Source organism: Salvelinus namaycush, chromosome 37 (genome assembly GCF_016432855.1).
Source record: "Salvelinus namaycush isolate Seneca chromosome 37, SaNama_1.0, whole genome shotgun sequence".
Lineage (NCBI taxonomy): Eukaryota > Metazoa > Chordata > Actinopteri > Salmoniformes > Salmonidae > Salvelinus > Salvelinus namaycush.
Window position 1 is genome coordinate 16429305 of NC_052343.1, and position 121896 is coordinate 16551200.

The 121896-nt window shown below is 47.6% G+C and overlaps 6 protein-coding genes across 8 annotated transcripts; 4 read left to right on the top strand and 2 right to left on the bottom strand.

Annotated features, from left to right (window-relative positions):
- The first annotated feature begins 30109 nt into the window (after positions 1 to 30109).
- Positions 30110 to 71631, top strand: LOC120030852 (zinc fingers and homeoboxes protein 2-like). Its single transcript, XM_038976335.1, has 3 exons — positions 30110 to 30452; positions 67607 to 70242; positions 70699 to 71631. Exon 2 carries the CDS (start codon positions 67758 to 67760, stop codon positions 70230 to 70232), a length of 2475 nt encoding a protein of 824 aa, XP_038832263.1. The 5' UTR covers positions 30110 to 30452; positions 67607 to 67757; the 3' UTR covers positions 70233 to 70242; positions 70699 to 71631.
- Positions 71632 to 74109: 2478 nt separating this feature from the next.
- Positions 74110 to 88014, bottom strand: LOC120030881 (derlin-1-like). The gene is made up of 7 exons (XM_038976382.1): positions 87633 to 88014; positions 83521 to 83632; positions 80283 to 80347; positions 78687 to 78713; positions 75665 to 75813; positions 75448 to 75558; positions 74110 to 75322 (listed from the first exon to the last, which is right to left on the bottom strand). Exons 1-7 carry the CDS (start codon positions 87783 to 87785, stop codon positions 75166 to 75168), a joined length of 774 nt encoding a protein of 257 aa, XP_038832310.1. The 5' UTR covers positions 87786 to 88014; the 3' UTR covers positions 74110 to 75165.
- LOC120030880 (uncharacterized protein DKFZp434B061-like) lies at positions 83938 to 86876 on the top strand. Of its 3 annotated transcripts, none has more exons than XM_038976380.1 (3): positions 83938 to 85270; positions 85370 to 85963; positions 86063 to 86876. In XM_038976380.1, exons 1-3 carry the CDS (start codon positions 84388 to 84390, stop codon positions 86728 to 86730), a joined length of 2145 nt encoding a protein of 714 aa, XP_038832308.1. In that variant the 5' UTR covers positions 83938 to 84387; the 3' UTR covers positions 86731 to 86876. The 3 variants fall into 3 exon arrangements, with proteins under 3 accessions (XP_038832308.1, XP_038832307.1, XP_038832306.1); XM_038976379.1 differs by having other exon boundaries at positions 83938 to 84526; positions 84572 to 85963; XM_038976378.1 differs by having other exon boundaries at positions 83938 to 85963.
- Positions 88015 to 90488: 2474 nt separating the features above from the next.
- Positions 90489 to 112926, top strand: LOC120031533 (TBC1 domain family member 31-like). Its single transcript, XM_038977324.1, has 22 exons — positions 90489 to 90860; positions 91085 to 91231; positions 91324 to 91439; positions 91657 to 91835; positions 92014 to 92165; positions 92324 to 92483; positions 92683 to 92883; positions 93045 to 93206; positions 93654 to 93733; positions 94755 to 94901; positions 95372 to 95505; positions 95699 to 95832; positions 98606 to 98785; positions 102473 to 102705; positions 102931 to 103083; positions 104547 to 104682; positions 106563 to 106655; positions 106853 to 106993; positions 107939 to 108133; positions 111478 to 111631; positions 111844 to 111999; positions 112354 to 112926. The coding sequence occupies exons 1-22, from the start codon at positions 90787 to 90789 to the stop codon at positions 112476 to 112478; spliced, it is 3252 nt and encodes a 1083-aa protein (XP_038833252.1). The 5' UTR covers positions 90489 to 90786; the 3' UTR covers positions 112479 to 112926.
- Positions 112927 to 113908: 982 nt separating this feature from the next.
- On the top strand, positions 113909 to 118874 carry LOC120031657 (protein FAM83A). Its single transcript, XM_038977453.1, has 6 exons — positions 113909 to 114155; positions 114749 to 115023; positions 115538 to 115705; positions 117704 to 117828; positions 118034 to 118257; positions 118600 to 118874. Exons 1-6 carry the CDS (start codon positions 113909 to 113911, stop codon positions 118872 to 118874), a joined length of 1314 nt encoding a protein of 437 aa, XP_038833381.1.
- On the bottom strand, positions 117610 to 121669 carry LOC120031548 (uncharacterized protein C8orf76-like). Its single transcript, XM_038977352.1, has 6 exons — positions 121482 to 121669; positions 121286 to 121381; positions 121038 to 121181; positions 120528 to 120850; positions 120108 to 120240; positions 117610 to 119861 (listed from the first exon to the last, which is right to left on the bottom strand). Exons 1-6 carry the CDS (start codon positions 121587 to 121589, stop codon positions 119694 to 119696), a joined length of 972 nt encoding a protein of 323 aa, XP_038833280.1. The 5' UTR covers positions 121590 to 121669; the 3' UTR covers positions 117610 to 119693.
- Positions 121670 to 121896: the final 227 nt, after the last annotated feature.

Below are 121896 nucleotides of genomic sequence, written 5' to 3' on the forward strand. Positions count from 1 at the left end.
CCCCAGTAGACCCCTACACTACAGATGGCTGGTTTTACTAAAGGAGTAGTCAGTTTACCCCAGTACACCCCTACACTACAGATGGCTGGTTTTACTAAAGGAGTAGTCAGTTTACCCCAGTAGACCCCTACACTACAGATGGCTGGTTTTACTAAAGGAGTAGTCAGTTTACCCCAGTAGACCCCTACACTACAGATGGCTGGTTTTACTAAAGGAGTAGTCAGTTTACCCCAGTACACCCCTATACTACAGATGGCTGGTTTTATTAAAGTAGAAGTCAGTTTACCCCAGTACACCCCTATACTACAGATGGCTGGTTTTACTAAAGGAGTAGTCAGTTTACCCCAGTAGACTGCTACACTACAGATGGCTGGTTTTACTAAAGGAGTAGTCAGTTTACCCCAGTACACCCCTACACTACAGATGGCTGGTTTTACTAAAGTAGAAGTCAGTTTACCCCAGTACACCCTACACTACAGATGGCTGGTTTTACTAAAGGTTCTAACAAGGCTAGTTAGCAAATGGTCCCTTGGATTTACAGTGCCGTGAAAAAGTATTTGCCCCATTTCTGACTTTCTGTATTTTTTTCAACCAAAACCTAATATTATATAAAGGGGTCCTGAGTTTACAAATAACAAGACAAATTGATACAACATGGGTCCCATTATGCCTGGCGAAAACCACTGCATTCTACAGTAGGAACGGTCAAGCATGGTGGTGGTAGTGTGATGCTTTGGCGATGCTTTGCTTCCTCAGGACCTGGATGACTTGCCTTAATAGAAGGGACCATGAATTCTGCTCTGTATCAGAGAATTCTACAGGAGAATGACAAGCCAATCGTCTGTGAGCTGAAGCAAGACAATGATCCAAAACACACAATCAAGTCTACATGAAAATAACTAAAAAGCAACAAATTTGCTGTTTTGGAAGTTCAGACCTAATCCCAATTGAGAGGTTGTGACAGGACTTGAAACAAGCAGTTCATGCTTGAAAACCCACAAATGTGTCTGAGTTACAGCAGTTCTGCGTGGAAGAGTGGGCTGAAATTCCCCCACAGCGACGTGAGAGACTGATCAACTACTACAGGAAGTGTTTGGTTGGAGTCATTGCAGCTAAACGTGGCACAACCAGTTATTGAGTGTAAAAGGGGGCAATTACTTTGTTTCTGAAATAAATATGTAATTGGTCTGTTATTTGTTCACTCAGATTCACTTTATCTAAGATGAGGTTTTGGTTGAAGATCTGATAACATTCAGGATAAAGAAATATGCAAAAGTAGAGAAATGCGAAAAGAGGCAAATACTTTTTCACGGCACTGTATACAGTACCAGTCAAAAGTTTGGACAGCCCTACTCATTCAAGGGATTTTCTTTATTTTTTAACTGTTCTTAATATAATATGGACTTGGTCTTTTACCAAATAGGGCTCAAATCTTCTCAATAGCACCCCTACCTTGTCACAACACAAATGATTGGCTCAAACGCATTAAGAAGGAAAGATATTCCACAAATGTACTTTTAACAAGGCACACCTGTTAATTTAAATGCATTCCAGGTGACTACCTCATGAAGCTGGTTGAGATAATGCCAAGAGTGTCCAAAGCTGTCATCAAGGCAAAGGGTGGCTACTTTGAAGAATCTCAAATCTAAAATATGTTTTTGGTTACTACATGATTCCACAATGTGTTTTTTCATAGTTTTGATGTCTTCACTATTATTCTACAATGTAGAAAATAGTAAAAATAAAGAAAAACCCTTGAATGAGTAGGTGTGTCCAAGACGAAACCAAAATGCTTAATGCGCCAGCAGTTTCTGGTGGTTGGAGAATCTAAAGACCACTAAAAAGAACTCTGCAGAGCAGACTGTGGCGACACACACTAAAGGAAAGTCCCCTGCCCAAGTCCTCTTCCTCCTCTCACTGCTAACCCGCTAAAGTACTGTTTGAGGTTTGGCTTGGAGGCCTAACTACTTCCTCTCAGTGACTTATTCTATGGTGCCATAAAACATGACCTGTTCTGAACCACACAGACACAGTCCTGGTGGGTAGAGAGACCACTAAAAGGAATGTTCTGAACCACAGACACAGTCCTGGTGGGTAGAGAGACCACTAAAAGGAGTGTTCTGAACCACACAGACACAGTCCTGGTGGGTAGAGAGACCACTAAAAGGAGTGTTCTGAACCACACAGACACAGTCCTGGTGGGTAGAGAGACCACTAAAAGGAATGTTCTGAACCACAGACACAGTCCTGGTGGGTAGAGAGACCACTAAAAGGAATGTTCTGAACCACAGACACAGTCCTGGTGGGTAGAGAGACCACTAAAAGGAATGTTCTGAACCACAGACACAGTCCTGGTGGGTAGAGAGACCACTAAAAGGAGTGTTCTGAACCACACAGACACGGTCCTGGTGGGTAGAGAGACCACTAAAAGGAATATTCTGAACCACAGACACGGTCCTGGTGGGTAGAGAGACCACTAAAAGGAATGTTCTGAACCACAGACACGGTCCTGGTGGATAGAGAGACCACTAAAAGGAATATTCTGAACCACAGACACAGTCCTGTTGGGTAGAGAGACCACTAAAAGGAATGTTCTGAACCACACAGACACAGTCCTGGTGGGTAGAGAGACCACTAAAAGGAATGTTCTGAACCACAGACACAGTCCTGGTGGGTAGAGAGACCACTAAAAGGAATGTTCTGAACCACAAACACAGTCCTGGTGGGTAGAGAGACCACTAAAAGGAATGTTCTGAACCACAGACACAGTCCTGGTGGGTAGAGAGACCACTAAAAGTAATGTTCTGAACCACAGACACAGTCCTGGTGGGTAGAGAGAACACTAAAAGGAATGTTCTGAACCACAGACACAGTCCTGGTGGGTAGAGAGACCACTAAAAGGAGTGTTCTGAACCACAGACACAGTCCTGATGGGTAGAGAGACCACTAAAAGGAGTGTTCTGAACCACACAGACACAGTCCTGGTGGGTAGAGAGACCACTAAAAGGAATGTTCTGAACCACAGACACGGTCCTGGTGGATAGAGAGACCACTAAAAGGAATATTCTGAACCACAGACACAGTCCTGGTGGGTAGAGAGACCACTAAAAGGAATATTCTGAACCACAGACACAGTCCTGGTGGGTAGAGAGACCACTAAAAGGAATGTTCTGAACCACACAGACACAGTCCTGGTGGGTAGAGAGACCACTAAAAGGAATGTTCTGAACCACAGACACAGTCCTGGTGGGTAGAGAGACCACTAAAAGGAATGTTCTGAACCACAGACACAGTCCTGGTGGGTAGAGAGACCACTAAAAGGAATGTTCTGAACCACAGACACAGTCCTGGTGGGTAGAGAGACCACTAAAAGTAATGTTCTGAACCACAGACACAGTCCTGGTGGGTAGAGAGAACACTAAAAGGAATGTTCTGAACCACAGACACAGTCCTGGTGGGTAGAGAGACCACTAAAAGGAGTGTTCTGAACCACAGACACAGTCCTGATGGGTAGAGAGACCACTAAAAGGAGTGTTCTGAACCACACAGACACAGTCCTGGTGGGTAGAGAGACCACTAAAAGGAATGTTCTGAACCACAGACACAGTCCTGGTGGGTAGAGAGACCACTAAAAGGAATGTTCTGAACCACAGACACAGTCCTGGTGGGTAGAGAGACTACTAAAAGGAATGTTCTGAACCACAGACACAGTCCTGGTGGGTAGAGAGACCACTAAAAGGAATGTTCTGAACCACAGACACAGTCCTGGTGGGTAGAGAGACCACTAAAAGGAATGTTCTGAACCACAGACACGGTCCTGGTGGGTAGAGAGACCACTAAAAGGAATGTTCTGAACCACACAGACACAGTCCTGGTGGGTAGAGAGACCACTAAAAGGAGTGTTCTGAACCACAGACACAGTCCTGGTGGGTAGAGAGACCACTAAAAGGAGTGTTCTGAACCACACAGACACAGTCCTGGTGGGTAGAGAGACCACTAAAAGGAATGTTCTGAACCACAGACACAGTCCTGGTGGGTAGAGAGACCACTAAAAGGAATGTTCTGAACCACAGACACAGTCCTGGTGGGTAGAGAGACCACTAAAAGGAATGTTCTGAACCACAGACACAGTCCTGGTGGGTAGAGAGACCACTAAAAGGAGTGTTCTGAACCACAGACACAGTCCTGATGGGTAGAGAGACCACTAAAAGGAGTGTTCTGAACCACACAGACACAGTCCTGGTGGGTAGAGAGACCACTAAAAGGAATGTTCTGAACCACAGACACAGTCCTGGTGGGTAGAGAGACCACTAAAAGGAATGTTCTGAACCACACAGACACAGTCCTGGTGGGTAGAGAGACCACTAAAAGGAATGTTCTGAACCACAGACACAGTCCTGGTGGGTAGAGAGACCACTAAAAGGAATGTTCTGAACCACACAGACACAGTCCTGGTGGGTAGAGAGACCACTAAAAGGAATGTTCTGAACCACACAGACACAGTCCTGATGGGTAGAGAGACCACTAAAAGGAATGTTCTGAACCACACAGACACAGTCCTGATGGGTAGAGAGACCACTAAAAGGAGTGTTCTGAACCACAGACACAGTCCTGGTGGGTAGAGAGACCACTAAAAGGAATGTTCTGAACCACAGACACAGTCCTGGTGGGTAGAGAGACCACTAAAAGGAATGTTCTGAACCACAGACACAGTCCTGGTGGGTAGAGAGACCACTAAAAGGAATGTTCTGAACCACAGACACAGTCCTGGTGGGTAGAGAGAACAGAGAGACCACTAGAGGAAACGTCAAAGTTCACTCACTCCTCTTAGCTTGTTAAAGATTGTTTGAGGTCTGGCACAGAGCTTGAGGCCAAACTATCTCTTCTCAGTGACTTACTGTATTTAATGGTGCCCTAAACTAAAGCTATATCCTCTCAGTGACTTACTGTATTTAATGGTGCCCTAAACTAAAACTATATCCTCTCAGTGACTTACTGTATTTAATGGTGCCCTAAACTAAAACGATATCCTCTCAGTGACTTACTGTATTTAATGGTGCCCTAAACTAAATCTATATCCTCTCAGTGACTTACTGTATTTAATGGTGCCCTAAACTAAATCTATATCCTCTCAGTGACTTACTGTATTTAATGGTGCCCTAAACTAAATCTATATCCTCTCAGTGACTTACTGTATTTAATGGTGCCCTAAACTAAAACGATATCCTCTCAGTGACTTACTGTATTTAATGGTGCCCTAAACTAAAACTATATCCTCTCAGTGACTTACTGTATTTAATGGTGCCCTAAACTAAAACGATATCCTCTCAGTGACTTACTGTATTTAATGGTGCCCTAAACTAAAACTATATCCTCTCAGTGACTTACTGTATTTAATGGTGCCCTAAACTAAAACTATATCCTCTCAGTGACTTACTGTATTTAATGGTGCCCTAATCTAAAATGTGTGTTGTTTGAGACAGATTTGCAAAGTCTTCTCACTCCTAGCCTTCTAAACCCCCAGCCTCCTAAACCCTTAGCATCCTAGCCTCCTAAACTCCTAAACTCCTAGCCTCATAGCCTCCTAAACTCCTAGCCTCTCAAACTCCTAGCCTCTTAAACCCCTAGCCTCCTAAACTCCTAGCCTCCTAAACTCCTAGCCTCCTAAACTCCTAGCCTCCTAAACCCCTAGCCTCCTAAACCCTTAGCATCCCAGACTCCTGAACTCCTAGCCTCATAGCCTCCTAAACCCCTAGCCTCCTAAACTCATAGCCTCTCAAACTCCTAGCCTCTTAAACCCCTAGCCTCCTAAACTCCTAGCCTCCTAAACTCTTAGCCTCCTAAACCCCTAGCCTCCTAAACTCCTAGCCTCCTAAACTCCTAGCCTCCTAAACCCTTAGCATCCTAGACTCCTGAACTCCTAGCCTCCTAAACCCCTAGCCTCCTAAACCCTTCGCATCCTAGACTCCTGAACTCCTAGCCTCATAGCCTCCTAAACCCCTAGCCTCCTAAACTCATAGCCTCCTAGCCTCCTAAACCCCTAGCCTCCTAAACTCCTAGCCTCCTAGCCTCCTGCTAATAATGTTTGAGGTTTGGCAGAGAGGCCTAACTTTTTCCATTTCAGTGACTGATGACTTATTCCTTATTCAATGGTGTCCTGAAACATGTCCAGTTTGAGATCTGTCCCAGCAGTGTCCCAGCAGTGTCCCAGCAGTGTGCCAGCAGTGTCCCAGCAGTGTCCCAGCAGTGTCCCAGCAGTGTGCCAGCAGTGTCCCAGCAGTGTGCCAGCAGTGTCCCAGCAGTGTGCCAGCAGTGTCCCAGCAGTGTCCCAGCAGTGTGCCAGCAGTGTCCCAGCAGTGTCCCAGCAGTGTCCCAGCAGTGTGCCAGCAGTGTCCCAGCAGTGTCCTCTCACTCCCTCTCAGACTGCAGACAGTAAACGGACACCATTAGCTCAGAAACTCGTTAAAGCGTGTAGCCCAGTTAACATGCTTTACTTTACACGAACGCACCGACTCAACTCAGTCAGTGGTTCCGGATTGGAGAGGGCAGACCAACAGACAGACAGAGAGAGAGAGAAAGAGAGAGAGAGAGATCAAGAGAGAGAGAAAGACACACACAGAGAGAGAGAGAGAGAGAGAGAGAGAGAGAGAGAGAGAGAGAGAAAGAAAGAAAGAAAGAAAGAAAGAAAGAAAGAAAGAAAGAAAGAAAGAAAGAAAGAAAGAAAGAAAGAAAGAAAGAAAGAAAGAAAGAAAGAAAGAAAGACACGGAGAGAGAGAGAGAGAGAGAGAGAGAGAGAGAGAGAGAGAGAGAGAGAGAGAGAGAGAGAAAGACACGGAGCGAGAGAGAGAGAGAAAGAGAGAGAGAGAGAGTCATCAAGCTCTGCTGCCTCTCGTATCACTATGCCTGATTAGATACTCAGATGGAAGCTAAACGGTGAAGAATGTTAAACTAAGGAGAGGCCAAAGAGGAGGCCAAGAGAGGTGAAATGTTGCATTGTTTTGCCTTTTGGCCGGTTCATTATTGCAAATGAGAATTGGTTCTATTCCACCTGGTTCCCTGACTGAAGACTTCCTATCTCAAATCAAATCAAATTTTATTGGTCACATACACCTGGTTAGCAGATATTAATGCGAGTGTAGCGAAATGCATGTGCTTCTAGTTCTGACAGTGCAGTAATATCTAACAAGTCATCTAACAATTCCCCAACAACTACCTAATACACACAAATCTAAAGGGATGGAATAATAATATGTACATATAAATATATGGATGAGCGAAGGCCGAGCGGCATAGGCAAGATGCAATAGATGGTATAAAATACAGTATAGACATATTAGATGAGTAATGTAAGATATGTAAACACTATTAAAGTGGCATTATTTAAAGTGACGTGTGATCCATTTATTAAAGTGGCTTTGATGCACCTGTACTGACCTCGCCTTCTGGATGGTAACGGGGTGAACAGGCAGTGGCTCGGGTGGTTGTTGTCCTTGAGGATCTTTTTGGCCTTCCTATGACATCGGGTGGTGTAGGTGTCCTGGAGGGCAGGTAGTTTGCCCCCGGTGATGCATTGTGCAGACCTCACCACCCTCTGGAGAGCTTTGCGGTTGAAGGCGGCGCAGTTGCCATACAGCCCAACAGGATGCTCTCAATTGTGCATCTGTAAAAGTTTGTGAGGGTTTTAGGTGATAAGCCAAATTTCTTCATCCTCCTGAGTTTGACGAGGCGTTGTTGTGCCTTTTTCACCACTCTGTCTTCGAGAACACTCCAAGGAACTGAGGCCTCCTGTCTGTCAGAGGCCTGTTGTCTTAGAGAACACTCCTAGGAACTGAGGCCTTGTGTCTATCAGAGGCATGTTGTCTTAGAGAACACTCCTAGGAGCTGAGGCCTTGTGTCTGTCAGAGGCCTGTCTCTTGACCCTACACTGTCTGGCTTGAAGTGACAATGTCCAGTCTATATCACGGGCCTTGCAGCTGTCTGTCAGTAACTCCTAGTACATCAGAACTAGATCACGGGGCCTTGCAGCTGTCTGTCAGTAACTCCTAGTACATCAGAACTAGATCACGGGCCTTGCAGCTGTCTGTCTGTAACTCCTAGTACATCAGAACTAGATCACGGGGCCTTGCAGCTGTCTGTCTGTAACTCCTAGTACATCAGAACTAGATCACGGGGCCTTGCAGCTGTCTGTCTGTAACTCCTAGTACATCAGAACTAGATCACGGGGCCTTGCAGCTGTCTGTCTGTAACTCCTAGTACATCAGAATTATATCACGGGGCCTTGCAGCTGTCTGTCAGTAACTCCTAGTACATCAGAATTATATCACGGGGCCTTGCAGCTGTCTGTCTGTAACTCCTAGTACATCAGAACTAGATCACGGGGCCTTAATTAATTTACACAGGTATGGCACTGTGAAGGCGTGACAGTAGGAGAGAGACTGTGAGTAGAGATCTTATATCCTTAACTGTGTGTCTGTCAGAGGCCTATCTCAGGGTGGGATAACACTCAGAGGCTGAGGGCCTCATCTCCGATGGAAGCTTGAATAAAAGTCTGACTTTACGTGACAATGCACAGAGCATCATCAGCCCATGCAGCTGTTTGTCAGTAGCTTTTAGTAGCAAAAAAAAACCCAACTGATTCTTGATTTGATTTTGTGGCCACTGTGCTCAATTAATGTACCCAGGCTTTTAATATGTCAGCTTATCTGTGATCCACAGTTCCTCATTTAACCACATGGAAACCAACCCCATGAAATATCTGATGCAATTTTGAGTAAATGTAGATGGGAGAAATGCTTCTATTTCCTTCGTTATTCAAACAGAGGGTCTTTTTTCTATCTATTGATCTTGGACGGCACAAGTATTCCCAGCTTTCACCACTCTGTCCAGGCTGAACACCACAAACAAGTAGTCATTAACTCAGAGTCATTAACTAGCATTTGAAATAACACTACAGGGTATGAAATGTTTACATACAAACTGCTGAATCTTATTGGGGTTCCACTGAACCCTGAGAGAGCAGGAACAGCAGGGCGTCTGGTTAAGGAATGGAGTTGTGACACACACATGTCTTTCAACAGTATCTAATATAGTTCAGTATAAACCCTATATTATTATTAACTCCACATGCCCAACCCAGAATCCTTTACTTCTTGAGGCTGACATCATAATAACAGGACAAAGCTGTATAGGCTAGGGCTGACATCATAAAATCAGGACAAAGCTGTATAGGCTAGGGCTGACATCATAAAATTAGAACAAAGCTGTATAGGCTAGGGCTGACATCATAAAATCAGGACAAAGCTGTATAGGCTAGGGCTGACATCATAAAATCAGGACAAAGCTGTATAGGCTAGGGCTGACATTATAAAATCAGAACAAAGCTGTATAGGCTAGGGCTGACATCATAAAATCAGGACAAAGCTGTATAGGCTAGGGCTGACATTATAAAATCAGAACAAAGCTGTATAGGCTAGGGCTGACATCATAAAATCAGGACAAAGCTGTATAGGCTAGGGCTGACATCATAAAATCAGGACAAAGCTGTATAGGCTAGGGCTGACATCATAAAATCAGGACAAAGCTGTATAGGCTAGGGCTGACATCATAAAAGCAGGACAAAGCTGTACAGGCTAGGGCTGACATCATAAAATCAGGACAAAGCTGTATAGGCTAGGGCTGACATCATAAAATCAGGACAAAGCTGTATAGGCTAGGGCTAACATCATAACATCAGGACAAAGCTGTATAGGCTAGGGCTGACATCATAAAATCAGGACAAAGCTGTATAGGCTAGGGCTGACATCATAAAAGCAGGACAAAGCTGTACAGGCTAGGGCTGAAATCATAAAATCAGGACAAAGCTGTATAGGCTAGGGCTGACATCATAAAATCAGGACAAAGCTGTATAGGCTAGGGCTGATATCATACAATCAGAACAAAGCTGTATAGGCTAGGGCTGACATCATAAAATCAGGACAAAGCTGTATAGGCTAGGGCTGACATCATAAAATCAGGACAAAGCTGTATAGGCTAGGGCTGACATCATAAAATCAGGACAAAGCTGTATAGGCTAGGGCTGACATCATAAAATCAGGACAAAGCTGTATAGGCTAGGGCTGACATCATAAAATCAGGACAAAGCTGTATAGGCTAGGGCTGACATCATAAAATCAGGACAAAGCTGTATAGGCTAGGGCTGACATCATAAAATCAGGACAAAGCTGTATAGGCTAGGGCTGACATCATAAAATCAGGACAAAGCTGTATAGGCTAGCGGTGTGAAGAGCTAGTTGTATTCCTGCATTCTCTCCTAATCACACAGTGGGTGTAACCCACTCTCTAGCAGCAACTATAAAAAATAAATGAAAATCAGAAACTGAAAGTCGAGTTTAGTTTCAGGTAGCATTATGGCTTGGATGGCCTTAACCACCGACCACTTTCTACAGCCCACGAGATAAAAGACTGAGTGAAACCTGAAACAGCGTATTGTCAGACAGCACATCAATCTCAGGGGGAACACACTTCCTTAGCGCTCTGCAATAAAACCACATGGTAATGAGTAGCAATGGGAGCCTTTATATACAAACTGTGTGCCCTAGCTGTTTGAAGTTGTGCCCTTGTATCCACGGTAAGCATCTAGACAAGAAGAGAAAGACGTTTCTGAAAGTCTACCTATACTTAATGAAAGGGAGAAGGTAGCCAACACGTTGCAGAAGATTATGTATAACTCTGGCAAAGGTTTGATTATAGACCAGAATGGCAGAATGTAGGGCACTCATATGTCAACTATGGTGTGCACCTGGACCCACACAAAGGTCTGACACTCTATTCCCTATGTAGTGCACTACTTTTAACCAGGGCCCATAGCACTCTGGTCAAAAGTAGTGCACTATATAGGGAATGGGATGCCATTTGGGACGTAGCCTATGTCCCCCCACAGAGTCAAGACTGAATATTGGACATAAGGCTTCTGTTCCGATTTGGCTGGGTTCTATCTGCTGTGGTACTTGATGACGCAGATACTGTACTGTACGGTCAATCACAATCAATGCATCAGCACAGTCAACACACACACACACACACACACACACACACACACACACACACACACACACACACACACACACACACACACACACACACACACACACACACATAATGAATGCACAAACATTGGAAATGCTTTATCCTGAACGACAATCTCACAAAAAAAAGTGCAATTTCCGCAGAGTAATTCATTCATTGATTCTCAGGTTTCTGTGAAACACTTCACTTTTTCTTTCAACTCCATGACAACCCATAAATATCACAATGATCAAAATATCAAATGAAATTCATATTTCCCATTGTTTGTTTGTTTGGTTCCCTAGTTTGAGAGTAATGACAGAACGGGTTTCTGGGGTTTGCCTGTAACAGTTCTCCTCTGTACGCACTAACTGCTGTGGGCAACGTTTTGGAAACGTCCCAAATGGCACCCTATTCCCTACATAGTGCACTACTTTTAGCCAGAGCCCTGTGGGTCCTAGGAAATAGGGTTCCATTTGGGAGGCGGCCTTTGTTGAGCTGCCACTAAGCTTTTATCAAAGCCACATGTGGTTACAATTAGTCCATATGGTCGGAGTTAGAGAGCAGAGTCGGTCTAGAAAGATTCTCAGGTAATTCATTCTCAACACTCAGAGACTTTCATCCTCCATAGTTACCCACCGTTAAGCACATTCAGGAGTCAAAGGGAAATGTCTGTGTGAATCATGTATGGGCCTACAGCTTATCTTTGGTCTTTCTTTTGTCTTTCATAAAGAAAATATCACATTAGCAATCGGGGTGGGGGGCTAGGATTTCTGTTTCTCAATGTGTGGGACAGAGGAAAGGCTAGGATCTCTGTTTCTCAGTGTGTGGGACAGAGGAAAGGCTAGTATCTCTGTTTCTCAGTGTGTGGGACAGAGGAAAGGCTAGTATCTCTGTTTCTCAGTGTGTGGGACAGAGGAAAGGCTAGTATCTCTGTTTCTCAGTGTGTGGGACAAAGGAAAGGCTAGTATCTCTGTTTCTCCGTGTGTGGGGCAGAGGAAGGGCTAGTATCTCTGTTTCTCAGTGTGTGGGACAGAAGGGAGACTATTATCTTTGTTTCTCAGTGTGTGGGACAGAGGAAAGGCTAGTATCTCTGTTTCTCAGTGTGTGGGACAGAGGAAAGGCTAGGATCTCTGTTTCTCAGTGTGTGGGACAGAGGAAAGGCTAGTATCTCTGTTTCTCAGTGTGTGGGACAGAAGGGAGGTTATTATCTCTGTTTCTCAGTGTGTGGGACAGAAGGGAGGTTATTATCTCTGTTTCTCAGTATGTGGGACAGAGGAAAGGCTAGTATCTCTGTTTCTCAGTGTGTGGGACAGAGGAAGGACTAGTATCTCTGTTTCTCAGTGTGTGGGACACAGGAATGGCTAGTATCTCTGTTTCTCAGTGCGTGGGACAGAGAAAGGCTAGTATCTCTGTTTCTCAGTGTGTGGGACAGAAGGGAGACTATTATCTCTGTTTCTCAGTGTGTGGGACAGAGGAAAGGCTAGTATCTCTGTTTCTCAGTGTGTGGGACAGAAGGGAGACTATTATCTCTGTTTCTCAGTGTGTGGGACAGAGGAAAGGCTAGTATCTCTGTTTCTCAGTGTGAGGGACAGAGGAAAGGCTAGTATCTCTGTTTCTCAGTGTGTGGGACAGAGGAAAGACTAGTATCTCTGTTTCTCAGTGTGTGGGACAGAAGGGAGGTTATTATCTCTGTTTCTCAGTGTGTGGGACAGAAGGGAGGTTATTATCTCTGTTTCTCAGTGTGTGGGACAGAGGAAAGGCTAGTATCTCTGTTTCTCAGTGTGTGGGACAGAGGAAGGACTAGTATCTCTGTTTCTCAGTGTGTGGGACACAGGAATGGTTAGTATCTCTGTTTCTCAGTGCGTGGGACAGAGAAAGGCTAGTATCTCTGTTTCTCAGTGTGTGGGACAGAAGGGAGACTATTATCTCTGTTTCTCAGTGTGTGGGACACCGAGTTGGCACTGAGTTGGGTTGGTTGGCTATCTGCAGAGAATGTTCTGTTCTGATGCTCTGTCCCATCACAGTTACTGGAGCTGGAGTAAGACTGGCCATCTGGAAGGAAACATCTATACAATCACAGTCCCAGTCCACGATGGCATTTCTAAGAAATGACTAAAACATGGTTCAAAGAATGTGTTAGGATGGTGATTGTTTCTGACAGAAGGATGGTACGCTATTCCGTTAGGATCCCCATTAGCCGACGCCATAACATCAGCTAACCTTCCTGGGGCCCAACACAGAACTAAAAAGACATTAAACAATCACAAAGTAATAGCACTGAGGACAGAGTTCTCTCCACTACAGGGACCTCATAAAGAAACAGATTGTGGATGCTTTTTGTAAAATGTTTTACAGTCAATAGACTACATTCATCCTTTTTGGATTATATCCATTTGGTCAAAATACCTTACTGGAAAATTATACACAATCATACATTTCCTTCCAAATATTTCTTTACATATATATTTTGTTAAAGTGAGGGAGAGTCAGTCCGACATGTTGAACTTGTGAACTGGAGACTTCTGAACTTAAAACCCATAAAACACAGTTAACCTCTGACTTGCCTAGTTAAACAAAGGTTAAAAAGAATATATATATATGACCTCTCTCCAGTGATTATTGGAGTGTACGGTTTCTATGCAGGAGGCCAATCCATTGACCTCTCTCCAGTGATTATTGGAGTGTATGGTTTCTATGCAGGAGGCCAATCCGTTGACCTCTCTCCAGTGATTATTGGAATGTACGGTTTCTATGCAGGAGGCCAATCCGTTGACCTCTCTCCAGTGATTATTGGAATGTACGGTTTCTATGCAGGAGGCCAATCCTTTGACCTCTCTCCAGTGATTATTGGAATGTACGGTTTCTATGCAGGAGGCCAATCCATTGACCTCTCTCCAGTGATTATTGGAGTGTATGGTTTCTATGCAGGAGGCCAATCCTTTGACCTCTCTCCAGTGATTATTGGAATGTACGGTTTCTATGCAGGAGGCCAATCCATTGACCTCTCTCCAGTGATTATTGGAATGTACGGTTTCTATGCAGGAGGCCAATCCTTTGACCTCTCTCCAGTGATTATTGGAATGTACGGTTTCTATGCAGGAGGCCAATCCATTGACCTCTCTCCAGTGATTATTGGAGTGTACGGTTTCTATGCAGGAGGCCAATCCGTTGACCTCTCTCCAGTGATTATTGGAGTGTATGGTTTCTATGCAGGAGGCCAATCCTTTGACCTCTCTCCAGTGATTATTGGAGTGTACGGTTTCTATGCAGGAGGCCAATCCATTGACCTCTCTCCAGTGATTATTGGAGTGTATGGTTTCTATGCAGGAGGCCAATCCATTGACCTCTCTCCAGTGATTATTGGAGTGTACAGTTTCTATGCAGGAGGCCAATCCGTTGACCTCTCTCCAATGATTATTGGAGTGTATGGTTTCTATGCAGGAGGCCAATCCGTTGACCTCTCTCCAGTGATTATTGGAGTGTATGGTTTCTATGCAGGAGGCCAATCCATTGACCTCTCTCCAGTGATTATTGGAGTGTATGGTTTCTATGCAGGAGGCCAATCCATTGACCTCTCTCCAGTGATTATTGGAGTGTATGGTTTCTATGCAGGAGGCCAATCCATTGACCTCTCTCCAGTGATTATTGGAGTGTATGGTTTCTATGCAGGTGTGAATCACATTGACAGCATCCCAAATGGCACACTATTTCCTATGTAGTGCACTACTTAATAATTACTACTTAGGAATCTCGCCCACCAGCCGGCTCTCTCGCTGTCGAGTCTATATGCGGTAGCAATTGAGCCTGGGGACATGGTTAGGTCAAAAGTAGTGCACTAGGGGGGGGAATTAGGGTGTCATTTGGGATGCAGGTATTTTCCCTGTTGAGGAATAACCCCAGTCTGTAGAGTAGTGTTCATCATTAGTAGTGTTACATCTGTCCTTGTTCTAATGGGACGTGACCCTGACGTAATAGTTAGCACACGTGTGACTGGGCTGGTTAATGTTGCCTGGGTGCTAATGGAGGACAGCTTAGAAAGGGACGAATCCTCTCTAGTCTATTTGTTTGTTTAAGAAGATGTGTCTGAAAAGACCTGAGAGCTGTTGTGTAGATGTAGTCTTTGATATGGTCACTGAGACCTGAGGTGTAGCTGTAGTCTTTGATATGGTCACTGAGACCTGGGGTGAAGCTGTAGTCTTTGAGATGGTCACTGAGACCTGGGGTGAAGCTGTAGTCTTTGAGATGGTCACTGAGACCTGGGGTGAAGCTGTAGTCTTTGAGATGGTCACTGAGATCCAGGGTGTCGCTGTAGTGTTCGAGATGGTCACTGAGACCTGGGGTGAAGCTGTAGTCTTTAAGATGGTCACTGAGATCCAGGGTGTCGCTGTAGTGTTCGAGATGGTCACTGAGACCTGGGGTGAAGCTGTAGTCTTCGAGATGGTTACTGAGATCCAGGGTGTCGCTGTAGTGTTCGAGATGGTCACTGAGACCTGGGGTGAAGCTGTAGTGTTCGAGATGGTTACTGAGATCCAGGGTGTTGCTGTAGTGTTCGAGATGGTCACTGAGACCTGGGGTGAAGCTGTAGTCTTTGAGATGGTCACTGAGACCTGGGGTGAAGCTGTAGTCTTTGAGATGGTCACTGAGACCTGGGGTGAAGCTGTAGTCTTTGAGATGGTTACTGAGACCTGGGGGTGAAGCTGTAGTGTTTGAGATGGTCACTGAGACCTGGGGTGAAGCTGTAGTCTTTGAGATGGTCACTGAGACCTGGGGTGAAGCTGTAGTCTTTGATATGGTCACTGAGACCTGGGGGTGTAGCTGTAGTCTTTGAGATGGTCACTGAGACCTGGGGTGAAGCTGTAGTCTTTGAGATGGTCACTGAGACCTGGGGTGAAGCTGTAGTCTTTGAGATGGTCACTGAGACCTGGGGTGAAGCTGTAGTCTTTGAGATGGTCATTGAGACCTGGGGTGAAGCTGTAGTCTTTGAGATGGTCACTGAGACCTGGGGGTGAAGCTGTAGTCTTTGATATGGTCACTGAGACCTGGGGGTGTAGCTGTAGTCTTTGAGATGGTCACTGAGACCTGGGGTGAAGCTGTAGTCTTTGAGATGGTCACTGAGACCTGGGGTGAAGCTGTAGTCTTTGAGATGTTCACGGTGTCTCTTCACATAATGGGCTATTCCAATGCATTTCCCGCTGGACAAATTGCTCATCTCAGCTGAGGCATTCATTCGGGAGCTAACACAAGTCTCCAGGCTTCAGGTAAGGTTACTCATGCTGTGAGCATGGTTCACTGACCCCCTCCATTACACAAGCCCCCACAGCATCTCTTCCCATAGCTCTAACTAGGAGTGCATCACACTGTCTGGCCTCCAATGTCGGGGAAGCTGCTCTGAATATATACGCTGACTGGACAAAACATTATGACCACTATGAACACTTTCCATGATATGACCAGGTGAATCCAGGTCGAAAGCTATGATTTGAATCGTTTCAATCACTGTAGATGAAGAGGAGGATTTATAAGCCTTGAGACAATTGAGACATGGATTGTGTATGTGTGCCATTCATAGAGTGAATGGGGCAAGACAAAATATTTAAGTGCCTTTGAACCGGGTATGGTAGTAGGTATCTTTGAACCAGGTATGGTAGTAGGTGCCTTTGAACCGGGTATGGTGGTAGGTGCCTTTGAACCGGGTATGGTAGTAGGTGTCTTTGAACCAGGTACGGTAGTAGGTGCCTTTGAACCGGGTATGGTTGTAGGTGCCTTTGAACCGGGTATGGTAGTATGTGCCTTTGAATCGGGTATGGTAGTATGTGCCTTTGAACCGGGTATGGTGGTAGGTGCCTTTGAACCGGGTATGGTAGTAGGTATCTTTGAACCAGGTACGGTAGTAGGTGCCTTTGAACCGGGTATGGTGGTAGGTGCCTTTGAACCGGGTATGGTAGTAGGTGTCTTTGAACCAGGTACGGTAGTAGGTGCCTTTGAACCGGGTATGGTAGTAGGTGCCTTTGAACCGGGTATGGTAGTATGTGCCTTTGAATCGGGTATGGTAGTAGGTGCCTTTGAACCGGGTATGGTAGTATGTGCCTTTGAACCGGGTATGGTGGTAGGTGCCTTTGAACCGGGTATGGTAGTATGTGCCTTTGAACTGGGTATGGTGGTAGGTGCCTTTGAACCGGGTATGGTGGTAGGTGCCTTTGAACCGGGTATGGTAGTATGTGCCTTTGAACCGGGTATGGTGGTAGGTACCTTTGAACCGGGTATGGTAGTATGTGCCTTTGAACAGGGTATGGTGGTAGGTGCCTTTGAACCGGGTATGGTAGTAGGTGCCTTTGAACAGGGTATGGTAGTAGGTTGCCTTTGAACCGGGTATGGTTGTAGGTGCCTTTGAACCGGGTATGGTAGTATGTGCCTTTGAATCGGGTATGGTAGTATGTGCCTTTGAACCGGGTATGGTGGTAGGTGCCTTTGAGCCGGGTATGGTAGTAGGTATCTTTGAACCAGGTACGGTAGTAGGTGCCTTTGAACCGGGTATGGTGGTAGGTGCCTTTGAACCGGGTATGGTAGTAGGTGTCTTTGAACCAGGTACGGTAGTAGGTGCCTTTGAACCGGGTATGGTAGTAGGTGCCTTTGAACCGGGTATGGTAGTATGTGCCTTTGAATCGGGTATGGTAGTAGGTGCCTTTGAACCGGGTATGGTAGTATGTGCCTTTGAACCGGGTATGGTGGTAGGTGCCTTTGAACCGGGTATGGTAGTATGTGCCTTTGAACTGGGTATGGTGGTAGGTGCCTTTGAACCGGGTATGGTGGTAGGTGCCTTTGAACCGGGTATGGTAGTATGTGCCTTTGAACCGGGTATGGTGGTAGGTACCTTTGAACCGGGTATGGTAGTATGTGCCTTTGAACAGGGTATGGTGGTAGGTGCCTTTGAACCGGGTATGGTAGTAGGTGCCTTTGAACAGGGTATGGTAGTAGGTTGCCTTTGAACCGGGTATGGTAGTAGGTGCCTTTGAACAGGGTATGGTAGTAGATGCCTTTGAACCGGGTATGGTAGTATGTGCCTTTGAACAGGGTATGGTGGTAGGTGCCTTTGAACAGGGTATGGTAGTAGATGCCTTTGAACCGGGTATGGTAGTATGTGCCTTTGAACAGGGTATGGTAGTATGTGCCTTTGAACTGAGTATGGTAGTAGATGCCTTTGAACCAAGTATGGTAGTAGGTGCCTTTGAACCAGGTATGGTAGTAGGTGCCTTTGAACCGAGTATGGTAGTAGGTGCCTTTGAACAGGGTATGGTAGTAGGTATCTTTGAACCAGGTATGGTAGTAGGTGCCTTTGAACCAAGTATGGTAGTAGGTGCCTTTGAACCGAGTATGGTAGTAGGTGCCTTTGAACCAGGTATGGTAGTAGGTGCCTTTGAACCAGGTATGGTAGTAGGTGCCTTTGAACCAAGTATGGTAGTAGGTGCCTTTGAACCAAGTATGGTAGTAGGTGCCTTTGAACCGAGTATGGTAGTAGGTGCCTTTGAACCAGGTATGGTAGTAGGTGCCTTTGAACCAGGTATGGTAGTAGGTACCTTTGAACCGGGTATGGTAGTAGATGCCTTTGAACCAAGTATGGTAGTAGGTGCCTTTGAACCAGGTATGGTAGTAGGTGCCTTTGAACCGAGTATGGTAGTAGATGCCTTTGAACCAAGTATGGTAGTAGATGCCTTTGAACCAGGTATGGTAGTAGGTGCCTTTGAACCAGGTATGGTAGTAGGTGCCTTTGAACCGAGTATGGTAGTAGATGCCTTTGAACCAAGTATGGTAGTAGATGCCTTTGAACCAGGTATGGTAGTAGGTGCCTTTGAACCAGGTATGGTGGTAGGTACCTTTGAACCGGGTATGGTAGTATGTGCCTTTGAACAGGGTATGGTGGTAGGTGCCTTTGAACCGAGTATGGTAGTAGATGCCTTTGAACCGAGTATGGTAGTAGATGCCTTTGAACCAAGTATGGTAGTAGGTGCCTTTGAACCAGGTATGGTAGTAGGTGCCAGGCACAAAGGTTTGAGTGTGTCAAGATCTGCAACCCTGCTGGGTTTTTCAAGCTCAACAGTCACCTGTGTGTATCAAGAACGGTCCACCACCTTAAAGGACAACTTTTTATTTAACCCTTAAATTACCAGGTAAGTTGACTGAGAACACATTCTCATTTACAGCAACAACCTGGGGAATAGTTACAGGGAAAAGGAATGAGCCAATTGGAAACTGGGGATGATTTGGTGGCCATGATGGTATGAGGGCCAGAACACAGGGGTTAACACCCCTACTCTTACAATAAGTGCCATGGGATCTTTAGTGATCACAGAGAGTCAGGACACCCGTTTAACATCCCATCCGGAAGAAGGTACCCAATTAATGCCTTGGGGCATTGGGATATTTATTTATTTTAGACCAAAGGAAAGAGTGCCTCCTATTGGCCCTCCAACACCACTTCCAGCAGCATCTGGTGTCCCATCCAGGGACTGACCAGGACCAACCCTGCTTAGCTTCAGAAGGAAGCCAGCAGTGGGGTGCAGGGTGATGTGCTGCTGGTATGCATATTGACACAACTGTGGGAAGCATTGGAGTCAACATGGGCCAGCATCCCTGTGGAACACTTCTGACACCTTGTAGAGTCCTTGCCCAGACGAATTGAGGCTGTTCTGAGGGCAAAAGGGTGTTCAAGTCAATATTAGGAAGGTGTTCCTAATGTTTTCTACACTCAGTGTAGTTTACCAAGCTACCAATTACTTCACACTGATTGAGCTACAGTAAAGTTACCCTTAAGATAAATAATTTTTTAACTAAAGTTACTTTGAAAAAGTAGTTCACTACATCAAAACTACCTTGTGAAAAATGATTATATATACATTTGTCATACAATATAATACAAAAATAAGAAACATGCATGACTTACCTATCTTCAGATCCTTCAGCTTTGACTTACCTATCTTCAGATCCTTCAGCTTTGACTTACCTATCTTCAGATCCTTCAGCTTTGACTTATCTATCTTCAGATCCTTCAGCTTTGACTTACCTATCTTCAGATCATTCAGCTTAGACTTACCTATCTTCATATCATTCAGCTTTGACTTACCTATCTTCAGATCCTTCAGCTTAGACTTACCTATCTTCATATCATTCAGCATTGACTTACCTATCTTCAGATCCTTCAGCTTTGACTTACCTATCTTCAGATCCTCTTTATTGTTGCAGCCACATTTCTCCACCACAGTAACTTTTTAGAAAATAAAGACAAGCACCAGAGACAACCAATTATAAGCCTAATCAATCATCTGCTAACAGAGGTCACATACGACAACACAGATAAACAATGTTAATCTTACCAACAATGGCCTCCAGTCTTCTAATGTCGAGGGCCTCCTTGGCCATAGGTCAAACGAGCTAAGTAGAATGGGTAAGTACATTTCAATGGGGCTAGCAAACAGATAGGATAAACAAAAGTCTGTTTTGGCTAGCAATCTTTTTGATCTGGTATGAAGTTATATAAGCGGCTAAACAACGACATGAAGGCATTTATAAAACATAAAGAAAAGTTAAACTTGCAGATGGTGCCAGCATAAGGGCTGTGAAAGACATGATGACAAAGGATGGAAGATCATTCAATTCAGGGGTTGTCAAAAACAGTAGCTAGGTAACAACAACCAACTACTTCCTGTTTTGTCTTCTTCTGCGGTCGTGAAAAGCCGGTGTAGTCTGGCTGTAGTGTTTTGACAACTTATTTACTAAAATCTCCACCTGATTACTACAGAAACACTACTGTTTCCCTACTGAATACTATAAAATCTCTACCTGATTACTGGAAACTACTGTTTTCCTACTGAACACTATAAAACTTTATTTGTGTATCTTGAGTAGTGCATAAACTACACATTAACTACAGAACCCCTACATGTCACTACATAGTTACTACTGCACAAATAGGTTTTGTGTAGTAATTCAGTAGTATTTTTTCATGAGCGCAGGGAGAGAGAAAAGGAATAGGGGGTTGTTTGTGATTTTTTTTTAAACAATTACTACTGAAAACACTACGAAGATTTTAATTTAGTTAACCTTCCAAAATGTAGTTAAAGTACTATTAAAATAACATGTAATGGAACTACTCCCCAACACTGCCGGCTTCCACGTCTCCTAGGTAGCCTGGGGCCACGTCCTAGAGGTCAACACGTCCTCTTAATTCCTCCATTACAGAAAGAGGTCTGCTTTATGTCACTGTCAACGTGGAAAATGTGTATCATGTTTAGTGTCTCTACCAGACTTATTGCTCTTTTAACTGCCTCCTTTGATAACTGCATGAGGACCAAACCACACACACATACAGTACAAAATATGGAACACAAACTTGCTAAGAACTAGGCTAATACATCATACAGATTTGTTCACGCAGATTTAGAAACCCATTTCTCATCTTCGTGTATGAATACAGGATACATGCAGCACTGCCATAAAGCACAGTCGCCAGTTGAAAGTTACAATCTAAGTTGATTACAGGTATTAAACTAATTAAGATGTGAAAGCCTTTAGTCCTGTGCCATGTCTATATCCCATAGTCATCTATTTAGACAAACAAGCGCTCCATTGGCTAACACTAACCCTAACTGTGGGAAATAAAGTGTTTGGTCCGCTCTGTTGACATGCTTTACAGGCCTCTTGAGAAATCCTTCAAGCCTTCCTTTCCAAATGTCGTCTTGAATTACTTCCACTAGGCTGGCGTCTGTAGTGCCTGTGCTGCTTGCCAGTGACATCCGCTGTGTTTGAGCAGTAAGCCTCACACAGCCGACTGTCGACTAAAGTTGGAGAGTGAAGTCGGGGGACTTGCATCTGCGACAGTCGAAAGCCGGGACACTGCAGTGGTTTTACAACAGCAAGGCTCAGATCAACATGGCAGCGTTTCAACATAGCTGCTATTGTTTATTAACGTTTTTTTCTGTGTAAATGTCGAAATAAACAGTTTGTGAGTGTGACATAACATGTGTACAATGAATTGGTTGAAGAGACATCTCAAATATCACTTTCATTTGTATCCCCTGTAGCTTTAGAATCACAGTAAAGTTGGATCCTGTTTCAGTCGCGTCTTTGGCTACGCGCCTGAGACAAACTAAAACACCCTCTAATGATCAGTTACATTGCAGGTGATGAGACTTCATGGCGACTTCATCAAGCACTGCGAGTTTATGCAGTCGACATTGTAGCCTTAAGTTGGACAATTTTTATAACCATAATGCAACACACTTTGAAAGGCGGTGACCAACGATCACCGACTTGACAAAAGTGATCTGCTCGAACGCGCCCATTGGGCTTGTTCCACATTGCAGCTGACAGTGCAGGCGACTGCCAACTGACTGATCTACAAATCCCCTTGCATCATAGATAAATACTCATTATTATTTGTAGATCACTCAGTCACACAATTTACCCACGATCCATCACGGCCATGGACGTTGTTGGTCTGATGCCAAAATAAACAACTGATGTGACAGAGAGAGCAAGCTGTGTGCTGTGTTACCTCCCTCTCTAGTGGGCAGTGGGGTCAAGCTGTGTGCTGTGTTACCTCCCTCTCTAGTGGGCAGTGGGGGCAAGCTGTGTGCTGTGTTACCTCCCTCTCTAGTGGGCAGTGGGGGCAAGCCGTGTGCTGTGTTACCTCCCTCTCTAGTGGGCAGTGGGGGCAAGCTGTGTGCTGTGTTACCTCCCTCTCTAGTTGGCAGTGGGGGCAAGCTGTGTGCTGTGTTACCTCCCTCTCTAGTGGGCAGTGGGGGCAAGCTGTGTGCTGTGTTACCTCCCTCTCTAGTGGGCAGTGGGGGCAAGCTGTGTGCTGTGTTACCTCCCTCTCTAGTTGGCAGTGGGGGCAAGCTGTGTGCTGTGTTACCTCCCTCTCTAGTGGGCAGTGGAGGAAAGCCGTGTGCTGTGTTACCTCCCTCTCTAGTGGGCAGTGGGGGCAAGCTGTGTGCTGTGTTACCTCCCTCTCTAGTGGGCAGTGGGGGCAAGCTGTGTGCTGTGTTACCTCCCTCTCTAGTTGGCAGTGGGGGCAAGCTGTGTGCTGTGTTACCTCCCTCTAGTGGGCAGTGGGGGCAAGCCGTGTGCTGTGTTACCTCCCTCTCTAGTGGGCAGTGGGGACAAGCTGTGTGCTGTGTTACCTCCCTCTCTAGTGGGCAGTGGGGGCAAGCTGTGTGCTGTGTTACCTCCCTCTCTAGTGGGCAGTGGGGGCAAGCTGTGTGCTGTGTTACCTCCCTCTCTAGTGGGCAGTGGGGGCAAGCTGTGTGCTGTGTTACCTCCCTCTCTAGTGGGCAGTGGGGGCAAGCTGTGTGCTGTGTTACCTCCCTCTCTAGTGTGCAGTGGGGGCAAGCCGTGTGCTGTGTTACCTCCCTCTCTAGTGGGCAGTGGGGGCAAGCTGTGTGCTGTGTTACCTCCCTCTCTAGTGGGCAGTGGGGGCAAGCTGTGTGCTGTGTTACCTCCCTCTAGTGGGCAGTGGGGGCAAGCTGTGTGCTGTGTTACCTCCCTCTCTAGTGGGCAGTGGGGGCAAGCCGTGTGCTGTGTTACCTCCCTCTCTAGTGGGCAGTGGGGGCAAGCTGTGTGCTGTGTTACCTCCATCTCTAGTGGGCATTGGGTGCAAGCCGTGTGCTGTGTTACCTCCCTCTAGTGGGCAGTGGGGGAAAGCCGTGTGCTGTGTTACCTCCCTCTCTAGTGGGCAGTGGGGGCAAGCTGTGTGCTGTGTTACCTCCCTCTCTAGTGGGCAGTGGGGGCAAGCTGTGTGCTGTGTTACCTCCCTCTCTAGTGGGCAGTGGGGGCAAGCTGTGTGCTGTGTTACCTCCCTCTCTAGTGGGCAGTGGGGGCAAGCTGTGTGCTGTGTTACCTCCCTCTCTAGTGGGCAGTGGGGGCAAGCCGTGTGCTGTGTTACCTCCCTCTCTAGTGGGCAGTGGGGGCAAGCTGTGTGCTGTGTTACCTCCCTCTCTAGTGGGCAGTGGGGGCAAGCTGTGTGCTGTGTTACCTCCCTCTCTAGTGGGCAGTGGGGGCAAGCTGTGTGCTGTGTTACCTCCCTCTAGTGGGCAGTGGGGGCAAGCTGTGTGCTGTGTTACCTCCCTCTCTAGTGGGCAGTGGGGGCAAGCTGTGTGCTGTGTTACCTCCCTCTCTAGTGGGCAGTGGGGACAAGCTGTGTGCTGTGTTACCTCCCTCTCTAGTGGGCAGTGGGGGCAAGCTGTGTGCTGTGTTACCTCCCTCTCTAGTGGGCAGTGGGGGCAAGCTGTGTGCTGTGTTACCTCCCTCTCTAGTGGGCAGTGGGGGCAAGCCGTGTGCTGTGTTACCTCCCTCTAGTGGGCAGTGGGGGCAAGCTGTGTGCTGTGTTACCTCCCTCTAGTGGGCAGTGGGGGCAAGCTGTGTGCTGTGTTACCTCCCTCTCTAGTGGGCAGTGGGGGCAAGCCGTGTGCTGTGTTACCTCCCTCTCTAGTGGGCAGTGGGGGCAAGCTGTGTGCTGTGTTACCTCCCTCTCTAGTGGGCAGTGGGGGCAAGCCGTGTGCTGTGTTACCTCCCTCTCTAGTGGGCAGTGGGGGCAAGCTGTGTGCTGTGTTACCTCCATCTCTAGTGGGCATTGGGTGCAAGCCGTGTGCTGTGTTACCTCCCTCTAGTGGGCAGTGGGGGAAAGCCGTGTGCTGTGTTACCTCCCTCTCTAGTGGGCAGTGGGGGCAAGCTGTGTGCTGTGTTACCTCCCTCTCTAGTGGGCAGTGGGGGCAAGCTGTGTGCTGTGTTACCTCCCTCTCTAGTGGGCAGTGGGGGCAAGCTGTGTGCTGTGTTACCTCCCTCTCTAGTGGGCAGTGGGGGCAAGCTGTGTGCTGTGTTACCTCCCTCTCTAGTGGGCAGTGGGGGCAAGCCGTGTGCTGTGTTACCTCCCTCTCTAGTGGGCAGTGGGGGCAAGCTGTGTGCTGTGTTACCTCCCTCTCTAGTGGGCAGTGGGGGCAAGCTGTGTGCTGTGTTACCTCCCTCTCTAGTGGGCAGTGGGGGCAAGCTGTGTGCTGTGTTACCTCCCTCTAGTGGGCAGTGGGGGCAAGCTGTGTGCTGTGTTACCTCCCTCTCTAGTGGGCAGTGGGGGCAAGCTGTGTGCTGTGTTACCTCCCTCTCTAGTGGGCAGTGGGGACAAGCTGTGTGCTGTGTTACCTCCCTCTCTAGTGGGCAGTGGGGGCAAGCTGTGTGCTGTGTTACCTCCCTCTCTAGTGGGCAGTGGGGGCAAGCTGTGTGCTGTGTTACCTCCCTCTCTAGTGGGCAGTGGGGGCAAGCCGTGTGCTGTGTTACCTCCCTCTAGTGGGCAGTGGGGGCAAGCTGTGTGCTGTGTTACCTCCCTCTAGTGGGCAGTGGGGGCAAGCTGTGTGCTGTGTTACCTCCCTCTCTAGTGGGCAGTGGGGGCAAGCCGTGTGCTGTGTTACCTCCCTCTAGTGGGCAGTGGGGGGATAACAGTCCTTCTCAGAGGTCAATGAGTTCATGTTAGGAAGCTTCCTATTCACCATCACTACTGATGTGCTCTCCATGTAATTACATAGTCTTCTCGGCGGGTCAAATCAAACTGTCAAGTCATCTGATCAAGTCCATTGCAGTTCATCTCAAGAGAATCACTGATTCAGTTCCTTGTTAATATCATTCCTACTGAATCAAATCCCTGTGTTTTACCTCCAGGTGAATCAGTTTCTAGTGAATCCCTTTACACCCTCTGAATCAACTTCCTATCAATCAGATCCCAGACAGGGGCCTAACTATCGACACCTTGTAGAGTCCATGCCCCCAACGCATTTAGGCTGTTCTGAGGGCAAAAAGGGGAGGGGGGGGGGCAACTCAATATTAGGAACGACGTTCCTAATGTTTTGTACACTCAGTGTATATTGCTAAGAGTATGAGAGTAGAGTGACTCCCCTTACCGGGGTCTCAAACCCTAGGCCAGCAGCACCAATGACGAACACCCTAACCAAAGTCCCAATAAGGGATCTCATCCAGAAGAAGCCCTAACCCCTCCTCCCTAGACACTTAGGTAGATCTGTACCAACCTGAGAGGTGGAAGCAACAGGAAGAATGCCCTTTTTGAAGTCACTCTCAATCTCTGTTAAAAAAAAGTACAATCCTAGTGATTCAGGAGTATCATTAAAAAGAGGTTAACATGCCTCACAGACATTATACAACTATACAGAAAGCCCTTCAACTGCTGAAATAAGTAACTAAAATGAATGATAAGAATAGTCTGATTAACTGATAGCTGTTACACAGACATGATGGAGTAGCAGGAAGATGGGAGTACAGTGAACCAAGAGAATGTGAGTTCATATCCCAGGGGAGGACATGTTCAATCATAATTACTCTATAAATAAACATGCACAATGTAATCATTTATGTCAAATATGTAAGTAGAAAACACTGTATGATAAAGGCACTGTGTGTGTGTGAGTATCTCTAACCTTGTCAACAGACAAAGAGCTATGAATGGATCAGGGGTTCACCAATCAGGGCCTTAATTGGCTCGGAAACAGTAACAAGAAGGGATGTGTAATTAATGTTTCTTTGGACACATGAATGTTTTTGCAACGTTCCCATGAAACGTGTCTGGAACATTAATATCTTATGTTCTGATAACATGACAACCGTGTTCCGTGTATGTTTGGTGAAATGTTGACAGAATATTCTCCTGTTCCACAGAAAACCGCATCAAGGTTCTTGCAATGTTCTCATTTAACGTGTCTAGAACATTAATATCATATATTCGGAGAACGTGGCAACCGTGTTCCGTGTATGTCTGTTGGGACGTTGATGGAATATTCTCCACAGAAAACTCCAGACCCACTTCAAAAACTCCTCATGCAGAGAGTCATGAAACAATAACCTCTCTTGTCCAAGCAGCCGTCCTGCTGCTCCAGAAGGGTAGGAGTGCCAGTTGAAATAGGGGAAACTGAGCAGGCTGAGAGGAAACATGATGGAAAAGGGAGACGCTCATCTCGTCTTCAGCGCGTGTGTCTGCGTGTGCGTTCTCGGCTTCTTCTGCCGGCCTACACAGTGGTCATCGCGGATGGAGGTTTCCCTGTGACCTGGTCAATGGGTCCATGCCAATAATGCAGATCACTTCTTACCAAGCTGTCCAAGCTGACCTTTCCCCTCAATAAGACCATTGTGTGATGCTTCCTCCACGCTCTGCTCTCTCTCTCAACACTCATGTCATATTCATGCATGTCTATATCTATATTTACTGGTCAAAATATTCACAACACATTGTGGTATTTATATCGGAATTTGTTCTGCATAGTGCCCGTCCATAACCGGTCTACATGTAAATATACACATTATCCACCTTGTTTAGTATTCAGAACTGTCTGTCCACTGAGGACAACTTAGAGTGAGACGTATGTTGAGGTAACATGTCCTTTAGTATTCAGAACTGTCTGTCCACTGAGGACAACTTAGAGTGAGACGTATGTTGAGGTAACATGTCCTTTGGCTCCATCTACTGGCTACGTTAAGCTACTTCACACAAGTAATGAAATAATGAATATTCAGAACCTTTAGTTACAGCTTCATGCATAGTACTGTTGTTTATTTAACAAAACATACACATATTACATTGTTTTTATGGCTTTGGACAGCCTCCTGTCACTTTTAATTCCCTCAATTTTGTGACATTTCATGATGATGATGATGATTCATGATGAAGGCTTATGCCTATCAGTTGATGGTGGGTGGCTGTTTATGCATGTTCTGTATTGTCAATGTTAACTAAGCCTGTTCAATGACGACACAGAAACAAAGACAGCAGCAAAGTAATTATTAATATTGCATTAGAAAACAAATCTGTATGTAAATGTGTCCACAAACCATAGCAACCCAACTTCACTCTGCTTAATGAATAATGCATGAGCTGAGCCTGCAATACGCCCCAAATGGCACCCTATTCCCTTTAAAGTGCACTACTTTTGACCAGGGTCCATAGGGTAGTGTACTGCTATATAGGGACTAGTGTGTCATTTGGACCGCAGCCTGAGCCTCCACCAAGCCTCTCACTGCAGCAGAGAACTGCATCATGTTTTGGAAATGCCTCATCTCCCAATTTAGACAATGTGCTGTTTTGTTTTTCTTACTGGGGTTGAACTTAATTTAGGCAAAACAGTTTAGGTACAAATTGATTGATTTCAAATTGATTCATTCCATTGATGCGTCCCATGAGAATTCAGTGGGTCATCTCAGATTACCAAGGTTTTTTTATAATAAGAATATATTGTTCAGGTACTGTATTTAGAAAAACCAAAGCCAGAACGAGCTATTCTATTACAAAAAAACAGATGGTGTCACTGTTGGCTACAGATTGTTTGAGTCTTTTATCTATATATCTATGAACTGTTCAATATTAACACTTAATGAGAGACTGGAGCTGTTTTATCTGACCTAATATTAGTGGTGTACTTATTAGTATACATATTCCTATACTTGTCAAGATTTCATAATTTCTCTCTATTCACAAACAAGATTAAAAACAATTCAAATGACATATGAAACATTATTATTATGATGACCCCCACATGTGCCTTCAGAGAGAGGGGGGGGAGAGTGAATTCTGCAAAAATATCCTCTGTGTTCAACATAAAACACCAAATAATGCAAGCAGAGCAGAATTAGGTCGATACCCGCTAATGATCAAAATCCGGAAAAGAGCCGTTAAATTCTACAACCACCTAAAAGGAAGCGATTCCCAAACCTTCCATAACAAAGCCATCGTCTACAGAGAGATGAATCTGAAGAAGAGTCCGCTAAGCGAGCTGGTCCTGGGGCTCTGTTCACAAACAGACCCCACAGAGCCCCAGGACAGCAACACAATTAGACCCAACCAAATCATGAGAAAACAAAAAGATAATTACTTGACACATTGGAAAGAATTAACAAAAAAAAACAACGCAAACTAGAATGCTATTTGGCCCTAAACAGAGAGTACACAATGGCAGAATACCTGACCACTGTGACTGACCTAAACTTAAGGAAAGCTTTGACTATGTACAGACTCAGTGAGCAAAGCCTTGCTATTGAGAAAGGCCGCCGTAGGCAGACCTGGCTCTCAAGAGAAGACAGGCTATGTGCACCCTGCCCACAAAATTAGGTGGAAACTGAGCTGCACTTCCTAACCTCTTGCCAAATGTATGACCATATTAGAGACACATATTTCCCTCAGATTACACAGAATTCAGAAAACAAAACAGATTACAAATAATTCAAAAACCAAACCCAATACTGATAAACTCCCATATCTACTGGGTGAAATACCACAGTGTGCCATCACAGCAGCAAGATTTGTGACCTGTTGCCACAAGAAAAGGGCAACCAGTGAATCAAATCAAATCAAATTGTATTAGTCACATGCGCCGAATACAACAGGTGTAGAAGAACAAACATCATTGTAAATTCAACCCATATTTATGTTTATTTATTTTCCCTTTTGTACTTTAACTATTTGCACATTGTTGCAGCACTGTATATAGACATAATATGACATTTGAAATGTCTTTATTCTTTTGGAACTTCTGTGAGTGTAATGTTTACTGTTAATTTTTATTGTTTATTATCAACTTCACTTGCTTTGGCAATGTTAACATATGTTTCCCATGCCAATAAAGCCCTTCAATTTAATTGAAATTGACTTGAGAGAGAGAGAGAGAGACGGAGGGCAATAAATCACTGCTGCCTTTCACGATGTCTCATTAGCTACTCAGATGGAAGCTATTCAGTGAAGAATGTCAAACTAGGTGAGACGCCAAACAGAGACAGAGAGAGAGAGAGAGAGAAAGAGAGATTTAAAATCAGTCAGTAGCACTTCTAGACACCATTGACCTGAGACACAGCTGTCAGTACTGCAGCAAGACTAGCAGTAGTGTCCCTCCCTAGACCAAGCGTTGACACGCCCAGTCCTCTCAGTTTACTGCTTACTATTCAATGACCTACACAACGTTGAGCTGGCGCAGAGCACAGGACGTCAACAACAGCTTATTCATTTTCAAAGTCGAAAGCAAGGTTCCAGCAACCACTGAAGGGCTGTCATTTCCTGGACACTATCCGAGGCTTGATACTGACCAACGTTGTAACTTTTAGGAGCGATTACAACAACTCCAGGATGGAAGTGGCCCTGGTATCGTATGCAAATACGTACGCTGACGTAGTTGATCATGTGGTTTTTGGCGTAGATCCCCCTGCGAACGCGGATTTTTTTCGGCTGTTGTCTGGCGGATTCGGTCGAATCTGTAGAATAAATCGTCGTATTCGGTTGTTATCGTCTTGAAAGACCCGTTTTGGTCCCCGTTTACCGGTGCTCGGCATCACAGCGCATCATACGTGGTGGACAGGTAAGAATCTGCCAAATAGAATATTTATCAGTTTGCATATCGGCGAAAACAAGTCCCAAAGTTAAACCTGTAGCCTAGCTATGTAGCTAGCTAGCCTCCCACCACCACTGTTTCTGTACGCAGACGCCACTACATATTTAACTTGGCTAGCCAGTAAACTTTGATTGTCCCGGTGTGGCTACACCTGATTGACGACCTGCGAGTAGTAACAATGTATCCAGTTTCAAGCAATGAAACGATGTGCCTACAGTCCTCTCGCTTTAGGAAGTTTTGTTTGCCATAATGCTGCGGTAATGTTAGTCGAGATTTGTGGGAGAGGACTTGTACTTTTTCCCTATGTCGACATAACCAGCAAAATATGGCCTCCACGCCGACATGGCGTTACGTCGTTGGCGAGGGAAGGGGACATTTGGACATTTTAATTTGAATGTTTTATTTATCTTGCCTATTTCTGTTGTATGCTATGGAATGGCGATTGGAATCATAAGACCAGAACGTTTATAAATTGTATTCTAGTTCTGGAGTTTAACCAGCAACCTACTTCGATTTCGGGTACCAATGCCGTCCGTCGTATGATGTAGGCAGGCTGCAGGCAGCGGTGACGCCTTCTTGCACGTCCCTACTGCACTGTGGCAACAGTCACAGTGGGATAAAACGCCTCGTTGCAGTACAGCCAGACTACTGGTCGAAGTAGAATACTTAGCACATATTGGTGGTTTAAGACGGGCTTGGTTCTCAGTATCAAGTTTGTTTCTTGATAAAGATCTATGCATATGAAATGAGCCTGACACAATAGGCAATATCTTTACAAACTACAGTACTGTGGCCCCATGTTATCTAAATGTAATTTCCTCATGCTACAGTACATGCTCATAATGTAGCCAAGTCAAGAAACGTCTGAAGTAGAGTTATTTTATTGTGGTATTTAGTAGAGGGGGGGGTTACAGATTGGTGTGATTATGGTGTCTAAAAGCCTGAAGAGATGACCTGATTTGACTTTTAGCCTACTGCATGTGTCCACTTACACCACTGTTAAAGGTACAGTGCATTGCTTTTATGTTCACACGGGATTTCACATCAACAATTGTAGACCTCATCAACTAGGTTACTAACACAGGAGGTTGGCGGCACATTAATTGGGGAGGATGGGCTCGTGGTAATGACTGGAGCGGAATAAGTGGAATGGTATCAAACACATGGTTTCCAGGTGTTTGATGCTGTTCCGGAAAATTATGAGCCGTTCTCCCCTCAGCAGCCTCCACTGGTTACTAGGCATATTCGGGATAGGATCACGCAGGGTTTGTGTATATCATCACATTAGTTGGGGGGGGGGGGGGGGGGGGGGTCATCAACATTGGGGGGGGGGGGGGGGGTGTATCATCAAAATTAGTGACCTGACTAATCCAGTCATGTCACAGTTGTGCAGCGTCTCCAGGGTGACAACGTCAGTTAATCTCTGACTGGTAGAATGTATTTGTTCAGATTAAGGCATTGCAGTCATTCTCAAGTCATTTGTACACACTGACTGCTGATGGAGTCATACAGCAGTCGTAGATCACAGTTCTGTTACTTGGGCTTAGGTTGCTGAAGAAAAACGTAGGCCTACATCCATTTAGTCTCCCTCTCTCCTCCTCCCCATTCAGTGTCCTTGGTCTTTTCATGGTCCAGGCAGCGAATGGCTTGTTTAAAGATGGCCGCTTGTTCTTTGTGACTCATGTGGTGCTCACCTCAGCAATATCCTCTGTCAGACTCGGGAAGATGTTGTTCCTGCCTCCTCCTCCTCTGTGCTTCTAGATGTTGTGTCGTTAGCTAGGGGACTAAGATGGCCCTGGTGATGTCATATCTGCTGTGGGCATGTCTTCCTGTAAAAGCCCTGTAGTCTGTCTCTGTGGAGCGGCCATAGTCACGATGACTTCATGACAGCATAGAGACAGCCTCGTTAGCCTTGCACTTAGTTATTAGGCAGTCGGGCCCCAAAAATGTAGTTTGTCTTCTCAGTGAGAGAGTTGAGGAGCTACTTTTGTTTGAAAATGTACGCACTCTCTACTGTAAGTCGCTCTGTATAATAGCGTCTGCTAAATGACACAAATATATTTATTAGGCAGTCAGGCCCCCAAAATGTAGTTCATCTCCTCAGTGAGCAGGTTGAGGAAGAGTCCAGACTAATGCAGTGCTCATCATGAATCATATGATAATCACCATATGATTACCCTCGCTAGCTCTTTCAACCTGATTGGCCTGCAGCCCTGTCAATCACCCTTCAATCCCCCCACTCATTCCAACCAATCGGGGAGCTTGGACACACTCTAGTGCTCCACCCCGTCACCTCAAGTTAGCGTGTGTTTACATGCCGTCGTAAGAAGAAAAGATACATGTTGTGTAGTGACATACTGTTTCTATCTTGAGGGTGTTGTGCGTCCATCGAACATAACCACACAACAATATCAAGAAGTTGACCGGAATCGTCTGTGTGTCGTGTGATGGTTACTAAGTGTTTAATATGGGCCTCAACATCATGTTCTGACCGGACAACACTGGCGTGAGCAGAACCTAAGCAATCAACGTCAGTTAATAGCAGGTGAGGACATTCGCAGCCGACCACTCACACGAGCTGTTTGTTTTCATGGTCCTAGGTCTCGTCTGTGTTGGTCGTTAACTGTGTTGTTTATTTTTCACTTTGGTAATGATTCAAAAAGACTGCATGCAGCAGGTTACGTAATGTTGCATAATAATATTACCGACTCAATTTCCTTCGTGTGGATTACAATGAGTAATCACCGTTGTCCAATCAGAGTAGTAAGAACGAGAGGATCAGAATTCACAGGGTATATGAGAGGACTGTTTCTTTTTCAAAACAATAACCTACTTATAGTTTGAACCAACTCTCAGCTCTTTCCTATCGAATGTCCTCTGAAACCACTACTCAAGAAATATGTACATTTTAAAAATATATATTTGAGTCATTTAGCAGACGCTGTTATCCAAAGCGACGTAAGCATGAAACACACAGAGAATGTCACTGCCGATAGACGTTTCTTCTGTTGCTAGAACAAAAGCAGTAGCTGCAGCATGCCGACCCAGAACCTGACTTTTCTACCTGTAGAATCGCAATGCTCGTCAGTGGCCAACAACTTGGGCTTTGAGCCAATCAGAGAGCACGAACCCCCACGTGGGGGGAGCCAACGGGAGTGAGAACAAAAAAGGGGAAAAGTGTGCATTTTCTCCATACATCCACAGTTCAATGTCATGAGCCAGTCACACTTCACACTGTATGCAATGTGGGCTATGGGATGGTAGCTAACTAAGTGCACAGACGCAATGCACACAAGGCTTGGGCAGTGTACCGTATACCGAGGTATTTGGAAGTGGCCACGGGATGGTTTTTCAATACCGCTGAAACTATTTATTTTGACCTTTTTCAATACATTTTTATATTTGAAGCTACTTTTTAAGTAAATACCTGCAGGCAACTTGTGCAATACATTAAGAGAGGAAGCTGATCGCGTTGATCATTTCACCTGACACATTATGAAGCTCACCGTAGTTCCCCAGAACAGTTGAGACAGTCACATGTTTGTTTGTAAATAGCACAACAGGAGAAAGTGCAACACATTCAGCAGAAAATAGCACATGAACATACATTGCCAAACACTACTGCCACCTTCTGGTTTGGAGTATTTTAAAAGGGCAGAGTAGCTGACGACTTAAAGGTTTTTGCTGTGTGAACACAAACAGAGATTGAGTACCGACACCGTTCAGAGGTGCTAAATACTGTCGGCAGGCAAACGTTTGACCAGTGTGTCTAAGCTATTATTATTATTATATTGAACCTTTATTTAACTAGGCAAGTCAGTCGAGCTTCAGATAGACAGCTAGGTGAGACCAGCACGTTTCAGCCCATAGTACATTTGTCCTCCGTGTTTATCAGCCAAGTCAGTGCTACTAGGAAAAGACAAGTGCCAGTGTTTGAGTTACATAGGGATTGTTTTATCTGGAACTAAAAGAAGCTGAACTGTTGGAAAGAAAGAGCTTCACAGAGGAGAAGCAGAGACTGTCAATAGAGTCCTGAAGCCACACAACGCTCACACAGGCCGCATGGGTTTCCTAGGTAACGTCTCCCATCTGTTTTCTACTCAACAACAGTAAATTGATGTATTCATGTGTGTAATGGGCAGGCTTTCATGTTGGAAGAGACATGATAGGAGAGGAAGAGACATGATAGGAGAGGAAGAGACATGATAGGAGAGGAAGAGACATGATAGGAGAGGAAGAGACATGACAGGAGAGGAAGAGAGATGACAGGAGAGGAAGAGAGATGACAGGAGAGGAAGAGAGATGATAGGAGAAGAAGAGAAAGAGGGATGATAGGAGTGGGAGTTCGTACTGTTATCTAAGCTAGATGCCCTCAATCTCACACAAATGATCAAGAAACCTACAAGGTACAACCCTAAATCCGTAACCATGGGCACCCTCATAGATATCATCCAGACCAACTTGCCCTCTAAATACACCTCTGCTGTCTTCAACCAGGATCTCAGCGATCGCTGCCTCATTGCCTGTGTCCGTAATGGGTCCGCGGTCAAACTACCACCCCTCTTCACTGTCAAACGCTCCCTTAAACACTTGGTTGCTCTTTAAAAGTGTTTTCCTCACCATCTTAAATAAGCATGCCCCGTTCAAAAAATGTAGAACTAAGAACGGATATAGCCCTTGGTTCACTCCAGACCTGACTGCCCTTGACCAGCACAGAAACATCCTGTGGCAAACTGCATTAACATCGAATAGCCCCCACGATATGCAACTTTTCAGGGAAGTTAGGAACCAATATACACAGTCAGTTAGGAAAGCTAAGGCTAGCTTTTTCAAACAGAAATTTGCATCCTGTAGCACTAATTACAAAACGTTTTGGGACACTGTAAAGTCCATGGAGAATAAGATCACCTCCTCCCAGCTTCCCACTGCACTGAGGCTAGGAAACACTGTCACTGTCGATTATCGTAGATTTATCGGTGATTTCAATAAGCATTTTTCTACGGCTGGCTATGCTTTCCACCTGGCTGCCCCTACCCCGGCCAACAGCTCTGCAACCCCCCCCCCCCCCCCCCGCAGAAAATTGCCCAAGCCCCCTCCGCTTCTCCTTCACCCAAATTCAGACAGCTGATGTTCTGAAAGAGCAGCAAAATCTGGATCCCAACAAATTAGCTGGGCTAGAAAATCTGGACCCTCTCTTTCTAAAATTATTCGCCAAAATTGTTGCTATTACTAGTATGTTCAACCTCTCTTTCGTATCTTCTGAGATCCCCAAAGATTGGAAAGCTGCCGAGGTCATCCCCCTCTTCAAAAGGGAAGACACTCTAGACCCAAACTGTTATAGACCTATATCCATCCTTCCCTGCCTTTTCTAAATTCTTCGAAAGCCAAGTTAACAAACAGATCATCGACCATTTCAAATCCCACCGTACCTTTTTCACTATGCAATCTGGTTTCCGAGCTGGTCATGGCTGCACCTCAGCCACGCTCAAGGTCCTAAACGATATCATAACCGCCATCGATAAAAGACAGTACTGTGCAGCCGTCTTCATCGACCTGGCCAAGGCTTTCGACTCTGTCGATCACCGCATTCTTGTCGGCAGACTCAACAGCCTTGGTTTCTCAAATGACTGCCTCGCCTGAATCACCAACTACTTCTCAGAGTTCCGTGTGTCAAATTGGAGGGCCTGTTGTCCGGTCCTCTGGCAGTCTCTATGGGTTGCCACAGGGTTCAATTCTCGGGCTGACTCTTTTCTCTGTATATATCAATGATGTCGCTTTTGCTGCGGGTGACTCTCTGATCCATCTCTACACAGACGACACCATTCTGTATACCTCTGGCCCTTCTTTGGACACTGCGTTAACAAACCTCCAGACGAGCTTCAATGCCATACAACACTCCTTCCGTGGCCTCCAACTGCTTTTAAATGCTAGTAAAACTAAATGGATGCTCTTCAACCGATTGCTGCCCGCACCCGCCCGCCCGACTAGCATCACTACTCTGGACGGTTCTGACTTAGAATATGTGGACAACTACAAATACCTAGGTGTCTGGTTAGACTGTAAACGTTCCTTCCAGACTCACATTAAGCATCTCCAATCCAAAATGAAATCTAGAATCGGCTTCCTATTTCGCAAAACAAAGCCTTCACTCATTCTGCCAAACACCCTCGTAAAACGGACAATCCTACCGATCCTTGACTTTGGCGATGTCATTTACAAAATAGCCCCCAACACTCTACTCAGCAAATTGGATGCATTCTATCACAGTGCCATCTGTTTTGTCACCAAAGCCCCATATACTACCCACCCCTGCGACCTGTATTCTCTCGTTAGCTGGCCCTCGCTACATATTCATCATCACAACCCACTGGCTCCAGGTCATCTATAAGTCTTTGCTAGGTAAAGCCCCGCCTTATCTCGGCTCACTGGTCACCATAGCAACACCCACCCGTAGTACGCGCTCCAGCGGGTATATTTCACTGGTCATCCCCAAAGCCAACACCTGCTTTGGCCGCCTTTCCTTCCAGTCCTCTGCTACCAATGACTGAAACGAACTGCAAAAATCACTGAAGCTAGAGACCATTATCTCCCTTTAACTTTAAGCATCAGCTGTCAGAGCAGCTTACTGATCACTGTACCTGTACACAGCCCATCCGTAAATAGCACACCCAACTACCTCATCCCCATATTATTATTTATTTATTTTTGCTCCCCAGTATCTCTACTTGCACATCATCTGCACATCTATCACTCGTGTTAATGCTAAATTGTAATTATTTTGCCTCTATGGCCTATTTGTCTTACCTTCCTAATCTTACTACATTTGCACTCACTGTACATAGACTTTTTCTATTGTTTTATTGACTGTACGTTTGTTTGTGTAACTCTGTGTTGTATTTGTCGCACTGCTTTGCTTTGTCTTGGCCATTTGTCTTTGTCTTGGTTATAAATGAGAACTTGTTCTCAACTGGCCTACCTGGTTAAATAAAGGTGAAATAAAAATAATTGTTAAATTTAAGAGGGTGAGAGGAGGGAAAGGAAGGAGAGAGGGGGAACGGCAAGGAAGGAGTGTAACTGACAATTAACCTGTCAATCTATGTCGTTGGTTTTTGTATGAAATGCTTACGTGTTCGCTATGCGGGGGAACTGGTAAGACAAGCGGAACTACGTGGCTAAAATCTGTTGTAACGGGGATTATTATCATAGCAACACACCTTTTGAGTGAAGACAATCCCACGCTGTGTTAGCTAGGTTTTTTGTGTCTTCGGGTGTAGTTCGTAACGGTTGAAGCGTGTATGTTAGGATGGGAACGATATAATAATTAAGGATGAAACGTGAATTCATGCCAGGAACAAGAAGTGTGAAGTTTTGGATTTCCTCCCTTCTGTAATAAGCAGCCAATTAGGTATTTTTACTTTATTCATGTGTTTAATCCGATACTGTTATAGCTCCGGCTAAACTGTTTTGATGTATGTAACCACTTCAGAGTTATACCAAGCTAATGTCACTCGTAAGATAAGGTTGTAGGAGTGTGCCTAACTGTATTTTCATTTACTTTCTAGTTCTCACGGAAGGTGATAATTCTGACAAACTACAGAATAAAATCAAGGAACGGTTGTGCTCGTGGTTACCGGAGGGAGGAGGAGGAGGGGGGAGGAGAGGGAAATGAGGAAGAACGGGAGGGGGGAGGAGGAGAGGGAAATGAGGAAGAACAGGAGGGGGAGGACGAGAGGGAAATGAGGAAGAACGGGAGGGGGAGGAGGAGAGGGAAATGAGGAAGAACGGGAGGGGGAGGAGGAGAGGGAAATGAGGAAGAACGGGAGGGGGGAGGAGGAGAGGGAAATGAGGAAGAACGGGAGGGGGGAGGAGGAGAGGGAAATGAGGAAGAACAGGAGGGGGAGGACGAGAGGGAAATGAGGAAGAAAGGGAGGGGGAGGAGGAGAGGGAAATGAGGAAGAAAGGGAGGGGGGAGGAGGAGAGGGAAATGAGGAAGAACGGGAGGGGGGAGGAGGAGAGGGAAATGAGGAAGAAAGGGAGGGGGGAGGAAGGAAGGAGAGAAACAGAGGACAGGTTGAGGGAAGAAAAGGAGAAGAGTATGTGAAGGCAAGGAGAGAGCATAAGAGGAGAGGACGAATCAGAATCAAAGTTTATTGGTTGCATACACAGATTTGCAGATGTTGCAGGTGCAGCGAAATGCTGGAGGAAGGGAGAGGACAGAAGAGCTCAGCTGGGGCTCTTCTCTCTGACTGCAGAAACCCACCGCTCTGACCCAGTCACGTGTCTCCAGCCTGACCAGCAGGTCACCCCTGCTGTAGCAGAGGCTGTCTGATATGTGGACACCCAGTAACACCAGCCAAGCTTGGTTGACTACAGTAGGTCGAACAACTGTCGCTGGTATAGGCTAGAGGAGGTACTCTGGATGTACAGGTGGTTCATTAGAGAAACACTACTAGGTAACCTTGTGTTGAATGCCACAACAGAAATTCCCTATTTATTCTATTCCAACCTTCTTTATCCCAACATGTGAAATACAGTTGCATAACAACTAATGTTCCAAAACGTAGTTCTGACCGTATTTGATCTCAGTAGTGGAGAAGCCACTTTTAAAAGATGACCCTGGCACAAATATGCCATGCAGTCTAAACCATTCCGTCAGGATTTCATAACTGTCTGGGACCGCAGCCATCACGATCTGGGTTCAAATACTATTTTAAATCTTTCAAATACGTTGAGCGTTTGCTCGAGCCTGCCTGGTGTGCCAGATGGGTTTTCACTTTCACAACTACTCTACTTCCATTGCGCCAGGCAAGCTAAATCAAGCCCAGATGGAGTATTTGAAATAATATTTGAACCGGGGTCTGGCAGCCATGGAAGAGGGAGATCTGTCTCTGGCTGGTTTTGGTTTCAGTTGGAAACACCATGTGTAGCCCAGGGTTAGGAGGCAACTTAGGACTGTTACAAATGGTTTTACCAGACACCACCCTTCCAGGACTGACTGTTACAAATGGTTTTACCAGACACCACCCTGCCAGGACTGACTGTTACAAATGGTTTTACCAGACACCACCCTGCCAGGACTGACTGCTACAGATGGTTTTACCAGACACCACCCTGCCAGGACTGACTGTTACAGATGGTTTTACCAGACACCACCCTGCCAGGACTGACTGTTACAGATGGTTTTACCAGACACCACCCTGCCAGGACTGACTGTTACAGATGGTTTTACCAGACACCACCCTGCCAGGACTGACTGTTACAGATGGTTTTACCAGACACCACCCTGCCAGGACTGACTGTTACAGATGGTTTTACCAGACACCACCCTGCCAGGACTGACTGTTACAGATGGTTTTACCAGACACCACCCTGCCAGGACTGACTGTTACAGATGGTTTTACCAGACACCACCCTGCCAGGACTGACTGTTACAGATGGTTTTACCAGACACCACCCTGCCAGGACTGACTGTTACAGATGGTTTTACCAGACACCACCCTGCCTGGACTGACTGTTACAGATGGTTTTACCAGACACGGTCCTGCCAGGACTGACACACTCATGTCCACACAGCTCCTCATGTCAAGTCTCCGGTTTCCTTAAAGGCCCAATGCAGACTGTTTTATATCAATATCAAATCATTTCTGGGTAACAATGAAGTACCTAACTGTAATTGTTTTTAAATTAAAATGGTCAAAATTAAACAGAAATAGCTTCTTAGCCAAGTGCAATTTCTCAAGCAACATTTTTGCTAGGACTGTGAGTGGGGAGCTGTTATTGGCAGAGGTTTGAAAGTCTCTTATTATTGGTCTATTAACTAATTTAACAGAACTCCATCCCACCAAAACAGGCAGAAATTTAAGGCCGTCTTTTCAACCAGTTCTTACACTAAAAGGGACTTAATAAGCATAGTTTTCACAATTACACAGTAATATTCCAACCTCAGTGTGGATAGATATATATTAACCCACACTATGAAATATTCTCAGGGTTAGACTGCGTGGTCATTTTCAGGGTCAGACTGCGTGGTCATTCTCAGGGTTAGACTGCGTGGTCATTCTCAGGGTTAGACTGCATTGTGAGAGCATGGTCATTCTCAGGGTTAGACTGCATTGTGAGAGCGTGGTCATTCTCAGGGTTAGACTGCGTGGTCATTCTCAGGGTTAGACTGCATGGTCATTCTCAGGGTTAGACTGCATGGTCATTCTCAGGGTTAGACGGTGTGGTCATTCTCAGGGTTAGACTGCATGGTCATTCTCAGGGTTAGACTGCGTGGTCATTCTCAGGGTTAGACTGCGTGGTCATTCTCAGGGTTAGACTGCGTGGTCATTCTCAGGGTTAGACTGCATGGTCATTCTCAGGGTTAGACTGCATGGTCATTCTCAGGGTTAGACGGCGTGGTCATTCTCAGGGTTAGACGGCGTGGTCATTCTCAGGGTTAGACGGCGTGGTCATTCTCAGGGTTAGACTGCGTGGTCATTCTCAGGGTTAGACGGCGTGGTCATTCTCAGGGTTAGACGGCGTGGTCATTCTCAGGGTTAGACGGCGTGGTCATTCTCAGGGTTAGACGGCGTGGTCATTCTCAGGGTTAGACGGCGTGGTCATTCTCAGGGTTAGACGGCGTGGTCATTCTCAGGGTTAGACGGCGTGGTCATTCTCAGGGTTAGACGGCGTGGTCATTCTCAGGGTTAGACGGCGTGGTCATTCTCAGGGTTAGACGGCGTGGTCATTCTCAGGGTTAGACGGCGTGGTCATTCTCAGGGTTAGACGGCGTGGTCATTCTCAGGGTTAGACGGCGTGGTCATTCTCAGGGTTAGACGGCGTGGTCATTCTCAGGGTTAGACGGCGTGGTCATTCTCAGGGTTAGACGGCGTGGTCATTCTCAGGGTTAGACGGCGTGGTCATTCTCAGGGTTAGACGGCGTGGTCATTCTCAGGGTTAGACGGCGTGGTCATTCTCAGGGTTAGACGGCGTGGTCATTCTCAGGGTTAGACGGCGTGGTCATTCTCAGGGTTAGACGGCGTGGTCATTCTCAGGGTTAGACGGCGTGGTCATTCTCGGGGTTAGACGGCGTGGTCATTCTCGGGGTTAGACGGCGTGGTCATTCTCGGGGTTAGACGGCGTGGTCATTCTCGGGGTTAGACGGCGTGGTCATTCTCGGGGTTAGACGGCGTGGTCATTCTCGGGGTTAGACGGCGTGGTCATTCTCGGGGTTAGACTGCGTGGTCATTCTCAGGGTTAGACTGCGTGGTCATTCTCAGGGTTAGACGGCGTGGTCATTCTCAGGGTTAGACGGCGTGGTCATTCTCAGGGTTAGACTGCGTGGTCATTCTCAGGGTTAGACTGCGTGGTCATTCTCAGGGTTAGACTGCGTGGTCATTCTCAGGGTTAGACTGCATTGTGAGAGCATGGTCATTCTCAGGGTTAGACTGCATGGTCATTCTCAGGGTTAGACTGCGTGGTCATTCTCAGGGTTAGACTGCATGGTGATTCTCAGGGTTAGACTGCGTGGTCATTCTCAGGGTTAGACTGCGTGGTCATTCTCAGGGTTAGACTGCGTGGTCATTCTCAGGGTTAGACTGCGTGGTCATTCTCAGGGTTAGACTGCGTGGTCATTCTCAGGGTTAGACTGCGTGGTCATTCTCAGGGTTAGACTGCGTGGTCATTCTCAGGGTTAGACTGCGTGGTCATTCTCAGGGTTAGACTGCGTGGTCATTCTCAGGGTTAGACTGCGTGGTCATTCTCAGGGTTAGACTGCGTGGTCATTCTCAGGGTTAGACTGCGTGGTCATTCTCAGGGTTAGACTGCGTGGTCATTCTCAGGGTTAGACTGCGTGGTCATTCTCAGGGTTAGACTGCGTGGTCATTCTCAGGGTTAGACTGCGTGGTCATTCTCAGGGTTAGACTGCGTGGTCATTCTCAGGGTTAGACTGCGTGGTCATTCTCAGGGTTAGACTGCGTGGTCATTCTCAGGGTTAGACTGCGTGGTCATTCTCAGGGTTAGACTGCGTGGTCATTCTCAGGGTTAGACTGCGTGGTCATTCTCAGGGTTAGACTGCATTGTGAGAGCATGGTCATTCTCAGGGTTAGACTGCATTGTGAGAGCATGGTCATTCTCAGGGTTAGACTGCGTGGTCATTCTCAGGGTTAGACTGCGTGGTCATTCTCAGGGTTAGACTGCGTGGTCATTCTCAGGGTTAGACTGCGTGGTCATTCTCAGGGTTAGACTGCGTGGTCATTCTCAGGGTTAGACTGCGTGGTCATTCTCAGGGTTAGACTGCGTGGTCATTCTCAGGGTTAGACTGCGTGGTCATTCTCAGGGTTAGACTGCGTGGTCATTCTCAGGGTTAGACTGCGTGGTCATTCTCCGGGTTAGACTGCGTGGTCATTCTCCGGGTTAGACTGCGTGGTCATTCTCAGGGTTAGACTGCGCGGTCATTCTCAGGGTTAGACTGCGCGGTCATTCTCAGGGTTAGACTGCGCGGTCATTCTCAGGGTTAGACTGCGCGGTCATTCTCAGGGTTAGACTGCGCGGTCATTCTCAGGGTTAGACTGCGCGGTCATTCTCAGGGTCAGACTGCGTGGTCATTCTCAGGGTTAGACTGCGTGGTCATTCTCAGGGTTAGACTGCGTGGTCATTCTCAGGGTTAGACTGCGTGGTCATTCTCAGGGTTAGACTGCGTGGTCATTCTCAGGGTTAGACTGCGTGGTCATTCTCAGGGTTAGACTGCGTGGTCATTCTCAGGGTTAGACTGCGTGGTCATTCTCAGGGTTAGACTGCGTGGTCATTCTCAGGGTTAGACTGCGTGGTCATTCTCAGGGTTAGACTGCGTGGTCATTCTCAGGGTTAGACTGCGTGGTCATTCTCAGGGTTAGACTGCGTGGTCATTCTCAGGGTTAGACTGCGTGGTCATTCTCAGGGTTAGACTGCGTGGTCATTCTCAGGGTTAGACTGCGTGGTCATTCTCAGGGTTAGACTGCGTGGTCATTCTCAGGGTTAGACTGCGTGGTCATTCTCAGGGTTAGACTGCGTGGTCATTCTCAGGGTTAGACTGCGTGGTCATTCTCAGGGTTAGACTGCGTGGTCATTCTCAGGGTTAGACTGCGTGGTCATTCTCAGGGTTAGACTGCGTGGTCATTCTCAGGGTTAGACTGCGTGGTCATTCTCCGGGTTAGACTGCGTGGTCATTCTCCGGGTTAGACTGCGCGGTCATTCTCCGGGTTAGACTGCGCGGTCATTCTCCGGGTTAGACTGCGCGGTCATTCTCCGGGTTAGACTGCGCGGTCATTCTCAGGGTTAGACTGCGCGGTCATTCTCAGGGTTAGACTGCGCGGTCATTCTCAGGGTTAGACTGCGCGGTCATTCTCAGGGTCAGACTGCGCGGTCATTTTCAGGGTCAGACTGCGCGGTCATTCTCAGGGTTAGACTGCGCGGTCATTCTCAGGGTTAGACTGCGCGGTCATTCTCAGGGTTAGACTGCGTGGTCATTCTCAGGGTTAGACTGCGTGGTCATTCTCAGGGTTAGACTGCGTGGTCATTCTCAGGGTTAGACTGCGTGGTCATTCTCAGGGTTAGACTGCGTGGTCATTCTCAGGGTTAGACTGCGTGGTCATTCTCAGGGTTAGACTGCGTGGTCATTCTCAGGGTTAGACTGCGTGGTCATTCTCAGGGTTAGACTGCGTGGTCATTCTCAGGGTTAGACTGCATGGTCATTCTCAGGGTTAGACTGCATGGTCATTCTCAGGGTTAGACTGCATTGTGAGAGCATGGTCATTCTCAGGGTTAGACTGCGCGGTCATTCTCAGGGTTAGACTGCATTGTGAGAGCATGGTCATTCTCAGGGTTAGACTGCATTGTGAGAGCATGGTCATTCTCAGGGTTAGACTGCGTGGTCATTCTCAGGGTTAGACTGCATTGTGAGAGCGTGGTCATTCTCAGGGTTAGACTGCGTGGTCATTCTCAGGGTTAGACTGCATGGTCATTCTCAGGGTTAGACTGCATGGTCATTCTCAGGGTTAGACGGCGTGGTCATTCTCAGGGTTAGACTGCATGGTCATTCTCAGGGTTAGACTGCATGGTCATTCTCAGGGTTAGACTGCATTGTGAATGCATGGTCATTCTCAGGGTTAGACTGCGTGGTCATTCTCAGGGTTAGACTGCGTGGTCATTCTCAGGGTTAGACGGCGTGGTCATTCTCAGGGTTAGACGGCGTGGTCATTCTCAGGGTTAGACGGCGTGGTCATTCTCAGGGTTAGACGGCGTGGTCATTCTCAGGGTTAGACTGCGTGGTCATTCTCAGGGTTAGACGGCGTGGTCATTCTCAGGGTTAGACTGCGTGGTCATTCTCAGGGTTAGACTGCGTGGTCATTCTCAGGGTTAGACTGCGTGGTCATTCTCAGGGTTAGACGGCGTGGTCATTCTCAGGGTTAGACGGCGTGGTCATTCTCAGGGTTAGACGGCGTGGTCATTCTCAGGGTTAGACGGCGTGGTCATTCTCAGGGTTAGACGGCGTGGTCATTCTCAGGGTTAGACGGCGTGGTCATTCTCAGGGTTAGACGGCGTGGTCATTCTCAGGGTTAGACGGCGTGGTCATTCTCAGGGTTAGACGGCGTGGTCATTCTCAGGGTTAGACGGCGTGGTCATTCTCAGGGTTAGACGGCGTGGTCATTCTCAGGGTTAGACGGCGTGGTCATTCTCAGGGTTAGACGGCGTGGTCATTCTCAGGGTTAGACTGCGTGGTCATTCTCAGGGTTAGACTGCATTGTGAGAGCATGGTCATTCTCAGGGTTAGACGGCGTGGTCATTCTCAGGGTTAGACGGCGTGGTCATTCTCAGGGTTAGACGGCGTGGTCATTCTCAGGGTTAGACGGCGTGGTCATTCTCAGGGTTAGACGGCGTGGTCATTCTCAGGGTTAGACGGCGTGGTCATTCTCAGGGTTAGACTGCATTGTGAATGCATGGTCATTCTCAGGGTTAGACTGCGTGGTCATTCTCAGGGTTAGACTGCGTGGTCATTCTCAGGGTTAGACTGCGTGGTCATTCTCAGGGTTAGACTGCGTGGTCATTCTCAGGGTTAGACTGCGTGGTCATTCTCAGGGTTAGACTGCGTGGTCATTCTCAGGGTTAGACTGCGTGGTCATTCTCAGGGTTAGACTGCGTGGTCATTCTCAGGGTCAGACTGCGTGGTCATTCTCAGGGTCAGACTGCGTGGTCATTCTCAGGGTTAGACTGCGTGGTCATTCTCAGGGTTAGACTGCGTGGTCATTCTCAGGGTTAGACTGCGTGGTCATTCTCAGGGTTAGACTGCATTGTGAGAGCATGGTCATTCTCAGGGTTAGACTGCGTGGTCATTCTCAGGGTTAGACTGCGTGGTCATTCTCAGGGTTAGACTGCGTGGTCATTCTCAGGGTTAGACTGCGTGGTCATTCTCAGGGTTAGACTGCGTGGTCATTCTCAGGGTTAGACTGCGTGGTCATTCTCAGGGTTAGACTGCGTGGTCATTCTCAGGGTTAGACTGCGTGGTCATTCTCAGGGTTAGACTGCGTGGTCATTCTCAGGGTTAGACTGCGTGGTCATTCTCAGGGTTAGACTGCGTGGTCATTCTCAGGGTTAGACTGCGTGGTCATTCTCAGGGTTAGACTGCGTGGTCATTCTCAGGGTTAGACTGCATTGTGAGAGCATGGTCATTCTCAGGGTTAGACTGCGTGGTCATTCTCAGGGTTAGACTGCGTGGTCATTCTCAGGGTTAGACTGCGTGGTCATTCTCAGGGTTAGACTGCGTGGTCATTCTCAGGGTTAGACTGCGTGGTCATTCTCAGGGTTAGACTGCGTGGTCATTCTCAGGGTTAGACTGCGTGGTCATTCTCAGGGTTAGACTGCGTGGTCATTCTCAGGGTTAGACTGCGTGGTCATTCTCAGGGTTAGACTGCGTGGTCATTCTCAGGGTTAGACGGCGTGGTCATTCTCAGGGTTAGACGGCGTGGTCATTCTCAGGGTTAGACTGCGTGGTCATTCTCAGGGTTAGACGGCGTGGTCATTCTCAGGGTTAGACGGCGTGGTCATTCTCAGGGTTAGACGGCGTGGTCATTCTCAGGGTTAGACTGCGTGGTCATTCTCAGGGTTAGACGGCGTGGTCATTCTCAGGGTTAGACGGCGTGGTCATTCTCAGGGTTAGACGGCGTGGTCATTCTCAGGGTTAGACGGCGTGGTCATTCTCAGGGTTAGACGGCGTGGTCATTCTCAGGGTTAGACGGCGTGGTCATTCTCAGGGTTAGACGGCGTGGTCATTCTCAGGGTTAGACGGCGTGGTCATTCTCAGGGTTAGACGGCGTGGTCATTCTCAGGGTTAGACGGCGTGGTCATTCTCAGGGTTAGACGGCGTGGTCATTCTCAGGGTTAGACGGCGTGGTCATTCTCAGGGTTAGACGGCGTGGTCATTCTCAGGGTTAGACTGCATTGTGAATGCGTGGTCATTCTCAGGGTTAGACTGCGTGGTCATTCTCAGGGTTAGACTGCGTGGTCATTCTCAGGGTTAGACTGCGTGGTCATTCTCAGGGTTAGACTGCGTGGTCATTCTCAGGGTTAGACTGCGTGGTCATTCTCAGGGTTAGACTGCGTGGTCATTCTCAGGGTTAGACTGCGTGGTCATTCTCAGGGTTAGACTGCGTGGTCATTCTCAGGATCAGACTGCGTGGTCATTCTCAGGGTCAGACTGCGTGGTCATTCTCAGGGTTAGACTGCGTGGTCATTCTCAGGGTTAGACTGCGTGGTCATTCTCAGGGTTAGACTGCGTGGTCATTCTCAGGGTTAGACTGCATTGTGAGAGCATGGTCATTCTCAGGGTTAGACTGCGTGGTCATTCTCAGGGTTAGACTGCGTGGTCATTCTCAGGGTTAGACTGCGTGGTCATTCTCAGGGTTAGACTGCGTGGTCATTCTCAGGGTTAGACTGCGTGGTCATTCTCAGGGTTAGACTGCGTGGTCATTCTCAGGGTTAGACTGCGTGGTCATTCTCAGGGTTAGACTGCGTGGTCATTCTCAGGGTTAGACTGCGTGGTCATTCTCAGGGTTAGACTGCGTGGTCATTCTCAGGGTTAGACTGCGTGGTCATTCTCAGGGTTAGACTGCGTGGTCATTCTCAGGGTTAGACTGCGTGGTCATTCTCAGGGTTAGACTGCGTGGTCATTCTCAGGGTTAGACTGCGTGGTCATTCTCAGGGTTAGACTGCGTGGTCATTCTCAGGGTTAGACTGCGTGGTCATTCTCAGGGTTAGACTGCGTGGTCATTCTCAGGGTTAGACTGCGTGGTCATTCTCAGGGTTAGACTGCGTGGTCATTCTCAGGGTTAGACTGCGTGGTCATTCTCAGGGTTAGACTGCGTGGTCATTCTCAGGGTTAGACTGCGTGGTCATTCTCAGGGTTAGACTGCGTGGTCATTCTCAGGGTTAGACTGCGTGGTCATTCTCAGGGTTAGACTGCGTGGTCATTCTCAGGGTTAGACTGCGTGGTCATTCTCAGGGTTAGACTGCGTGGTCATTCTCAGGGTTAGACTGCGTGGTCATTCTCAGGGTTAGACTGCGTGGTCATTCTCAGGGTTAGACTGCGTGGTCATTCTCAGGGTTAGACTGCGTGGTCATTCTCAGGGTTAGACTGCATGGTCATTCTCAGGGTTAGACTGCATTGTGAGAGCATGGTCATTCTCAGGGTTAGACTGCGTGGTCATTCTCAGGGTTAGACTGCATGGTCATTCTCAGGGTTAGACTGCGTGGTCATTCTCAGGGTTAGACTGCATTGTGAGAGCATGGTCATTCTCAGGGTTAGACTGCGTGGTCATTCTCAGGGTTAGACTGCGTGGTCATTCTCAGGGTTAGACTGCGTGGTCATTCTCAGGGTTAGACTGCGTGGTCATTCTCAGGGTTAGACTGCGTGGTCATTCTCAGGGTTAGACTGCGTGGTCATTCTCAGGGTTAGACTGCGTGGTCATTCTCAGGATTAGACTGCGTGGTCATTCTCAGGGTTAGACTGCGTGGTCATTCTCAGGGTTAGACTGCGTGGTCATTCTCAGGGTTAGACTGCGTGGTCATTCTCAGGGTTAGACTGTGTGGTCATTCTCAGGGTTAGACTGTGTGGTCATTCTCAGGGTTAGACTGCGTGGTCATTCTCAGGGTTAGACTGCGTGGTCATTCTCAGGGTTAGACTGCGTGGTCATTCTCAGGGTTAGACTGCGTGGTCATTCTCGGGGTTAGACTGCGTGGTCATTCTCGGGGTTAGACGGCGTGGTCATTCTCGGGGTTAGACGGCGTGGTCATTCTCGGGGTTAGACGGCGCGGTCATTCTCGGGGTTAGACTGCGCGGTCATTCTCGGGGTTAGACTGCGCGGTCATTCTCGGGGTTAGACTGCGCGGTCATTCTCGGGGTTAGACTGCGCGGTCATTCTCGGGGTTAGACTGCAAGGTCATTCTCGGGGTTAGACTGCATTGTGAATGCATGGACAAGGGTTTGATAAGTGTCAAAGTATTTCTGGAAGACTTCATGCTTCCCTCAGCTTGGTAGTAATATTAGGATTCCTTTTCTAAACCAAATACTCAACTCCTCATGCTGTCTATATTCACTGTGAATACCAGGCTCAGTCTTGTAGTAGTACTAGGTCTTTACCAGTACAAGTGGGAAAGTACTATGCAATGCAGTCTATGCAATGCTCCGCTTGGGTAAAGTATAGATTCAATTGACCCCTACCTGGATTCCACCAGTTGAATACAAGAATATGTCTTGTGGACCCCCTCCAACTTGACGCTTATACAGTATCATCAAAAGGGGGGATGTCTTATCAAAGTTGGTCGGGCCAAAAGTAGTGAGGCGGAACATTCTGGTCTCTGGTGGAGTGGAGAGAATAAATCCCTCCCCCCTGCTGTTAGCCTGTTTCCATGGTAACCTGGCTGCTAGACCAGTTCAGACTCCATCCAGACTCTGACTGTTATATTTAAAGACATGATGGGACCCTAACCAGTAACTTTGGACTATTTAATTGTCCAAATCAGAATCAATGTGATGGTGGACTGACTGGACCCCGGATATGATAAAGACTTGCTCCGGTCCAGTAGTAGCCTGGTAGGCTTAAACATTGGGGTTTAAACACTGTTATTTGTACCATTCTAATACAGAGAATCTGCACCAGGCTTGCAGTGCACCACTCCAAATTCCTTGAACCAATTCAGTTATTAATATTCTGTGTTCATAACCTAAATAGAATGGTAAGTAAAGCAGGGTTAGAGTGATTGATAGCATGGTAAGTCAAGCAGGGATAGAGTGATTGATAGCATGGGAAGTAAAGCAGGGATAGAGTGATTGATAGCATGGGAAGTAAAGCAGGGATAGAGTGATTGATAGCATGGTAAGTCAAGCAGGGATAGAGTGATTGATAGCATGGTAAGTAAAACAGGGATAGAGTGATTGATAGCATGGTAAGTAAAGCAGGGATAGAGTGATTGATAGCATGGTAAGTAAAGCAGGGATAGAGTGATTGATAGCATGGGAAGTAAAGCAGGGATAGATAGAGTGATTGATAGCATGGGAAGTAAAGCAGGGATAGATAGAGTGATTGATAGCATGGGAAGTAAAGCAGGGATAGATAGAGTGATTGATAGCATGGGAAGTAAAGCAGGGATAGATAGAGTGATTGATAGCATGGGAAGTCAAGCAGGGATAGAGTGATTGATAGCATGGGAAGTCAAGCAGGGATAGAGTGATTGCTAGCATGGTAAGTCAAGCAGGGATAGAGTGATTGATAGCATGGGAAGTAAAGCAGGGATAGAGTGATTGATAGCATGGTAAGTCAAGCAGGGATAGAGTGATTGATAGCATGGTAAGTCAAGCAGGGATAGAGTGATTGATAGCATGGTAAGTCAAGCAGGGTTAGAGTGATTGATAGCATGGTAAGTCAAGCAGGGATAGATAGAGTGATTGATAGCATGGGAAGTCAAGCAGGGATAGAGTGATTGATAGCATGGGAAGTCAAGCAGGGATAGAGTGATTGATAGCATGGGAAGTCAAGCAGGGATAGAGTGATTGATAGCATGGGAAGTCAAGCAGGGATAGAGTGATTGATAGCATGGTAAGTCAAGCAGGGATAGAGTGATTGATAGCATGGGAAGTCAAGCAGGGATAGAGTGATTGATAGCATGGTAAGTCAAGCAGGGATAGTGTGAGTGATAGCATGGTAAGTCAAGCAGGGATAGAGTGATTGATAGCATGGGAAGTAAAACAGGGATAGAGTGATTGATAGCATGGGAAGTAAAGCAGGGATAGAGTGAGTGATAGCATGGTAAGTCAAGCAGGGATAGAGTGAGTGATAGCATGGTAAGTCAAGCAGGGATAGAGTGAGTGATAGCATGGTAAGTCAAGCAGGGATAGAGTGATTGATAGCATGGTAAGTCAAGCAGGGATAGAGCGATTGATAGCATGGTAAGTCAAGCAGGGATAGAGCGATTGATAGCATGGTAAGTCAAGCAGGGATAGAGCGATTGATAGCATGGTAAGTCAAGCAGAGATAGAGCGATTGATAGCATGGTAAGTCAAGCAGAGATAGAGCGATTGATAGCATGGTAAGTCAAGCAGGGATAGAGCGATTGATAGCATGGTAAGTCAAGCAGGGATAGAGCGATTGATAGCATGGTAAGTCAAGCAGGGATAGAGCGATTGATAGCATGGTAAGTCAAGCAGGGATAGAGCGATTGATAGCATGGTAAGTCAAGCAGGGATAGAGCGATTGATAGCATGGTAAGTCAAGCAGGGATAGAGCGATTGATAGCATGGTAAGTCAAGCAGGGATAGAGCGATTGATAGCATGGTAAGTCAAGCAGGGATAGAGCGATTGATAGCATGGTAAGTCAAGCAGGGATAGAGCGATTGATAGCATGGTAAGTCAAGCAGGGATAGAGCGATTGATAGCATGGTAAGTCAAGCAGGGATAGAGCGATTGATAGCATGGTAAGTCAAGCAGGGATAGAGCGATTGATAGCATGGTAAGTCAAGCAGGGATAGAGCGATTGATAGCATGGGAAGTCAAGCAGGGATAGAGCGATTGATAGCATGGGAAGTCAAGCAGGGATAGAGCGATTGATAGCATGGGAAGTCAAGCAGGGATAGAGCGATTGATAGCATGGGAAGTCAAGCAGGGATAGAGCGATTGATAGCATGGGAAGTCAAGCAGGGATAGAGCGATTGATAGCATGGGAAGTCAAGCAGGGATAGAGCGATTGATAGCATGGGAAGTCAAGCAGGGATAGAGCGATTGATAGCATGGGAAGTCAAGCAGGGATAGAGCGATTGATAGCATGGGAAGTCAAGCAGGGATAGAGCGATTGATAGCATGGGAAGTCAAGCAGGGATAGAGCGATTGATAGCATGGGAAGTCAAGCAGGGATAGAGCGATTGATAGCATGGGAAGTCAAGCAGGGATAGAGCGATTGATAGCATGGGAAGTCAAGCAGGGATAGAGCGATTGATAGCATGGGAAGTCAAGCAGGGATAGAGCGATTGATAGCATGGGAAGTCAAGCAGGGATAGAGCGATTGATAGCATGGGAAGTCAAGCAGGGATAGAGCGATTGATAGCATGGGAAGTCAAGCAGGGATAGAGCGATTGATAGCATGGGAAGTCAAGCAGGGATAGAGCGATTGATAGCATGGGAAGTCAAGCAGGGATAGAGCGATTGATAGCATGGGAAGTCAAGCAGGGATAGAGCGATTGATAGCATGGGAAGTCAAGCAGGGATAGAGCGATTGATAGCATGGGAAGTCAAGCAGGGATAGAGCGATTGATAGCATGGGAAGTCAAGCAGGGATAGAGCGATTGATAGCATGGTAAGTCAAGCAGGGATAGAGCGATTGATAGCATGGTAAGTCAAGCAGGGATAGAGCGATTGATAGCATGGTAAGTCAAGCAGGGATAGAGCGATTGATAGCATGGTAAGTCAAGCAGGGATAGAGCGATTGATAGCATGGTAAGTCAAGCAGGGATAGAGTGATTGCCGGTTTCAATGCAGAGCTACAGTGTTTTTTTCAGGGACCATTTGATGAGATTTAAATTAATTCTGTGAAGTTCCCAAATTCAGCCCCCTGCTGGGGGATGCAGTGTTAGCAGAGCACCGTCTCCTCCCACACAGCTTCTCTGTTCTCGCTCTCTCTGCCTCTCTATCTCTCTCTCTACCATCACATCACCCTCCTCTAGAGCACTGTCTCCTCCCACACAGCTTCTCTCTCTGCCTCTCTCTCTCTGCCTCTCTCTCTCTGCCTCTCTCACTCACTCACTCACTCACTCATCACCCTCCTCTAGAACACTGCAGCTGTGGGTCTGTTCAGAACGCCGCAATGTTTCACAACATTACACAAAGTTCAGATAGAAATGCATTGTCTAGATCAGACATAATTCTCTGGTAGAATAGGGAATTAAGTCACCTCTATTTGTTGCGTTTCTGTCGCTGTCAAAGTTCTGAACACTTCACCTCACTGAATACAGCAGATCTATGGAACAATGAGCCAGTCTGGATGGAATGCCTACCTTCTTCCTGTCCACTCCGTTATCCTAGCAACAGTGGTCTATACCTTGTCCCCCTCCCCACACCCACCATGACGTGTGTTTCTGTCACCTCAGATGAAGGCTGCTCTGAAAGTGTCTCGCCACTCAGCAGGTGGATCCATTCTGCTCTTCAGTATTTTATCAATTACCAACTGTCTTGTTGTCATGGTAGATATGGAAGGGCTGTAGTGATGGTGTGATGGGCTCATGAGTCATAGTGTTGTCTCTGATTGGCCGGATAGAAAGGTCCTTTGACACAGTCTCTGACTCGGCAGCTTCACACTTGTAGAGATTCATTGGCCAGCTGTTGCTATTCCTGGACACACAGCAGAGTGAAGTCCTTAACTCTTGAGCTTGGTTGTTATTCTGTCAGATGGAATGACGTTAATGATCTGATGACAGGAAGTCATCCATCGTCCTACGGATGTCAACATCAGTTACAGAACATGAAACATCTGCGGCAGCCTAATCGTCAGGAATGATTCATGACGTGGATCAGCCTGTTAGTGTATGTTCTCCTGTTGGAAGCAAATAATGAAAGCCCATGAATACAGCAGCGAGTCACCACAGCAGTGTCCATTGGGGGAGTTACTTTGGTATCTGCTGGCCCGGGTTAGTATGTGTCAGTCAGGCTGGGAGCATATGAGTGGACAGAGTAGGTCTCTCCAGAGCAGAGTCAGACTCGCGCTCTCCGAGACAGTGAGCTGAGGACATGATATGAGACACAAAGCGTCGGCTGGGACCTCATGCAAGTTTAATTTGGCTCCAGTATAGCTGTGCGCTCCTCTCCACCCAGCCTGACACTCCACAGCAGCACAGGGATAAGACGCCCAGTCTGACACGCCACAGCAGCACAGGGATAAGACGCCCAGTCTGACACGCCACAGCAGCACAGGGATAAGACGCCCAGCCTGACACGCCACAGCAGTACAGGGATAAGACGCCCAGCCTGACACGCCACAGCAGTACAGGGATAAGACGCCCAGCCTGACACTCCACAGCAGCACAGGGATAAGACGCCCAGCCTGACACGCCACAGCAGTACAGGGATAAGACGCCCAGCCTGACACGCCACAGCAGCACAGGGATAAGACGCCCAGCCTGACACGCCACAGCAGCACAGGGATAAGACGCCCAGCCTGACACGCCACAGCAGCACAGGGATAAGACGCCCAGCCTGACACGCCACAGCAGCACAGGGATAAGACGCCCAGCCTGACACGCCACAGCAGTACAGGGATAAGACGCCCAGCCTGACACGCCACAGCAGTACAGGGATAAGACGCCCAGCCTGACACGCCACAGCAGTACAGGGATAAGACGCCCAGCCTGACACGCCACAGGGATAAGACGCCCAGCCTGACACGCCACAGCAGTACAGGGATAAGACGCCCAGCCTGACATGCCACAGGGATAAGACGCCCAGCCTGACACGCCACAGCAGCACAGGGATAAGACGCCCAGGCTGACACGCCACAGCAGCACAGGGATAAGACGCCCAGTCTGACACGCCACAGCAGCACAGGGATAAGACGCCCAGCCTGACACGCCACAGCAGTACAGGGATAAGACGCCCAGCCTGACACGCCACAGCAGTACAGGGATAAGACGCCCAGCCTGACACTCCACAGCAGCACAGGGATAAGACGCCCAGCCTGACACGCCACAGCAGTACAGGGATAAGACGCCCAGCCTGACACGCCACAGCAGCACAGGGATAAGACGCCCAGCCTGACACGCCACAGCAGTACAGGGATAAGACGCCCAGCCTGACACGCCACAGCAGCACAGGGATAAGACGCCCAGCCTGACACGCCACAGCAGCACAGGGATAAGACGCCCAGCCTGACACGCCACAGCAGTACAGGGATAAGACGCCCAGCCTGACACGCCACAGCAGTACAGGGATAAGACGCCCAGCCTGACACGCCACAGGGATAAGACGCCCAGCCTGACACGCCACAGCAGTACAGGGATAAGACGCCCAGCCTGACATGCCACAGGGATAAGACGCCCAGCCTGACACGCCACAGCAGCACAGGGATAAGACGCCCAGGCTGACACGCCACAGCAGCACAGGGATAAGACGCCCAGCCCGACACGCCACAGCAGCACAGGGATAAGACGCCCAGCCCGACACGCCACAGCAGCACAGGGATAAGACGCCCAGCCCGACACGCCACAGCAGCACAGGGATAAGACGCCCAGCCCGACACGCCACAGCAGCACAGGGATAAGACGCCCAGCCCGACACGCCACAGCAGCACAGGGATAAGACGCCCAGCCCGACACGCCACAGCAGCACAGGGATAAGACGCCCAGCCTGACACGCCACAGCAGTACAGGGATAAGACGCCCAGCCTGACACGCCACAGCAGCACAGGGATAAGACGCCCAGCCTGACACACCACAGCAGTACAGGGATAAGACGCCCAGCCTGACATGCCACAGGGATAAGACGCCCAGCCTGACACGCCACAGCAGTACAGGGATAAGACGCCCAGCCTGACACTCCACAGCAGCACAGGGATAAGACGCCCAGCCTGACACGCCACAGCAGCACAGGGATAAGACGCCCAGCCTGACACGCCACAGCAGCACAGGGATAAGACGCCCAGCCTGACACGCCACAGCAGCACAGGGATAAGACGCCCAGCCTGACACGCCACAGCAGCACAGGGATAAGACGCCCAGCCTGACACGCCACAGCAGCACAGGGATAAGACGCCCAGCCTGACACGCCACAGCAGCACAGGGATAAGACGCCCAGCCTGACACGCCACAGCAGTACAGGGATAAGACGCCCAGCCTGACACGCCACAGGGATAAGACGCCCAGCCTGACACGCCACAGCAGTACAGGGATAAGACGCCCAGCCTGACATGCCACAGGGATAAGACGCCCAGCCTGACACGCCACAGCAGCACAGGGATAAGACGCCCAGGCTGACACGCCACAGCAGCACAGGGATAAGACGCCCAGTCTGACACGCCACAGCAGCACAGGGATAAGACGCCCAGCCTGACACGCCACAGCAGTACAGGGATAAGACGCCCAGCCTGACACGCCACAGCAGTACAGGGATAAGACGCCCAGCCTGACACTCCACAGCAGCACAGGGATAAGACGCCCAGCCTGACACGCCACAGCAGTACAGGGATAAGACGCCCAGCCTGACACGCCACAGCAGCACAGGGATAAGACGCCCAGCCTGACACGCCACAGCAGTACAGGGATAAGACGCCCAGCCTGACACGCCACAGCAGCACAGGGATAAGACGCCCAGCCTGACACGCCACAGCAGCACAGGGATAAGACGCCCAGCCTGACACGCCACAGCAGTACAGGGATAAGACGCCCAGCCTGACACGCCACAGCAGTACAGGGATAAGACGCCCAGCCTGACACGCCACAGGGATAAGACGCCCAGCCTGACACGCCACAGCAGTACAGGGATAAGACGCCCAGCCTGACATGCCACAGGGATAAGACGCCCAGCCTGACACGCCACAGCAGCACAGGGATAAGACGCCCAGGCTGACACGCCACAGCAGCACAGGGATAAGACGCCCAGCCCGACACGCCACAGCAGCACAGGGATAAGACGCCCAGCCCGACACGCCACAGCAGCACAGGGATAAGACGCCCAGCCCGACACGCCACAGCAGCACAGGGATAAGACGCCCAGCCCGACACGCCACAGCAGCACAGGGATAAGACGCCCAGCCCGACACGCCACAGCAGCACAGGGATAAGACGCCCAGCCCGACACGCCACAGCAGCACAGGGATAAGACGCCCAGCCTGACACGCCACAGCAGTACAGGGATAAGACGCCCAGCCTGACACGCCACAGCAGCACAGGGATAAGACGCCCAGCCTGACACACCACAGCAGTACAGGGATAAGACGCCCAGCCTGACATGCCACAGGGATAAGACGCCCAGCCTGACACGCCACAGCAGTACAGGGATAAGACGCCCAGCCTGACACTCCACAGCAGCACAGGGATAAGACGCCCAGCCTGACACGCCACAGCAGCACAGGGATAAGACGCCCAGCCTGACACGCCACAGCAGCACAGGGATAAGACGCCCAGCCTGACACGCCACAGCAGCACAGGGATAAGACGCCCAGCCTGACACGCCACAGCAGCACAGGGATAAGACGCCCAGCCTGACACGCCACAGCAGCACAGGGATAAGACGCCCAGCCTGACACGCCACAGCAGCACAGGGATAAGACGCCCAGCCTGACACGCCACAGCAGTACAGGGATAAGACGCCCAGCCTGACACGCCACAGGGATAAGACGCCCAGCCTGACACGCCACAGCAGTACAGGGATAAGACGCCCAGCCTGACATGCCACAGGGATAAGACGCCCAGCCTGACACGCCACAGCAGCACAGGGATAAGACGCCCAGGCTGACACGCCACAGCAGCACAGGGATAAGACGCCCAGCCCGACACGCCACAGCAGCACAGGGATAAGACGCCCAGCCCGACACGCCACAGCAGCACAGGGATAAGACGCCCAGCCCGACACGCCACAGCAGCACAGGGATAAGACGCCCAGCCCGACACGCCACAGCAGCACAGGGATAAGACGCCCAGCCCGACACGCCACAGCAGCACAGGGATAAGACGCCCAGCCCGACACGCCACAGCAGCACAGGGATAAGACGCCCAGCCTGACACGCCACAGCAGTACAGGGATAAGACGCCCAGCCTGACACTCCACAGCAGCACAGGGATAAGACGCCCAGCCTGACACACCACAGCAGTACAGGGATAAGACGCCCAGCCTGACACGCCACAGCAGTACAGGGATAAGACGCCCAGCCTGACACTCCACAGCAGCACAGGGATAAGACGCCCAGCCTGACACGCCACAGCAGCACAGGGATAAGACGCCCAGCCTGACACGCCACAGCAGCACAGGGATAAGACGACCAGCCTGACACGCCACAGCAGCACAGGGATAAGACGCCCAGCCTGACACGCCACAGCAGCACAGGGATAAGACGCCCAGCCTGACACGCCACAGCAGCACAGGGATAAGACGCCCAGCCTGACACGCCACAGCAGTACAGGGATAAGACGCCCAGCCTGACACGCCACAGCAGTACAGGGATAAGACGCCCAGCCTGACACGCCACAGCAGTACAGGGATAAGACGCCCAGCCTGACACGCCACAGGGATAAGACGCCCAGCCTGACACGCCACAGCAGTACAGGGATAAGACGCCCAGCCTGACATGCCACAGGGATAAGACGCCCAGCCTGACACGCCACAGCAGCACAGGGATAAGACGCCCAGGCTGACACGCCACAGCAGCACAGGGATAAGACGCCCAGCCCGACACGCCACAGCAGCACAGGGATAAGACGCCCAGCCCGACACGCCACAGCAGCACAGGGATAAGACGCCCAGCCCGACACGCCACAGCAGCACAGGGATAAGACGCCCAGCCCGACACGCCACAGCAGCACAGGGATAAGACGCCCAGCCCGACACGCCACAGCAGCACAGGGATAAGACGCCCAGCCCGACACGCCACAGCAGCACAGGGATAAGACGCCCAGCCCGACACGCCACAGCAGCACAGGGATAAGACGCCCAGTCTGACACGCCACAGCAGTACAGGGATAAGACGCCCAGCCTGACACTCCACAGCAGCACAGGGATAAGACGCCCAGCCTGACACGCCACAGCAGTACAGGGATAAGACGCCCAGCCTGACACGCCACAGCAGCACAGGGATAAGACGCCCAGCCTGACACGCCACAGCAGCACAGGGATAAGACGCCCAGCCTGACACGCCACAGCAGCACAGGGATAAGACGCCCAGCCTGACACGCCACAGCAGCACAGGGATAAGACGCCCAGCCTGACACGCCACAGCAGCACAGGGATAAGACGCCCAGCCTGACACGCCACAGCAGCACAGGGATAAGACGCCCAGCCTGACACGCCACAGCAGTACAGGGATAAGACGCCCAGCCTGACACGCCACAGCAGTACAGGGATAAGACGCCCAGCCTGACACGCCACAGGGATAAGACGCCCAGCCTGACACGCCACAGCAGTACAGGGATAAGACGCCCAGCCTGACATGCCACAGGGATAAGACGCCCAGCCTGACACGCCACAGGGATAAGACGCCCAGCCTGACACGCCACAGCAGTACAGGGATAAGACGCCCAGCCTGACATGCCACAGGGATAAGACGCCCAGCCTGACACGCCACAGCAGCACAGGGATAAGACGCCCAGCCCGACACGCCACAGCAGCACAGGGATAAGACGCCCAGCCCGACACGCCACAGCAGCACAGGGATAAGACGCCCAGCCCGACACGCCACAGCAGCACAGGGATAAGACGCCCAGCCCGACACGCCACAGCAGCACAGGGATAAGACGCCCAGCCCGACACGCCACAGCAGCACAGGGATAAGACGCCCAGCCCGACACGCCACAGCAGCACAGGAATAAGACGCCCAGCCCGACACGCCACAGCAGCACAGGGATAAGACGCCCAGCCTGACACGCCACAGCAGCACAGGGATAAGACGCCCAGTCTGACACGCCACAGCAGCACAGGGATAAGACGCCCAGCCTGACACGCCACAGCAGCACAGGGATAAGACGCCCAGCCTGACACGCCACAGCAGCACAGGGATAAGACGCCCAGCCTGACACGCCACAGCAGCACAGGGATAAGACGCCCAGCCTGACACGCCACAGCAGCACAGGGATAAGACGCCCAGCCTGACACGCCACAGCAGTACAGGGATAAGACGCCCAGCCTGACACGCCACAGCAGTACAGGGATAAGACGCCCAGCCTGACACGCCACAGGGATAAGACGCCCAGCCTGACACGCCACAGCAGTACAGGGATAAGACGCCCAGCCTGACACGCCACAGCAGCACAGGGATAAGACGCCCAGCCTGACACGCCACAGCAGCACAGTCCTGAATGGAGAGGAGAGTGTCAGTCTGCTAGCAGGACTCATTAGGGCACGTAACAGAAAACATTTTGAAACGGACCATTTAGTGTTTCTCAAGTCGAGGTAGTCCCTCTCTGTTTCAGTCCTTTTTCTTCCATTTGGAGCCTACTGAACACGACCCAGGTCTGGCAGACAGACGGACTGGCTCTTAGCAACGGCCCCTCAGTCCTCCTGACTCCACACTGTAGCCTTCCTGGCTCCATGTCTCCTCCCAGATTAATGAATACCTGCGAGGTGTGTGTTTAATACACTGCAGCCTTCCTGGCTCCATGTCTCCTCTCAGATTAATGAATACCTGCGAGGTGTGTGTTTAATACACTGCAGCCTTCCTGGCTCCATGTCTCCTCTCAGATTAATGAATACCTGCGAGGTGTGTGTTTAATACACTGCAGCCTTCCTGGCTCCATGTCTCCTCCCAGATTAATGAATACCTGCGAGGTGTGTGTTTAATACACTGCAGCCTTCCTGGCTCCATGTCTCCTCCCAGATTAATGAATACCTGCGAGGTGTGTGTTTAATACACTGCAGCCTTCCTGGCTCCATGTCTCCTCCCAGATTAATGAATACCTGCGAGGTGTGTGTTTAATAACCTGCAGCCTTCCTGGCTCCATGTCTCCTCCCAGATTAATGAATACCTGTGAGGTGTGTGTTTAATAACCTGTAGCCTTCCTGGCTCCATGTCTCCTCCCAGATTAATGAATACCTGCGAGGTGTGTGTTTAATAACCTGTAGCCTTCCTGGCTCCATGTCTCCTCCCAGATTAATGAATACCTGTGAGGTGTGTGTTTAATAACCTGTAGCCTTCCTGGCTCCATGTCTCCTCCCAGATTAATGAATACCTGCGAGGTGTGTGTTTAATACACTGCAGCCTTCCTGGCTCCATGTCTCCTCCCAGATTAATGAATACCTGCGAGGTGTGTGTTTAATACACTGTAGCCTTCCTGGCTCCATGTCTCCTCCCAGATTAATGAATACCTGCGAGGTGTGTGTTTAATACACTGCAGCCTTCCTGGCTCCATGTCTCCTCCCAGATTAATGAATACCTGTGAGGTGTGTGTTTAATAACCTGTAGCCTTCCTGGCTCCATGTCTCCTCCCAGATTAATGAATACCTGCGAGGTGTGTGTTTAATACACTGCAGCCTTCCTGGCTCCATGTCTCCTCCCAGATTAATGAATACCTGTGAGGTGTGTGTTTAATAACCTGTAGCCTTCCTGGCTCCATGTCTCCTCCCAGATTAATGAATACCTGCGAGGTGTGTGTTTAATACACTGCAGCCTTCCTGGCTCCATGTCTCCTCCCAGATTAATGAATACCTGTGAGGTGTGTGTTTAATACACTGCAGCCTTCCTGGCTCCATGTCTCCTCCCAGATTAATGAATACCTGCGAGGTGTGTGTTTAATACACTGCAGCCTTCCTGGCTCCATGTCTCCTCCCAGATTAATGAATACCTGTGAGGTGTGTGTTTAATAACCTGCAGCCTTCCTGGCTCCATGTCTCCTCCCAGATTAATGAATACCTGCGAGGTGTGTGTTTAATACACTGCAGCCTTCCTGGCTCCATGTCTCCTCCCAGATTAATGAATACCTGTGAGGTGTGTGTTTAATAACCTGCAGCCTTCCTGGCTCCATGTCTCCTCCCAGATTAATGAATACCTGCGAGGTGTGTGTTTAATAACCTGCAGCCTTCCTGGCTCCATGTCTCCTCCCAGATTAATGAATACCTGCGAGGTGTGTGTTTAATAACCTGTAGCCTTCCTGGCTCCATGTCTCCTCCCAGATTAATGAATACCTGCGAGGTGTGTGTTTAATAACCTGCAGCCTTCCTGGCTCCATGTCTCCTCCCAGATTAATGAATATCTGTGAGGTGTGTGTTTAATACACTGCAGCCTTCCTGGCTCCATGTCTCCTCCCAGATTAATGAATACCTGCGAGGTGTGTGTTTAATACACTGTAGCCTTCCTGGCTCCATGTCTCCTCCCAGATTAATGAATACCTGTGAGGTGTGTGTTTAATAACCTGCAGCCTTCCTGGCTCCATGTCTCCTCCCAGATTAATGAATACCTGTGAGGTGTGTGTTTAATACACTGCAGCCTTCCTGGCTCCATGTCTCCTCCCAGATTAATGAATATCTGTGAGGTGTGTGTTTAATAACCTGCAGCAGTAGCATCAACAGCAATGCAACGAGGGCAAGTCAATTTGCGGACCGTGGTTGTCATAACTACCTTATGGAAATGAGTCTGGCCTGAATTTGAACGATGCACCTCTTCTGCTGGTTATGGGAATACCCCAAGTGACGATCCAATGAGTGACTGAGTTGATGACAGCAGTCATTTGTATTTGACATTTCCCAGCGCTGATGTAGCTAGTCATGATGTTCTACTGAGATCTCTTACCAGAGCCCTGACCACCAGACCGACATGATGTTCTACTGAGACCATCTCTTACCAGAGCCCCGACCACCAGACCAACATGATGTTCTACTGAGACCATCTCTTACCAGAGCCCTGACCACCAGACCAACATGATGTTCTACTGAGACCATCTCTTACCAGAGCCCTGACCACCAGACCAACATGATGTTCTACTGAGACCATCTCTTACCAGAGCCCTGACCACCAGACCGACATGATGTTCTACTGAGACCATCTCTTACCAGAGCCCTGACCACCAGACCAACATGATGTTCTACTGAGACCATCTCTTACCAGAGCCCTGACCACCAGACCAACATGATGTTCTACTGAGACCATCTCTTACCAGAGCCCTGACCACCAGACCAACATGATGTTCTACTGAGACCATCTCTTACCAGAGCCCTGACCACCAGACCAACATGATGTTCTACTGAGACCATCTCTTACCAGAGCCCTGACCACCAGACCAACATGATGTTCTACTGAGACCATCTCTTACCAGAGCCCTGAACCACCAGACCAACATGATGTTCTACTGAGACCATCTCTTACCAGAGCCCTGACCACCAGACCAACATGATGTTCTACTGAGACCATCTCTTACCAGAGCCCTGACCACCAGACCAACATGATGTTCTACTGAGACCATCTCTTACCAGAGCCCTGACCACCAGACCAACATGATGTTCTACTTAAACCATCTCTTACCAGAGCCCTGACCACCAGACCAACATGATGTTCTACTGAGACCATCTCTTACCAGAGCCCTGACCACCAGACCAACATGTTCTACTGAGACCATCTCTTACCAGAGCCCTGACCACCAGGCCAACATGATGTTCTACTGAGACCATCTCTTACCAGAGCCCTGACCACCAGACCAACATGATGTTCTACTGAGACCATCTCTTACCAGAGCCCTGACCACCAGACCAATATGATGTTCTACTGAGACCATCTCTTACCAGAGCCCTGAACCACCAGACCAATATGATGTTCTACTGAGACCATCTCTTACCAGAGCCCTGAACCACCAGGCCAACATGATGTTCTACTGAGACCATCTCTTACCAGAGCCCTGAACCACCAGACCAACATGATGTTCTACTGAGACCATCTCTTACCAGAGCCCTGAACCACCAGACCAACAGCATGGAACATGATGTTCTACTGAGACCATCTCTTACCAGAGCCCTGAACCACCAGACCAACATGATGTTCTACTGAGACCATCTCTTACCAGAGCCCTGACCACCAGACCAACATGATGTTCTACTGAGACCATCTCTTACCAGAGCCCTGAACCACCAGACCAACATGATGTTCTACTGAGACCATCTCTTACCAGAGCCCTGAACCACCAGACCAACATGATGTTCTACTGAGACCATCTCTTACCAGAGCCCTGACCACCAGACCAACATGATGTTCTACTGAGACCATCTCTTACCAGAGCCCTGACCACCAGACCAACATGATGTTCTACTGAGACCATCTCTTACCAGAGCCCTGACCACCAGACCAACATGATGTTCTACTGAGACCATCTCTTACCAGAGCCCTGACCACCAGACCAACATGATGTTCTACTGAGACCATCTCTTACCAGAGCCCTGACCACCAGACCAACATGATGTTCTACTGAGACCATCTCTTACCAGAGCCCTGAACCACCAGACCAACATGATGTTCTACTGAGACCATCTCTTACCAGAGCCCTGACCACCAGACCAACATGATGTTCTACTGAGACCATCTCTTACCAGAGCCCTGAACCACCAGACCAACATGATGTTCTACTGAGACCATCTCTTACCAGAGCCCTGAACCACCAGACCAACATGATGTTCTACTGAGACCATCTCTTACCAGGGCCCTGACCACCAGACCAACATGATGTTCTACTGAGACCATCTCTTACCAGAGCCCTGACCACCAGACCAACATGATGTTCTACTGAGACCATCTCTTACCAGAGCCCTGACCACCAGACCAACATGTTCTACTGAGACCATCTCTTACCAGAGCCCTGACCACCAGACCAACATGATGTTCTACTGAGACCATCTCTTACCAGAGCCCTGACCACCAGACCAACATGATGTTCTACTGAGACCATCTCTTACCAGAGCCCTGACCACCAGACCAACAGCATGGAACATGGATGATCTGTGTTCTAAACAGTAGGTTGTAACAGTTGTTCCTGAAATGAAACATGGATGTTCTGTGTTCTAAACAGTTGTTCCTGAAATGAAACATGATGTTCTGGGTTCTAAACAGTAGGCTGTAACAGTTGTTCCTGAAATGAAACATGATGTTCTGGGTTCTTAACAGTAGGCTGTAACAGTTGTTCCTGAAATGAAACATGATGTTCTGGGTTCTAAACAGTTGTTCCTGAAATGAAACATGATGTTCTGTGTTCTAAACAGTAGGATGTAACAGTTGTTCCTGAAATGAAACATGATGTTCTGTGTTCTTAACAGTAGGATGTAACAGTTGTTCCTGAAATGAAACATGATGTTCTGTGTTCTAAACAGTTGTTCCTGAAATGAAACATGATGTTCTGGGTTCTAAACAGTAGGCTGTAACAGTTGTTCCTGAAATGAAACATGATGTTCTGTGTTCTAAACAGTAGACTGTAACAGTTGTTCCTGAAATGAAACATGATGTTCTGTGTTCTAAACAGTAGACTGTAACAGTTGTTCCTGAAATGAAACATGATGTTCTGTGTTCTAAACAGTAGGCTGTAACAGTTGTTCCTGAAATGAAACATGATGTTCTGGGTTCTAAACAGTTGTTCCTGAAATGAAACATGATGTTCTGTGTTCTAAACAGTAGGCTGTAACAGTTGTTCCTGAAATGAAACATGGATGTTCTGGGTTCTAAACAGTTGTTCCTGAAATGAAACATGATGTTCTGTGTTCTAAACAGTAGGCTGTAACAGTTGTTCCTGAAATGAAACATGATGTTCTGTGTTCTAAACAGTAGACTGTAACAGTTGTTCCTGAAATGAAACATGATGTTCTGTGTTCTAAACAGTTGTTCCTGAAATGAAACATGATGTTCTGTGTTCTTAACAGTAGGCTGTAACAGTTGTTCCTGAAATGAAACATGATGTTCTGGGTTCTAAACAGTTGTTCCTGAAATGAAACATGATGTTCTGTGTTCTAAACAGTAGGCTGTAACAGTTGTTCCTGAAATGAAACATGATGTTCTGTGTTCTAAACAGTTGTTCCTGAAATGAAACATGATGTTCTGGGTTCTAAACAGTAGAATGTAACAGTTGTTCCTGAAATTAAACATGATGTTCTGTGTTCTAAACAGTTGTTCCTGAAATGAAACATGTTGGTTCTCATCCAAAGCCCCACTGGGTCTTAGTCACCGTTGTGAAGAAAAATGGGTTTTCTACAGCAAAGCCATCTCTGAAGAGTTTGAAGAGCGGCAGTTACTGAAATGTGATATTTGATAGCTTTCTCCTGATTTAGTGAACTGATAAATGATCCGAGGTCAGGCAGTCCACTGTGAAAACAGATATGCATCTTCATTTTGGAGCCAAAAGCTACATTATTCACCATTCATCACACAAAGCCCACTCTTCTATTAAAGTCCTCCTACCATCACTTACCTGCTGTCCCGTCCAGCAGATTCTATCAGTTCAGTCACTGCTGGAGGTCGGAACACATCGGCCCTTATAAAAGACTCATGTTTGTTACATAAAAACACGTTCTCCCTTCCAGTTTTGTTGCATGGAAATGTGATTTGGTAATGCATGAGGCAACTAGAATATCAATGACTTCTTTCACGCTCTCTTGAATTAGCTCCTCTATCGCTTCATTAAAAAATAAATGCCCAGGGAAATTAAATCCATGTACTGTATTATATTGCATCTTTAAGGCTTCTCTGAAGTTTTTCACATCTGTTACCTTGGAGCCGATTCTGTTTGGTGCGTTGTCAGATTTAGCTACAGTATGTTGCACCAAAATGGTGCTGTCTTGGCTTTGGGTGTATGTACTACTGGCTTTAGGCCTTTAAAGATGCACTTTGTGGGAAAATCACTCTGCTATTTCCTGGTTGCTAAAATTCAAGTAGTTCGCTTAATTTCAGTTTGTGACAAAACAAGCAAGTATAGAGTAGAGAATCATTGTACCATCTAAACTGCTGTGAAATATATTTTCCATAACTAAAAAGATAGTATTTTCAGCTGTTTGATACTAGTGTACAAAAGTGAAAACCGTAAATGATACACACAAAAAAAGAACATTGCACACAGAACAGATCTACAGCTTCTTAGACTTGCTTTCAATGAGTGACAGATCTATTAACACATATTTCTGTGTGTTGCCCATAAAAGTGACATATTGCAGCTTCAACAGAGAGATGACATATGTAATCTGTTACTAGGGAGACGGTTACATATTGCAGCTTCAACAGAGATGACATATGTAATCTGTTACTAGGGAGACGGTTACATATTGCAGCTTCAACAGAGATGACACATGTAATCTGTTACTAGGGAGACGGTTACATATTGCAGCTTTAACAGAGAGATGACATATGTAATCTGTTACTAGGGAGACGGTTACATATTGCAGCTTCAACAGAGAGATGACACATGTAATCTGTTACTAGGGAGACGGTTACATATTGCAGCTTCAACAGAGAGATGACATATGTAATCTGTTACTAGGGAGACGGTTACATATTGCAGCTTTAACAGAGAGATGACACATGTAATCTGTTACTAGGGAGACGGTTACATATTGCAGCTTCAACAGAGAGATGACACATGTAATCTGTTACTAGGGAGACGGGATCGGAAGCAGTTTTGGGTTTCCAGGATTACCGTCATTGAGTTTGAAATGCTTGTTTTGTCACAGAAGGGACAAGCTAGGCCCTGTGACAGAGGGATGGAGAACAATGACTCTGAATATGTACAATGGTTTAGGGACATGTTCATTGCGGAGTTAGGCCTTATTACCATGGCCATTTATGTTACGTAGAAAAGAGGAAGAAAAATGATGCAGACTATTGAACCGGCGTTTTGAGATTTTAATATGGTCTGTTTTCAGGTTATTGCAGGAATGTCCTTGTTTAATTTCTCCTCTCTCTCTCTCCCCCAGGTTGGGTGATCTGGGATGAAGTCTCATGAATTCCCTCATTGGAGCTGACATTAACAGTCAGCAGGAACAAGTGCATATTCTTCACAAGACAAACATCCCCTCATTTCCCCTACAACATCCGTCTAACAGTCCCAGGTGACCTACGCACGCCATGGCCAGCCGAAGGAAGACCACGACCCCTTGTAGAGCTGATGCTGTTTTTAGAGGTGATGACATGATGGGGCAAGAGGATCCAGGTGAGATGGAGGTGGAGGTATCGGCGAATGACAAAAGCACAGTGGTGAATGGCTCCACAGAGATGCTTCCTGGAGAGGACTGGAGCTCTGGGACAGAGCCTGGTGGTTCACGTCGGGAGTCGCCGGCCCCTGAGAAACCTAATGCGGTGGATCCAAGGCCTCCGAGGAAGCAGCAGGGAGGCTATGAATGCAAGTACTGTCCGTTCTCTACGCAGAACCTGAATGAGTTCAAGGAACACGTGGACTCCAATCACCCCAATGTCATTCTCAACCCGCTCTACCTGTGTGCTGTGTGCAACTTCAACACAAAGAAGTTTGACACCTTGACAGAGCACAACGAGAGGTGTCATCCAGGGGAGAGCAACTTTAAGTTCAAGAGAATCAAACTGAACAATCAGACCATCCTAGAGCAGTCGATAGAAGGAACAAGCAACGCTGTCGTCTGTGATTCAACCAACGGCTTTCTGACTGGAGAAGACTTTGCCACTTTCCCCCTGAGCAAATCCACCACAGTGAAGATTAGTAAGCCAAAAACGGACAACAAACGGTTATTCACAGAAAGTCAACTGGACAGACTCAACCCCGAGCTCCCCAGAAAGATCGCCGCCGTGAATGTGAACGGGACCGTGATCATCCCAGAAGCGACCCTAAAAGATGGCATCTCTCATATCATGCCTTCTCTTCAGCGCCCGCCTAACTACAACTTAGTACCAAAAATCGCTGTCCCTTTGAACACCTCCAAGTACAACCCTTCACTGGACAGTAACATGACACTCATCACATCCTTCACCAAGTTCCCGTACCCGACCCAAGCGGAGCTGTCCTGGCTTACCGCTGCCTCCAAGCACCCCGAGGAACAGATCAAGGTGTGGTTCACCCTCCAGAGACTGAAGCAAGGCATCAGCTGGTCCCCTGAAGAGGTGGAAGAAGCTCGGAAGAAGATGTTCAACGGTACCATCCAGTCAGTCCCACAGACCACCTTCACCGTGCTGAGCGGTGCCCAGATGGCCCAGTCCACCAAAGGACAACAGTCCCTAGTTCAATCCGTCCCCTTCAACCTCCTGGGACAGACCAGTTATGTGTTGACGCAGGTTGCAAACGGCTCAGCTGTCAGTTGTTCTCCCATCACACTAACCATGGCAAACCAGGTCGTGCAGTCAGTTAAGCGACCCTTGGTAGCTCCAGTAGTGGCCTCTTCAGAGATCAAACGTCCCTCCATAATCCAGACGATTCAGGCACCTAGACTGGTGGCTTCGCCTAAACCCAGCTTCACTTCAGACTCCAATAAAACCCCGGACCAGATTGTTGTACTGAAAGCTAGTTACACCCAGTGCCAGTTCCCTGAAGAGGAGGAAGTGTACCGCCTCATTGAGTCCACCGGCCTCTCTAGAGGAGAAATCAAGAAGTGGTTCAGTGAGCAACGACTCCTCAATCACAAGGTGGCGCCACAGGTGATCAAGATTGAGCCCCAGGCATCGAAAGACAGTCAGCCCAAAAAGGCTGTCCCCACCCAGTTTCCTCTCCTGGAGAGGCTCAAAGGCAAATCCTCTGAGCAGCTCAAGATGCTAGAGGAGAGTTTTCAGAGGACCAGCTCCCCCACTGAAATTGACGTTGACAACCTTGTTGTGGACACAAGGCTCTCCAAGACTGAGATCGACTGCTGGTTCTCAGAGCGCAGAGCACTGCGGGACAACTTGGAGCAAGCCCTGGCAAACTCCATGGGTCCTAAGAGCCTTGAGGAGCAACGAGGGATACTGAATAGTGTTTACGAACAGGACAGCAAAGTCCGGTGCTCACCTCTTCCCATCGTCACCACTTCCACCAGTCCTGAGTCCATCGATAGGAAATCCCTAGGGCTTCTCAAAGAGGTGTTCACCCAGACCCAGTGGCCGTCGCCAGAGGAGTACAGCCAGCTGGAGGGACAGACAGGTTTGTCTCGCACAGAGATTGTCCGCTGGTTCAAGGAAAACCGATCCGCCCTGAAGAATGGAACCTTGGACTGGATGGAACAGTTCCAGAAAGTCAACGGCAAAGCAGGACAGAATGGTCAGAGCTCGTCAGGGATCACTGAACGACCCCCAAGCAGCATTCTCCAGCAGCACTTCACAGAAGCCAAGACGACACTGCTTTCAGCAGAAGACGCAGAGAAGCTTCCATTGCAGTCGAAACTCATCAACCAGGACATAGTCCAGTGGTTTACCAGTAAGCTGGGCCAGAGTATGACAGACATCAGCAGGGACCAACATGGACAGGCCAACGTGGACAGAAGCAGATGGGTGAAGGTGACCATGGCTGTAGGGGACGAGACTAAAGGTGCTTTGGAGAACCAGAAGATCGGATCAGAACCAGAGGTGCTGATGGGAGACCAACCTGGTCGGGTGACTGGATGAGAAGAGCACGGTGAGTCTATGAGAAGCTACTGTACTGCAAGTTTATCATTCCTTTGATAAGGATGTATTTCAGTGTTAATGATCTCGTCTTGATGCCTGTAAGTAACTCAGTCAAAACAGATGGCCCAGATGAAGGGGAATTGGTTATGTAGTAGTGTCATGGTTTCCCCTTTAACAGAGCGATGGCTAGCAACAATCTAGCAGCTGTGGCTTTGAACCACCCGGGATGCCTGTAATTTAGCCTTCAGAAAAACATCTTGGCAGGAAGAGGCTATTGAGATTATACACATGTGGTTATCACTGGGGATTTTTCCCCCCTGGTGAACAGAAAAGCACCTCTGATAGCCTGCTGTATGGGTACGTTAACTGCAGAATGATAGGTGAACTAAATGGGAAGTTAACAACAAAGGGTGTAGTCTGCCATTTGTATAACAAGTCTGTGTTTTGACATTTTACTTTGTTTCAGAGGATACTGAGTTTCTCAGGCAGAAGATTCTCCAGATTGTTGAATCTGGAACCAATGATTTCCTCCCTGGCCTGTGACATCAGCACGGTGGACAGTCCACTCAGAACACTGACTGGCAAGACCATTGAGTGCCAAAGCTGGACTTGATGCATTATTATTATTACACTTAATAAAAAAAGGGCCCTTGTACATATTTTTCTGTATTGCAAAAGCTTTGTAAACATTTTCAGGGTTGCTGGTTTTTACATTTCTAACAGGAGTCGATAACCCCTAAAAGAGGAATGTTTTGGTTTTTATGACTATGATGGTAATTGTAAACCAATTCATCAGTTGGTAATTATTTTTAACAAAACATTTAGTGACTGACAGCTGGCACTTATTTCAAGTGGATAGACAAGTAACACTTGTGATCTGATAACCAGTGAGTTCATCCATTGGACTAAAGGGTTTATAGTGGTTCTGTACCAGACCATAGAATCACCTAGCCTGGGTACCAGATGTTTGGCATATGACAAGGAGTGGAATGATGACACAAACAGGTCTGCTACCCAGGCTAAGAATCACCTACTTACATTACAATAACAGTTCTCCCCCTCTCTCATGCTGAATGCTACTGCTGCCTGAGACGACAGTCAGACACAGAATGGACATGAATAAAAAAAACAAGAAAATGCACTGTACATGTTTTTTTGTAGTTCAGTCTCATTTTTGAATTGCAGCGTCCGTTGCATCAGTAACTGGTCTTTTCTCGTGTTGGCTTTCTAGATATCCATAGATATCCTAGGTGTAGTTAGGCTCCATTTCAATGGCTCGCTCCTTGAGTTTCCTGCTTCTTCTATTAGTGAATCATGTTCACACATGTATCTGGAATACTGTACTGCTACCAAGAATCTCTTTGCTTGCTCTTTTTTTTTTTTTATCCGTCTGCTGTAACTCAATAAAACACAACCAACTGAAGGATGTCTCGTGATCCGTTGTGCAGTGGTCAGAGAGATACTCAACCCCCAGGGCAGTGGTCACTACTCAGAGATACTCAACCCTCAGGGCCCAGGGCTGGGTCACTACTCAGAGAGATACTCAACCCTCAGGGCAGGGTCACTACTCAGAGAGATACTCAACCCTCAGGGCCCAGGGCTGGGTCACTACTCAGAGAGATACTCAACCCCCAGGGCCCAGGGCAGGGTCACTACTCAGAGAGATACTCAACCCCCAGGGCCCAGGGCAGGGTCACTACTCAGAGAGATACTCAACCCTCAGGGCCCATGGCAGGGTCACTACTCAGAGAGATACTCAACCCCCAGGGCTGGGTCACTACTCAGAGAGATACTCAACCCTCAGGGCCCAGGGCTGGGTCACTACTCAGAGAGATACTCAACCCTCAGGGTCACTACTCAGAGAGATACTCAACCCTCAGGGCCCAGGGCAGGGTCACTACTCAGAGAGATACTCAACCCTCAGGGCCCAGGGCTGGGTCACTACTCAGAGAGATACTCAACCCCCAGGGCCCATGGCAGGGTCACTACTCAGAGAGATACTCAACCCTCAGGGTCACTACTCAGAGAGATACTCAACCCTCAGGGCCCAGGGCAGGGTCACTACTCAGAGAGATACTCAACCCCCAGGGCCCATGGCAGGGTCACTACTCAGAGAGATACTCAACCCCCAGGGCTGGGTCACTACTCAGAGAGATACTCAACCCCCAGGGCTGGGTCACTACTCAGAGAGATACTCAACCCCCAGGGCTGGGTCACTACTCAGAGAGATACTCAACCCTCAGGGCCCAGGGCTGGGTCACTACTCAGAGATACTCAACCCTCAGGGCCCAGGGCTGGGTCACTACTCAGAGAGATACTCAACCCCCAGGGCCCAGGGCAGGGTCACTACTCAGAGAGATACTCAACCCTCAGGGCCCATGGCAGGGTCACTACTCAGAGAGATACTCAACCCCCAGGGCTGGGTCACTACTCAGAGAGATACTCAACCCCCAGGGCTGGGTCACTACTCAGAGAGATACTCAACCCCCAGGGCTGGGTCACTACTCAGAGAGATACTCAACCCCCAGGGCTGGGTCACTACTCAGAGAGATACTCAACCCTCAGGGCCCAGGGCTGGGTCACTACTCAGAGAGATACTCAACCCCCAGGGCTGGGTCACTACTCAGAGAGATACTCAACCCCCAGGGCTGGGTCACTACTCAGAGAGATACTCAACCCCCAGGGCTGGGTCACTACTCAGAGAGATACTCAACCCTCAGGGTCACTACTCAGAGAGATACTCAACCCTCAGGGCCCAGGGCAGGGTCACTACTCAGAGAGATACTCAACCCTCAGGGCCCAGGGCTGGGTTTCTAATTAAACTAACATATGGAATAGTTTTTTAGATAGTCATGCCGAGGATCATTTATTTATTTGAGGACCCCTGTATGTATTATAAAATACAGATCAAAAGGAAGTATGTTTTAAAGTGTCTGGCCTATTTCTGGGAGATGTAAGAAAGCTTGGGGGGGGGGGGTTTAATTTGACCGTGGAACGTTTCTTGGAAATAACCTTTTTACTTCCATTCATTTTTCAGCCTGGTACCGTGACACTTGTGAAGGTCGTAGAGCAAAATGGAGAACACCATTGTGTTTGTGAGTCATCTTTCCATAGACTGGTCGTATTAGTTTGTAGCCCAAACCTTTCGGACACTAAAGATATTTGTGAGAAAACCGATTTTCAGGATGTCTCCTGGTCTGACAAAATACAGCTGTAGCTCTGCCGCCTTCCACAGTAGATGCGTTGATTTGAGGACTGGCCCATGCAACAACAAAAACAGACTGATTTTGGTATTATGCTGATTAGATTAAGCGGGCATGTCAATCAACTCTAGGGGAAACGCACACTCTGGGTATACCAAATATTGAGTTGCACCCCCTTTTGCCTTCAGAACAGCCTCAATTCTTCAGAGCGTGGACTACAAGGTGTTGAAAGCATCCATAAGGATGCTGATCCATGTTGACTCCAAAGCGTCGTGTCAAGTTGGCTGGACGTCCTTTGGGTGGATCATTCTTGATACACACGGGAAACTTGAGCGTGAAAAACCCAGCAGCATTGCAATTCTTGTCAAAAACCGGAGCGTACCCCGTTTAAAGGCACTTGAATTTTGTCTTGCCCATTCACCCTTTGAATGTTACACAATCCATGTCTCCAAAATCCTTCAGCCTGTCTCCTCCCCTTTATCTACACCGATTCAAGTGAATAACAAATGACAAAGGAACATAGCTTTCACCTGGTCAGTCTGTTACGGAGTGTTAATGTTTTGTTCTCAGTGTATATGGGCTGCCTTGTTCTGCATTTCCCCCCTTTAAGAATATTCTGTTCCAGAGACATGCAATTGAGATGGAGAAGTGCACAGGATTTGATTACTTCAGTACAATGTTCAAAGATTTTTTATGCAACAAAAACTGAAAAGTTGTCACGTTCTGTTTACTCAAGTACAAAATGGCATTGTACAAAAGTTAGAGAAGCAGACCCAGCCAAAAAAAACAAGATACACAACTGAAAGATAAGGGTCACTGTACATGTGTGTCGGGGTAAATTTCTTTTCCTCAATACTTCTGAGGGGAGAAACAATGTTAACTTCTTGAATTGAAATTGACCCTAACCCTGGTGAAGTGTGCTGCTATTTAGACTGGATCATCTTCTGAATGAAAATCAAGTTGGCAACAAGCAAATTACTCATCGTGAAAACAGTTGATACCCATTTCACAGCTGAGTGTGTAAGTCATCATTACACGCCAACTGGGGGTATAAATCAAATCTTGCAGTTTCATTTAATTGCCGTGTTGCAGAGCTAAATCAAAGGAGAAACAGAACCATGACACTGCAGTTTTATGGATCCAAAGCATCTACTGGGACAGTTGGAGCACGTACTGTAGGCATCTCTCACAATACAAACTGCATCATTATACTATGTTGAAGATTAGATTTTCTTCTACTCTACTCCCCCATTCAAAACAGACAAACATTCAGTGTGGTGGTGTGATCATACAACAGCGCAGACTGGGGGGGGGGTGTATTATATATGAGCCCCTATCTACACAGCCAGCGTGAGTGTTGCTGTTGCCCCGTGTTCTATTTAAAGGAGAGAGGAGCAGAGAGAATTCAGTCCTTAGTGCTCGGCTGTTCTCTCCCAGAACAATGCTTTTCTAAATAGCCAAACCCACGCTCTGAAAAGGCTGGCTGAGGCAACACACTGGTTAGGAGGAGCCCTGTAATTACAGTGTAATCAGATATGGCATCTTGTGTAAAAGAGAGCACTGAAAGAATAACATGCTGATCATATCCACAGCTGAGATCTTTTCTGAACAGTCCAAAGGAAGGGGAGTTGGATACAAAAACAATCTGCTTTCTTTAATTTGGACATCGGCAGTAGTCTTGAGGAGTGGAGACAAGAGTCTTTGTCCTGCTACTCGGTAGGACAGTCTCCTCAGTCGTCCCCTAGACGGAAGCCAGCTCCCCAGGCATGACGTCCTCCCATACCTCCTCCACCACCACCACCACCGGCCTCGGGAGCTGCAGGTCTCCTGCTGGGTGGAGCTCCAAACCCAGACACGCCCCCTCGTCTGTTGGGCAGGAAGCGGTACCTGTAGAGGAGACAGAAGAAAGCATACTGCATTAAAACAGACATGCATCTCTGACATGTAGAAGAAGGAATCACAGAGGACAACAGGGCTGTGTTCAGCAACACCAGACAGGCAGAGGAACTCACAGGAAGTCAGGTGTTGACAGGAAGGACCTGCCTCCCAGGTCCATGGGGTATTTAAACATCAGGAAGAAGTACAGATGACCCACCAGGTTCCCAATCAGTTCATTGACAACACTGGAGATGAGAACAACCAAGACATATAGCATTTTGACATTTCTGTTCAAATGTAAAATGTAGTTCTAACATGTTGGATTGTTGACTAAATAATGGAACTACTTACGAGCCCCCAATAATGTAGTTGAACCCGAGGATGACCCAGGGTAGATAACATGCTTTGAAGCGTGTCCCAAACCAGAAGGAGACGATGGTTTCTCTGTTCAGCTGAGCCCACACGTACAGGACGGACATTATCAACGGGATCATCAGGAGCTGGAAAACACAACAGCATTTGCATATTTTCAAATCAAATTGTATTTGTCACATGCGCCGAATACAACAGGTGTAGGTAGACCTTACAGTGAAATTCTTCATTACAAGCCCTTAACCAACAATGCAGTTAAGAAAAATAAGTGTTAAGTAAAACAATAGATAAGTAAAATATAAAACAAATAATTTAAGAGCAGCAGTAAAATAACAATAGTGAGGCACCGGTACAGAGTCAATGTGGAGGCTATATACAGGGGGTACCATACAGAGTCAATGTGGAGGCTATATACAGGGGGTACCATACAGAGTCAATGTGGAGGCTATATACAGGGGGTACCGGTACAGAGTCAATGTGGAGGCTATATACAGGGGGTACCATACAGAGTCAATGTGGAGGCTATATACAGGGGGTACCGGTACAGAGTCAATGTGGAGGCTATATACAGGGGTACCGGTACAGAGTCAATGTGGAGGCTATATACAGGGGGTACCATACAGAGTCAATGTGGAGGCTATATACAGGGGTATTGGTACAGAGTCAATGTGGAGGCTATATACAGGGGGTACCGGTACAGAGTCAATGTGGAGGCTATATACAGGGGGTACCGGTACAGAGTCAATGTGGAGGCTATATACAGGGGTACTGGTACAGAGTCAATGTGGAGACTATATACAGGGGGTACCAGTAGAGAGTCAATGTGGAAGCTATATACAGGGGGTACCGGTACAGAGTCAATGTGGAGGCTATATACAGGGGGTACCGGTACAGAGTCAATGTGGAGGCTATATACAGGGGTACCGGTACAGAGTCAATGTGGAGGCTATATACAGGGGGTACCGGTACAGAGTCAATGTGGAGGCTATATACAGGGGGTACCGGTACCGAGTCAATGTGGAGGCTATATACAGGGGGTACCATACAGAGTCAGAGTGGAGGCTATATACAGGGGGGACCAGTACAGAGTCAATGTGGAGGCTATATACAGGGGTATCGGTACAGAGTCAATGTGGAGGCTATATACAGGGGGGACCAGTAGAGAGTCAATGTGGAGGCTATATACAGGGGTACCGGTACAGAGTCAATGTGGAGGCTATATACAGGGGGTACCGGTACCGAGTCAATGTGGAGGCTATATACAGGGGGTACCATACAGAGTCAGAGTGGAGGCTATATACAGGGGGGACCAGTACAGAGTCAATGTGGAGGCTATATACAGGGGTATCGGTACAGAGTCAATGTGGAGGCTATATACAGGGGGGACCAGTAGAGAGTCAATGTGGAGGCTATATACAGGGGTACCGGTACAGAGTCAATGTGGAGGCTATATACAGGGGTATCGGTACAGAGTCCATTTGGAGGCTATATACAGGGGGTACCAGTACAGAGTCAATGTGGAGGCTATACACAGGGGGTACCATACAGAGTCAATGTGCGGGGGCACTGGTTAATATGTATATGTAGGTAGAGGTAATAGTAGTTCTCAATCAGTCATTTCATAAGACGAGGTGGACCAAAACCTCATTCATTAGTTTTATCTAATAATGTAGGTTATAGATACATCCTCCCATTTTTACAAACCAACTGGCCAAGAGGCTGCAGTGACACAGCAGCACACAGTCAGCAGAGATACCTTAGCACTGAAGCTGTAGATGGCATAGTTGTTATTGTCACGGTGACCACGGAAGTGTCCAGTTTGTTTACACTAAATGACAGTGGTTGTGATGACCTCTGGTAGATTTATGGTCAGTAGCACTGAGGCGGGACGACTAGTCTCTTAGCTGTCAGAGACTGATGACTTAGAGCTGTCTGAGGGACTGTCCCAAATGGCACCCTATTCCCTATTTAGTGCACTACTTTTGACCAGACTGCACAATAAAGGGAATAGGGTGCCATTTGGGACACAGCCCGATTGTCGGCCCCTCTGTGAAACAAGATACAGCAGACTAGACCAGTCTGATCATCCACCAGTAACTCCCCGTCGTGATAAACTAGACCAGTCTGATCATCCACCAGTAACTCCCCGTCGTGATAAACTGGACCAGTCTGATCATCCACCAGTAACTCCCCGTCGTGATAAACTGGACCAGTCTGATCATCCACCAGTAACTCCCCGTCGTGATAAACTGGACCAGTCTGATCATCCACCAGTAACTCCCCGTCGTGATAAACTGGACCAGTCTGATCATCCACCAGCAACTCCCCGTCGTGATAAACTGGACCAGTCTGATCATCCGACAGCAACTCCCCGTTGTGATAAACTGGACCAGTCTGATCATCCGACAGTAACTCCCCGTCGTGATAAACTGGACCAGTCTGATCATCCGACAGTAACTCCCCGTCGTGATAAACTGGACCAGTCTGATCATCCGACAGTAACTCCCCGTTGTGATAAACTGGACCAGTCTGATCATCCGACAGTAACTCCCCGTCGTGATAAACTGGACCAGTCTGATCATCCGACCTTCTTAATGAACCTAGTTTACATGATGTTCTACAGATTAAAGGGACAATCCACTCAAACTACAGTACGTGTTGGTATTGTTCCAATAGTCCTCTGTTGATTCAGTCCCAATATGTTTTGCATGTCAGCAGTCAAGTTGTTTTGCATCATCATGATGTCGTGGCCAGTGACACTTTGCTTCTAGAAAGTCAATTTTCTTGAAAACTTGATTGCTGATACATACATACATACACACATACACACATAAAGCCTTGCCTATCCTTGACAGGTACAATAGGGATGGGCTGACAGCCTTTAATGCAGGGTTTGACTAGTTTGACTATTTGTCTTGGAACGTCGTGGTAAATGAAAAAGGCAACAGGTCTTAATTATTCTAATCTAAGGACAGAGAGAAAATAGGAGGAAGAAACGTACCTGCATGTCCATCATTAAGCCGGTTATCTACACAAGCAATGTCAAGGAAACCTGTATTCTTCCTGTCAGGATCAATTATTTTACACATGTTGAATCAAACTCTCATCTAGTTCTACATAAACAGGCCACATACCCGGACCGTCATTTCCCTTTTCGTTACCCAAAAGGAAAAGCAGTGGAACAGATGACTTGACAACAGAACTACTGTGTCTGTTCTGTCATGGAGCATAGAGGAGCCTAATGATCCATTCCAGCTGTACTGAGGTTCTGGAACCACAACACAGTAACTGAGGCAGCATGGGCAGAAAGACAGAGGCTGTATGTCAACCAGATCTTTCATGTCAGTAGTGTTGTCCATCCATATGACCTGCATTAACCACATGGCTGTACAGAGACTGTAGCTAGGCCACTAGCAGGCAGGGGGTTTGGCTGTACAGAGACTGTAGCCAGGCCACTAGCAGGCAGGGGGTTTGGCTGTACAGAGACTGTAGCTAGGCCACTAGCAGGCAGGGGGTTTGGCTGTCTAGAGACTGTAGCTAGGCCACTAGCAGGCAGGGGGTTTGGCTGTACAGAGACTGTAGCTAGGCCACTAGCAGGCAGGGGGGTTGGCTGTACAGAGACTGTAGCCAGGCCACTAGCAGGCAGGGGGTTTGGCTGTACAGAGCCTGTAACTAGGCCACTAGCAGGCAGGGGGTTTGGCTGTACAGAGCCTGTAACTAGGCCACTAGCAGGCAGGGGGTTTGGCTGTACAGAGCCTGTAACTAGGCCACTAGCATGCAGGGGGTTTGGCTGTACAGAGACTGTAGCCAGGCCACTAGCAGGCAGGGGGTTTGGCTGTACAGAGACTGTAGCCAGGCCACTAGCAGGCAGGGGGTTTGGCTGTACAGAGAAACAGACTGGTTTGGCTGTACCACATGGCTGTACAGAGAAACAGATTGTAGATAGGCCACTGGAAAGGGGCTGAACTGTTGCTAGGCAGCTTAACAGGCAGGGGGCGGCTCTAATAATACATACTATAACAAGGCCTAGACCCAGGAGGCAAAAACAATGGCAGTTCATGGAACAAAACATGAACAACTATTAGCCTACCTTTAACAATTTACAAAACAGCATAACGTCGCTGTCTGATGAAAACCTTGTAAAAAAATATATTCACAAAATTGGAGTTACATTACCGCTTTAAATTAACTCCCCTCAATGTTCTCTGACCATTCTCATGACTCAAGGACACAAAACATTTAAAGTTTCATAATGGTATGTTCCTTTTTCCTGAAAACATGAAAAGTTTGTTTTGAAGGTTTTCAGACGGCGACGATAAGTTAAACGTACGAAGAGGTTTTCAGACGGAGACGATAAGTTAAACGTACGAAGAGGTTTTCAGACGGAGACGATAAGTTAAACGTACGAAGAGGTTTTCAGACCGAGACGATAAGTTAAACGTGCGAAGAGGTTTTCAGACGGAGACGATACGTTAAACGTACGAAGAGGTTTTCAGACGGAGACGATAAGTTAAACGTATGGCTAATTGATTTACTATGACTGATAAAGTTGTCAGCTGCATAAAAGGCATCATATTGATAAGCAGATAAAGGATACAACGATGCAGAGCCAGTTGAAGAGCAGCATGAACACAAAGTCAGCCGGACGCCCATCAAACGCACCTGGAAGAAAAGAGAGAGGGATTGTTTATTTATTTCATTTGCAATGTAAACATGTTTCCCATGCCAATAAAGCCCCTTTGAATTAAAATTGAGAGAGCTTTATTTGAGCCACAGGCAATAGGTGTCATCACAAAATACTGTACATACAGACCTAACAGCACAATTATTTATTTAATCATCGCAATTATTTATTTAAATCATATTCTATTGCCTAGCCCCACCATGATCACAAGATTTGAATGAAAAAGCTCCATGTGTAGTGAACGACATGCTCTGCTTCCTCCTACAGTCCTAATGTTGTGTAACAGATCAGCTCTATAATGGAGCCTGACTAGCGATGAGAAGTGATCGGTGTGGCCTGGGGTGGTGTAGCTGTCTAACCCGCTGCCTCTGGAGCGCATCTACCATGTACCGCTGTCAGCATGGGTTCCAATACAGCCCACTGCTCTTTAAGCCTGCTCTCTCCTACCTTTCACCTCCATCTATCCCATAAACATACTACATTCTTGTGTGTGTGTGTATGGATGTATATATATATATATATCTCCACATGACAGGCTCAACATGTATTATTTACCCTCAGACATAACGGCTAATGAGAGCTGGCAGACTGTCACCATAGCTAGCCTCTGACCTGAACCCACCTGTCTCCAGCCTCTGTGACCTGGCGTGAACCCACCTGTCTCCAGCCTCTGTGACCTGGCGTGAACCCACCTGTCTCCAGCCTCTGTGACCTGGCGTGAACCCACCTGTCTCCAGCCTCTGTGACCTGGCGTGAACCCACCTGTCTCCAGCCTCTGTGACCTGGCGTGAACCCACCTGTCTCCAGCCTCTGTGACCTGGCGTGAACCCACCTGTCTCCAGCCTCTGTGACCTGGCGTGAACCCACCTGTCTCCAGCCTCTGTGACCTGGCGTGAACCCACCTGTCTCCAGCCTCTGTGACCTGGCGTGAACCCACCTGTCTCCAGCCTCTGTGACCTGGCGTGAACCCACCTGTCTCCAGCCTCTGTGACCTGGCGTGAACCCACCTGTCTCCAGCCTCTGTGACCTGGCGTGAACCCACCTGTCTCCAGCCTCTGTGACCTGGCGTGAACCCACCTGTCTCCACTGGGGTATAGGACTACTCAGTGATGTGTAACATTCTGAACCTTGTTGCAGATCTATTCATTCTGTTTCCCTGACAACTCTCTATTCTACATGAAGGTTTGTATCTGAACGTTCTGTAACGTTACATGGTCCCGAACCGGCCCCTGCTAGAGGACGATGTGAACCCACCTGTCTCCAGCCTCTGTGACCTGGCGTGAACCCACCTGTCTCCAGCCTCTGTGACCTGGCGTGAACCCACCTGTCTCCAGCCTCTGTGACCTGGCGTGAACCCACCTGTCTCCAGCCTCTGTGACCTGGCGTGAACCCACCTGTCTCCAGCCTCTGTGACCTGGCGTGAACCCACCTGTCTCCAGCCTCTGTGACCTGGCGTGAACCCACCTGTCTCCAGCCTCTGTGACCTGGCGTGAACCCACCTGTCTCCAGCCTGTGTGACCTGGCGTGAACCCACCTGTCTCCAGCCTGTGTGACCTGGCGTGAACCCACCTGTCTCCAGCCTCTGTGACCTGGCGTGAACCCACCTGTCTCCAGCCTCTGTGACCTGGCGTGAACCCACCTGTCTCCAGCCTCTGTGACCTGGCGTGAACCCACCTGTCTCCAGCCTCTGTGACCTGGCGTGAACCCACCTGTCTCCAGCCTCTGTGACCTGGCGTGAACCCACCTGTCTCCAGCCTCTGTGACCTGGCGTGAACCCACCTGTCTCCAGCCTCTGTGACCTGGCGTGAACCCACCTGTCTCCAGCCTCTGTGACCTGGCGTGAACCCACCTGTCTCCAGCCTGTGACCTGGCGTGAACCCACCTGTCTCCAGCCTCTGTGACCTGGCGTGAACCCACCTGTCTCCAGCCTCTGTGACCTGGCGTGAACCCACCTGTCTCCAGCCTCTGTGACCTGGCGTGAACCCACCTGTCTCCAGCCTCTGTGACCTGGCGTGAACCCACCTGTCTCCAGCCTCTGTGACCTGGCGTGAACCCACCTGTCTCCAGCCTCTGTGACCTGGCGTGAACCCACCTGTCTCCAGCCTCTGTGACCTGGCGTGAACCCACCTGTCTCCAGCCTCTGTGACCTGGCGTGAACCCACCTGTCTCCAGCCTCTGTGACCTGGCGTGAACCCACCTGTCTCCAGCCTCTGTGACCTGGCGTGAACCCACCTGTCTCCAGCCTCTGTGACCTGGCGTGAACCCACCTGTCTCCAGCCTCTGTGACCTGGCGTGAACCCACCTGTCTCCAGCCTCTGTGACCTGGCGTGAACCCACCTGTCTCCAGCCTCTGTGACCTGGCGTGAACCCACCTGTCTCCAGCCTCTGTGACCTGGCGTGAACCCACCTGTCTCCAGCCTCTGTGACCTGGCGTGAACCCACCTGTCTCCAGCCTCTGTGACCTGGCGTGAACCCACCTGTCTCCAGCCTCTGTGACCTGGCGTGAACCCACCTGTCTCCACTGGGGTATAGGACGACTCAGTGATGTGTAACATTCTGAACCTTGTTGCAGATCTATTCATTCTGTTTCCCTGACAACTCCCTATTCTACATGAAGGTTTGTATCTGAACGTTCTGTAACGTTACATGGTCCCGAACCGGCCCCTGCTAGAGGACGATGTGAACCCACCTGTCTCCAGCCTAGTAGAGTACTGCTAGAGTACTGTGTGAACCCACCTGTCTCCAGCCTAGTAGAGTACTGCTAGAGTACTGTGTGAACCCACCTGTCTCCAGCCTAGTAGAGTACTGCTAGAGTACTGTGTGAACCCACCTGTCTCCAGCCTAGTAGAGTACTGCTAGAGTACTGTGTGAACCCACCTGTCTCCAGCCTGGTAGAGTACTGTGTGAACCCACCTGTCTCCAGCCTGGTAGAGTACTGTGTGAACCCACCTGTCTCCAGCCTGGTAGAGTACTGCTAGAGTACTGTGTGAACCCACCTGTCTCCAGCCTGGTAGGGTACTGCTAGAGTACTGTGTGAACCCACCTGTCTCCAGCCTGGTAGAGTACTGTGTGAACCCACCTGTCTCCAGCCTGGTAGAGTACTGTGTGAACCCACCTGTCTCCAGCCTGCTAGAGTACTGTGTGAACCCACCTGTCTCCAGCCTGGTAGAGTACTGGTAGAGGAAATAAAGATTGACTAGGTAGAGGAAGCCTGTTCCAGGGCCCACAGGGAAGTATAAGGTGGAGGTGATTGGTCTCCATACCTGTAGAGAGAGATAGAGAGAGAGAGAGAGATAGATAGAGAGAGAGAGAAAGATCATAGTCTGTTAGCATTTAGGCATGTCAGGGCAGTAACTGGTGTGTGTGGGGGAGTGCCAGGGCAGTAACTGGGGGCAGGGGGTGCCAGGGCAGTAACTGGGGGCAGGGGGTGCCAGGGCAGTAACTGGGGGCAGGGGGTGCCAGGGCAGTAACTGGGGGCAGGGGGTGCCAGGGCAGTAACTAGTGTGTGTGTGTGTGTGGAGGGGGGGGGGGGGGGGGGGGTGCAGGTGGGGGAGAGTAACAGGTGGGAGGAGAGCTGGAGCTTGGCAGGCCCTCCACAGCTAAACACTTTATTCACATGTGATGTAATGGGGCACCAGGTCACAGTGACAAAATGTGAACTCAACTGTCACATTCACTGGTTGATGTAAACACACTAGGGTATTCAGGATACCAGCCACGTATTGTGATACCAGGAAAACCCAAAGCAGACTAAACTCTACGGTTCTTTAAAACCTGCCTGTATGTAACAGTCTATGATATAAGCATAGTTGGGAGAAAAAGACTAATGTGACTGTTAACAGAAGGCTGTGTGTTTACAACTTCAGAATGTTTTTTTCTCAACAAATGATGTCTGCTTCATGTTTTGTTGCCACGATACTTCCAAGTATTGCAATACTGGTATCGTGAGAACCCTAAAACATACACCCTGGGCCATCTGACCGGGTTGGGGCACTGCACTGGTTTACACAAAAACCCAATGGAACAACAGCCCAGACTGCCCAGCACAGGTGTGACAGCTGTGGCCTCGCCAATGGAACAAGAGCCCAGACTGCCCAACACAGGTGTGACAGCTGTGGCCTCGCCAATGGAACAACAGCCCAGACTGCCCAACACAGGTGTGCCAGCTGTGGCCTCGCCAATGGAACAACAGCCCAACACAGGTGTGCCAGCTGTGGCCTCGCCAATGGAACAACAGCCCAGACTGCCCAACACAGGTGTGCCAGCTGTGGCCTCGCCAATGGAACAACAGCCCAGACTGCCCAACACAGGTGTGCCAGCTGTGGCCTCGCCAATGGAACAACAGCCCAGACTGCCCAACACAGGTGTGCCAGCTGTGGCCTCGCCAATGGAACAACAGCCCAGACTGCCCAACACAGGTGTGCCAGCTGTGGCCTCGCCAATGGAACAACAGCCCAGACTGCCCAACACAGGTGTGCCAGCTGTGGCCTCGCCAATGGAACAACAGCCCAGACTGCCCAACACAGGTGTGCCAGCTGTGGCCTCGCCAATGGAACAACAGCCCAGACTGCCCAACACAGGTGTGACAGCTGTGGCCTCGCCAATGGAACAAGAGCCCAGACTGCCCAACACAGGTGTGACAGCTGTGGCCTCGCCAATGGAACAACAGCCCAGACTGCCCAACACAGGTGTGCCAGCTGTGGCCTCGCCAACGGAACAACAGCCCAGACTGCCCAACACAGGTGTGCCAGCTGTGGCCTCGCCAACGGAACAGCCCAGACTGCCCAACACAGGTGTGCCAGCTGTGGCCTCGCCAACGGAACAACAGCCCAGACTGCCCAACACAGGTGTGCCAGCTGTGGCCTCGCCAACGGAACAACAGCCCAGACTGCCCAACACAGGTGTGACCTCGCCAATGGAACAACAGCCCAGACTGCCCAACACAGGTGTGACAGCTGTGGCCTCGCCAATGGAACAACAGCCCAGACTGCCCAACACAGGTGTGCCAGCTGTGGCCTCGCCAACGGAACAACAGCCCAGACTGCCCAACACAGGTGTGCCAGCTGTGGCCTCGCCAACGGAACAACAGCCCAGACTGCCCAACACAGGTGTGCCAGCTGTGGCCTCGCCAACGGAACAACAGCCCAGACTGCCCAACACAGGTGTGCCAGCTGTGGCCTCGCCAATGGAACAAGAGCCCAGACTGCCCAACACAGGTGTGACAGCTGTGGCCTCGCCAACGGAACAACAGCCCAGACTGCCCAACACAGGTGTGCCAGCTGTGGCCTCGCCAACGGAACAACAGCCCAGACTGCACAACACAGGTGTGCCAGCTGTGGCCTCGCCAATGGAACAACAGCCCAGACTGCCCAACACAGGTGTGCCAGCTGTGGCCTCGCCAATGGAACAACAGCCCAGACTGCCCAACACAGGTGTGCCAGCTGTGGCCTCGCCAATGGAACAACAGCCCAGACTGCCCAACACAGGTGTGACAGCTGTGGCCTCGCCAATGGAACAAGAGCCCAGACTGCCCAACACAGGTGTGACAGCTGTGGCCTCGCCAATGGAACAACAGCCCAGACTGCCCAACACAGGTGTGACCTCGCCAATGGAACAACAGCCCAGACTGCCCAACACAGGTGTGACAGCTGTGGCCTCGCCAATGGAACAACAGCCCAGACTGCCCAACACAGGTGTGCCAGCTGTGGCCTCGCCAACGGAACAACAGCCCAGACTGCCCAACACAGGTGTGCCAGCTGTGGCCTCGCCAACGGAACAACAGCCCAGACTGCCCAACACAGGTGTGCCAGCTGTGGCCTCGCCAACGGAACAACAGCCCAGACTGCCCAACACAGGTGTGCCAGCTGTGGCCTCGCCAATGGAACAAGAGCCCAGACTGCCCAACACAGGTGTGACAGCTGTGGCCTCGCCAACGGAACAACAGCCCAGACTGCCCAACACAGGTGTGCCAGCTGTGGCCTCGCCAACGGAACAACAGCCCAGACTGCCCAACACAGGTGTGCCAGCTGTGGCCTCGCCAACGGAACAGCCCAGACTGCCCAACACAGGTGTGCCAGCTGTGGCCTCGCCAACGGAACAACAGCCCAGACTGCCCAACACAGGTGTGCCAGCTGTGGCCTCGCCAACGGAACAACAGCCCAGACTGCCCAACACAGGTGTGCCAGCTGTGGCCTCGCCAACGGAACAACAGCCCAGACTGCCCAACACAGGTGTGACCTCGCCAATGGAACAACAGCCCAGACTGCCCAACACAGGTGTGACAGCTGTGGCCTCGCCAATGGAACAACAGCCCAGACTGCCCAACACAGGTGTGCCAGCTGTTAATATATGTATATATTAAAGAAAACAAGATGTTTTGAATATTTTTTTTATTTTTTTAAGGATAGCCAAGGGCACAATACAACACGCAGACATCACTTACAAACGAAGCATTTGTGTTTAGTGAGTCCGCCAGATCAGAGGCAGTAGGGATGATCTCTTGATAAGTGAGTGAATTGGACCACTTTCCTGTCCCGCTAAGCATTGAAAATGTAACAAGTACTTTTGGGTGTCAGGGAAAATGTATGGAGTAAAAAGTACATTATTTTCTTTAGGAACGTAGTGAAATAAAAGTAGAAGTAGTCAAAAATATCAATAGTAAAGTACAGATACCTAAAAAATAAAATAATAATTATGTCATACTTTCAAGAATTTTTACTTAAGAACTTTACACCGTGTGTGTGTGTGTGTGTGTGTGTGTGTGTGTGTGTGTGAACCCACTTCATAGAGGTGGGGTCCAGTAACAAAAGGGTCTAGTGTCACGTTGTGACGCCACCTGTCAGAAGACTATGATGAAACCCTTGCTTGCTTGAGAGTCATGATGACTACTGTATGTAATGTGGGAGGTGCCAGTTATGATGAGGATGTGATAGCGCCACCTGTTGGAATTGTATTGACATTATTTGTCAAACCTCACTCAACCAAACCTATAACAAATGCAGGAATATCATATATTTGTGAGATATTCACCAAACCTTTCGAAATAATCATGTAGTTCATTTGTACATAATTGCTATTGAAAATGCTGCTATCCTATCGTTGAACTAGCGTCTTCATGCATCCCGGAAGTCCAACCTGTTTGTTTTGTGATTGGACTGAATTCACACCCCTCGTACAATCCAAGGCCTGCTAGCCTTGATGCTAGGCTATCATAGCAACACAGCGAATTGTAGCACACAAACAACCCCACTGCCCATAACTTACCTGAAATTTGTGAAAGAAGTTCTCTGGCCATAAGACGAGGTACATGGGACTGATTAGTCCCAGTTTACCTATCAAGGGAACCGCAATCGACCCAGCAAACCAGTACCGGGTGATGAACGGGATTGTTTTGAACCAGTCCCCGATATCTGACATCTTTCCATACGATCTTGGCAAAACGACCACAGTCAACGAATTGCCTAAAAGCAAACGAACAGTCCCAAAGTCCTGTGGCGACTGACGATACCCCTTGTGTTATAATTCCCTTTCGATGACAACAATTATTCACGAACGTTTGGTTCCTCAGTCAAGTTTTCATGACGTGGCTTCTTATTATACCTCAATCTTCTCGCGACTAGCTCTTGAACTGCTCACTTCCTGTCAAATTTGCACAGCAGTCCTTGCTATCTGGGATCCTTGGAACGTCCCAACTCTGACGTTACAACTATGACATTAGTTGAAATGTTTAATGATTTACACTGAACAAAAATATAAACACAACATGCAACAATTTCTAAAATTGCACTGAGTTGCAGTTCATATATGGAAATCAGTCAATTTAAATAAATTCATTAGGTCATAATCTATGGATTTCACATGAATAGTAATACAGATATGCATCTGTTGGTCAAATATACCTTTAAAAAAAGGTAGGGGCGTGGATCAGAAAACCAGTCAGTATCTGATGACACCACCATTTGCCTCATGTAGCGTGACACATTCCCTTTGCATAGAGATGGTTATGTTGTTGATTGTAGCCAGTGGGATGTTTTCCCACTCCTCTTCAATGGCTGTGCGAAGTTGCTGGATATTGGCGGGAACTGGAACACACTGTTGTACACGTTGATCCAGAGCATCCTAAACATGCTCAATGGTTGACATGTCAGGTGAGTATTTAGGCCATGGAAAAACTGGGACATTTTCATCTTCCAGGAATTGTGTACAGATCCTTGCGACATGGGGCCGTGCATTATCATGCTGAAACATGAGGTGATGGCGGCGGATGAATGGCACGATAATGGGCCTCAGGGTCTCGTTATGGCATCTCTGTGCATTCAAATTGCCATTGATAAAATGCAATTGTGTAAGTTGTCCGTAGCTTATGCCTGCCCATACCATAACCCCACCATGGGGCACTCTGTTCACAACGTTGACGTCGGCAAACCGCTCGTCCACACGACGTCATACACGCTCTCTGCCACCTGTCCGGTACAGTTGAAACCGGGATTCATCCATCGAAGGTAAGCATTTGCCCACTGACTGCAGTCAGGTCCAGACCACAGGAGGTTGATGGCACCTTAATTGTGGCGAACGGGCTCGTGGTAATGGCTGGAGCGGAATAGGTGGAATGGTATCAAATACATCGAACACATGTTCCCATTCCATTTGCGCCGTTCCAGCCATTATTATGAGCCGTCCTCCCCTCAGCAGACTCCACTGGCCAAGACCCTGGTGAGGACGATGATCACGCAGATGAGCTTCCCTGAGACGATTTCTGTCCATTTGTGCATAAATTCTTTGGTTGTGCAAACCCACAGTTTCATCCGGGTGGCTGGTCTCAGACGATCCCGTAGGTGAAGAAGACGAATATGGATGTCTTGGGCTGATGTGGTTACACGTGGTCTGCGGTTGTGAGGCCGGTTGGACGTACTGCCAAATTCTCTAAAACAACGTTGGAGGCGGCTTATGGTAGAGAAATTAACATTAAATTCTCTGGCAACAGCTCTGGTGGACATTCCTGCAGTCAGCATGCCAATTGTGACATTGTGTTGTGTGACAAAACTGCACATTTTAGAGTGGCCTTTTATTGTCTCCACCACAGCTGTCAGGTGGATGGATTATCTTGGCAAAGAATAAATGCTCACTAACAGGGATGTAAAATAATTTATGCACAACATTTGAGAGAAATAAGCTTTTTGTGCATATGGAACATTTCGTGGATCTTTTATTTCAGCTCATGAAACATGGGACCAACACTTTACATATTGCATTGATATTTTTGTTTGTGTAGTTAAGGTAGGGGTTAGGGTAGGTGCTTTTATCAACGCGGGTGTAGTATTTACATTCAGTAGCATTGCTTTCAATTGTATTGGATTGCACAAAAACTTTTTTCCGTGGGAAGCCAGAAGTTAAATACAATTGCATTTGAACCTACTGTGCAGGACGGTTGGTCATTATGGCTGGGGAATTTGAAACAAAATATCTAAAATATCGTATTATTAAACACACTTACCAAACGTGGGTATGTTGTAGACCCACTTCCTCTCTGCTTACTTAATGTCAAAATAAAAGTCCCCCACAAGTTATTCCTTTTTTGTCCACATATGGTGCATGTGCAGGACTTTTATTTTGGCATGAGGTCAGCAGAGAGGAAGTGGGTCTACAACAGACCCACGTTTGGAAAGTCTGTTTAATAATATGATCCTTTAAGATATTTTGTCTCAATACAATTGAAAGCAACGCTAGTGTATATAATTAGAACCGCGTTGCTAAAAGTGCAGGCAAATAAGACAGGTGTCAAATACTGTAGCTAGCTAGATACATTTGATATTGTATTGTGATCACCTTGAGAAAGTGTCCACCTATCATACTTTTTTCTAAACCAAAACTTGGCACGGCATAGGTCCTTGTCCACCCTCATGGCCTATGTCTATGTTATCCACCCCTTTATAATTAGCAGTAATGACTTTAGAACAATTACATTTATTCGTTTTTAACTGTGGTACATCTATACAGAGAGGTTTCAAACCTCCAATCCTCCAATTTAACCTATTTGATCATAGCGAACTCCAGTAACCACAATTCCTGCTACTGTTTACATCCCATCCGTGACGTCATTCAAGAAGCGACAAGATAACCGCTGACAACTTTTTAACTGAAGACAGATTTATAATTATGGCTTTCATTTGAGTTTTGTTCTCAATAAATAATTTAGCGCGATATTGATTGCTCGATAATATGCTTGTGAATGCTCTTCTTGCGATTGGAGACCAGCAATAACGTGTTATTTCAAATTTCGCGCTGTACAGACCGCCAGACGATAGGCTGGTATTCAGGCTAGCCGGCTAGCTAATCAACAGCGACTTAGTTACCACTGCTAACTCGCTAGCTAGCTAGATCCAAACGTATCATATCCTCAATTCTGCTCATCAAAAAAATGCAAACGACCGACATTGGAAACAAGGAGGAGGGAAAAGTATGGCATCGAAAACCAACACCAAGTAATACTGGGTAGGTCGTTTCAAAGGATAACGTTAGCTCATAACCCACTTGTTGAGTCTCCATCACCTTGTGATAGTGAAGCCTGGCTGTTGAGTGTTGTTGATCGTAAACGAGAGGGGAATGTTATTGTCTGTTTCTGCATATCTTGAATAGAAGCTGTGCTTTGCATTCTTGTCTGACAGCTAGACGTGCATCTTGTATGTAGATCATAATAACAGTTTTTGCTTTAACAGCGTCATGGTCACAGTGATTCGCAGTGCAGCTGCCTACCAGTCCAAAACAGTCCGCTTCCTTCATGTCACCTTCGACACTACAGGGGACTCTTTCCTGGCTGGAGACCACCATGGGAATATTTATGTCTTAGACATCACCAGAAACAGGTGCAGTATGTCACACTGTCAACACCACAATATTGCATTGCAATACTCTTACTGGTGCAGGCCGTGCTCATACCTGTTCTGTCTCTCTCCAGGTTTAGACTTGTTCAGAAAACCGGTCAAGCATGCACTGCCTTGGCTTTCAACTTGCGCAGAACAACGGAATTCTTGGTTGCTCTTGCAGACTACTCCATCAAGTGCTTTGACAAAGGTATGACTCCTTACATTGCTGCTTAATTGTTTCCCAAAAGGTTAGGAACTGATTAGCTGATTGAGGAGGGTAAAGTCATCTTCTGTGGTGTATTGGCCTGTATACACAAACTTCCAGTACGTTGAAAGACCAATGATTCCATCAGATAATGGAGTTTTTGCTGGGTGTTTGCCAATTGGAACAAAAAACTGATTGATTAATTGTTTGATTCTGTCAGATACGAAGCAGCTGGTGAGCTGGATGCGGGGTCACGAGGGGGCGGTATCCTCCGTGTCGGTCCATGGCTCTGGCCGCTACGCCATCAGTACGTCAGCTGACACGGCTCAGCTCTGGGACCTGGACACCTTCCAGAGGAAGAGGAAACTCAATGTCCGTCAGTCTGTCGGCATACAGAGGGTTAGATCATTCACATTTACAGAACTGAATCTTTTCATTTTTCAGATTTGACAATACAATGAATACATAATGGCAAAATTCACACAGTGCCTTTTATATTTTACATTTTGTAGAACTCTAAACAATTTATCTGAATTTCTGAAAATTCATTTTAACTGTGTGTGTTATTTTTTTCTAGGTGTTCTTTCTTCCTCTGAGTAACACCATCCTCAGCTGTTTCAACGATGACTCCATCTTTGCCTGGGAGAGTGACACGTTGTTTTGCAAATACCAGCTGCCTGTTCCTGATGAGGGACCCAGGATACACTACAAGGCATTTGCTGTCACACGGTGTGTGTGTGTTTTTGAAAGGTTAAGTGGAAGTGGAAGTCTAATATACAAAAGTGTGTCTGTCTGTGGGGCTATGACTATCAGATAAGCCGTGAACAACAAAGCAGATGTTCAGTACCAGTGACGTCCTCCTAAAACCATCTGTGTTCTCTTCACAGTGATGGGAAGATTCTGGCTGCAGGGGGCAGATCCAACCTTCTCCATCTGTGGTGTCTGGACACCAGGCAGCTGCTTAGAGTGGTCCAGATGCCTCCCAAGGTTCGCACTGTCAGACAGCTTGAGTTCCTACCAGACAGCTTCGATGGTGGGGCCAGCCAGGTATGTATTCATTCATTCTATTTATTCATCCTTTAACCAAGAAAGTCACGTTGAGTTTTACATCTCTTTTTCAAGTGAACACTTGCCAAGAAAGCAGCCAATGTACAGCCAATGCTATCTGATACTGATGTATTTTGGAGAACATGCTTTATTTGTCTCGGTGGTTGGAAAATGAGAACATTTAGTTTTTGTTCTTCAGACTCTTGGGGTGCTGAGTCAGGATGGTGTGATGCGTTTCATCAACATCCAGACCTGCAAGCTGCTCTTCAACATCGGATCCCATGATGACGCCATCACCTCAGCCACCGTCAGTCCCAACGGACGCCATATTGTCACGATAATGGACAACGGCAGCCTAAACATCTACAGTGTTCAGTGTCTGACCCAGGACTACAACAAGGTAGCAATCATCAGAATGATTAGAAAGGCCGTTCATCTGACACGTGTCCTTGAATTTTGCTAAATGACCCAGGCAGCTTCGTTTCATCTGTGTAGTTTTTAGATTAGCACACATCAGTCATGTTTCTGCCTTCCCCTGAGCCACTCGTCATCCTCTTCTAGCCTCCTCCGTCCCTGGTCAAAGTGGTGTCTGGTGGAGAGTGTTCGGCTCTGACAATGAAGGTGAAGTCAGAAGCGGTCCAGCGGCCGGCCAAAAACTCTGGTCGACGGGTCAAGACCAAAGTCCTGAGGCCTCCAGCTGTGTCCATGACAGAGGATAAAGAGGTACATATGTAGGATATTCATTGGATCACTCTTTTGTTGCACAACAGGAAATGCAAACTTGTATTCAAGGTTTTAAAAGGCTTCTAAAGTTTGTAATTTCCCCTTGAAAATGTCAGATTTTGACCCCTACAAAAAATTTCCATTAATTATAATCAATATTATAATTCACATTTCCTGTTGCTCCAGGATTATTTTCCCTCTGTAGCAAACTGCCTCAAATTAAGAGCCTACACCTGTAGAGCATGCAGAAACACATGGCAGACAGAAGCATAGATACTTGTGGTATAATCTCATAGTGACCGTATAATAGCATGACCTTATTTAGTTCTCTGGTCTGGAGCCAAGCTGTCTGATGATTTTACCATTGGTTTTCCTCATCCACATTTTGAATGATGTTCTTTTGAATCAAGTGAGGCATTCAACTGATTTGTGGCTTTTCTTTTTCAGAATGAACTGCCTGACGGTCTAAACAAGAAGAGACTTGTGGCGTTACTGAAGGCATTTGGAGAATATCCAGCTAAATACAGGTAACTAACTACAAATCAGGAATCGGGCCAAGGTGTCACAGTTTTAACGAGGGGCAGCAACATACAAATGTGCTCCTTATACACTACAGTAAATGGTGCTCATTTATACACTACAGTAAATGGTGCTCATTTATACACTACAGTAAATGGTGCTCCTTTAGACACTACAGTAAATGGTGCTCCTTTAGACACGACAGTAAATGGTGCTCATTTATACACTACAGTAAATGGTGCTCCTTTAGACACTACAGTAAATGGTGCTCCTTTAGACACTACAGTAAACGGTGCTCCTTTAGACACTACAGTAAACGGTGCTCCTTTAGACACTACAGTAAACGGTGCTCCTTTAGACACTACAGTAAACGGTTCTCCTTTAGACACTACAGTAAACGGTGCTCCTTTAGACACTACAGTAAACGGTGCTCCTTTAGACACTACAGTAAACGGTGCTCCTTTAGACACTACAGTAAACGGGGCTCCTTTAGACACTACAGTAAACGGTGCTCCTTTAGACACTACAGTAAACGGTGCTCCTTTAGACACGACAGCAAACGGTGCTCCTTTAGACACTACAGTAAACGGTGCTCCTTTAGACACTACAGTAAACGGTGCTCCTTTAGACACTACAGTAAACGGTGCTCCTTTAGACACTACAGTAAACGGGGCTCCTTTAGACACTACAGTAAACGGTGCTCCTTTAGACACTACAGTAAACGGTGCTCCTTTAGACACGACAGCAAACGGTGCTCCTTTAGACACTACAGTAAACGGTGCTCCTTTAGACACTACAGTAAACGGTGCTCCTTTAGACACTACAGTAAACGGTGCTCCTTTAGACACTACAGTAAACGGTGCTCTTTTAGACACTACAGTAAACGGTGCTCTTTTAGACACTACAGTAAACGGTGCTCCTTTAGACACTACAGTAAACGGTGCTCCTTTAGACACGACAGTAAACGGTGCTCTTTTAGACACTACAGTAAACCGTTTCCATTATGATGATCATGTGTTTATTTCTCAGGATGTTTGTGTGGAGGTCCCTCCTGCGTCTGCCAGAGAACCACGCAGCCTTCAGCAGTCTGACCGATAAAGGCCTGCACTCTGCCTACCTCAGCATCCAGGAGCGATACCCCATCAAGAGCCACAAACTGCAGCGGGGACTTCAAAGGTATACTTACCTGGCTGGCACTATGGGCCTGCTGTCATGTTGGCCTGGCATGGGCACGCTCAGATGATCTGGGATTATTAATAGTAGGAGCTACTGGTTCTTCCATTTTTATCAAAACGTCCTTGATGATTAATTATTGTGATGGGTGTATCTGACAGTGCTGTCATTTCCATGAATCATGATGGGTATATCTGACAGTGCTGTCATTTCCATGAATCATGATGGGTGTATCTGACAGTGCTGTCATTTCCATGAATCATGATGGGTGTATCTGACAGTGCTGTCATTTCCATGAATCATGATGGGTATATCTGACAGTGCTGTCATTTCCATGAATCATGATGGGTATATCTGACAGTGCTGTCATTTCCATGAATCATGATGGGTATATCTGACAGTCCTGTCATTTCCATGAATCATGATGGGTATATCTGACAGTGCTGTCATTTCCATCTCTTGTCTGCCTACAGAGTGTTGTCTGCACTAGCCCACTGGGCGGCCATCTTTGGAGAGACAGACTACCTCCCTCTGGTGGCGTTTCCCTTCGTCAAGCTCTTCCAGAATAACCCACTGCTCTGTTTTGAAGTGGTCGCCACCACTATAGGTACTGTACACACAGTACTAGAAACTGAATTATGTTTCACTTGTCCTTTCATGTCGGCCCTGTTTGCTAACTTAGAGTTGCTGAATATTTGTCACTTTTTCAGTTTGCTTTTTCGTGTACCTTGTTTATGTAACTTTGTTGTTGCACTTTGGTTGTAAAATAGGGTATTGACAGTTTTGTTTGTCCTTTGCAGTGAACTGGTGCCAGCACTGGTTTGAATACTTCCCCAACCCTCCTCTCAACGTACTGAGCATGGCAGAGAATGTTCTGGCTCACCATGACAAGGAACTGCTGCAGCACCTCATCGACTGTGGAGTCACCTCTCAGGTGAGACGCCCAGGAGATCTCTTTTTAAACTCTCCTTACAACTGTATTATAATCACACTAGTATTGTATGGTTGGTTTTTTATCTGCTCCCACAAACAAGTGTTCAGTGATACATTTCCACTCGCTGTGAGAGACTCTGTTCTCTGAGGTGCTGACCAGAGATGAGTGTCTGAAACTCTTTAATAACCTCTCTCTCCCCCCTCTCCTCCAGCTGTATGTGTGGCCCCTGTTAGAGACTCTGTTCTCTGAGGTGCTGACCAGAGATGAGTGTCTGAAACTCTTTAATAACCTCTCTCTCCCCCCTCTCCTCCAGCTGTATGTGTGGCCCCTGTTAGAGACTCTGTTCTCTGAGGTGCTGACCAGAGATGAGTGTCTGAAACTCTTTAATAACCTCTCTCTCCCCCCTTTCCTCCAGCTGTATGTGTGGCCCTTGTTAGAGACTCTGTTCTCTGAGGTGCTGACCAAGGATGAGTGTCTGAAACTCTTTAATAACCTCTCTCTCTCTCTCTCTCTCCCCCCTCTCCTCCAGCTGTATGTGTGGCCCCTGTTAGAGACTCTGTTCTCTGAGGTGCTGACCAGAGATGAGTGTCTGAAACTCTTTAATAACCTCTCTCTCTCTCTCCCCCCTCTCCTCCAGCTGTATGTGTGGCCCCTGTTAGAGACTCTGTTCTCTGAGGTGCTGACCAGAGATGAGTGTCTGAAACTCTTTAATAACCTCTCTCTCTCTCTCTCTCTCCCCTCTCCTCCAGCTGTATGTGTGGCCCCTGTTAGAGACTCTGTTCTCTGAGGTGCTGACCAGAGATGAATGTCTGAAACTCTTTAATAACCTCTCTCTCTCTCTTCTCCAGCTGTATGTGTGGCCCCTGTTAGAGACTCTGTTCTCTGAGGTGCTGACCAGAGATGAGTGTCTGAAACTCTTTAATAACCTCTCTCTCTCTCTCCTCCAGCTGTATGTGTGGCCCCTGTTAGAGACTCTGTTCTCTGAGGTGCTGACCAGAGATGAGTGTCTGAAACTCTTTAATAACCTCTCTCTCTCTCTCCCCCCTCTCCTCCAGCTGTATGTGTGGCCCCTGTTAGAGACTCTGTTCTCTGAGGTGCTGACCAGAGATGAGTGTCTGAAACTCTTTAATAACCTCTCTCTCTCTCTCTCTCTCCCCCCTCTCCTCCAGCTGTATGTGTGGCCCCTGTTAGAGACTCTGTTCTCTGAGGTGCTGACCAGAGATGAGTGTCTGAAACTCTTTAATAACCTCTCTCTCTCTCTCCCCCCTCTCCTCCAGCTGTATGTGTGGCCCCTGTTAGAGACTCTGTTCTCTGAGGTGCTGACCAGAGATGAGTGTCTGAAACTCTTTAATAACCTCTCTCTCCCCCCTTTCCTCCAGCTGTATGTGTGGCCCTTGTTAGAGACTCTGTTCTCTGAGGTGCTGACCAAGGATGAGTGTCTGAAACTCTTTAATAACCTCTCTCTCTCTCTCTCTCTCTCCCCCCTCTCCTCCAGCTGTATGTGTGGCCCCTGTTAGAGACTCTGTTCTCTGAGGTGCTGACCAGAGATGAGTGTCTGAAACTCTTTAATAACCTCTCTCTCTCTCTCCCCCCTCTCCTCCAGCTGTATGTGTGGCCCCTGTTAGAGACTCTGTTCTCTGAGGTGCTGACCAGAGATGAGTGTCTGAAACTCTTTAATAACCTCTCTCTCTCTCTCTCTCTCTCCCCTCTCCTCCAGCTGTATGTGTGGCCCCTGTTAGAGACTCTGTTCTCTGAGGTGCTGACCAGAGATGAGTGTCTGAAACTCTTTAATAACCTCTCTCTCTCTCTCCTCCAGCTGTATGTGTGGCCCCTGTTAGAGACTCTGTTCTCTGAGGTGCTGACCAGAGATGAGTGTCTGAAACTCTTTAATAACCTCTCTCTCTCTCTCTCCCCCCTCTCCTCCAGCTGTATGTGTGGCCCCTGTTAGAGACTCTGTTCTCTGAGGTGCTGACCAGAGATGAGTGTCTGAAACTCTTTAATAACCTCTCTCTCTCTCTCCCCCCTCTCCTCCAGCTGTATGTGTGGCCCCTGTTAGAGACTCTGTTCTCTGAGGTGCTGACCAGAGATGAGTGTCTGAAACTCTTTAATAACCTCTCTCTCTCTCTCTCTCTCTCTCTCCCCTCTCCTCCAGCTGTATGTGTGGCCCCTGTTAGAGACTCTGTTCTCTGAGGTGCTGACCAGAGATGAGTGTCTGAAACTCTTTAATAACCTCTCTCTCTCTCTCCTCCAGCTGTATGTGTGGCCCCTGTTAGAGACTCTGTTCTCTGAGGTGCTGACCAGAGATGAGTGTCTGAAACTCTTTAATAACCTCTCTCTCTCTCTCTCCCCCCTCTCCCCTCTCCTCCAGCTGTATGTGTGGCCCCTGTTAGAGACTCTGTTCTCTGAGGTGCTGACCAGAGATGAGTGTCTGAAACTCTTTAATAACCTCTCTCTCTCTCTCTCTCCAGCTGTATGTGTGGCCCCTGTTAGAGACTCTGTTCTCTGAGGTGCTGACCAGAGATGAGTGTCTGAAACTCTTTAATAACCTCTCTCTCTCTCTCTCTCCAGCTGTATGTGTGGCCCCTGTTAGAGACTCTGTTCTCTGAGGTGCTGACCAGAGATGAGTGTCTGAAACTCTTTAATAACCTCTCTCTCTCTCTCCTCCAGCTGTATGTGTGGCCCCTGTTAGAGACTCTGTTCTCTGAGGTGCTGACCAGAGATGAGTGTCTGAAACTCTTTAATAACCTCTCTCTCTCTCCCCCCTCTCCTCCAGCTGTATGTGTGGCCCCTGTTAGAGACTCTGTTCTCTGAGGTGCTGACCAGAGATGAGTGGCTCAAACTGTTTGACAACGTCTTCTCTAACCATCCTGCCTTCTTATTGGTATCTGTGGTCTCCTATGTCACCTGCTGCCGCGCTCCACTACTGCTCTGCAGCCACAAAGAGGATTTTGAGGTAGGATGTTTTATGTAAACCATGAGAAGATGAGGTAAGATGTTTTATATTAACCATGGGAAGATGAGGTAAGATGTTTTATATAAACCATGGGAAGGTTTACGGTAAGATGTTTTATATAAACCATGGGAAGATGAGGTAAGATGTTTTATATTAACCATGGGAAGATGAGGTAAGATGTTTTATATAAACCATGGGAAGGTTTACGGTAAGATGTTTTATATAAACCATGGGAAGATGAGGTAAGATGTTTTATATAAACCATGGGAAGATGAGGTAAGATGTTTTATATAAACCATGGGAAGGTTTACGGTAAGATGTGTTATATAAACCATGGGAAGATGAGGTAAGATGTTTTATATAAACCATGGGAAGATGAGGTAAGATGTTTTATATAACCAATGGGAAGGTTTACGGTAAGATGTTTTATGTAAACCATGGGAAGGTTTACGGTAAGATGTTTTATATAAACCATGGGAAGGTTTACGGTAAGATGTTTTATATAACCAATGGGAAGGTTTACAGTAAGATGTTTTATATAAACCATGGGAAGGTTTACGGTAAGATGTTTTATATAAACCATGGGAAGGTTTACGGTAAGATGTTTTATATAAACCATGGGAAGGTTTACGGTAAGATGTTTTATATAACCAATGGGAAGGTTTACAGTAAGATGTTTTATATAAACCATGGGAAGGTTTACGGTAAGATGTTTTATATAAACCATGGGAAGGTTTACGGTAAGATGTTTTATATAAACCATGGGAAGGTTTACGGTAAGATGTTTTATATAAACCATGGGAAGGTTTACGGTAAGATGTTTTATATAAACCATGGGAAGGTTTACGGTAAGATGTTTTATATTAACCATGGGAAGATGAGGTAAGATGTTTTATATAAACCATGGGATGATGAGGTAAGATGTTTTATATTAACCATGGGAAGATGAGGTAAGATGTTTTATATAAACCATGGGAAGGTTTACGGTAAGATGTGTTATATAAACCATGGGATGATGAGGTAAGATGTTTTATATAAACCATGGGAAGGTTTACGGTAAGATGTTTTATATAAACCATGGGAAGGTTTACGGTAAGATGTTTTATATAAACCATGGGAAGGTTTACGGTAAGATGTTTTATATAAACCATGGGAAGGGACACTCATTGGTTAGGCCCTTTATATGACTTCATGTTATGACTATATGCCACTATGTGTGTTGTCATGACTACTGCGACAGTCTCCGAATTGTATTTGTATTTATTTGTATATAAGATGTTTTATATAAACCATGGGAAGGTTTACGGTAAGATGTTTTATATAACCAATGGGAAGGTTTACAGTAAGATGTTTTATATAAACCATGGGAAGGTTTACGGTAAGATGTTTTATATAAACCATGGGAAGGTTTACGGTAAGATGTTTTATATAAACCATGGGAAGGTTTACGGTAAGATGTTTTATATAACCAATGGGAAGGTTTACAGTAAGATGTTTTATATAAACCATGGGAAGGTTTACGGTAAGATGTTTTATATAAACCATGGGAAGGTTTACGGTAAGATGTTTTATATAAACCATGGGAAGGTTTACGGTAAGATGTTTTATATAAACCATGGGAAGGTTTACGGTAAGATGTTTTATATAAACCATGGGAAGGTTTACGGTAAGATGTTTTATATTAACCATGGGAAGATGAGGTAAGATGTTTTATATAAACCATGGGATGATGAGGTAAGATGTTTTATATTAACCATGGGAAGATGAGGTAAGATGTTTTATATAAACCATGGGAAGGTTTACGGTAAGATGTGTTATATAAACCATGGGATGATGAGGTAAGATGTTTTATATAAACCATGGGAAGGTTTACGGTAAGATGTTTTATATAAACCATGGGAAGGTTTACGGTAAGATGTTTTATATAAACCATGGGAAGGTTTACGGTAAGATGTTTTATATAAACCATGGGAAGGGACACTCATTGGTTAGGCCCTTTATATGACTTCATGTTATGACTATATGCCACTATGTGTGTTGTCATGACTACTGCGACAGTCTCCGAATTGTATTAAGGATGAATATTGAAGAACAGAGCATTATGTGCATCATTTTAACATTGTTACTCTAGTCTAATTTATTAGTTGTTCACAGCAAAGCTGCATTTTTATTTTAAAAAATTCTTGACATGGTCAAATATCTCAAGCATAGATTGGTAACTTATTTTTCTTCAAATTTGGCACACAGAAACTACAGGACTGACTTGATCAAAAAGAATGGTACTGATTGACCTATAGGTGGCGAAGTTATAAGCAGTTATAAATCCTCATATCCGTCACCCCGTATGACCTACAGCAGGGGTCTTCAACCTTTTCTTGGCCAGGGACCCCCTCCCAGAGACCCCCTCCCAGAGACCCCCTCCCAGAGACCCCCTCCCAGGGACCCCTTCCCAGGGACCCCTTCCCAGAGACCCCTTCCCAGAGACCCCTTCCCATGGACCCCCATCATACGTTAGCAAAAATAATATTAAATGCACATGCCTTATCATCAGGTGAATTGATAATGTCAAGGAGAAGTAATAAACATTTAAAAATGAATAGATTAGGTAAATAGTGTTTCATTATCTCAACACATTTTATAATTGGAGGAGGAAGTGTTGACTCCAAAATCCTATTTCCTAAGAGCAGCTGTTTAGCTGGTTAAACAAAGGTTAGCCAGGTGTTGGCAAAAAAGGAATGTCCAAGTCCAGAAATCCTACCAGCAGCCATCGGTACTTGTCGTACTGGTAGTCTATTAGCAGGGGCTTTTTCAAAGCCTATGTCAGCTGCTCCAATGAGTGTGATTGGCTCAATATAAGGAGTTGAGAAATAAAGTTGACATCATTAAAATGAAGATTTTCTACTGTAGGTATGTCATCCACAATGTGTTCACCCCCAGTTGAATACCCCTGACCTAGAGACTTGGAACTTTGTATGTAGGTGTCTTTCCACATGCTGAACACATTTGCCTCAAGGACCCATCAAAGCACTTTCGCATGAGTGGATACTCGCACTGTTCTCAGGGCAGGTCTGCCGGTTTTGACTAGAAGAAGTGACTTTTCACAGCAGGTTAAGAGAACGTATGCAGCAGGTTAAGAGAACGTATGCAGCAGGTTAGGAGAATTAACATGGTAGGTTAGGAAAATTAGGTTAAGGGTTAGGGTTAGCTAAAATACTATACATTTTCCCCGACACGACTCTTAACATATCTAGCTACAACCCAGCTTGCCCTGAGAACAGTCTTGATTTCCACTAATGCGATTCTGACATAAGGTCTGTCAGGATATATTTTCCTGAATCTGGGACATTTTGGTAAACCCTTAAAAAAAAAACTTTTGCTTTAGAGATGGCTGAGTTATTGATAAATCAGGAAATGAAAATTTAAGAGTCCATTTTAAATCCTTTGTAAATCCACTCCACAATGGCCTATCAACTTGAAACCTTTTAGGGTCATCAGAGACATTACCATGATGAAACATTGATATCTTAAAAAAAAAATAGGAAACTATTACCCAGGTGTCCTTTCTGCCATCATATGAACCCTGTTCATTGCTGCTTGCAGCTACAGTATATTTACCTTCTTCTTCATAAAGGGAAAATGCACACTTAATTCTCTCCCTGCCTCCCTCCCTCTTTCTCTCCCTCCCAGTATTTCTTCCATCACCGTAACAACCTGGACGTCAGCTCCATGATAAAGGAGACATACAGGCTGATGGAGAGCACCCCAGCAGACATCCACCCCAGGAACATGCTGGATGACTTTCAGCCTCTGACCAGGGGACAGTACCCTGTCTTCAACAAGTACCCCACCTACATAGTGGAGTACCAGTCTCAGGAGAGAGAGAGGATACGCCAGCAGGAGGTGGACTACCTCAGAGAGAGGTCAGATTGTATCATTGGCATCTTATCCTTTCTGTGGCATTCTAGAACACTGGCAAAGACAATAAGGTTCACACCAAGTCAACTCTTAATATGTTATCTCTGTTCTTCTTGCAGTAGCAGAGGAAAGAGCTTGACACTGACGTTTTTTACTCAAAGCCTTCTTCAGTATTTGTGTCAAAGAACCGTGTTAGATGTGTGTGTGTGTGTCTGTGTGTGTCTGTCTAGGCAGGCGGTGCAGGAGCTGCGTGCGGAGGCGGTTCAGAGGCAGGCTGAGGACGAGGCGTGGTACACCCAGCAGGAGTTACTGCAGCAGGCTGAGGAGAAACGCAGGGACATCCTACAGCAGGAGGAGAGCAAGCTGGCTGAACAGAGAACCAGGTCAGAGATCAGGCACACATACAGTCATCTATGTATGCCAATTTATTACTACATCAATCATTCACGGCAGGCAGGTAGCCTATTAGTTAGAGTGTAGGGGCAGGCAGGTAGCCTAGTGGTTAGAGTGTAGGGGCAGGCAGGTAGACTAGAGGTTAGAGTGTAGGGACGGCAGGTAGCCTAGTGGTTAGAGTGTAGGGGCAGGCAGGTAGCCTAGTGGTTATAGTGTAGGGGCGGCAGGTAGACTAGAGGTTAGAGTGTAGGGACGGCAGGTAGCCTAGTGGTTAGAGTGTAGGGGCAGGCAGGTAGCCTAGTGGTTATAGTGTAGGGGCGGCAGGTAGCCTAGTGGTTAGAATGTAGGGACGGCAGGTAGCCTAGTGGTTAGAGTGTAGGGGCAGGCAGGTAGACTAGAGGTTAGAGTGTAGGGACGGCAGGTAGCCTAGTGGTTAGAATGTAGGGACGGCAGGTAGCCTAGTGGTTATAGTGTAGGGGCGGCAGGTAGCCTAGTGGTTAGAGTGTAGGGGCGGCAGGTAGACTAGTGGTTAGAGTGTCGAAGACGTGGATGTCGATTTAAGGCAGCCCCCCGCACCTCTCTGATTCAGAGAGGAAGACACAGTTGAATACATTCAGTTGTACAATTTGACTAGGTCCCCCTTTCCAAGCCAGAACTGTGTCTGCATCATGTATTTATCTGACAGTCTGTAATGGGTCCCCAGGTTAGTCTCCCTGACAGTCTGTAATGTGTCCCCAGGTTAGTCTCTCTGACAGTCTGTAAAATGTGTCTCCAGGTTAGTCTCTCTGACAGTCTATAATCTGTCCCAGGTTAATCTCTCTGACAGTCTGTAATGCGTCCCCAGGTTAGTCTCCCTGACAGTCTGTAATGTGTCCCCAGGTTAGTCTCTCTGACAGTCTGTAATGTTAGTCTCTCTGACAGTCTGTAATGTTAGTCTCTCTGACAGTCTGTAATGTGTCCCCAGGTCAGTCTCTCTGACAGTCTGTAATGTGTCCCCAGGTCAGTCTCTCTGACAGTCTATAATCTGTCCCAAGTTAGTCTCTCTGACAGTCTGTAATGTGTCCCCAGGTTAGTCTCTCTGACAGTCTGTAATGTGTCCCCAGGTTAGTCTCTCTGACAGTCTGTAATGTGTCCCCAGGTTAGTCTCTCTGACAGTCTGTAATGTGTCCCCAGGTTAGTCTCTCTGACAGTCTGTAATGTGTCCCCAGGTTAGTCTCTCTGACAGTCTGTAATGTGTCCCCAGGTCAGTCTCTCTGACAGTCTGTAATGTGTCCCCAGGTTAGTCTCTCTGACAGTCTGTAATGTGTCCCCAGGTTAGTCTCTCTGACAGTCTGTAATGTGTCTCCAGGTCAGTCTCTCTGACAGTCTGTAATGTGTCCCCAGGTTAGTCTCTATGACAGTCTGTAATGTGTCCCCAGGTCAGTCTCTCTGACAGTCTGTAATGTGTCTCCAGGTTAACAGCTATGAAGCGTGAGTTGAAGGTGAAGGACCTCCAGCTGATGGATGCTGCCAGGAGACGCTTCCTGAAACAGCAGCAGGACCATAGACTGACTGAACTACACAGACTGGACCAGCAGATACAGAGGAAGGTCTGTTTTCACTCACCGCCCTGTATTTAATATTGAAAGAAGAGATTCATTCTTTCAACCATCCTTCTATTTTGTGTGTAATGTGATGGGGTGTCTATATGTCCTATACTGTATATAATGGGGTGTCTATATGTACTATACTGTATTTAATGGGGTGTCTATATGTACTATACTGTATATAATGGGGTGTCTATGTACTTTACTGTATATAATGGGGTGTCTATATGTCCTCTACTGTATATAATGGGGTGTCTATATGTACTTTACTGTATATAATGGGGTGTCTATATGTACTTTACTGTATATAATGGGGTGTCTATATGTACTATACTGTATATAATGGGGTGTCTATATGTACTTTACTGTATATAATGGGGTGTCTATGTACTTTACTGTATATAATGGGGTGTCTATATGTACTTTACTGTATATAATGGGGTGTCTATATGTACTTTACTGTATATAATGGGGTGTCTATATGTACTTTACTGTATATAATGGGGTGTCTATATGTACTTTACTGTATATAATGGGGTGTCTATATGTACTTTACTGTATATAATGGGGTGTCTATATGTACTTTACTGTATATAATGGGGTGTCTATATGTCCTCTACTGTATATAATGGGGTGTCTATATGTCCTCTACTGTATATAATGGGGTGTCTATATGTCCTCTACTGTATATAATGGGGTGTCTATATGTCCTCTACTGTATATAATGGGGTGTCTATATGTCCTCTACTGTATATAATGGGGTGTCTATATGTCCTCTACTGTATATAATGGGGTGTCTATATGTCCTCTACTGTATATAATGGGGTGTCTATATGTCCTCTACTGTATATAATGGGGTGTCTATATGTCCTCTACTGTATATAATGGGGTGTCTATATGTCCTCTACTGTATATAATGGGGTGTCTATATGTCCTCTACTGTATATAATGGGGTGTCTATATGTCCTCTACTGTATATAATGGGGTGTCTATGTACTATACTGTATTTAATGGGGTGTCTATATGTACTCTACTGTATTTAATGGGGTGTCTATATGTACTCTACTGTATATAATGGGGTGTCTATATGTACTATACTGTATATAATGGGGTATCTATATGTCCTATACTGTATATAATGGGGTGTCTATATGTCCTCTACTGTATATAATGGGGTGTCTATATGTCCTCTACTGTATATAATGGGGTGTCTATATGTACTCTACTGTATATAATGGGGTGTCTATATGTACTCTGCTGTATTTAATGGGGTGTCTATATGTACTCTGCTGTATTTAATGGGGTGTCTATATGTACTCTGCTGTATATAATGGGGTGTCTATATGTACTATACTGTATATAATGGGGTGTCTATGTACTTTACTGTATATAATGGGATGTCTATATGTCCTCTACTGTATATAATGGGGTGTCTATATGTACTATACTGTATATAATGGAGTGTCTATATGTACTATACTGTATATAATGGGGTGTCTATATGTACTCTACTGTATATAATGGGGTGTCTATATGTCCTATACTGTATTTAATGGGGTGTCTATATGTCCTATACTGTATTTAATGGGGTGTCTATATGTACTCTACTGTATATAATGGGGTGTCTATATGTACTCTACTGTATATAATGGGGTGTCTATATGTACTATACTGTCTAATGGGGTGTCTATGTCCTCTACTGTCTATAATGGGGTGTCTATATGTACTCTACTGTATATAATGGGGTGTCTATATGTCCTCTACTGTATATAATGGGGTGTCTATGTCCTCTACTGTATATAATGGGGTGTCTATATGTCCTCTACTGTATATAATGGGGTGTCTATATGTCCTCTACTGTATGTTGTGTTTGTTGGGGTCAGATGAACACCAGAGACCAGGAGACTGCAGCAGCAGTACAGGATATACAAGTCAGACAGATGGAGCTGGAAGCACAGAGACGGCTGTTTGAACAGGTCAGTGACTGTCCTCATCACAGCAACAATGTGCAGAGACCCTGAGACAAACACTATCTTGTCATTCACATTATATTCCTTGCAGCATAAAGTTAAGACACCACACGTAATTTAACATAGTCCATTTTAACGCTGTCCAGCTCCAATATGGCTTGGTCTTCATTCACCAGACCATGGTGTAATCCTTGTTGTTGTAGCAACTGGCCAAGGAGCAGGTGCGTGTGACTCAGGAGGTCAGAGCAGAGGTGGATACCAGGAGACACAGGTCAGAGGTCGAGGAGGCTACCTTCCAACACCTCCTTAACAACGACACTGACGTCAGCCTGGGAACCAAGAAGGTGAGCATTCATCTACTGTATACTTCCAGAGACTGAAATATAGGGGATATTAAACAATGACTGGAGAGAGAGAGACTGACCTCCCCGTCTCAGGTTCTAGACTGAAATATAGGGGGTTATTAAACAATGACTGGAGAGAGACTGACCTCCCCGTCTCAGGTTCTAGACTGAAATATAGGGGGTTATTAAACGATGATTGGAGAGAGAGAGACTGACCTCCCTGTCTCAGGTTCTAGACTGAAATATAGGGGGTTATTAAACAATGATTGGAGAGAGACTGACCTCCTCCCCGTCTCAGGTTCTAGACTGAAATATAGGGGGTTATTAAACGATGATTGGAGAGAGAGAGACTGACCTCCTCCGTCTCAGGTTCTAGACTGAAATATAGGGGGTTATTAAACGATGATTGGAGAGAGAGAGACTGACCTCCTCCCCGTCTCAGGTTCTAGACTGAAATATAGGGGGTTATTAAATGATGATTGGAGAGAGAGAGACTGACCTCCTCCCCGTCTCAGGTTCTAGACTGAAATATAGGGGGTTATTAAACAATGACTGGAGAGAGAGAGACTGACCTCCCCGTCTCAGGTTCTAGACTGAAATATAGGGGGTTATTAAACAATGACTGGAGAGAGAGAGACTGACCTCCTCCCCGTCTCAGGTTCTAGACTGAAATATAGGCGTTTATTAAACAATGACTGGAGAGAGAGAGACTGACCTCCTCCCCGTCTCAGGTTCTAGACTGAAATATAGGCGTTTATTAAACAATGACTGGAGAGAGAGAGACTGACCTCCCCGTCTCAGGTTCTAGACTGAAATATAGGGGGTTAATAAACAATGATTGGAGAGAGAGAGACTGACCTCCTCCCCGTCTCAGGTTCTAGACTGAAATATAGGGGGTTATTAAACAGTGATTGGAGAGAGAGACTGACCTCCTCCCCGTCTCAGGTTCTAGAGGAGTGTTTAGCTGAAGCAGGTCAGCTGGGAGTGGACACCGAGTGGCAGGCTGAGGTGATGAGGCGTCTGGACCAGGAGGATGCAGACCGGGACAGACACTACCACCATCTGGCTGGACTACACAGAGAAACACTCACCAAGGAGCAGCAGCTAGTTAACATCATGGAGGTCATGGAGGGACAGAGGGTAGGAGGAGAGATGATGTAGAGGAGGGTATATACAGTAGGTCATGAGGATGTGGAGGGACAGAGGGTAGGAGGGGAGATGATGTAGAGGAGGGTATATACAGTAGGTCATGAGGACGTAGAGGGACAGAGGGTAGGAGGAGAGATGATGTAGAGGAGGGTATATACAGTAGGTCATGAGGATGTGGAGGGACGGAGGGGAGATGATGTAGAGGAGGGTATATACAGTAGGTCATGAGGACGTGGAGGGACAGAGGGTAGGAGGGGAGATGATGTAGAGGAGGGTATATACAGTAGGTCATGAGGACGTAGAGGGACAGAGGGTAGGAGGAGAGATGATGTAGAGGAGGGTATATACAGTAGGTCATGGAGGGACAGAGGGTAGGAGGAGAGATGATGTAGAGGACGGTATATACAGTAGGTCATGAGGACGTAGAGGGACAGAGGGTAGGAGGGGAGATGATGTAGAGGAGGGTATATACAGTAGGTCATGAGGATGTGGAGGGACAGAGGGTAGGAGGAGAGATGATGTAGAGGGTATATACAGTAGGTCATGGAGGACGTAGAGGGACAGAGGGTAGGAGGGGAGATGATGTAGAGGAGGGTATATACAGTAGGTCATGGAGGACGTAGAGGGACAGAGGCTAGGAGGAGAGATGATGTAGAGGAGGGTATATACAGTAGGTCATGAGGATGTGGAGGGACGGAGGGGAGATGATGTAGAGGAGGGTATATACAGTAGGTCATGGAGGGACAGAGGGTAGGAGGAGAGATGATGTAGAGGACGGTATATACAGTAGGTCATGGAGGACGTAGAGGGACAGAGGGTAGGAGGGGAGATGATGTAGAGGAGGGTATATACAGTAGGTCATGAGGACGTAGAGGGACAGAGGGTAGGAGGAGAGATGATGTAGAGGAGGGTATATACAGTAGGTCATGGAGGACGTAGAGGGACAGAGGGTAGGAGGAGAGATGATGTAGAGGAGGGTATATACAGTAGGTCATGAGGACGTAGAGGGACAGAGGGTAGGAGGAGAGATGATGTAGAGGGTATATACAGTAGGTCATGAGGATGTGGAGGGACAGAGGGTAGGAGGAGAGATGATGTAGAGGGTATATACAGTAGGTCATGAGGACGTAGAGGGACAGAGGGTAGGAGGAGAGATGATATAGAGGAGGGTATATACAGTAGGTCATGAGGACGTAGAGGGACAGAGGGTAGGAGGAGAGATGATGTAGAGGAGGGTATATACAGTAGGTCATGAGGATGTGGAGGGACAGAGGGTAGGAGGAGAGATGATGTAGAGGGTATATACAGTAGGTCATGAGGACGTAGAGGGACAGAGGGTAGGAGGAGAGATGATATAGAGGAGGGTATATACAGTAGGTCATGAGGACGTAGAGGGACAGAGGGTAGGAGGAGAGATGATGTAGAGGAGGGTATATACAGTAGGTCATGAGGATGTGGAGGGACAGAGGGTAGGAGGGGAGATGATGTAGAGGAGGGTATATACAGTAGGTCATGAGGACGTAGAGGGACAGAGGGTAGGAGGAGAGATGATGTAGAGGAGGGTATATACAGTAGGTCATGAGGATGTGGAGGGACGGAGGGGAGATGATGTAGAGGAGGGTATATACAGTAGGTCATGAGGACGTGGAGGGACAGAGGGTAGGAGGGGAGATGATGTAGAGGAGAGTATATACAGTAGGTCATGAGGACGTAGAGGGACAGAGGGTAGGAGGAGAGATGATGTAGAGGAGGGTATATACAGTAGGTCATGGAGGACGTAGAGGGTAGGAGGGGAGATGATGTAGAGGAGGGTATATACAGTAGGTCATGAGGACGTAGAGGGACAGAGGGTAGGAGGAGAGATGATGTAGAGGAGGGTATATACAGTAGGTCATGGAGGACGTAGAGGGACAGAGGGTAGGAGGAGAGATGATGTAGAGGAGGGTATATACAGTAGGTCATGGAGGACGTAGAGGGACAGAGGGTAGGAGGAGAGATGATGTAGAGGAGGGTATATACAGTAGGTCATGGAGGACGTAGAGGGACAGAGGGTAGGAGGAGAGATGATGTAGAGGAGGGTATATACAGTAGGTCATGAGGATGTGGAGGGACAGAGGGTAGGAGGGGAGATGATGTAGAGGAGGGTATATACAGTAGGTCATGAGGACGTAGAGGGACAGAGGGTAGGAGGAGAGATGATGTAGAGGGTATATACAGTAGGTCATGGAGGACGTGGAGGGACAGAGGGTAGGAGGAGAGATGATGTAGAGGGTATATACAGTAGGTCATGGAGGATGTGGAGGGACAGAGGGTAGGAGGAGAGATGATGTAGAGGGTATATACAGTAGGTCATGGAGGATGTGGAGGGACAGAGGGTAGGAGGAGAGATGATGTAGAGGGTATATACAGTAGGTCATGAGGACGTAGAGGGACAGAGGGTAGGAGGAGAGATGATGTAGAGGGTATATACAGTAGGTCATGGAGGACGTGGAGGGACAGAGGGTAGGAGGAGAGATGATGTAGAGGAGGGTATATACAGTAGGTCATGGAGGACGTGGAGGGACAGAGGGTAGGAGGAGAGATGATGTAGAGGGTATATACAGTAGGTCATGGAGGACGTGGAGGGACAGAGGGTAGGAGGAGAGATGATGTAGAGGGTATATACAGTAGGTCATGGAGGACGTGGAGGGACAGAGGGTAGGAGGAGAGATGATGTAGAGGGTATATACAGTAGGTCATGGAGGATGTGGAGGGACAGAGGGTAGGAGGAGAGATGATGTAGAGGGTATATACAGTAGGCCATGGAGGATGTGGAGGGACAGAGGGTAGGAGGAGAGATGATGTAGAGGGTATATACAGTAGGTCATGGAGGATGTGGAGGGACAGAGGGTAGGAGGAGAGATGATGTAGAGGAGGGTATATACAGTAGGTCATGGAGGATGTGGAGGGACAGAGGGTAGGAGGGTCCTGTTAGTTACTGTACCTGTTGATCAACTGAAGGCTCTTACACTGGGCATGCTTGTGTCATTGATTTATGGTGGGAGGAGGGGGGGAGGAGTGTTTTCAGCGGGAGGTGTGCAGTGTGTTCAGCCATTGTGTGTTTCAGCGGGAGGGGGTGTGTTCAGTGGGAGGAGGGGGTGTGTTCAGCGGGAGGTGGTGGTGTGTAGTGTGTTCAGCAGGAGGTGTGCAGTGTGTTCAGCGGGAGGGGTGTTCAGCAGGAGGTGTGCAGTGTGTTCAGCGGGAGGGGTGTTCCGCAGGAGGTTTGCAGTGTGTTCAGCGGGAGGAGGGGTATTCAGCAGGAGGTGTGCAGTGTGTTCAGCCATTGTGTGTTTCAGTGGGAGGAGGTGGTGTCTCAGAAGGCCCAGCTAGAGGAGGAGAGGCAGGCTGCAGCCACAGCTGAGGCCAACAGGAGAGTCTTCCTCAGCCAGGAGGAAGAGGAGACCGAGCAGCACAGAGACAACCTCCGCAGGAGCCAGGACCACTCACTCAGTGAGTCCAGCCCCATAGAAATATATGTTGTAGAGAGAAAAGGCTCTATACATTCCATATCTGCTACATGCTGAGCATTCTACCCCACTACCTACACTGCTATACTACAGTCCTGTCACCTCTAAGCTAATAGTTGATGTTGAAGGTTTCAGTGTTCCTCTAAGGCAGGAAGTGTATGGGCTGTTGGTGACTAATACAGTATGTTTTGGCAGGTCAACAGTGGGAGATGAGAGCCAGGTCTCCGTGCTCCACTAGAGGCCTGCTTCACAATCCTGTTGCTTCTCCTGGTCCTCATCAGTCTCAACAACGTCACAGTCCCAACAACATCTGTCTAAACAACCAGTCCACCTCAGACGACTCCACTTGCTGTGAGTGTTTCTGACTGTCCGTACCACATTTTTGTTTAACCAGGTAGGCCAGTTGAGAACAAGCTCTCATTTACAACTGCGACCTGGACAAGAGGAAGCAAAGCAGTGCTACACAAACAACAGAGTTACACATGGGATAAACAAATGTACAGTCAATAACACAATAGAAAAATCTACATTCACTGTTTCTACAGGTTTTTCCAGATCTGTACTCCAGAAGAAAATATCAACAGAACTCAGATCTACCAAGACATTATTCAGTGTTCCCAATGTGCCCGTTCCCACTGTAATTTTGCTGAGTGTACATCCATACAGTAAGTCCCTGAAGAGTCGTGTGGTGTCTTGTTTTCTCAGTCTCTCTGGACCGGGGTCGAGGGGAGCTGGACTGCAGAGAGAGGGAGTTGATGCAGAACATCAGAGAGCTGCGGCAGAAACTGGCGGCCCGCGCCAAAAACTCCAACTCTACCACCTCCCAGTAACCACCACACACGAACACACCAGCTGTGCCTTTTGTTTTGCATATCTAGACTTGAAAACGAAACTGAAATGTTTTGTGGTTTTCTGCTCGTTTGTCCGTTTGAAAGAAGATGCTGATATGACTTGACTTAACAAACAGCTGTCCACTAACCACAACCCTGGTGTTGACTAGTTAAAGAGGGATTACATGAAAGCATTCCATGGTCTTAATGAGATTTGTAGCAAAACCCTCTCCTGTATGTATTTTAATGTGTATTTATATTTTGTTATTTAAGTTGTTTTTAAGTATTGTTGGATCAACTTTGAGTCATTTCATCTCTGCCTTGTTGACTAGTTTCAGTCTTTGCCAGACTATACTCACCCGTCGTGCTTTGGTCTGATGGTGACTTATGGCTTGCTTACCTCAGCATAGGTATCCAGGTCATTTATCTTTTAATAAAGCCTTATCAAATCAAATTGTATTTGTCAGATGCTTTGTAAACAACAGGTGTGGACTAACAGTGAAATGCTTTGTCGACAACAGATGTAGACTAGCAGTGAAATGCTGACTGACGGGTCCTTCACAACAATACAGAGAGAAAGAAAATGGGTAATAATACGAGTTATAATATATACACAGGGTGAGTAACGATGCCCTGTGTGTAACAATCAGTGTAGGCTTCAATCAGTGTAGATGAAGGGGAGGACACAGGTTAAAGAAGGATTTTTAAGCCTTGAGACATGGATTGTGTATGTGTAACATTCAGAGGGTGAATGGGCAAGACAAAAGATTGAAGTGCCTTTGAACAGGGTATGGCAGTAGGTGTCAAGCACCTCCAGTTTGAGTGTGTCAAGAACTGCAACGCTGCTGGGGTTTTTCACGCTCAACGGTTTCAACACCCAAAGGACATCAAGCCAACTTGACACAACTGTGGGAAGCATTGGAGTCAACATGGGCCAGCACCCCTGTGGAACGCTTTTGACACAGTGAGAGAGACGCACATTGCAGTGACAAGTCTGTGAAGAGTGCAGTCAGGTGTTATCGGCCTCCACTGAGCTGATCAGACAGTCATGTTCACCTCTGTCACTCAACTAGACTTCTCTCCCCCGCTGAGGGAGGGAGTGCTTTAAACAGCAGGTCTCTGTCACGCTCTCAATCCCATAACAGCTCACCTGTCCTGCCTACACCTGTCCCCCCAGCACACTGCAACCCACAGGTGGAATGTACTCATAGAAATAACAATACTAGACCGGGCATCCCCATTCAAGTCAATGTAATTCTACTTCTATGGGTGTAGCCAACTGTACAATTGATTGGGGGGGGGGCAGGGCTCAGAAACCTCACAGCTGCTACTCCATCCCTGTCTGTCTCCACTAGGGTTTTTCACTCAGTAGCAGCAGTAGGTAACTACAGGTAATACGTGTTGATCAGAGAGCCTTGTACAGCTTCACTATGAACCTGCAAAGCAACGGCCTGTCTGTTCAGTGGTACCTGAAGTCCAAGCCGGTGGGAAAGGTGAGGCGGCGTGTACAGGAGATGAAAAACCCATCTGTCTCCCTGGTGTCGGGTGACGTTGACCTCAGCCACAACGAGAGCACCAGATTGGCCATGGACGCCTTGCTGAACCAGGGATTGGACATGTACCAGGAAGTACTGGCCGGAGAGGGCGAGGTGGACTTCCTGTCCAAGGAGGAGAAAGGTTGGTCTTTTTTTCTACTTTGTTCCTCCTCTTATCTACCTTAAACCATCAGTCTGTCTCTCCCTCCTCTTATCTACCTTAAACCATCAGTCTGTCTCTGCCTCCTCTTATCTACCTTAAACCATCAGTCTGTCCCTGACTCCTCTTATCTACCTTAAACCATCAGTCTGTCTCTCCCTCCTCTTATCTACCTTAAACCATCAGTCTGTCTCTCCCTCCTCTTATCTACCTTAAACCATCAGTCTGTCCCTGACTCCTCTTATCTACCTTAAACCATCAGTCTGTCTCTGCCTCTTCTTATCTACCTTAAACCATCAGTCTGTCTCTGCCTCTTCTTATCTACCTTAAACCATCAGTCTGTCTCTGCCTCTTCTTATCAACTTAAACCATCAGTCTGTCTCTGCCTCCTCTTATCTACCTTAAACCATCAGTCTGTCTCTGCCTCTTCTTATCTACCTTAAACCATCCGTCTGTCTCTGCCTCTTCTTATCTACTTTAAACCCATCTGTCTGTTCTAGTACTGTATTTGTTGCACAACTGTAAAGGGCTTCCTCCCTAAAAGCCAATGTATTATCACTTATGTTTCTTTAAAGGTTATATCCTGGAGAACACTACAGACCTGAGCACCAGCAGTCTGTGTGGGACGGAGAACGACAACCAGGCAGAGGGCTCCACCACCTCTTCCCAGACAAACACCTGTTGTCCATCCGTGTCTGAGAGCGAGCCCCCCGGCTTGGACCACGGCTGGCCGGCAGAGGACTGGAGCTACCGCCTGCAGGGTGAACCCAGTGTAGAGGTCTACTTCCAGTCTGATAGAGCAGCCAGCATGAAAGACCTGCTCAGAGAGTTCATCAGCAAGGCCACAATGGTACGTGATACAACTTTCACTGTTAACTACTTGGAGATGTCAATCTACTCTCATGATTATACCGGCATGATGTTTTTGCAGACTTTCAGAAAGCAGCTGATGTCTGAATGCCCTGAAAGTTGGAGAATGACGTTTTGAGAGTTTGATCAAGCAGATTCAGTACCGTCTATAATTAAGCAATAAGGCCCAAGGAGGTGTGGTATATAGCCACTATACCACAGCTAAAGGCTGTTCTTAAGCACGACGCAACGCGGAGTGCCTGGATACAGCCCTTAGCCGTGGTATATTGGCCATATACCACAAGGTGCCTTATTGTTATTATAAACTGGTTACCAATGTATTTAGAGCAGTAAAAATAAATCTTGTCATACCCGTGGTGTACGGTCTGATATACCACGGCTGTCAGCCAATCAGCATTCAGGGCTTGAACCACCCAGTTTATAATACCAAGTACATAATGACAACTAATAATGTGGAAGATACCAATCACAGCAAACACGTGATATGTCTGCAGGTTCTGGCCATTGTAATGGACACATTCAGTGATGTGGAGATGTTCTGTGACATCCTGGAGGCAACCAGGAAGAGGAACGTGTCCGTCTACCTGCTCCTGGACCATATCAACCTGCAGGTCTTTGTCAAGATGTGTGAGACGCTACAGATCAACAGTAATCATCTCACTGTGAGTCTCTGCTAATGGTCATTTTCATCATGATAATTAAATGACACTAACGATTGCAAAGGTGGGGCGGCAGGTAGCCTAGTGGTTAGAGTGTTGGGGCGGCAGGTAGACTAGTGGTTAGAGTGTAGGGGCGGCAGGTAGCCTAGTGGTTAGAGTGTAGGGGCGTCAGGTAGACTAGTGGTTAGAGTGTAGGGGCGTCAGGTAGACTAGTGGTTAGAGTGTAGGGGCGGCAGGTAGCCTAGTGGTTAGAGTGTAGGGGCGGCAGGTAGCCTAGTGGTTAGAGTGTAGGGGCGGCAGGTAGACTAGTGGTTAGAGTGTAGGGGCGGCAGGTAGCCTAGTGGTTAGAGTGTAGGGGCGGCAGGTAGACTAGTGGTTAGAGTGTAGGGGCGGCAGGTAGACTAGTGGTTAGAGTGTAGGGGCGGCAGGTAGACTAGTGGTTAGAGTGTAGGGGCGGCAGGTAGCCTAGTGGTTAGAGTGTAGGGGCGGCAGGTAGCCTAGTGGTTAGAGTGTAGGGGCGGCAGGTAGACTAGTGGTTAGAGTGTAGGGGCGGCAGGTAGACTAGTGGTTAGAGTGTAGGGGCGTCAGGTAGACTAGTGGTTAGAGTGTAGGGGCGGCAGGTAGCCTAGTGGTTAGAGTGTAGGGGCGGCAGGTAGCCTAGTGGTTAGAGTGTAGGGGCGGCAGGTAGCCTAGTGGTTAGAGTGCAGGGGCGGCAGGTAGCCTAGTGGTTAGAGTGCAGGGGCGTCAGGTAGCCTAGTGGTTAGAGTGTAGGGGCGGCAGGTAGCCTAGTGGTTAGAGTGTAGGGGCGGCAGGTAGCCTAGTGGTTAGAGTGTAGGGGCGGCAGGTAGCCTAGTGGTTAGAGTGTAGGGGCGGCAGGTAGCCTAGTGGTTAGAGTGTAGGGGCGGCAGGTAGACTAGTGGTTAGAGTGTAGGGGCGGCAGGTAGACTAGTGGTTAGAGTGTAGGGGCAGCCTAGTGGTTAGAGTGTAGGGGCGTCAGGTAGACTAGTGGTTAGAGTGTAGGGACGGCAGGTAGCCTAGTGGTTAGAGTGTAGGGGCGGCAGGTAGCCTAGTGGTTAGAGTGTAGGGGCGGCAGGTAGCCTAGTGGTTAGAGTGTAGGGGCGTCAGGTAGACTAGTGGTTAGAGTGTAGGGACAGGCAGGTAGCCTAGTGGTTAGAGTGTAGGGGCGGCAGGTAGACTAGTGGTTAGAGTGTAGGGGCGGCAGGTAGACTAGTGGTTAGAGTGTAGGGGCGGCAGGTAGACTAGTGGTTAGAGTGTAGGGGCGGCAGGTAGACTAGTGGTTAGAGTGTAGGGGCGGCAGGTAGCCTAGTGGTTAGAGTGTAGGGGCAGGCAGGTAGACTAGTGGTTAGAGTGTAGGGGCAGGCAGGTAGCCTAGTGGTTAGAGTGTAGGGGCAGGCAGGTAGCCTAGTGGTTAGAGTGTAGGGGCAGGCAGGTAGCCTAGTGGTTAGAGTGTAGGGGCAGGCAGGTAGCCTAGTGGTTAGAGTGTAGGGGCAGGCAGGTAGCCTAGTGGTTAGAGTGTAGGGGCGGCAGGTAGCCTAGTGGTTAGATTGTAGGGGCGGCAGGTAGCCTAGTGGTTAGAGTGTAGGGGCGGCAGGTAGCCTAGTGGTTAGAGTGTAGGGGCAGGCAGGTAGCCTAGTGGTTAGAGTGTAGGGGCAGGCAGGTAGCCTAGTGATTAGAGTGTAGGGGCGGCAGGTAGACTAGTGGTTAGAGTGTAGGGGCAGTAACCGAAAAGTTGCTAGATCGAATTCCCGAGCAGACAAGGTAAAAATCTGTCTTTCTGCCCCTGAACAAGGCAGTTAATCCACTGTTCCTAGGCCGTCATTGTGAATAAGAATTAGTTCTTAACTGACTTTATTTTTTAAAGGTACACCTTTCAGACATTTCTTCATCTTTTTAACTGTACTGTAAAGTAGCAATTTGATGATAGTTTGTGTTTGTCATTCACTCATTGCTACATGAAATGCCACCGTGTTCTGTCTGCAGAAAATGTCGGTCCGTAGTATACAAGGAGAGACGTATTGTGCAAAGTCTGGAAGGAAACTCACTGGACAGATCAAAGAGAAGTTCATGATCATTGACTGCACTTTAGTGCTGGCTGGATCATACAGGTACATTTCTGTTGTATAATTAGCTAATAGTCACATCAATGTTGACGTCATTCTGAATAGGTAAATCAACATTATGATGGTTGAAGTCATTCTGAATAGGTAAATCAATCAATGCATTATGACTCCTCAGTTGTTTACAATTATTGTTTGAATTTTCAGCCGTGTTTGTAGTAGTAATATTTATTCACTGTGCTCTATTCCTCAGTTTCACCTGGCTGTCCTGGCAGGTCCACAGAAGCCTGGCTGTGCTCTTCAAGGGCAGCGCGGTCGAGCCTTTCGACCTGGAGTTTAGGAAGCTCTATGCCAGCTCCAAGCCTGTGCCAGCCTTCCTCACAACGGCAACGGAGTTCAACCTTACCAGGCCGCTTATCACCCATCAAGCAGCAGCCACCTCAACCCCACTGACAAACCTTCCTTGCCCCAGTCCTGGTACCACAACCCAGAACAGATACTTCAACAACCAGGCTATGGTTCAACCAACCACCACAGTTGTGCCCAGATTCAACACTGAATCTACTGTTCAACCAACCACCACAGCCCAGCTCAGATACTCTAGCCAAAACACAACGGTTCAGCCAACTACAACCACCCAGCAGAGACACCCCAACACTCCGCAAACAGCACCACCAACCTCCCAGCAGAGACACCCCAACACTGAGCCAACAGCACCAACAACCTCCCAGCAGAGACACCCCAACACTCCGCCAACAGCACCACCAACCTCCCAACAGACACCCCAACACTCCGCCAACAGCACCACCAACCTCCCAGCAGAGACACCCCAACACTCAGCCAACAGCACCACCAACCTCCCAGCAGAGACACCCCAACACTCCGCCAACAGCACCACCAACCTCCCAGCAGAGACACCCCAACACTCAGCCAACAGCACCACCAACCTCCCAGCAGAGACACCCCAACACTCAGCCAACAGCACCACCAACCTCCCAGCAGAGACACCCCAACACTCAGCAAACAGCACCACCAACCTCCCAGTGCTTGGTGAATCAGTCTTACTACACAGGTCCCCGGAGCCACAGGTTTGACTGGATCACACAGAGACACACTGCAACCAGGCCCGTCATGTTCCAGAGAACCTTCTCCAGTGATTATAGTACTGGAGACCACCTGACCTGGCGACCCTTTAAAAGTAATTACCTTCTTTATGGAGGGACAACCGGCTTGTTGGACAGACACCCACTTCTCAAGACTGGCCAGTGGTTTACTGTTCCTAAATAACATCGTACTGAAATTTGACAGTACACCCTGTTTGAGGTAAATTATGTTCTCTCACAACTGAAAATGGGCAAGTAACCTTCATAGAGTAAATGTGCCTGTTTTCCTTTGCTTGATGCCTGGAGTACAGGAGTAGTACTTCAATCACATCATTATCTCATAAGGATGATCATTGTCTGCCTTCAGGCTGAGAGCTTTGTGTTTCAGTGCATGTTAATTCAATGGAGTAAAAACAACATGTCACAGACATGAATTCCTCCTCCACCCATCAACCCTGATAGAAACACACTGAGTGACAGCCTAGTGATGTGTGCTACGCTTAGACATGGGCCGGGCCTCTTAACCTAGTGATGTGTGCTACGCTTAGCCAAGGGCCTCTTAACTGACAAATCTTCTGATCCATACACTGTCAAGCCCGAGGTAATGCAGAATGGCAAATCAAAAGTTCTCAAATGTGTCCAACCTTTGTCACACTTTTTCCAAATGGTTCTACTTTGAAATTCAATACAGCAGTTATCTAATTAAACTTTACTGTAGATTGAAGTGTGACAATATTTAATTTCATATGGCGGTCAGCACATTGTTACACGCAATATTAAAGAATACATTCATCAAAACATGTAGCCCAGTTAGGTCTTTACAGAAGGTAGTTCAGCTCCATCCTCCTTCAGTACTCCTGTCTGTACCAGTCTGTTCCACCACCTGTCTTCAAAGTCCTTCAGAGAGAGACCTGCCAAGCTCTCTCCATCCTGGTTGTCCTCTCTCATCCTCTCTGGAACTAGATCTTCTGACATCACCTGAAGGGCAAATCACCAATAACGATGCATGATCAATCTGGTCAGAAGTGTACCTCTTACCTTTTCAAAACATGTGCATCGTCAGTTGTAATACATCTAAAAGTAAAACCATGACATTTTGGTGTCAGCAAGCCACACATCTCCTTTCATTGAAACATACCAGAAGACAAACTACAGGACATTATTTGATGAATAGACACCATGTGAGAACTGTAGTCTATGTACTGTGTCTCTAACCGGTCTCACCTCAGAGACTAGCTGTAGTGTGGTGTCTTTCGGTTCCAGACACCGTAGAGCCTCATCAGCCTTCTGTAGGGCTCGCTCACTGTTCTGGAGAACAAAGGATGACTGTTGTCCCTTTAATGCCCTGAGGAGGAGTCTGGCAAGGCAACATAATACAGTCAAACAACCATCTTCACAAGACAAAGACTGTGCTAAACAGTGACATTTAGGATGAATGTGTAAAAATGCTCTCTGCTTTAAGGCAAGGGCCAATTTCCCAGAGATAAAGTAAGCCTTTTCCTGGACTAAGAAGCACTTTCAATGGAGAATCTAAATCTGTGTTCGGGAAACCAGTCCTAAAGACTGCCCAACAAGCTTGTATCCATGGAATTCCATATAGAATAGGCCAACAGGATGTCTGCTTGTCTCTCACTGATTATTTACCTGGCCCGGACAAAACACATGCAGGCCTTGAGCCAAACGCCATCACGCTCTTCCTTCAGTTGCTCCTCAGTCTGAAAGTCAGGCTGTGGCTCTACACCATCTCCCTGTTGAAGAGGACTGGAGCCTGAGGGTGTTGACAGAGGCTGGAGGAGATGAAGGTAGCTTTCTGCCAGCTTCATCCAGTGCCACTGGTGGTAGGGGTGGAGAGAACACAGCTGCTGCAGACACGTGACCTGGCTCCTAAGGTCTCCGAAGCGCTCGTGGACGTTCGCAGTCAGGTGAAGTAGACCGGTGAGGTGACAGGTGTTGGAGGCTTCATTTTTCTGTCCATGGAATTCATTTTCAAAACAACCATTTTACTACCTGGTATACTGTAACCTTGTCCACAGACTAGAGCTGGCTGGCTGGATGACAAGACTAGGTATTTTGTATTATTTATGTATAATAAAAACCTTAGTGTGTTAAAATAATGTATAAAGATAAGACTCACTCAACAGCAACGGTTCTTACAAGTGTTTCTGTGATCTCCAGGGCCTCCACTCTCTTCCCCAGGTGACAACAGCACCTTGCCATTCCCTCCATTATGTCCCGTCTAATGGCCAGGTTGCCGTCAGGGATATAGGAGAGGCAGGTAGTGTAGGCGTTTAAAGCTTCCTTCGGAAATGGATATAGTTAACAGATGAGAAAAGCATTTGGATACTAGATGGATATGATAGACAGTGTGGAACTAAATTACTCAAGGGAAGAGGGGTCAATACCTGGAAGTTTTTTCGCCTGTACGACATATCAGCTCGAAATTTAAAGATCTTTTGTTTCTCTAAAATATCATCTGTGTCGATGCTCTCCCAAAACCACTGTTGAAATAGACAACTCATAGTTAAACATTTACATACATTGCAATGCTAGCAAAAAAAACTGATGCTACTTAACGTTGGGTAGCTAGTTAACACTCACCTCTGCTTCACAGAACTTTGCATTGTAAGACGACAGTGCAACAACAGTTGGCTTCGCTCTTGATTCCTCGAACACCGAATCGTCAAAGGTGCTACCGAAAATCTCCATTTCAAACGATGAATGACAGTGAATTCAAATTTTACCGACACTAAAAAACAAAACAAACGTCAACGTGTGCAGTGTTACAAGCTAATATGACCGTTGGGAAACAGAAAAAGATAGAATGTGTTCCCGGGTGATATGTTCCAATGACAGACGCTTTACTTTCTTCAATGAAATGCTCTAATATTTTCTATAAGAGAAACTCCAGTCATATTTTGAAGTTAAATATTTTATAAGACACCAAAATACACGCCTTTTCGTCCAAATGTATTGTATTTTGTCCTCAAAACAAGTATAAAATATATATGTGTCT

Excerpts from the sequence above, each read along its gene's own strand:
- LOC120030880 (XM_038976378.1), top strand. The coding sequence starts at position 84,388 with ATGGAACAACAGCCCAGACTGCCCAGCACAGGTGTGACAGCTGTGGCC. Across the intron at positions 85,964-86,062 it reads GCCCAGACTGCCCAACACAG|GTGTGCCAGCTGTGGCCTCG; the intron begins GTGTGACCTCGC and ends TGCCCAACACAG.
- LOC120031548 (XM_038977352.1), bottom strand. The coding sequence starts at position 121,589 with ATGGAGATTTTCGGTAGCACCTTTGACGATTCGGTGTTCGAGGAATCA. Across the intron at positions 121,182-121,285 it reads ACAGGCGAAAAAACTTCCAG|GAAGCTTTAAACGCCTACAC; the intron begins GTATTGACCCCT and ends CCATTTCCGAAG. Across the intron at positions 119,862-120,107 it reads CACTACAGCTAGTCTCTGAG|GTGATGTCAGAAGATCTAGT; the intron begins GTGAGACCGGTT and ends TTTGCCCTTCAG.
- LOC120030881 (XM_038976382.1), bottom strand. The coding sequence starts at position 87,785 with ATGTCAGATATCGGGGACTGGTTCAAAACAATCCCGTTCATCACCCGG. Across the intron at positions 80,348-83,520 it reads CTCTACCAGGCTGGAGACAG|GTGCGTTTGATGGGCGTCCG; the intron begins GTGGGTTCACAC and ends CTTTTCTTCCAG. Across the intron at positions 75,814-78,686 it reads GCTTAATGATGGACATGCAG|CTCCTGATGATCCCGTTGAT; the intron begins GTACGTTTCTTC and ends TGTGTTTTCCAG.
- LOC120031657 (XM_038977453.1), top strand. The coding sequence starts at position 113,909 with ATGAACCTGCAAAGCAACGGCCTGTCTGTTCAGTGGTACCTGAAGTCC. Across the intron at positions 117,829-118,033 it reads GTGCTGGCTGGATCATACAG|TTTCACCTGGCTGTCCTGGC; the intron begins GTACATTTCTGT and ends TCTATTCCTCAG. Across the intron at positions 118,258-118,599 it reads CCTTCCTTGCCCCAGTCCTG|CAGAGACACCCCAACACTCA; the intron begins GTACCACAACCC and ends CCAACCTCCCAG.
- LOC120031533 (XM_038977324.1), top strand. The coding sequence starts at position 90,787 with ATGCAAACGACCGACATTGGAAACAAGGAGGAGGGAAAAGTATGGCAT. Across the intron at positions 91,232-91,323 it reads TTAGACATCACCAGAAACAG|GTTTAGACTTGTTCAGAAAA; the intron begins GTGCAGTATGTC and ends GTCTCTCTCCAG. Across the intron at positions 102,706-102,930 it reads GTGGACTACCTCAGAGAGAG|GCAGGCGGTGCAGGAGCTGC; the intron begins GTCAGATTGTAT and ends GTGTCTGTCTAG.
- LOC120030852 (XM_038976335.1), top strand. The coding sequence starts at position 67,758 with ATGGCCAGCCGAAGGAAGACCACGACCCCTTGTAGAGCTGATGCTGTT.